The following is a 144,179-nucleotide window of genomic DNA, read 5'->3' as shown; positions in this document are numbered from 1 at the left end:
TAGTATCCCTCTTCTCTCTCTATTTTCTCAATTTTCACACTTATAAATTTTTTGTGTATTGTCTATTGATTGATTGATTTGCTTTATTTTACTTTGTTTCTTGTGCCACTTTTGGCTAATTTGCGAAGATGGGGATGAGTGATGATATGATGAAATTGATGAATAAACACTCGGAAACATCCATGCTCAGGCCAGGATTCGAACCCGAGACCCCTGCCATCGTAGTACGAAGTGTTTACCATTCCACCATGGGGACAGGCTCTCTGTATTATCATTGGGACAAACACAAACATCCACGTCTGAACCAGGATTCAAACCTAGGACCCCTGGCATTGCAGATGCTGTGCTAACCACTCCACCACAGAGGTTGACTAAACAACCACAGCTATCAAGTATTATTATAGTATTGCAATGCGCAACCCTGGAAACTGATCATAGATATATAATCTATTACGCCATCCAGCAAGAGTAGAATTAAACTGTTGGTCAATTTTTTCAGAACATAGTATTGTAGATAATTTAATTCTTTGTCCCGCACTGTGGCTGTGATGTCATGCTTTGGGCTCCGGCTATGGGATGTGTGCAGGCTTGAATCTCCTTGAGGAAACGTAACAGCTTTTCTCATGAGATTTCGGCCTGCATATGAGACTGGTGAACACTCACCATCATGATTAAATTGGGGAGCTACGAATGAGTAGCATAACCTGGTTATGAAAACCTACAATGACGAATGGGGGTTCGTCGTGCCTGGGCCCTAAATAGTCTGTTGCGGCACAGGTTATGTATGTTTTTAGTTTAATCATTTCAAGGTTTGAGACCTTGATTGTCAATTCTTAACAATGTTAACAGAAAATAAGAAAATATTAAATATATTTTTATTCAGTGAATTAAAACAATACAAATTGATTGTTCCAATATATTACTATCAGGGAAAAATGTACTTCATTTTTAAAGTATATGTATTTATAAACATAACCTGAAAAAACCAATAAAACCCAGTTCTGGCCGGGTTTTATTGGATTTTATCTGAAAAAAGAAATGGAAAAACCCGGCCAAAAATTCCAACCCTGGTACAGACAATATAATATATATTTCAGGGCGAAAGCACTTTAGGCCCTCTCAAGCCTGACATTCCCTTCAAATATGCCATACATATATTGTGCAATTTTGTTTTGACATAACTTTGAAATGAAAATCGAAATAATTAAAGATGAATAAGATTTATGTTTACATATTTCTGTAGGCGTTGATATGTTCATTCGCGAATTTGGGTTTGGATGCAGTAGGCATTTACCATTGCAGAAAATCAGCAACCAATTACCACTGTCTATCTGTGATATAAGCCATAAGAATAAATTCTATGCAAGTCTGTCAGAAAAAAATGAATAACGAGAAAACCAAGAAAAAAATCTCTCCTCCTCTCGTACTATGGTAAGTTTCATTATTTAAAATATTTTTGCATATCAAATATTTCATTTCCCACCCATTTTGCGCTCTTTTTCTAAGAATTTTCCACTTTTGTAGATGTATTTGGGAACCTTGTAAGCTAGTAAGCTATAGCTCTCTTAGAATGGTCACTGTCGATCTTTGATGAGAGCAGGCCCGTAGCCAGGAATTCTTAGTAGGGAGGGGGGGGGGCGAAGTAAATCCTAGAGGGGGCAAATTTTTAATATACTGTGTCGCGTTGGCAGATATAGCAGGGTACACAGGCGCACTTGCCCCCACCCCAAAAAAAAAGCGATACTTAACAGGAAAGGGATGATATCTTGAAACTCCAACAAACAAAAAACGTTCGAGCAGCATCAAACAACAATATTTCGATAATGACCTTTTCGGACTGTCAAGGAATACAAAGATAAAGTTTAACATAAATAGGGACTGTATTTACTTGATATTTACAAGTCGATAATGTTAATAGACGATTAATATGTAGCACCAGCTTTGGGCCTCTCTGCAGAACTTATTAAGGAAGCCCTTTATCAGCGGCGGTGACAGGATTAATCATCTAGGGGTGCTGAGGGGGTGCAAAATGAAATTTAGGGGGTGCGACGTTGAAAATGAAGAAAACCTGAAATATGCATGCATGTTTTAGTCCCTAAAGCCCCTATCACACGGAACTGGATTTCTAGTTGGAATGCCCTGGTTGGCTATGAACTGACTTTCCAGGTAGAAATCATGGCCGCCTGGCTGACTGCTTGACTAGTTTTGAGGAATAGGACATGTTCTAATTGCTACTAACTTCTTCGACTAGATTCTGTGGAACGAATCAGAGCAAAGTTTGGCCATGTGAAGATAATCTGTGAGTTTGCAAAGTAGCCTTTCTTGTCTGTGGTTTCCGAGTGCATACAGCACGAAAGGCATGTTTACAATTGAAAAAGCTAAAATATTCTTCCATACGTGTATACTAAACGTTGTAAAGTATGTATTTTATCAGTGCCATTCTTCTCTACCTAAAAACCATTTAATACAAAGCGATATTCCTCTCGGTTGAATAGTTATCGTATTTTAAAAGTGTGAAGTGATACGTTGTTTACATCTCGCGCGGCCGCCATTATGGGAAATAAAGACTATCGACAAGTACGGTAGAGTCCAGCGCAGTTATTTCTGCCGTGCGATGCGCGAAACAACTAAAGAAGCAGTGTTGCTAATGGAGCAGATAGAAAAATCGCTGCAGTGCGCCGATGCACAGCTGTTACGTACAACAATAAAATTAGAGAATTCAAGTCTATCTAACGTTGAGTTTTAAACGTCATGCATTATACCAGGACTAGGATTAATATGTACTAACAAGTGGCTTTGTATGTAGATACATACATATGGACTAAAAATTCGCAAAATATGAACTAACACATAAGTAAAATTACCAAAAATGCTGCAAAGAAGACTTCTTCGTACGATTCCTTATTTGAGTGATCTCAAACAAAATAAAAAAAAATATATATTATTTTTCATTGCATTATGCACTGGTGGCGTTCTAACTTTTCACTCCCAAAACCCGTATACACTGGTATGGAACTGCAACGGCAGATAATAACATGCCAACGTGTTAAACCGCTACAATTGCACCATAACACTCCTCCTCAAACAGTATTATTATTTCCTCTCTGAGATCTGCGACAGTCGGTTGCCTTTGTTGTACATTTACAAAGGATGCCGGCTTCGACAACAATAACAAGTACATATACTGCCACTAGACGATAAGCTGCGCGGCTTTTTCTTTTGTTATGAACCAGGGCCGGCGCTAGTCATTTTGCCTCCCTGGGAGGTGACGGCAGATGCCGCTCTATTTCGAACCCCCCCCCCCCCGGTCATTACGCAGCAACGGAAAATTGAAAATCAATATATTCCTAACTAAAACATCAAAATATAAAATAAATAATGAGACTTCTTATGCTATTTCAATACTATTCAGCGCAAAAGAATATCTCGCTCGATCACAGTTTTCAATAGGCTTATTTTTTTCTTCTCTTCAAATTTTGCCGCTCGGTTCGCCCTCCCCTTCCGCCGGCCCTGCTATGAACTTGGTCACCCATCAAAGCATGGCAATTTTAACACAGAAAACAATATGTATCGGATTAAGCAGCAAAAATGACAGCCTCCTCTATGCAATTTCTACAAGAACACCTGCCGGAGCCAGAGTTGAATTGCTTAGAATTTCCCGAGCTTGGCTATGCAAGGTTTTTTATTTCAACTTCGACAGAACTGGAGGCATTATGGAATTTAACGTTCATTAGCAAACACACACTTTTACATACACACACGCAATACACGCACACAACGTCAAAAAGGTCAAATACTTAGTATAAAATAAAAATATGGTGCTTCCAATCCAACAAAACTCACTGCCACTTTACCTGCCTTTCCCCTTCCGTAACAGAAATAGTGCTTCATTATTACAGTTGGCAACACTAGTTACTAGCTAGCCAATGAACATGCACTGCATAAAACAAGCAACCACTACGCCGTGCTATATTGCCACATTACCGTCCCTGCCGAAGGGTGGGAACCGCCAGCTGGAGCGCTATTCAATGGACATTTCCACTCAATTTTTTTTACAACAATTTTAAAAACTACACCCTGGAAAAATGACCCCTGCAAGTTCTCGCGTTTCTCTGCGTCCAGTTTAAGGCAGAAACGAGACTTCCAAAGTTGGGAGGCTAGCGTTGCGCTGAAAACACGCCGCCGCCATGTTACTACGTCACTCCTTAGGGAGAGCTCGTTTGTCGTCTGCTTCGAGCGTCCAGTTCCGGATGGGTAGCCCACGGTGAGCGAACACGTGCAGCAGTTTTACAAATCTGTACCGATTTAAATAATGGAAGAAGGTGCGATAGGATAAAGGAAAGCTATGCTATGTAATGATCATTCTTCTATGAAATATCCGTGCTGCTCACGTGCAAGATAAATGAAAGGGTTCAGCTGCGTGTGTGTTCTCAGGCCATGCGAAAAATATTGCTTATAAAATTGGTTGCTGACCAGACACTCAAAAATATTTTTTAAACTTATATTTATCGATATTTACCGTAACCTACGTAGTGCAAAATAGGAATTTTCACATTCTTCACTTTATTTATAACGCCTATTTAACTTTCTTTTCCATAAAGCAATTTCAGTTTGTGTTCCATTTCTGTTGCGCAAATTATGATCAAATATTTTTGTGCAGATAAGAGAAAATACACTGAGAAGATTACATTAGTTGCACAGTACATATCTATACTTAGTTTATGTATAATTATTACAAGGAAATAATGTGTATAACCATGGGCGTATTTAAGGGGGATTCAACGGGTCCGACCCCCCCCCCTCTTTTTTTGGTTCACTAAAATTACCAGTTTCCTTGTTCTATCCGCTTGTTCATGAAAAATTCCTTCGGACTTATTTCATTCTCTTAAATTAGAGATGTATAGGACGGGATACGGATGGGAAGGAAATTTCGTAATTCCACACACCAGATGGGACTGCAGACCAATATCTGCAATTTCCTGATAGTTTCGGAATTTCTGCGATAAGAAACTGCATTGAGACTGTCAAATCAGTTATTTTTTCCCCCTCGAATCATATTAAAGAAATTTGGTTCTTAAAAATGTAGTGACACAAGATGAACAGAAAAGTATCAATACTTCATGACTACAAACACACAACTTTGTCGGTCCAACATCCCCTCCCCCCATGCTCCCCAACAAGCTTCCGGCCAGCAGTGTCTTGGATTTTCACTTACGAAATAAAGCAACCCTAATCATACCAAAAGTTGATCCATCTCTCCCCCCCCCCGTGAACTATATATACGCCCATGTGTATAACAATATTCCATACTGAAATGGTACGATATAATTATTTTGAATTTTGTACTGCGAAAAAAGCCGCCTCATCTCGTTACCCCGAACGCATTAATTGGTTGGTTCACAACTTCACCACTAACGAGCCTTGGTCTCGTTCTCGTTGAGAGTTGTAAATGTCTGTCTCGTGTTTATTTGTAAATGTCTCATTGACAGTCTCGTCTCAATTTATAAACATCCGTCTCGGTTTGGGAGGGCAATTCTCGTTCTCGTCTCAAGTCTAGAAAAATATAGAATTAACAACGTATGCAGAGGCTTATCATTATAAATACAAAGAAAACCTTACTTAATATTTATTATTATTATTATTATTATTTTTGACTCCTCGTTTCGACGGTACAGCCCTCATAAACTAAATATTATCCTGCTTATATATGCAAACCAAACTGCAGATTCAGAATTACCAGGAATGAACTGGCGTTGTAATTATTATACACAAAATTCATGATTTATCTGAGGGAGTCGCATGTTTCAGGTTTGACTCTCGACCTGGGCATGACTGTTTCCTTGTGAGTGACATTTCATTGAACTGGAAATTGTTACATGGGAGGATGTTTGCTCGAGACTTTGGGGACAGCTAGGGGGATGTTTCTATTGTTAATGTTAGTGTTAGTGTTGCTCACGAGACGAGGAATGTTCCGTCTCGTCTCATAAAAGGAGATGAGACAAGTGAATGTTTTCGAAATGAGATGGGACAGAAGAAAAAGTTCGTCTCTTATCATGGCAAGTTGGGTGATAATTAGATTGTGCAGTTGGTGGTAGTGTGTGTGTGGGGGGGGTGTACTTCTGCACCCCGACTTCGAATACAGCTTGTAGTTATTCATCTTCATTGTAGCGATTAGCCAAAAATCGGAAGAAATGTGATGTTAGAGATGATAATTAATAAATAAATTATAATAAATTAACCATGCGTTCTCATCGTTGCGGTTAAATAAAGTGAACGGAAAAGCGACGTAAAAGTAGGCTAAATACAAAAATTTGCAATATATATATATTAACTGAAGAAAACTGTCATTTACTGCAGGAAATTGAAAAACTCACCGTACCTTTTTATACCGTATCACCTCTTATTTTGCAGAAATTGGCGTGTAAACCAGAGTGTTCTATAAGTATTATCTTAAAATTTGTGAAGAAAATATTATGACGAAAATAACTGTAATTCCAGAAAAGGCATTCCTATAATATTAAGTTCTTGCCAGTCAGAACTAACCATGTATTCGCAGTGAGCAAGGCTGTTCACGTGTTCAGCCATTGACTGTTACAAGGTTTGCTTTGTCACACTAAAGGGAAAACCCTCTACCGAGTGGCTGAATTATAGTAAATACTACTATACTGCAAGGGCATAATTCATCTCCAAGACATGGAGCACAGATTTTTGCACTGGAAGTTGTAAGGTACTTGTTTTACACAGTAACAAGTGAATTTTCTGTCGCTTCCGCGGCTCATGCTAAGTTGTCGGGACGAGCAGAAGCTCCGCCTTCACGCATTTCTAAGTGATGACGTCAGAGGACCTCCTGTCTGTGGAGAGGACGTTTTCAAATCCGTGACGTAGTAGGTGAATTTCAGCGGTGTTTGAAGGCGTGTTTCTCGAGAATCGAAACAAATATCGCCGAGATATTTTGCACATCTCATGTTTGTGTCATTATCTGTAAAATGAATGGATTTAAAACGTTTTTCATGTCAAAGTGGAAATGTCCATTGTTTTCAATGATGTTTGCGCGAGTGTGTCCAGGAATGGAATGACAATATGGCAACAATAGCGAAGGTTTTCGAGCAGGGTAGAACACGTGATGCTAAGAGAGAGGGAGACGAAACGAAAATTCGTTTCTACGCAACGGCAAATTTACGTGTGTGGCACTCTATAACAAGTACCGTGTGAGGCGAAAACTAGCAAATGGGTAGCCAGTCCAGCGTCAACTAGAGCATTCCAACTAGAAATCCAGTTCCGTGTGATAGGGGCTTAAATCAAATATCAACCAACTTTTAGTAGGCGTCTATGATAATATGCCAATGAAATTCAAGAATACTAGTGACTTGCTTCATTTTTGCCTGGTTTTAGCACAACAACGACATTTGGAAATTAGAAAAGAACAGCTTGTTCAAGGGAGGCAAATGACATATATGGATGACTGAAGAATGTTTTCCATGGAGAGGAAAGCAAGACAAGGAATTTTTCCACGGAGAGTGTATTGTCCACCTAAAGTGTTGCTCACTCTCTCTAAAAAAAAATCCTTCAGTTTGAAGTTACCATATATTCCTGCCCACCGGTTATCAAACGCGGGATCTACAACAAATTGAGGTTCAAAATTCATTAATTCATCAAATGTCAAATACGTCGTATAGGTGACAACAGCTGAATTGTGGGTTGGGTAAAAGAATGGCAACCTAAAGTTCTGCAATTTGAAAAAGAAAATAACACAATAAATACGAAATTATGTAGTCACTTTCATGTGACGATCAACTCACTTTTTTTGGACTGCTTCACTTTTATGAAAATGTTCCGTTGCTTTGTTACCCCCTCTTTTCATATGCGTTCGTTTCACATAATACATAGCCTACTTCTGTCTGCACAGATGCTGTGGTGTCAGGACAAAACACTGAGTGCACAGCAACTTCTTAGGCTCTGTCCGAAAGGTACGAAGTACATACTTGAAGCAAGGTTTAGGCGGAAGTGACGTCACCTAGTACAGTTCGAAAGCACCAAGCACAGGAGTATGCAAGTCCATAGCTCGCAGTGCAGATGGAAGCTGACTCGGTCACGTGATTTTTACACTCGTTGTTCATTTGAGTAGAATTGAAAATACTTCGCGTCGTTTTTCATCGATTTTCTGTCATTTTTAATTATGATTAATGTTTTTTTAATTCCTTATCGAGGGGTGACGCTATTGTTAATTAATCAAGCGCCACGTGTCGGGGGTGGAGGAGGAGATGAGTCATCGATGACTCATGCACACGTGTGAGTCTCAAATTAATGGTTTTCCATTAGTGCACAAAAGATACTATTGTGTATTCCGTTTTTACCCTAACCTAACCCTATTGTTGTATTTTATATATGCGTTTCTGCCGGATATGAGTCACAGATAATTTATACAGATGTTGGAGTTTGGAAATAATGGTTTTTCCATTAATGTACAAAAGACACTATTATGGAGTTCGTTTTCGGACTATTCTAACACTATTGTTGTACTTTATATATATGTTTCAGCCGGATATGAGTCACGAATGATTTATACAGTCGGGGTACTTGAAGTTAATGGTTTTTCCATTAATGTACAAAAGACACTATTATGGAGTTCGTTTTCGGACTATTCTAACATTATTGTTGTACTTTATATATGTGTTTCATCCGGATATGAGTCACGGATGATTTATACAGTCGGGGTACTTGAAGTTAATGGTTTTTCCAATTTATGTACAAGCCATTTGATGGCGTCAGACAAGGTTTCCAGGCGTCGATGACGTCATGTGGTGACGGTGGTGGATTATATTAGCTATAATTAAGGATCTGGATTTACCCGAATTCAACCGGTGCCGATGCGATCGGAGGTAGAAGATATTATAACACAATATATGGCGTTAGCCTATGTTCGCTTTAAAGGTGAAGAAATTGAACGATGTAGCCTATATGAAAACGAAGTATACGGGCAGAATGCATGTTATTAATAATAATTGCTCTTAAAAAAGGGAAGAATACGCTTACAGCAAGAACCTGTTACGAGCTTGCATTCATCGTCACCCCAAACCGCGAGCGTTCATTGACGCGTGAGGGGAGAAACGACTCTATTGTTATGTCCCCCATCGGTCTTTTTCCGGAGTTGAACGGTAGGCAGGTGCGATCAATTTTTTACACGCGTGTATTGATTTTCTTTGAGGTTCCCAATTTTATTTTGTGGAAGTAATTTACGCGTTCTTTTTTCTTCCGCCTTTTGTAACATTGCAAAGACTATTTGACCTAAGGCGTAAGGAATTTGGCTGAACTAGGAACAATCAGTTCCAGTATCTACAGGTTAAAGTGGATGCGATCCACTATTTGCCCTTATTTCTAGGTTGCGAACCACGGACCCTTTGATTATTGACTTATAAACATCAGGATTCACGTAAAACTGACCAGTTGTTTTTACTGTTAGGGCCAATATTTCGCATTTTTTGTGTATTTTTACTCAGAAAAACGCTAGTTGAACGATTCAAGCAAGAGTTTGCATGGCAATTTAGACACACAAACTGTGTTTCTTCAACTTTAGCTGAAATTTAGGTTTATTTTTTACTCTAATATCACAATTTCTTCTATTCAGGCAACATTTTTTATTAAATTTTGGACTCACAAAGACATTTAACTTGTTATTTTAAAAGTTTATTTCCATTTTTTACTCTAATATCACAATTTCATCTATTCTGGCAGGAGTGTTTATTGCAGTTTAGACTCGCAAAGATAATTTTTTCAACTTCTTTTATTAATTTTTTTATTTATTGCCTTTTGTATCTTATATTTTTTAATTCTTAACTTTGAGTTTTGTTCTTTATTTAAAAAAAATCTCTAATCACTAAGGAAGAAGTATTTTTAAGTAAAACTGTACCCACAAACTTTATTATTACTATTATTATTAGTATTATTATTATTGTTGTTGTTTTTGTTTTGATGTAGTTGTTGAATCTTGTTGTTGTTGTTAGGGTTTATTGACTTCCACTACGCTATTTTTGGTTTGCTTCGTAGGAAAGTTTGTTTATTTTAGAGTTTCCTCGGTATTTTCTTACTGCTAGGGTAGGTAAAGTTTCCTAAATATATGAGTAGGGTTCCATATATTCTTGTTCTTGCATGTTTTTCATATGATGTGATCACCACAACTCTCCAAGTGCTTTTACTGCATGTTTCCATTTTATTGAGGCTTAGTGATTCCTAGAGCCACTTTATGCATGAGAGAAAGCTTGAAAATTTCGATCTCAGATAACCGTCAACCTTATGTCAGAGTATTTTTGAGTATATTTTAGACTTATTATGGGCCAGTAGAATATCACGGCTTGCTTAATTTTTAAGTATGTTGCGCAGTTATTGTATTTTTGCTTTTGCTTTCTAGATAAACTGTATGAATTGTTTAATATTTGTACTTTTTTGCACTTATAAGAGGCCAAACTTTTACTGTAACTTAAATTATTATGTCTCTAGGCACTGAAACCCCTTTACCAAGAGTACTATAACTGAATGTTTATTAATATTGTTTCTTTCATCCCTTGAATATAACAATTTAGCAATATAATGACAAATCACAGGACACGTCGATGTTAGCAGATGACTACGTGGCTCTTAAGTCCACCTGCCAAACTTTTCTTACTATGCTATTTACCCTTATAGTCTTTTATTCGGGGTACGTTTCAAGTACTATTGACTTTTTTGAATGTTTGATTAATACCAGGGGTTATTTGTATCTGTTATGCTGTATTATTCGAGGCTTCTATTTTTTATTCTACAATCACTATGTCCCTGAGAACTAAATTCCACTGACTGAAGCTTAAAGCTTAGGCTCTACAGCATGTTGAATGGTTAAGCACTGGTCAATATGAATTTTACAGAGGCTAGTAGGAGGCATAAGAACACATGCCAGAGCCTTATTAGCGTGCAAGAAGCATTTTCAGGGAGTACTACGAGGAAACGAAGTTGATTTTTTTTAGTGCTTTACCAGTTACACAGCCAATATTTCCTATTTCAAGTAACTACATGTACCAGAACATTTTACAGCCCAACACTAACTAGACTTCAATTTATACTTTATTAGGTGCTAAATGTAGCAAGAACACTGATTGCACATACTTTTGAGAATCCAACTACAAGGATTTCAGGATTTTTTCTATGTAAGTATATTTTTATTGATTACTAACTTTAACAGACCAATCAGGAAGACGACAAAATTCACTAAACTTAGTACTATAGTGTAGGTGATTGCATGAAAAGTAGAAATTATAACAACCACAAGATTTAGCTTTTTTTGCTTTTGTGACTAATCGTGACGCTGAGGATGGCCAAAAATCTTAAGGACTGGATGTATTTTACCACTACAGACGCCTACGTAGAAACACTAGAGTACTGTTAGCTTTCAAAATTGAGGTTATACTGTACTGTTTCTTAAATATTTTGTATTTGGCACGCTTAACAAGTTACACTTATATCCATTTCAGGACAAATATTGCTAAAACTCTCAAATTTACTGTGTACAAGTTGATATTTCTGCTATCAGAGGAATTAACAACCCTATTTTACAAACAAATGGTATTGTTTACACTTTATTTACTTCAATCTGAGACTAATATTTTACAGTAATTGATTCATTCAGCTCTAGTCAATACTTTACTGCATCAGAAAGTTTGTTATTAATCTAATAAGTATGCTATTTTGTGCTATTCTAACGCAAAACGTTGTTTAATTCACTGGTTATAATGCAAACTTTTGCACAAATTCGATATATTCACTACCTTCAAACCAAACAATTGTACTTACTTAGCGCATTTCATTTATATTTCTTGTAATTAACTTATGTTTCTTATAATTAACAAACTAAACTAATTACTTTGGCATGTTAAAAGCATTATTTTTTTACTATTTCCTATTCTATCAGGTTCTATATTGCTGTTTTTATCAATTATGTAAGACCACACTCTGGTAAATACACATATATTCTCTTTTATACACATACACGCACGCTACACACACACACACACACACACACACACACACACATTTACACACTTATACGAACATACATCTGACGTTTTTCAATATTTTGCTATGAAGTTTGCATCCATGCTATTCAAACAAGGGCAGGCAATGTAGTATTTATGAGTATTAGTAATCCCAAAGTGCTGTTTTTTTTTGTTTTTTTTTGGTGTCCAAGTTCAGATGGGAGTCTGCTATGTGCCTTTTGCAGGGGATTGCATGTGAAGTGTATGCATATTGAGCATTATTGAGTGTGTATGCTTCCAAGTTTTGCTGTTATTTTCCTATAATTCTGCAAGACTGTAGAGAGTTCTCTCTTTTCAAGCAGTTTTCTTTCATTGATTGGATACTTTTTGGGAACTTATCAGTTTTTTGTTATGAAGCAGATTGTTGTAGAATATTTTGCATGGTCTTTTGTGATATTGTGTGAAAACTGCTTGAAAAGAGAAAACTCTCTACAGTCTCGCAGAATTATAGGAAAATAACAGCAAAACTTGGAAGCATACACACTCAATAATGCTCAATATGCATACACTTCACATGCAATCCCCTGCAAAAGGCACATAGCAGACTCTCATCTGAACTTGGACACCAAAAAAAAAAAACAAAAAAAAACAGCACTTTGGGATTACTAATACTCATAAATACTACATTGCCTGCCCTTGTTTGAATAGCATAGATGCAAACTTCATAGCAAAATATTGAAAAACGTCAGATGTATGTTCGTATAAGTGTGTAAATGTGTGTGTGTGTGTGTGTGTGTGTGTGTGTGTAGCGTGCGTGTATGTGTATAAAAGAGAATATATGTGTATTTACCAGAGTGTGGTCTTACATAATTGATAAAAACAGCAATATAGAACCTGATAGAATAGGAAATAGTAAAAAAATAATGCTTTTAACATGCCAAAGTAATTAGTTTAGTTTGTTAATTATAAGAAACATAAGTTAATTACAAGAAATATAAATGAAATGCGCTAAGTAAGTACAATTGTTTGGTTTGAAGGTAGTGAATATATCGAATTTGTGCAAAAGTTTGCATTATAACCAGTGAATTAAACAACGTTTTGCGTTAGAATAGCACAAAATAGCATACTTATTAGATTAATAACAAACTTTCTGATGCAGTAAAGTATTGACTAGAGCTGAATGAATCAATTACTGTAAAATATTAGTCTCAGATTGAAGTAAATAAAGTGTAAACAATACCATTTGTTTGTAAAATAGGGTTGTTAATTCCTCTGATAGCAGAAATATCAACTTGTACACAGTAAATTTGAGAGTTTTAGCAATATTTGTCCTGAAATGGATATAAGTGTAACTTGTTAAGCGTGCCAAATACAAAATATTTAAGAAACAGTACAGTATAACCTCAATTTTGAAAGCTAACAGTACTCTAGTGTTTCTACGTAGGCGTCTGTAGTGGTAAAATACATCCAGTCCTTAAGATTTTTGGCCATCCTCAGCGTCACGATTAGTCACAAAAGCAAAAAAAGCTAAATCTTGTGGTTGTTATAATTTCTACTTTTCATGCAATCACCTACACTATAGTACTAAGTTTAGTGAATTTTGTCGTCTTCCTGATTGGTCTGTTAAAGTTAGTAATCAATAAAAATATACTTACATAGAAAAAATCCTGAAATCCTTGTAGTTGGATTCTCAAAAGTATGTGCAATCAGTGTTCTTGCTACATTTAGCACCTAATAAAGTATAAATTGAAGTCTAGTTAGTGTTGGGCTGTAAAATGTTCTGGTACATGTAGTTACTTGAAATAGGAAATATTGGCTGTGTAACTGGTAAAGCACTAAAAAAAATCAACTTCGTTTCCTCGTAGTACTCCCTGAAAATGCTTCTTGCACGCTAATAAGGCTCTGGCATGTGTTCTTATGCCTCCTACTAGCCTCTGTAAAATTCATATTGACCAGTGCTTAACCATTCAACATGCTGTAGAGCCTAAGCTTTAAGCTTCAGTCAGTGGAATTTAGTTCTCAGGGACATAGTGATTGTAGAATAAAAAATAGAAGCCTCGAATAATACAGCATAACAGATACAAATAACCCCTGGTATTAATCAAACATTCAAAAAAGTCAATAGTACTTGAAACGTACCCCGAATAAAAGACTATAAGGGTAAATAGCATAGTAAGAAAAGTTTGGCAGGTGGACTTAAGAGCCACGTAGTCATCTGCTAACATCGACGTGTCCTGTGATTTGTCATTATATTGCTAAATTGTTATATTCAAGGGATGAAAGAAACAATATTAATAAACATTCAGTTATAGTACTCTTGGTAAAGGGGTTTCAGTGCCTAGAGACATAATAATTTAAGTTACAGTAAAAGTTTGGCCTCTTATAAGTGCAAAAAAGTACAAATATTAAACAATTCATACAGTTTATCTAGAAAGCAAAAGCAAAAATACAATAACTGCGCAACATACTTAAAAATTAAGCAAGCCGTGATATTCTACTGGCCCATAATAAGTCTAAAATATACTCAAAAATACTCTGACATAAGGTTGACGGTTATCTGAGATCGAAATTTTCAAGCTTTCTCTCATGCATAAAGTGGCTCTAGGAATCACTAAGCCTCAATAAAATGGAAACATGCAGTAAAAGCACTTGGAGAGTTGTGGTGATCACATCATATGAAAAACATGCAAGAACAAGAATATATGGAACCCTACTCATATATTTAGGAAACTTTACCTACCCTAGCAGTAAGAAAATACCGAGGAAACTCTAAAATAAACAAACTTTCCTACGAAGCAAACCAAAAATAGCGTAGTGGAAGTCAATAAACCCTAACAACAACAACAAGATTCAACAACTACATCAAAACAAAAACAACAACAATAATAATAATACTAATAATAATAGTAATAATAAAGTTTGTGGGTACAGTTTTACTTAAAAATACTTCTTCCTTAGTGATTAGAGATTTTTTTTAAATAAAGAACAAAACTCAAAGTTAAGAATTAAAAAATATAAGATACAAAAGGCAATAAATAAAAAAATTAATAAAAGAAGTTGAAAAAATTATCTTTGCGAGTCTAAACTGCAATAAACACTCCTGCCAGAATAGATGAAATTGTGATATTAGAGTAAAAAATGGAAATAAACTTTTAAAATAACAAGTTAAATGTCTTTGTGAGTCCAAAATTTAATAAAAAATGTTGCCTGAATAGAAGAAATTGTGATATTAGAGTAAAAAATAAACCTAAATTTCAGCTAAAGTTGAAGAAACACAGTTTGTGTGTCTAAATTGCCATGCAAACTCTTGCTTGAATCGTTCAACTAGCGTTTTTCTGAGTAAAAATACACAAAAAATGCGAAATATTGGCCCTAACAGTAAAAACAACTGGTCAGTTTTACGTGAATCCTGATGTTTATAAGTCAATAATCAAAGGGTCCGTGGTTCGCAACCTAGAAATAAGGGCAAATAGTGGATCGCATCCACTTTAACCTGTAGATACTGGAACTGATTGTTCCTAGTTCAGCCAAATTCCTTACGCCTTAGGTCAAATAGTCTTTGCAATGTTACAAAAGGCGGAAGAAAAAAGAACGCGTAAATTACTTCCACAAAATAAAATTGGGAACCTCAAAGAAAATCAATACACGCGTGTAAAAAATTGATCGCACCTGCCTACCGTTCAACTCCGGAAAAAGACCGATGGGGGACATAACAATAGAGTCGTTTCTCCCCTCACGCGTCAATGAACGCTCGCGGTTTGGGGTGACGATGAATGCAAGCTCGTAACAGGTTCTTGCTGTAAGCGTATTCTTCCCTTTTTTAAGAGCAATTATTATTAATAACATGCATTCTGCCCGTATACTTCGTTTTCATATAGGCTACATCGTTCAATTTCTTCGCCTTTAAAGCGAACATAGGCTAACGCCATATATTGTGTTATAATATCTTCTACCTCCGATTGCATCGGCACCGGTTGAATTCGGGTAAATCCATCGACGCCTGGAAACCTTGCCTGACGCCATCAAATGGCTTGTACATTAATGGAAAAACCATTAACTTCAAGTACCCCGACTGTATAAATCATCCGTGACTCATGTCCGGCTGAAACACATATATAAAGTACAACAATAGTGTTAGAATAGTCCGAAAACGAACTCCATAATAGTGTATTTTGTACATTAATGGAAAAACCATTAATTCCAAACTCCAACATCTGTATAAATCATCTGTGACTCATGTCCGGCAGAAACGCATATATAAAATACAACAATAGGGTTAGGTTAGGGTAAAAACGGAATACACAATAGTGTTTTTTGTGCACTAATGGAAAACCATTAATTTAAACTCACACGTGTGCATGAATCATCGATGACTCATCTCCTCCTCCACCCCCGACACGTGGCGCTTGATTAATTAACAATAGCGTCACCCCTCGATAAGGAATTTAAAAAAACATTAATCATAATTAAAAATGACAGAAAATCGATGAAAAAAAACGCGAAGTATTTTCAATTCTACTCGTTTGTTTCAAATCGCGGAGATAGAAAGTCAGCAACACAGGTTAAATAAACGTTACGGGTCAGCAAGTTGTTGGTTAAAGTGCTCCTAATGTGTGGAAATGTATGTGTACGAACATTTGAAAATGCAACGTGATTTCTATGGTGAAAAACAAGTGTTTTAAAAATTGGAAAAACACCGAGTACTCAGTTTTATCTACTGATCGTATTTGGCGCTGCAGTCGAAGTGCAATTCGAAAGACTTTCACTTCCATTCCACGACTTCAAGACCGCACTCCAAGACCATACTCGGAGGATGCTTGCTTCAAGTACGGTCTTGCACCTTGAGCCGCAATGTCCACAAGAACAAATTATAACATTTCTTCCCGAAATTTTGCTCTCCTCGTAACAGTCTTTTAAAAAGTCAAATAGAACGAAGTAACAAGGAAACTACCGTCACGATACAACTCGTGTTAAATAATTTCCAGAGAACGACCTGATGATACTTGAAAGAAACTGAAATTTTTGTTCCAATGCGACTTGAGAAAATGAGGACTATCAAGTAGGCGGACAACACAACCGTGTGTCCACAGGGCAAACGAAAACATATAGCAACTGACACTGAGCTGTATACTTTTTATCGAAAAACTCAAACAGACTACTTGAAGCACAAGAAGAAACATTTCTTAACAACAATTCTGAAGAACTAAAGACAAGGGCCGCTACCCCTGATTTTTATACACTACCGACAGTACTGGAAAATAAATGCGGAATCTCTTTGAGTGTAGGATCAATGCTTGCCTGTTGTTAAGTAATGACAGAAGCCTCACTTCAATACCAAACATTCGGCACTCAATATGACGACGACATGACATAATATGACACCGTAAGAGGTAATATTTTCGGTAGAATATAGGTTTTGGAAAGGGGGTGCGGAAGAAAATTAAGAGGTGCGCCTCCCTCCCCCCTGGCGCCGTCCCTGCCCTTTATAAATCGTGCTTCATAATGTTTCCCTCTAGTTTCCAGTATGCAAGATTTTTACGTTCATAGGAATCGAACGAGAATCCAACAACACCATTGTGTTGTGTTATGCAATAAACATCGAATTAATTCAATAATAATGGTTACATATTATTATCTACACTTTGATGAATTGTGTAAAAATTTGTAGTACATTTTTTGTACTTGCTAAAACATTAAAACATTGGTCCCTTAGTTCTATTTGCTTCAAAGGGGAGACTTTTGCATCACTACAGATAATGTTTGCCTCACGTTAACCATTTTGCAAAATGTTGTGTGAATTGTTTTATTTTATTGTTGAAATGCATGTGTTTGACACCCGACAAACAAATAGGAATCCATTGATTGATCAATGACTTCTTGGATTACAGTGTCACCATTAATATTTCATATTAAGTTTCATAGAGGGAAATTTTTTATTCTCTTTACTTTATGAAAAACATGTTCCTTAATGACTATGCTACGAAACCAAACGATATAAGGGACCTCTTTCACCATACCCCATCCTCTCGGCACGAGGTCTCTGGGTCAGGGGCGATTCCTCTATGTAGGAAGTGAGGAACTTCCTACAGTTCATTTATACTTGCTTCCAGTACTCTACTTTTTAGGAGTTTGATAATAATGCGCATTATAAAATTATGAGCACAATATATGTACAATTGACTAGGTTAGCTACTGTCAAGAGTTGACTGATGTCGCTCGTTCCAGCAGCAGCACAAAGACGATGGACACATACGCTTTGCTGTCCCGTCTGAGGAACCTCGCTGGGAGCACTACAAACAGATGGGTGAGGAGTGGAAAAGGGGCAGGGGGAAAGGTTGCGGTTTTTAAAGATCCAGCGAGGAAGCATCGAGGGGTTCCTCAATCAGTGATGCCAACCCCATCAAAATGGTACTAAATCTAACAACAGTTTGGTCTTCGTTGGCACCTAGCATCCTGCTTTTGGCATAATGGTAAAATCTAGCATAATCTGCAAACGCGTGTCCCTGGGAGATGGAAATTGAATTCAAAGGAATATGTTTTCAGGAAATAGAAATAAAATTACGTCCAAATCTTATTTATACTTCACCAGCGGACTTGTTTCAAATAAACGGGAGTATGCATAAACAGCGACAAGCTTTTTTATTTATTTATTTAATTGAAACACAACAGGCACATGACCAATTACAGTGTTCAATATACATAAACAAGAACATAACTAAGAAAATTAACAAGAAATATGAATGACGTAATATACCTTTTACATTTAAGAACAATTGTGAGAAGAAATTAATTATTAGATTATAGAGACAAAAGAAACACAGAGATAATACAATAATAAATGACTCTAAACTGTTGGATATAACCTTACAAGCTAGGCCTCCCCAATGGCGCAGTGGTAGCGTCGTCGCCTTGTATTCAAGGGATCCCGGGTTCGATACCCGGTGGAGGCACATAGTGGTTCGGATTCCACTTTAAAAACTGTAGGTCCAGTCCCGATTACCCTTACTGTGCATAAAGTGGACTTAAAACACCAACTCAAACCAAATAACCTTACAAGCTGAATGAAAACCAAAATTCAATGAGTAAAACAAAACATACAGAAATTCAACGAATAGATCTAATGTTACAATTACAGTTAAATAGGTCAATGCTCGAGTTATTCTTAGAAACTGAATTATATAACTTGCACATTCTCCTCGTAGGTTCAGCTTCGGCCATTTTGGTTCTTCCGAGGGGGATATGAAAGAGGTCAGTTCTGGACCTTAATATACAGTTTGGTACGTAAAAATTTAAATTCGACAACAGATTAAAATAATGTATTTTACCATTAGTAAGCTTGGAGAGAAAAGTTACTTGACTTGTTTGCCTCCTTTCGTCGAGTGACGAAATATTAAAGATTTCGCGTAATATGTTGCTAGGAGTGAGTCTTGTATATGTACCATCAACTTTAAATAGTAGATATCTGAGAAATTTATTTCGAAGCTTCTCTAATTTCTCGATATCTTTCTTGAATTGCGGATTCCAAACAAGAGAAGCATATTCGAGTTTAGATCTGACAAGCGTATAATACAGCAAGAGAAATGTTTCCTTTTTTCTAAATTGATTACCCATTCTCATTATAAATCCAAAATTTCTGTGAGCTTCGCTTATAGAATGCGGGTAATGTGTGTTTGGTCAAAAGTGACCCCTAGGTCGGTAACGATATTCTCACTTTGTACTAACACATTAGAAATAGTGTATGAATGTTGAATAGGATGTCTGTTGTGGGTGAATGATACAAGTTTACATTTCTTTAAGTTCAGGCTGACTTTATTAATTTCACACCACTGAAGCAAGTTATCCAGCTCTTCTTGTAATATTATACAGTCATCAGCGTTTACGATATTTTTATATATTTTAACATTGTCAGCAAACATTAATGTTTCAGATTTTGTCATAGTTCTGGCAAATCGTTTATAAAAATTAAATATAGCAAGGGACCAAGGTTCGACCCCTGTGGGACTCCTGAACTGGCCATGAATTCAGTTGATCTGCAGCCTTGATACACGACATATTGTTCGGCGGTTCTGCAGGTAGGAAGAAAGAAGGGTTATAAGTGAAGGAGAAAGGCTATTGTTGGCTAACTTCTGCGTTAATATATCGTGGTGAACTGTGTCGAATGACTTTGAAAAGTCTGTATATAAAACGTCAACTTTCCCTTTATTAGCTATAGCTACTGGGTTCAATCTAGCTTGTCAGTTCGACAAGATTAGTTACGGTTGAGCGCTTTTGGACAAATCCAAGCTGATTGGGGGAAAGAATGGGTTTAATATGGAAATATATATGTTTGTATATTATCTGCTTGAAGAGTTTCGCTGGTACTGACAATTTTGCAATAGGGCTGTAGTTACATATGTCAGCCTTATCAGCGGCTTTAGGAATCGGACAGATTTCAGTTGTTTTCCACGTTGCTGGAAATCTCGAAGTTCTAATAGCCAAGTTGAAAATGGTGTGAAGAGGGTACTTAAGAATTTCCGAACAACCTTTAATTACATAAGGGGGGAATGAGTCAGGGCCGGCGGATTTTTTAGGTTTAAGTTTTTTAATGGCTTCCTCAGTTTAATTTAGTGATATTTCAGAGATATTTAGGATACTAGGAAGTGAGTTCATGTTTACATTAGGATGCGGATCTTTGTAGGATGATGGTTCTTTGGAGTACAGTAAAATAAGAAAATACATATGCAACATGTTAATGCTAAATTGTGTACGTATTCAAAGTTTCTTTATATATATATATATATGTATTATTTAAATACATTACATAATCAATTCACCCACCTCATAACAAATCAACAGTAAAAATTATCAAATTGTCTCTCAAATGTGCACGCTCCTTTTCCACAAACGAATTGTTCATGCATAACAAAACTGTTTAGCAACAACAGTCTGCAGTACATATTTGGTCTCACTTCTTTCTCTGGTAATTTAGAATGCATTACAGAAAATAATCATATTGGGAGCGAGCAAGAAAAAATTTAGATCCTAATTTTTACAAACTGAATACAATATTGATTTAATAGGGCGCAAATAATTTCACGAGGCGCCATGGCATTCTCTTTAACATTTTTTTGCATTTAGATTGTTTGGCTCGCAGGGCTGACTCCCGCCGCTCCATAGCTATGGCTTTGAATTTGGACTATAAGAATAGGAGACATTGCGAGCGAAGCGAGCAAGAAAATTTTACGAAATGTATTTTTATTTATATAAAATTTAAATCGAGGGGGCAATTGCCCCTCTGTGCCGAACTGCAAGTTCCCTTGGTCGTCTGGAAGAAAAATGCAAGAAACACTCATTATCGCGATTAGCTAGAAGTGGCAGAGTAGCAACGCTAAACAAATATCCACTCCCTGTGTCTACCACATGAAATCACTATTACCAAAACGTAGACTTGGGAAACAAAAAAATAAGCAGTTCAAACTTCATAGGAACACATTCAAGAAAAATATCCAAACACATTGCTAATGGATTCCCACACACCTTAATAAATCACAAAATCATTAAGTGTCTTTGTTATTTTGCTAGAGTAATACAGGATATAATTGTAAAGATTAGTAAAAATTCAAGGTAGGAATGTGTCCTGTACTTTTCACGGGGGGGGAGCAGCCTCTCATGGGGGGGGGCGGTTTCCCCACCTGACCTCCTCTAGCTACGGGCCTGGACTAGAGCACATTATGTACAAATACAAATACACTTGTTACTCTCTGTAAGTGCAGTGTTTGTAATTTAAGTGATTCCGACCACTCATATTTTAATGTTACATATAGGCCTCCCCGATGGCGCAGTGGTAGCGTCGTCGCCTTGTAATCAAGGTGTCCCGGGTTCGATACTCGGTGGGGGCCATAGTGGTTCGGATTCCACTTTAAACTGTAGGTCCAGTCCCGTTTAGCCTTACTGTGCATAAAGTGGACTTAAAACACCAAATCAAATTAAATGTTACGTAGCCATTTTTGATTTTCATACACAATGATCAGATAAATAATTTCTGAACTTTTTCTATATGGCATATAATAAAAATATTAATAATGGCCTCCCCTATGGATCAGTGGTAGCCTTGTAATCAAGGGGTCCCGGGTTAGATTCCCGGTGGAGGCACATAGTGGATCGGATCCAAGGGCGATGAAAGGGGGCGGAGGGGGCGATTGCCCCCTCCGAGGCCCTTGAGGGGGGCGTCGTGGGCGACTTTCACCGAGGTCCTATTTTATTTTTTCATATACTGATAAAAAATGTACACAGTTGTAATGAAATATAACACATAGGCTATAGCGTCAATTCAGAAACATACAAGAGTGGAATAAATTGAGAAGAAGAGGGCGCCCCACTACCCGAGGGGCGAAAGACCCTTAAGGGCCTTAATTTATTTCTTCAATAATATGCACAGTTGAAATGCAATAATGATAACATTGTGGTATTTTACCAGGAACTACCGTTATGGGGGAGCAGGAAGCTTAACGGCGAGTGTAGACAGTGACTAAAATAGGGGCGACGAAAGATAAGGACGACGAAAGATAAGGACGACGAAAGATAAGGACGACGAATGATAAGGAGGCGACGAGAAACAGGGGGGCGAACAAAGATAGGAAGACGAAGGATGGGGGCGACGAGAAACAGGGGGCGAACAAAGATAAGGATGACGAAGGATAGGGATGACGAAAGATGGAAGGCAACGAGAAACAGGAGGCGAACAACGATAGGGATGACGAAGGATAGGGGTGACGAAAGATAGGAGTCGAAAAGAAACAGGGGCGAACAAAGATAGGGATGACGAAGGATAAGGGCGACGTAAATAGGAGGCGACGAGAAGCAGGAGGATGAACAAAGATAAGAATGATGAAGGATGGGGCGACGAGAGACAGGGGGCAAACAAAGATAGGGATGATGAAGGATAGGGATGACGAAAGATGGAAGGCAACGAGAAACAGGGGTACGAACGAAGATAAGAATGACGAAGAATGGGGCGACGAGGGACAGAGGGCGAACAAAGATAAGGATGACGAAGGATAGGGGCGGCGATAGATAGGAGGCGACGAGAAACAGGGGGGCGAACAAAGATAGGGATGACAAAGGGAGGAGGCGACGAAAGATAAGAACGAAATAAATTCAAGGTGAAGGACTTGTATAATATTACTTGGGTTGATTAAAGGAATCGTGTGTGACCGCCTGTTCACAGAGGATCTCAAGAATATTCGCGCCACCTCTGCCTCCTCACTCACATTTTCACGCGCAGTCACTGTGGAAAGGCTGTAGCCAGGGAGAGAGAGCAGCTGACATGTACCCCAGCGCCACTAGCGCGACGATGAAATAATTTAGGCAAACTACAACTATCAACTTGCTGCAAGGGCGAATTAAAGGCTTGAGGGGCGATCATTCTTCTCCTGCGGCCCTCAAAAGGGCTTTCTTTAGTTTGTTCTTTAGTTTCTTTAGTTTAGTTCTTTTTTTTAGAAATTTGCAAAGTTGGAATGAAACACATAAAACATTGTGGCATCTTATGACATACCCAAGAGCTTAAAATTAGCAAACTTGTGAGTTAACACAGCAGTGATTTTCTTGCCTGTTGGGACAAGACATAGGCTAAGCTGCTCCTTTCTGGCATCATGACTGTTCCCAGCAATCACACCTATTGTAATCAAACATCAATTTATTGTGATTTTTGATAAATATATTACAGTCTTTATTTTATTGAAGTTAAACAAGTTAGAATGATTGGTGTGCTCAGCAAACGTAGTATTTTTTACAGTGCTATAAATGCCGGGGGTGCAAATGGTGCTTCAAGTTTTGGGGCCGCGGACCCCCATCCAGCTTTTTGTTTCTAAAAAATTAGAATGAGGATCCTTTCTGTCTTTCTTTCTTTTTGGTCTACAGTTAAATAAAGATGAAATTGGAGAAAACAATAATATATCACTTATTAAGTAACATAGGCTTGTACTAAACATACGTACAGCAGGACGCCTCAAGATAGAATAGACTTTGCGGGCCTTTAAACTTGAAAAGTGAACCAGCGACGTTAGTTCTAATTTCCTACACCCAATACATACAGACACTATACAATGGAAGATATCACAAACAGTGGCGTACCAAGGATTTTCGAAAGGGGGTGTAAGTTCTTTTTTAGAAATACTGTAACAACCCCTCTTTGGCACACCTCTGATCACAAAACTGGAGACCATTCGCGACGTCACTACTTTCATCCTGGAACACTACTACAATTCTTTTCCGGATTTATTTACTGTTTGTTTGATATGCCTCACTTTACCCCAACTGTGGCCTCTAGACCACACACTTTCGAAACTTAAGCCAATACAATATTATCTGCGGGATATAGGGCATCCCCTATGGCGCAGTGGTAGCGCCATCGCCTTGTAATCAAGGGATCCCGGGTTCGATACCCGGTGGAGGGAGACACATAGTGGTTAGGATCCCACTTTGAACTGTAGGACCAGTCCCAATTAGGCTTACTGTGTGTAAAGTGGACTTAAAACACCAACTCAATCAATCAATATCTGCGGAATAGTGCTCCCCACCAAGAATAAACAAACATACGTATCTGTTTTCAACAATGAGCACAGGCAAACGCAAAAGCTAAACAATGAACGCACTGTGAAACACTTAGCTCATGTCAAAGCACGCAAGCGAATATTTTAGTTTTTAAAATAATTATCTTACGCTGAATTTAATATCGTTACACGAGTTGGGCGATATATCGTCCAGCTGTCCAGACGATATATCGTGACATTGAAAAAATATCGTCCAGGCGATATCAACGATATTTTGGCGATATATATCGTGTTCGCGATATATCTTCACGATATTTTAGCGATATATATCGTCAGTGGCGTGCCCAGGATTTTCGAAAGGGAAAGGTTATGTACACTTTTTCTGGTAGACAGCCTTCATTTCGCCATCTTTTCCGATACAGAAAAAATATAGAATCGTACCGTCTGTGACGATATTTTCTTAACGATATATCGCGATATCAAATTTCCGATATCGTCCATCCCTAATCGTTACTTATTTCTTGTATCTTGATTGTTCGATGTGTGTTAGATACACATTCATTGCTTGTTTTGATGTAAAATGAAAATTCTTTCAATAAACATCAGCCACGCGTAGTGGCGGCGATCAGGAGAGGCGAGGGGAAAAGTTGCTCCCTCAACTTTTTTGACATTTTTGCCCCCGCACTATGCTAAACTTATCTAACAAAGGAAAGTAAACTGTCCTTGCCCTCCTAGTTTTAGAACACAATCACCGCTACTGCCACATGATGTGGATTTTCTGACTAAAAAAACATTACAAGCATGCAATTCATAACTGTAACAGCCTCATACTGCAAGAAATACTATGGCTGGGTGGGGGGCAACACCATATGCTGGACGCCGAAAGTTCGGGAGGGGGGGGCGTAATGGGTGTGCGCCCCCTCCGAGAGAGTGTCTTTAATCCGCCACTGTTCGGTTCCCACTATAAACCGTAGGTCCAGTCCCGATTAGTCGTACTGTGCATAAAGTGGACTTAAATCGCCAACTCAATCAATCAATTATAATAATAATAATAATAATAATAATAATGCAACAGTTAAACTAAATGTAACTACAACGATAAGTTACTACGTTGTTTCTCATTGCACCACATCCTCTAAAACAGCACTTTCTTGGCTCAGTTACCATTTGATAATTCTCATTGCTTAAGGAGTCTCCTCTGATGAGATCGAGCAATGCCGCCCGGCGGATTAAAGTCAAACAAATGACCTTGACCGAGGACGGAGGGGCCGTGAAACAAACATAATCGGTCCCGTCTCATTCTAGTGACTTCAGCTCGACCAGCAAGACACCCTCGTGATTTCCGCCCTCGACTGAAGGGTGTTTGTAACCACTTCCTGCTTCCGGAACAGCTGCAGAGGATAAACAGGACGTTAAAATCTCTGCTGGGACTGTGGTGGAGAAGGGATCTTTATTCATAGGTTCGTAAATGTTTTGTTCTTTATTTTGCTGTCATATGACTCGCAACTCACGTGCTCGCCGACTGCAGTAAGATTTGTTATGTGCAGACTCTAGACTTGTACACTAGGGCAGTGGTTCCCAAATTGTGCGCCGTGGCTGGCTTACAGGGGGCCCGCGAAATGTTCCAATATTTTCACTGAAATGATATGATTGTTCCAAATATGTGCTTATTTAGTACTTTTTACACACAAAATGTGTCTGAATTTGACATATGTGTTTATTTTTTAACTTCAAGCAAGCAACCTAACCTCACTAAGTAAGCGTTGCAAGTGTTAGATAAGCCTACATTCTGACTTGGGCGCCGCGGGAAAATCGTGAAACACTGAGGGCGTCGTGAAACTAAAAAGTTTGGGAACCCCTGCACTAGGGTGGGGGATATGTGCACTGCTTGAAGAACGGGCGTGGCCAGTTTTTGTAGGGGGCAATAGGGGTGCCCATCCTCACCAAGGCCAATAGTGCGTCCTCTCAGATCATGTCATAATAATCCCCCATAAAGTACTTAATTGTGTCAGCGTGTGTACTGCCGTCCTATTATTGAGAGTCCCTTTTTATCTTTACTGAAGACTACTTGATCTGCCTCCCCACTAAATTCTTCCATTTCTTCATTCATCTAACGGATTAAATATGATGCACCTATTAGCAAAAGTGACTGTAAACCAGCTAAAGTAAACGAATATTTTTTGTATATATTCTGATTCCAGTCTCCCCCACCTCATTGCACTTATTTCAGCATGGTGCTAAGGTGTAAACTTCATTTTACATATATTTTAGAAATATATATATGTGTATATATATCTTAATTTTTAATTATTTTCAGGAAATAATGCACCCAAAATTTTGACGGCACGTTCCGCCCCACTATTTCCCTCTCCACTGTAGGCACACCTGAGGGCAATCACCGGGTACAGGCCCACTCGAAGTTTTGTAAATTTATCACAAAATATTAATCAATAATGATCGCACAAAACTGTAACATGTAGAGTATTGAGCTTTAAAATTGACATTTTTACCATTATTCAGATTGAAATCTGTCTGGATTTTGGAACTATGGGAAAAAAATCACTTCGGGAGGAATCAGTTTTAATGTGTTTACACGACAAACTGAGCCAAAAGGGGTCATTATTTTAAACAACTAAAAATCACAGCTGAAAAGAAATATTCAACTATATTAATGTTAAATTTAAAAGTTTATTTTATAAATACAATGGTCACAAGTGATGTGATAGGTATGCAGATTACAAATTGTAATTTCAGTACTATTTTTCTCAAAACAATTTTAAATCACTTTTTATAGCAGGTTGAGCCCCATCCTAAAAAAAATTAAAAAGCTTGGCTACGCCCCTGGTTCAAGTCGTCAATATTGAATTGATTAGATAATGAAACACTATGCCATTTTAAGGGGAAATTGCATTAACGACTTTGGTTTTCTCCTAGTTCTTTACTACTTTCATTTGACAATTGTGCTATTTTCAAAATTTCGGGAGCTCCATCACTAGCCCCCCCCCCCCTACGTACGCCTAATGACAATTATTATAACTTAACTGAACTACTTATGTATTTTATTATTATTATCCAACTGAAAGATGGTGAATATCTGTATGGGATGGTACAAAAGAAAAACATGTCTGAGGAAGTGATGGAAACGTATAATTAGGACTATTTTTTTTCATTTTGGGTAAATGTATCCAAAGTGAGAAGCATTAAATATATCAAAACATGAACAATGTAGGCCTATTTGTAGACAGTGCATTCTGACTACTGCTTCTTTATCAGCCTTCCCCTAAATTTGTGTAACTGCTTAAAATGAAATTAAAAGATATGGTATCAATTTCATTCCTTTTGCGACCGTAATTTGGAATCGTGTAAAATTTGAGGTATAGCAGACTTCTTTTGTGATACTTTATACTATAGAAGAACGAGGAGCGCAAGTGTTACATCTTAAGACAACCTAATGTCTTTTTTTAGACGCAATTCTCGCATTTCTTACCCGTCCTTGTGAAATCCTATGTTCTTATCTTCAAATTTTGGCATTGGTGATTCGACAGCTACATTTAACGTGTGCGTACTGTAACCGTCAAGACCGGATCTAGAGAACAGGGTCAACGGGGGCACGTGCTCGGGTCACTGGCTTGGCGGGAATATCAAAGTGGCAAGTATTATGAGTATCCAATTAGTTTCTGTTATTTGATCTGACTCTGGGGATTCTTCCAAGAACAGCGATTAATAAGTAAGGAAGTAAGTAGGTGACTAATTTCTCAATACAAATCATAGGATGCCAGGGTCAGGAGTGCCCACGGGCGGATGTGCGCACGGAGGTTGCGTCCACCCAACTTTTAGGGGAGATTATTTAATTTGCTTTTTTTGTGATGGAAATTTGACTTAATAAAAATTTCAGCATTGAACAGAATTTGAACTTCGTTATGTTACGTCCCCGGCTAGGAGTATGAAAACTCTTCTACACCCAGAGCTTGCTGGGTTTAATTAATAGTCTCAGTTATTATATTTAACACTTTATTAACCGTAATGGACTTAACTAGAAATTAGTTAGCACCCGTGACAACACGTTTAAAGGACACTTCCACTAAGAATCTTACAATGCACATGCTTTGCAAAGACGAATCCTTCATTTACATTCCAGCTGCTATTTTAATCAGATAAGAAAACAGTAAATGAATGATTGATTGGTTTTACTTCTCTTTTTGTGCCACTTGTGGCTAATTTGCGTGAGGATGAGTGATGATATGATGAAATTGATGAATGGACACTCACAAACATCCATGGCCAGGCAGGGATTCGAACCCGGGACCCCTGGCGTCGTAGCGTGATGTGATAACCACTCCGCCACGGGGGCCGGCTGAAAACGGTAAATAATCGCAAGATTACTCACCAATAAGTCTTGAAAAAACACAAACTTAGACTTACTCTGGTGGTGGTGGTGGACTGCGTCCAGGGTTTTAGAGAGGATGGGCACCCCTGGCCAGGGGTAACGTTCTACTAAACAAGAGGCTTTTGGTTCGAATCATGGGCAAGGCATGGATGTATCAAGATGGTGCCATCAATCATTTCAGTATTCATCCTCATCGCTGCCATTAGACCAAGAAGTAGAAAAAGCAACGTAAACAATCGCAATAGAAAGAATGAAAGAGGCCTGTGTTTCGAGACCGAGACGAGAACGAGAGACGCACTTACACGTACATACGGAACGAGACGAGATTCTGCTGTCTCGTCTCACCTACCTAGGTACAAGGTATTAGAATAGGTATTTATCTGATTATTTTAATGTTACAGTCCTTCGTGGATTAAATTAGGTTCAGACCTTACACAACCACAGGTCCAGCCACGATCAGCATCTCTGTCCATAAGTTTCACAAATTTTAACAAAAATACTTCAACGTAGTGACACACTGAGTAAATTTGCTCACAGTTCAAAATAGAATATACTATTGCGTCTCCTCGGTACTCCGTTGCTGTGCGGTCTAAGGTGTTATGCTTTAAACTCCAACTGCGGGACGGCATGGGCTCGAGTCCGCCTGGGTTTTCGGCATGTGTATAGGACCGGTGGCAACCCACCAACGTGAGGAAATTGGGGAGCTACGAGTGAATAGCAGCGTAACCTGGTCTCGGAAATCTCCTATAACGGCTGGGGGTTCGTAGTGCTGACCCCACGTCACCCCATTACCGGTTGAAGACCTCCACACATCTATGTAGCATTGTGGGAGGGAGACTGACAGTCGGGAGATAGACCAAGGCCCTTCCAGGGCTTTCGTGCCACGGGTTATTGCGACTCCTCGATGGCGCAGTGGTAACGTCATCTCTTTGTAACCTAAGGGTCCCGCGTTAGTGGCACTTAGTGGTTCGGATCTAATTTTAAACTGTAGGTTCAATCTCTACTAGTCTAGTGGGGTCGGAATACCGGAAAATATTTCACTTCCAGTGGAGAACGTCCTCTTTGGGGGGGGGGGGGGCGGATACTACATTAATTCCCGAAAACGCCCCAGACCCCAAGTTTTTAAGTCCTCGTTTGTCTGTAATGGCGTCTTCAAAATGGCGGCCATGACCAAGATTCTATTCCTGTTCATTGCAGTTATTTATCATTCATGACATCTTATTTCCACCTAATTTGCAGTTTATAACTGTATTATGATAATGAGAAATTATAAAGACTAACTTTATCAAATATTCTTAGATATGGCGGCCAATATGGCCGCGAGAAGCCTAAAGATAACCCTTTCAGCTATGTGATCATCTTTGAGATCAAACCTTAATGGTTTGGAGGTTCCAGAACTCAACGGTGGTATCAGAAGTAGTGTCAGACTAAGCCCACGAAATAATATTAGTTCATTTTTTTTATAATCTGTATATATACAGGGTGTTTCAAAAGTCTGGCACCTATGGACAAACTGCATTATTAGTGCAGATGGCGAAAACTGGAAAGAGGGGAAAGTTGTTTTAAATATGAGGTTTTAAATATAATGTGCTTGTATTTTCAACGTAGCATGCACCGTTGAGGCTGAACGCTGGTACGAGCCTCAATGAGAACTGACATTGCCTTTTTGCCACATGCTTCGTCCTTAAAGGGACCATTTACGTTATCGCAGAACCGTAATGTACTCGGTAAAGTGAGAATGATGGCGCAAAGGAAGAAGTGTGTGTGTGTGGTTTTTTTGTGTGTGTGTGTACAGAAACACAGACACATAAGCACACATACGCACAAGCACACAACTACAAAATGTGTAATAGTGGCTAACGTTTTCTGAAATAGAGGTTGCTCATTAGGGTATAGTGATATGAACAAAGGATAACATTTCGAAATGAAAGGTGTCTTAATTTTTACCTTCTAATGAGGGTAGATCACCACTAAAATATACTTGCGCTCAGACAACATCTTCTCTTGGCACATACCGGAAATGCCAATTATAATGACGATTAAGAGGGTAAGGGTTCGCGCAGACTTCGTCTTCGGTGTCCTAGGTTCACCGTATCGAGTAAGTTGTGTGTCTCGATGAATAATGGAAGACATCTGGTATCGTTCATCGAAAGGATGGAAGCAGTGGACCAAAACCAGCAGAAGGAAAATATTTAAAAAAAAGAAATTATTCGTGCCTTACGGGTTGCTATCTTCCGTCATCACGCTGCTTCTAGTGTTGCTCACGGGACGGGACATGTCCCGTCTCGTCTCGTGTCTCGTCTCGAAAACGAGACGAGACACGAGACGGGACAAAGCTTTCGAAATTCGAGACGGGACGAGACGGAATGCCTGTCTCGTCTCGTTTTCGAGACGAGACACGGGACGGGACGGGACGGCTTTTGAAAAGTCTCGTCTCGTCTCGAATGTCTCGAAAAAATAAAAGCAAAATATTTAATCAGTTGCAAATACTTGTTTGCTTGGAATAAAGTATTTAAATTAGAAACGTTAATAAGCGTGTATTAAGTCAAAAGAAAACTATTCTAGAGAGAGTAATGAATGAATTGAATACCTAAACTTATTTTCAATACTCTTTCGAAACAGCAATACTACCCATTTTTTTTTAAAAAAATATTCTAGATTAATAATTTTATTATGTTACGATGGCACTCCAGATACTAAAACAATTGTGAATAACATCAAGTAAAAGGGCAGGTAGAGAAGGTGGAAGGAGGGGCCAAAACATCGTGGAGTATCTGAGTCCGAGATTTATCTTGTAAACATAGTCTCAGCTCTATAAGTTGGAAAGATAAACGGACCGACGGATAGGGTTTATTATTATTATTATTATTTAATTTTTACATCAAAGGTTGTACAGAAGTGAATGTTTTTAGGAAGTAGGAAAAACATTGTATAAGTATTTATTGCTCCTCTCGTGTGCGAGCCATAGGCTGTGCGCACTACATCTATTCTTATTACATAACTATGATTCCCTACAGACTACACTATCCGTTACATTCCGTATTGATGTTAACATAGCAGTTCTGGTAAATTAACACTTATCCTGTCTCTTTACAGCACTTCTTTTCCCCTTAAATGTTTGTAAATACATCCCCCACTTTTTCCAATAGTTCCATGCTCCTTTGCACTACAATTGATTCAAACACTCTCTCCAAGCTTATGTTGTGTAGCTTCTCCTCCTGCAGAACGCGCGTGTCCTGACATAAGAATAAATGTTCTGGCCTATCATTACCATTGCGTAATACGCATTTAAGTAGTGTGATTTGTGGTATAACCAGCACAGGAAAGGAAGAGCCCCCCTCAAGCAGGTTTGGCTATACTTAAAACAAGCTCAACATGTCCATATGAGCTTTTTGCTCTAGTGTGGAACCCTGCATAATCCACGATTTTTGTAAAAAATCCCTCATGGACTCCATGAGAAAGGAAGAGCCTCCTCAGATTGATTTGCCTATACTTATAAAAGGCACTTCTGTGAGATTGTTGTCCATAAACTTGTCAAAAATATGCCCCTCTTGATATTTTTTAGCCACACTTAAAGCTAGAGCATGATACACCCCCACCCACCCACACCCACCCACACCCACCCACGCATATTTACTTCCGGTCCACTTCCGGTCCACTTCCGGTCTACTTCCGGTCCACTTCCGGTCTACTTCCGGTCTACTTCCGGTTTACTTCCGGTCCACTTCCGGTCTACTTCCGGTCCACTTCCGGTCTACTTCCGGTTTACTTCCGGTTTGCCTACTTCCGGTTTACTTCCGGTTTGCCTACTTCCGGTCCACTTGTGGCCAAGTTGTGGCCTATTTCTGTTTTTTTTTTTTTATCCAGCATAAAGTTTTGAATTGAATCCCAAGAAATTGTATATAAATACCAAAGCCAAAAATATTAAGTGTATCCACACATACACACATACCCACACACAAAGCACAGTGTTGAACCCAACTGATATTTTTTATCCAGCATAAAGTTTTGAATTGAATCCCAAGAAATTGTATATAAATACCAAAGCCAAAAATATTAAGTGTATCCACACATACACACATACCCACACACAAAGCACAGTGTTGAACCCAACTGATATTTTTTATCCAGCATAAAGTTTTGAATTGAATCCCAAGAAATTGTATATAAATACCAAAGCCAAAAATATTAAGTGTATCCACACATACACACATACCCACACACAAAGCACAGTGTTGAACCCAACTGATATTTTTTATCCAGCATAAAGTTTTGAATTGAATCCCAAGAAATTGTATATAAATACCAAAGCCAAAAATATTAAGTGTATCCACACATACACACATACCCACACACAAAGCACAGTGTTGAACCCAACTGATATTTTTTATCCAGCATAAAGTTTTGAATTGAATCCCAAGAAATTGTATATAATAAACAACAACAAAAATGCCGAATCAAAAATATTGTAATCAATGCAATAAAAATATATTTAGCTCTAATTGGGCCAGGCACCAAAAGATTTGTAACCCAGACAAATACAGAACTCCCACGAAAATATGCCCCAAATGCAATAGAAAATACAGCAAGCAATACTTCACACATAAACATAAAGATACTTGCTCTGCACAGTCATCAACATTGCCCTCACAACCATCCACTTCTGGTCTGAAAAGGAATCATGAACTACCTCTTAATGCCAGAGCGGCAAAGCAGCCACGCCATGCACCCATCCATAGCAGTTTTAATGCCCAACTTAGTGATTATCGGTTTGTATCAGAGCCAAGATGTGGTATTAAGAATTTTTTGAACAGTATAAATTCTGATCTGCAGGCAATTCTTAATGCACAAAATGGCTCTTATAAGCTATCCCTCAAATTGTATACTCAATATAAGAAACCAAACGGCACAAAATTTAGGCAGCCCCACATAACAGAAACTGTACCGGTATATTCAAATGCAAATTCAGACAAGAAAATAAGCAGTTTAATAGAACAATTGAATATTAAACACTCTGAATTTGCGGCAAAAGAGAGTGGATGGAGCCTATGCGGCTCTCCACACAGGCTCTATGTTAATATTTCTGAATTCAGCCCATTACAAGGATCTACATATTTGCCATTACCTGACAATATTAAAAACAAAACAGCCGTGGTCAATATAGAAAATACCGACCAGAAATGCTTTTTGTGGTGTATATTAGCTGCTCTGTTTCCAGCTTCAAGGAATCCTCAGAGAATAAATTATTACAAACAACATGAACATCTTTTTGACGATGCAATGGAGGGTTTGGAATATCCAATGTCCGTTCAGAATATTGATAAATTTGAGAAAAAGGCCCGGGATATGAATGGCAAACAATTATCTATTAATGTATTTATTTGTTCCACTGGCCGTGGCAATTGCCTGATAGAACCTCTCAGAATCAGTACAATTGATGATGATTCTGCTCTCCCGATTGATCTGCTCTTAATTGAAGAGGATGGCAAATATCATTACACTCTGATACGTAATCTTGAAGCCTTAGTCAGAACACAACTAGACAAATCCAATACAATATTCAAGTTGTGCAGAAGATGTTTAACTGTATTTGATGGTAGGAAAATGGTAAATAGTGTTTGTGAAGAGAGTGCAGAAATTGCTAAAAACAAGTTAATTGAGCATCTGAAATACTGTGGGAACCATAAACCTGTTCATATGGTGATGCCTGATCCAAGTGAAAAAGCAAAATTCAAAAAGTTTGAAGCCTTGTTGAAACACCCAGCATGTATTTTCTGTGATTTTGAATCGAACCTCAAACCTCTTGCATTCTGCAATCCAGATCCTGAAGAATCTTCATTTACACCATACCAGCTACATGAACCTTCCAGCTTTTCTTATGTGGTTGTACAGGGTGGTGTTGTTACTAAAGAAGATTCATACTTGGGACCAAATGCCATCAAAATATTTGCACATAAAATAGAAAATGAGTGCCGTGACATAGCATCTAATGTCTTATTAAAATCAAAGCCCATGTTGCCTTTAACAGAGGATCAGATTGAAGATTTCAACAATGCAGAAAAATGCCCGGTATGTGATTCTGAATTTTCAGATATAAATATCAAGGTACATCACCATTCTCATACAGATGGTAAATTCTTAATGGCCCTGTGTAATAGCTGTAATATTAAGATCAAGAGACCAAGATTTGTCCCCATATTTTGCCATGGAGCATCCAATTATGATTTCCATCATTTGATCAGGTACGATGGGTTTGAGAAGCAGAATTTAAATATTCTAGCTGAAAATGATGAGAAATATATATCTATTAGCAAGATAATTAAAGTTAATGGTGTTCCTATTCACATAAGATTTCTTGATTCTTACAGATTTTTACCTACTAGCCTGGGTACACTTGCCAATCAATTACCTGATGTTGAATTCAAAATCACACGTGCATTGTTTCCAAATCAGGACCTGAAATTAATTAGGCGGAAGGGTGTATATCCATATGATTATGTTACAGATTTTTCTAAATTTGATGAGTGTTCCCTGCCTCCACAAGAACAGTTTTACAGCAAAATCAGAGGTTCTGGAATCACAGATGAAGATTATCAACATGCCCAATTGATGTGGAACAATTTAAAATGCCGGACATTTCGTGATTATCACATGGCATATTTGAAACTTGATGTCGCTCTCTTAGCCGATGTAATACAGGCATTCAGAAAATCTTGCATGCAAAATTATGGACTGGACCCTGTGTATTTTTTCAGTGCCCCGGGCCTAGCATGGTCTTCAATGTTTTTCAACACTAAAAAGCAATTGGAACTGATCAAGGATCAAAATAAGTATCTGTTTGTGGAGCAATGTATAAGAGGAGGCATGGTGCAATGTTCTCAGAGATATGCCAGAGCAAATAACAAATATATGCCTGATTATAATCCAGAATTGCCATCAAATTATATATTGTATGTAGATGCAAATAGCCTCTATGGACACGCCATGATGGATAAACTGCCTTATGCAGGGCTTGAATGGGTTGAAGATTTCAATATTGAAGATCTTAAGGACTTTGATGACAGTAATTATGGCCTATTCTTAGAGGTTGATCTGATATTTCCTGATGTTTTGCACAACAAATTTTCTGATTTGCCCCCAATTCCCGAGGTTCAGTGCTCACCTGGCTCCAAACAGAAGAAGCTCATGATGACTCTGGAGCCAAAACAAGGTTATGTCATATATTACAAAAACCTCCAGTTCCTGATGCATCATGGTGTTCAAGTAAGCAAACTTGGCAAAGTCTTAAGGTTCAGGCACTCAGAATGGTTGAAACCATATATTGATACAAACACGGAGCTTCGAACATCTGCAAAGAGCCAATTTGATAAGGGCTTGTTTAAATTGATGGTGAATTCAGTGTATGGCAAAACAATTGAAAATGTCAGAAAACATACCGATGTTAAATTAATTACTGACCCCAGCCTGAGCAAAAAATTGGTTGCAAAACCCAACTTCAATTACAGAAGAATTTATGATGAGCACATGGCACTTTTCAACATGAAGAAAACAAAGATCAAGTTTGATAAACCTATTTATGTAGGGGCTGTGATATTGGAATTGGCCAAATTACATATGTTAACATTGTATTATGATGTGTTGAAACCTTTTTATGGTGATAATATAAAATTGATGTACATGGACACGGATAGTTTTGTTCTTGATATTCAAACAGAAGATGTTTATCAAGATATGTCCCAGCCTGAATTGTTTCAATACTTTGACACCAGTGAACATACAAGGATTCAACCCCACAACAAAAAGGTGCCTGGCAAGTTAAAAGATGAAACACTTGGTGATGCTATTGTGGAATTTGCTGGGTTAAGTGCCAAGATGTACAGTTTTGAGACATGTAGTGGTGTTGTTGCCAAAAAGGCCAAGGGCATTGGCAGAGTTACTGTGGAAAAAGAGCTCCAATTTGAAGATTATAAAAATTGCCTCAAATCATGTAGCACCACTAGAACATCAGAATGCAGAATTCAGAGTAAAGATCACTTCCTGACTAGCAATATTGTAAGAAAAGTGGCTCTGGACCCACATGATGATAAGAGATGTGTTTTGTCATGTGGCATACATACTCTACCATGGGGTCATTGTCATTTGAAAAATGGGAATCAATGCCCAATTACAGAGCATGATTTGGAATAAATAAACATGCCTATGAACTTATTTGGCTTCAAAAAACAGGCTATTATGGAGCTGCCAACGCCACAACCCTCTTCTGATATGCTGTCTAAGCTGAGTGGCTTGTTAATTATTCATCTGAACAGCATACTTACAGATGTTGATGATGAAACAGGCAAAACATTGTACATATTTAACAATAATTTGAATCACTACCAATTACCTGTAGGTGGGCAATTGCAATTTATTACAACTCCTGAGGGTGATGTCAAGATTTCAATAGGGAGAAATATTTACAGAATTAAGCACTCAAACATGATTTCTGGCACTGTTTATACTGTTTCTGCTGGTGACTGCTTATATATTGAGGTCCCTGGATCCTATGATAAGCTTATACCTCTTTTTATAGAATTAAGAATCAGATACTCTATAATAAATAACCAATAAACAAAATGCCTAATGATATTTTTGGCCATACAAGACATGAAGATTACAGTGATGAGATTCTGATGCTTGATGTCAGAGTCAAGAAATTAAGAAGTGATTTACAAGCTTTACAAACTACACTCAATGCCAGTCTTCAATTAGAAATTACAAATTTGCAATCTCAATGCATGGACCCTCTTCTTAAAATTGATTCTGAACTCAAATTGCTGCTTCAGAAATATACTGACCTGGCCACATTGGATAATTTTCAAAGTTTGGAAGAAGCTGTTGCAGCTCTTCAAGCCAAATTTAAGACCCAGGCTAACAACTCTGAGCAATTGAAACAGCAATTGGAAGAGCAGATAAATAATGTCCAGGCACAGCTCCAAACAATTGTCAAAAGCATAAAATCACAAGAAGATTTTGATCTAGTGATTTCCACTCTAAAAGAACAGATTCAGTCACTCCAAATACCTAATCTGGACCCTCTGAACAATGCCATAGCCGAGGTTAAAGAAAAAATTGAGACACTTGAAAATTTTATGAACAATTTGCCATCTTCTGATGCTTTGAATGCAATAACTCGGAGTGTAGCAAATATTAAGCTGCAACTTGAAACATATGAAGATTTTGGAAAAATTCAAAGTTCCATAACCCATCTTGAAGGTACAATAGCAGCAGTGCAAAGTGATTTGGCAAATGTACTAGAATCCAGATTGCCCGGGATTGTAGATACCCTTGTTAGTGTCCAGCAACAAATCACAAAGCTTGAAAACCTCAACACTGAATCTGAACTATCTCATTTTCATTACTTGATAGATGATATCCAAACAAAGCTTGAAATTTTACAACAATCAACACCCTCTCAGGCAGATATAGTCCTGCTCCAAAATGCTATGCAAAATGTGGCTGATGCTTCTGAATTAAACAATGTGAAATTGGCACTTGAATTTTTACAAAATACAGTGTCAAATCTGCCTACATCACAGGAACTTAAAAATATTAAGAGAGCTGTAAATAGGATATTGAAATCAGAAGATATCAAGAATATCCAGGCAGAGATCAAACATCTCACACAGACAGTGGCCACTCTACCAACAAATCAACATATTAATGAACTGCATGCCCTGTTTGAGGATATCAGAAGACAGGTCCATGATCTTACTGCTCAAAATTCAAAATTGGCAATTGTTGAAAATTTGCAACAAATTGTAGCTAATATCAAGCAACAGCTAGGGACCATGGAATCCAATCAAGCAAGTGCCCTGTCTGTTTTTGCCACCCAGCTACAAGAGATTGTGCAACAATACAAGAGACTTGTTGTGGACATAAAAATCAAGCCAGGCCATGATGATGTTGTTAGAACTATCAATGAGCACCTTGAATCTGTAACAAGCAGATTGCTCACAGCAGAAAAGGAAATAACAGGCATAATTGAAAATCCTAAACATACAGTAATTCTTGAATTGTACAGCATCCCCAACAGAGAATATGATTCTCCATTTACACCAGGTGGCAAAATATATATGCTGTCCCCTGCACAATTTTATTACCAGTTTTTTGTTGGGGGCACATTGAGACCAATCAAGATCAAATATTGGCATCAGCCACAGGCACACCACTACCCCACCTTATCAATAACAAATGCTGATAACAAAGTGAAAATCACCAGTGTAGAATTAGAGGATTTTACAGACCCCAATACATTAGAAACGGCCTATACTGAAGATGATGGCTCTCTGGAATTTAAAATACAAATAGGGGACAAATTATATTTAGAAAATCCTGCAGTATCAGCTGCTGAACACCCCATAGTTGCAATATTCTTGTTTACATATTATGTCTAGACAAATTATTGTTGATGAATTACACAGACAAGCCAGACGTAATTATAAGAGACTGCCAGTAGTCACAAAGGGCATAGATGATTTATGGCAGTGCGACTTGATTGAGATGGCAAGTGGACAGTTGAAAAACTTAGACAAAATCAACAAGGGCTACAAGTATCTACTCACTGTGATAGACACATTTTCAAAATTTGCCTGGGCTGTGCCACTCAAATCCAAGACTGGAAAATGTGTTACAGAAGCCATCAGGACAATCATCAATCAGAGTGGAAGATCCCCGCGCTATTTGCAAACAGATAATGGCAAAGAATTTTATAATTCAGTGTTTCAACAATTTATTAAAAGCCAGGCAATACAACATTATTCGAGTTACAGTGATCTCAAAGCCTCAATTGTAGAGAGAGATTCAACAGAACCTTAAAAAATCTTATGTATAAACAATTTACACTGCAGGGTAATTATAAATGGATTAATATTCTTCCAGAACTTCTACATAAATATAACAACTCGGTCCATTCCACAATCAACATGAAACCCTCTGAAGTAACTTCATCTGATGAGCAAAAATTGATCAGCACTGTTTATTATCCTAGATATCAGCCAACAACAAGAAAGGCCAAATACAAGGTGGGTGACCAAGTAAGAATAAGCAAATATAAGCACTTATTCAAGAGAGGCTTTACAAGAAACTGGAGCACAGAATTATTTACAGTGGTTCAGGTTAAACCCGGGACCCTTAACACATATATAATAAAAGATCATCGAGGAGAAATTCTCAAAGGCAGGTTCTATGAACAAGAGCTGAGCAAAACTAAACAGCCCGACACATATCTCATAGAAAAAATCATCCGCAGAAAAGGCAACAAGTTATTTGTCAAATGGCTAGAACTCCCAGAACACAGCTGGATCGATGCAAACAAAATAATAATATGAACACCTGGGATGTTATAAAGAGGCTGCCAGAACCTGAACAGCAGAATAAGAGAAATGGAAAATTGCTGCCTGATAATATTAGGTGTCTTATTGTTGGGCCATCTGCTTGTGGTAAAACTACACTAATGGTTGATAATTTTTTATTGGCACCCAACTGGTTAGACTGGAAAAACAGGCACTTGTATGTCTTCTCTAAGAGCTTGGAACAATTAAAATATCAACAGCTGATAAAGCTATATGATGGACTGGATATTGCCACATTTGAATCAGATGTTAAGCCACTTCATGAATGTCTCGATAATTCTGTTGTTGTGTTTGATGACGTTATACTGGATAATCAAAACAAGGTTAGGAATTTCTTTACACAGGGCCGGCACAAAAACATTGACTGCTTCTACCTGGCACAGACTTTTTCAAAAATACCGAAGCAACTGATCCGAGACAACAGCAATTTTATATGTGTGTTTCATCAAGACCATACCAACCTCAAACATATACATGATGAATATGTATGTGGGGACTTGAGCTACAATGATTTTTCTAAGTTTTGCAGCAGGTGCTGGAACCAGGACAGTTATGGGTTTGTCACAATTGATATGACAAGAACACCCAATAGTGGCAAATACAGAAATAAAATCAACGATTTTCTAGACGTTGAGACGTATATAAATAACCATGAAAAGGCCAATTATTGATGATCTTAAGTTAAGAGATTATCTTGTAAAAAGATTTAAGGGATGGAAATCAGAGAACCGTGGAATTTATGAAAAACACAAACAAACAGAACAGCCTGTAATTGATGCTATTAATAATTTAGGTAAAAATATCAAAACTGTTACAGAGCAAAATCAAAATTTGATCACAGAGCTTGTACCTGTAGCTGCAAGAAACATATTAGATTATCCATTCACCCCACTTTCTAGTATTCATACACCTAGTCCTATTGCTCCTCGAAGAATTGAAGCTACTCAGGATCCTATTGAATTGGGTCTTCTTGCTCAAAAATATTTAAGCACACCTAAAGACAACAAAGATGAGGTTTTTGGCCTATATGCTGACACAGAGCGTGATGGTAGCATCATACATAGAATTGGCAATTTCAGAGTAACATTTATGGGAGATGATCTGATTGTATATTCAGAATCTCGTCTTGGAGAAAAAGGTGCTTTTGTTAAGTATCCTGGAACACCTGGATTGTGGGAATTGATGACTAGGAAGAGACCTGGCAGCTATACAGATCAAGATTATGAGTATTACAAAGAAATATTAATAAAATCAGATGCTCTATACCAGAACAATGATCCCACACAAAAAAGAGTCAAGTCTAGCAGTGGAGCAAAATACAACAATTTAATCAAGCCCATATGGTCTCAGATCAAAACTGGTAGTGGAATCAAACAATACAACACCCTGCCTAAAGAATTTGTGTGGGTTGATGATGTCAGGAAACTTGTAAATAGGTTATTGGTGATAGCTGGGGAGGAAAATGCTGGCAACCACAATTTTTACAATGAAAAGGTTGGAATTATGGACATGATAAGCACAAAATTGTCTAATTTTATAGTGAATGACACTAAGGGGATTGGATATCTTATAAAAATTATTAATACTCTACCACCTAAATTTTGGAATATTTCTGAGGGTCGGGGGCTTGTTAATGACATTATAAACAGGCTGCCATTTGAACTGCACATTCCAGGCTATCAGTATTGTGGTCCCGGTACAAAATTGGACCATAGATTAAACAGAGGTGATCCTGGTGTTAATCCCCTAGATGCTGCTTGCAGAGACCATGACATAGCATACAACACACATTCTGATCTTGACAAGAGACATGTTGCAGACAAGAAATTAGAAGAGGCTGCATTTGGTAGATTTGTAAGCAAAGATGCTTCTTTGAGTGAAAAAATAGCAGCATTGGGAACCACCATAGCTATGAACACCAAACAAAAACTGGGGTGGGGGTTGTGAATATGTATATAATAAACCTACAATGAAGGCCAAGGGTGTTATGTATCAAATACCTTATGCAGGTCTTAAATCTCTTAAAACTATTGATAGTCTTTTAACCAAAAAGCAGCGCAAGAAAAAAAGCTCCTGTCTTGCAAAGGGCCATGGTATGAAATTGTTGCTTAGTACCCCCCAATTAAAAAAATTACAGCAATCAAGAAAAAAATCACACGTGGGGGGATTCATATTTACCATCCCTGCCATCTTAGCAGCTCTCGGGGCTGTTGGGAGCTTGGCTGGGGGATCAGCTGCCATAGCAAAAACAGTAATAGATGCCAAGAAAAATAAGGCAGAATTAGATGAGCAGAGGCGCCATAACCTGGCTATTGAGAAACAAGGCAAAGGTGTTAAGAGAGCCATGAATAAGTTTAAAAAAAACAAGAGCCGCTTACGAACCAAGATATTGAAGCTTTAATCAAGCCACTGGGCATCAAACATTTTAGAGGTGTGTACATGTCTGATTCTTTACCGGAACAACCACTCAACAAAGAGTGTGGCATTGTTAATTTGGATAAGTACAAAAATCAGGGCACTCACTGGATCTGTCATCTTAAATATTTAAAAGCTGATGCATTTGTGTTTGATTCATTTGGAGGTGTTCCACCTGAAAATTTAATAAAGTATCTAAATTCAGCTAATCTTTATTACAATAATGCCCGTGTTCAAAATTTCAAAGATGTTAATTGCGGACATCTGTGTTTATCTATTCTTAGATATATGTCTCAAATAAATAAACCATCAATTGAAGATTTTCAAAAAGCCTTGTGGTATCTGAAGCATCATGGGAGTATTCCATCTCACCAGCCAAAATTCAATATTGAAACTCAAATTACATGATGACATAGTGTATCCCAAAACAATAGCTCTCAGAGCATTTTACGGCATGTACCTGATCCCAAATATTACACACCACAACAACAAAATTGCAGTTGGGGATCAAAAAATTGTCATCACTCCAGGGCAGTATAATCTGTCCACTCTAAATGCTCAATTACCCAGAGGTGTAGTGTTAAGTCAAAATTCTGTCACTCACAGAGTAGAAATTGTATCTGCCACAGAAACAGTGGATCTGGGTACTATAGGAGAGCTGTTAGGCTTTGAGAACAACACAAAACTTGAACCAGGCATCAAACACACTGCTATTAATATACCCAAATTCTTAGCCATAGAGACTCTGAATATTCACTGTAATGTGGCTGAGGGTATGATCACCAAATCAAATGGCATAGGCACTCACAAACAAACCGGCATCATTGCAACATTCAAACCTAATTCTGAATTTATGGAGCCCATCATCCACAATCCATCCCCAACATTATATTTTCCTGTGTGCCATAATAGAATAGATTATATTGAATTGATGGTCACTAATGAAAAAGAAGAATTAGTTGATTTTGCTGGAGCCACAACAACTGCTATCGTAGAGATTAACATTTAAATAAAAATACATACAAGAAGAAAATGGAAAATATTGAGAGTTATGAGCTACAATCATTCCCTCCAAACAGGAGGACATTTGCAAATTTAAATCAACCCAACACAGAGATTGAGGTTGATCTTGATGTAGGGGATGGATTTATACACCCCCACAGAGCAGATCTATACATCAAATTTGATGTTGTAAAGCTCGATGGAACAGATTATCCGGTAAATTCAAATATAAGACTTGTAGACAATTTTGTGCCCCATCTGTTCTCTGAAATTGAGGTCAGAAAGCATGGCGTTGTTATAAACAGAGTGGATTATCCCGGCATTACCTCCACAGCTTTGGCTACATTAAAATTATCCAAAACCGAGGCTTCATACTACAAAATCGGTGGATTTGAGGCTGGTGATAAGATATTATCTAAGAACCACACTGTGCTGTTCCCCATGCGCCTGTTGCCAGGATTCTTCTCAGATTACAAAGATATTATGTGGAAGGGTGGTTTAAGAATCACATTTAGAAGAGCTGCAAATGATAATAATGCTTTGATGAGGTACAGTGCAATAAACTCTACAGGGGAAGCTCTGCCCAATACCCTACCAGATGCAGGCAAATGCATTATTCAGACTATGGAGTTAAGAATCCCTGTTGTTGAGTATGAAGCCAGTTATGCTCTTAAATACAAAGCTGATATAATAAAAAATCCACAGGTTCCTCTGCAATTTTATACGTATCAATGTGTACAGAAGCCCGCAACTGGTTCTTATTATGAATTTGATGCTACAAATTCATTCTCCAGTATTCAATATGACATGCCTGATTTTGTGGTGGTATTGTTTCAGACTGGAAGACACAACAATCAGGAAAAAAATTCAAGTAAATTTGATAACTGCAACATCAAGAACATATATCTTAAAAATGGCAGAAATGAGGTCTTTCCTAGAGAAAATTATAATTTAGACATGTCCAAGGATGATTTTCTTAAATTATATGAAGCATTTTCGGCTTTCAAGAGGGTCACTACAGGCAATACTGACATGTATTACACACCAGATGAATTCAAAGCACAGAGACCCATGTTTGTAATAAACACTTCAAAAAGGAAACAAGTTGTGGTGAATGACAGGACAAACATTAAAATTATCTGTGAATTCCATGAGGCATTACCTGATGACACCATATGTAGTGTTATTCTCATAGGAGAAAAATCATATGTTTATGATGTAAGAAATGAGAGAGTCACGGAGCAATTCTAGAGGGTTTCTGCGGCAAACCGGAAGTAGACCGGAAGTAGACCGGAAGTGGACCGGAAGTGGACCGGAAGTGGACCGGAAGTAAACCGGAAGTAAACCGGAAGTGGACCGGAAGTAAACCGGAAGTGGACCGGAAGTGGACCGGAAGTGGACCGGAAGTAAATATGCGTGGGTGGGTGTGGGTGGGTGTATGTGTATCGTGACCTAGCTTTAAGTGTGGCTAAAAAAATATCAAGAGGGGGCATATTTTTGACAAGTTTATGGACAACAATCTCACAGAAGTGCCTTTTATAAGTATAGGCAAATCAATCTGAGGAGGCTCTTCCTTTCTCATGGAGTCCATGAGGGATTTTTTACAAAAATCGTGGATTATGCAGGGTTCCACACTAGAGCAAAAAGCTCTTATGGGCATGTTGAGCTTGTTTTAAGTATAGCCAAACCTGCTTGAGGGGGGCTCTTCCTTTCCTGTGCTGGTTATACCACAAATCCCACTACTCATTTATATCTCCCTTCCTCGTTTTTTACTGCCTTGTGTCTCCATCCCCCCGCCTCATCCATGTCAACCACTTTCTTGCCACCATGCTCACCTTCTTGATGTACGCTACTTGTCCCCATTCCCGGAACTCCCCTTCTTTGGAGTTCGAGCAATCTCTTAGTTTCACATTCCGCTATTATTTCCTGCCTATCTATATCCTCTAATCTTTGTTTTACTAATTGCAATGTCCCCTGGTCGACGTGTCCCCCCTCCCATGTCCATCCCAGTCCAATTTCGTATAGTTTGCTTCTGATCTCTTTCGCCCATGTTCCCATTTCCTCCCCTTGTACCCGTTGCATCAGCGCTTGCCATTTTACCGAGTTCTCCCTTCTCGATATTATGTCGCCCAGTATTTAACCCTTCTCAACATATCCCACGTATGCTCCCTGACCAGTCCAAGTTCCCGTAGTACGCCGCAGTTTGCAGTGCCCATGCTGATATGCATAGCCCTCTTGTAAAATGTGCATTGGATTCTGTTTAGTACATGACCCCCCTTTGCTCCCCATATCTCCCTCCCGTACCCTATTGACCCTATTAATAATGTACGATACAGTTTCCACAAAATGTATATCGTCCCTGCCATAAAGAGAACTAGTTCCAAGTATGTTATTATTTTTACCCTTTCTAATTCTTGCCCTATGAAAGTCCACCTTTCGTCCTTTCCATATACATATCCGTTTTTAAACACCATAATTTTTGTTTTTGTGAGATTTACTTGCAGTTTGGATTCTCTGCTGTACGTATTTTTCCAACCCGTCCAGAACCCTTTGTAGGCCGGCATTTGTCTCTGAGATCAGAACCATATCATCTGCGAACAGGAGCACCGGTACCCTTGTCGTCCCCACCTTGTGGGTGTCTGCTTGTTCACTCTCTATATACGCCACTATAATATATATATATATATATATATATATATATATATATATATATATAGTGAACAGCAGGGGTGACAGAACACATCCTTGCTTTACCTCCGCTTCCGATTTTCGTTTCTCTGTCACGGTATCCACTTGACACCGTACACAGAATTCTACCCTCGAGTATTGTAGCAAACATGACAGTACAAATTGATGAGGAGTTGTTGGGAAAGTTATTAGGGAGTCCAAGATATTGGCAAGACTAAGAGAAGGAGATAATTAGGGACAAATAATCTTGCATTATCCCACTCCGAGCAGCTGAGAGCTAAAGAGGAGGAGAAAATACGGGAAATTTGGAAAGAACTAATTTGGTGATTTTAGTGTTTACAGGGAACCATGACAAGATTTTAACACATGATTATTTGCACGGGTTGCGAAATTATTAGAATGTTATGGAAATTTCGGAAATGTCTTTGATGAGAAAATTCTTGTTGTTTCCCTCAGGCATTCCACAGGTGGTTGGATTCGATTATTTTACGTCCGTTTAAATATTATTTCCAATGCTTTTATTTTTATTTAAGGAGAATACTATTCCTTGGATTGTAATAACGAAATACTGAGGCTGAAATACAATAGAATAGATTTCAAGTGAGGAAGGTAATTAAGTTCTGTATAATTGTCGTAGGAGGAAACTTTGTTCTATGAGGGGACTCCCCGATGGTACAGTGATAGCGTCGTCGCCTTGTAATCAAGGGTTCCCGGGTATGATACCCGGTGAAGGCACATAGTGATTTGGATCCCACTTTAAACTGTGGGTCCAGTCAAGATTAGCCTTTCTGTAAATCAGATGAACGAATGTTGTATCTGTTCTTTTTATTATGTGAAGTTAGCCAAGTTTTTGAGCAAAATACATGTAGTATCTACTGTCTACATTTTCACTCGTTACCAAACAAATTTCACAAAGTAGTTTTTTTTTATCAAACTTCAGAAGGAAGCTGACAGCAATGCCAGGAAAAGGGGGAGGGGGGGGAGCTCAGCGCACCTCCTGCCTGGTTACGGCCAGGGTATATTCCGAGACTATTTTTCGCCGCTCACCACTGACAGAGGTTTCGCTTTGAACAATGGACACCGTTGCTTCAGGGGCGAGGTTGACCTGCAGTAGCGGGTGAGTGCCATAAATCCAGACCTAGGAATGAACGTTGACGCAAGGGAGGGGCAATAAAAATTCTGTAATTTCCTTTGCTTGTGGACAGGAAGTTTTGCAGGAACAATAATACGATGGACACTTAGGATTCTTTTCAGCTGCTAGGAAAAGCTGAAATAAATGGAAAACGGCAGACTTTGAATGAAAGAAAGACAGTGAACTCCTTATAAGATAAACAAGTCCTTTGTATTATTCGCCGACACGCAAGCTTCCATTTCGAAGCTGAGGCTATCAGCAGTGAAGTTATTAGAGGGTTGGAAGCAGTGACGACGCCAAAGGGGGGGGGGCAGGGCGGCGCCCCAAGTCAGACACTTCGCCCCCCCCCCCGTGCCCGCAACTGAAGATAATTAAATATCGAATAATAAGAGAGTTCATTTATAAGAGTATGACGATTTTCACCTTTTCAAAGTGGTGTATTCTGCATGATATCACATTCCTGCTTATAATACCAACTTGACTAAATTTGTTTTAGTATATATTCGAATGTGTGTGTGCGACTTTCGTTCAAGATTCCAGCGCTGACCTGGGCCTACGTGATTTCTCATTAATTTACTTCCTGTAATCGTTGCGATTAACCTAAGTTTTAACAGTTTTAAGAACTGGGAGAAAGCGTTGAATGTAGATGGTTTTAAAACATCACGGATATTTTGAGGACCACAACACATCATCTGTAGTACGGGCAGATTATTCTAATCGTGGGTCGTTAGTGACAAAGCTAATTAGTAAAATACATTCAAAGTTGATTCAAGATTTGGCGGGTTGGTTGATTTGGTGTTTTAAGTCCACTTTATGCACAGTATGGCTAATCGGGACTGGACCTACAGTTTAAAATGCCTCCACTGGGTATCAAACCCGGGACCAAAGGTGATCGGAGAAAAACCGACACTACATGTCAGTTGTTATGGATTCATCGCGGTTTCTTACTATTCAGGGACTTGAATTTCGAGATGATGAGCCTGAGGCAAACCTTAACAAAGGGAATTTCTTCGATACTCTTGAAGTTCATTTCAAAATGAGGGGATATTATTGGGAAATGTATTGAACTTGAACCTTAAAATGCAAATTACACTTAAAATTCGATTCAAAACACATCGCGGGCAGGTTCGCTTTTTCTCGTAGTCGAAGAACTTCTTCCCACGAACTCCATAGGTGCCTGTAATTGTGTAGCACAGACATACGTTGGAGTGGTAGAGTAAGAGTAAGTAATGCCAGGTTCAGAATATTTCTTTTTTAGATTTTTTATCCTGTGGTAACATTTCCCTGAAATGCGAAACACAAATTTTGCCCAAAACTCTTCTGCGTTACGAAGATGTCACTGAAATACTCCACTTAATGGATTTCTTTGAAATCCTAGGAAAATATAAATTGGCATTTCACAAGGTTCACACTCTAGTTGTATTCTCTGTAACAATTCCAGTTTCCAATGCAGCGTGTGAATATGAAAGAACCTTTTCGTCCTTAAAATCTTTGAAAAGGCTTGCTCGAAACAGAATGCTGGATGCAAACTGCCTCATTTGGCTGTCCTTGGCATTGAGAAGAAATGCCAAGTCCTGGACGTACCAATGTTGGGCAATGTGTTCTCCGAAGCACATTCAGCAGAATTCTCCTACAGGAGAATTGCACTTCACTAATTGACTTTCATTGTTTCTAATACTTAAGAAGATTAATTTCTTCCAACGTCACGTTCATTTTCAAGAAAATTAAACTCTTCAAAGCACATTTTTTCGTCATTTATATTATTATCTTTATAACTTGAATATTTATATCACTAGTTTCATCTCATGAAAGACGATGAATTATAAAATTATGAATGTCTTCCAATACTGAAATAGGCCACTCGAGACAACGCAACTTACGAATAAAAAAGAATTAATGCCTTTAATAAATAGAATCATATGGAATAAACTCGTAATCAAGAAAATTTAGGTAGTAAACGTCCACTCTAAACAAGGGATAAACACAAAACATCATACATGCATATAATAATAATAATTATTATTATAACTATTATTATATATGTTATATATGTAGTGTTTTCGGGCGTTGTGACTTCCCCCCCCCCACAATATTTTGTTGCCCCCTTCCGCCCCCCCCCCGTTCACATTTCCCTGGTTGGAAGTAAATTTATTAGGACGAGTAAAGTAACATTAGCTGTTGACAGTGTTGCACCAAAGGACATGATATGTGCTACTGTTTGTATAAATTATAGGAAATTTAAGCATAAATTTATAATTGTTGAGACTTGAGAGTTGTTTCCGACATTTGATCGTAGGAAGAGGTTTTCTGAGACAGAGTGGGATTATTTTACACATACATGAGAAAGGGTGGTTGTATTTTGCACGTTTTTTAAAAGTTCATATAAAACGAGAATTTAGCCTTACTGTTATAAAAAGAGATAACGCAGTACCGGGAAAGAATAACTCTTCACATTTCTCGCACCTGGTGGGATGCAACACACATGCAAAAGTGTATTGCAGGAAGTCTATGAACAAGGATGAAGAGGGATATGTGAAATTTGACTTACCTGCGGGTGAATTAGTGGATTCTAATATTCTTAACGTTGATATTGTATTTTTTGAAGTCCACTTGATTTACAAATAGGCTAAATTGCGAACCGACCTTTAGTTTAAAGCGCGATCCGGTCCACTTTGTGCCTCCATTGGGTATCGAACGCGAGGACCCTTAATTACAAGACCTCGGCGTTATTACTACGCCAACGGGGAGGCATCCAATTTACACAAATAGGTTGATTCCAATAACACGTTATATGCATAATCTGATAATTATGCACTTTTGGTGCATCTAAACATATTTTTTTCAACTATAGCATGTCTAAAATGTCATTGAAGTTTGGATTTTTATAACTTAAGGAGACACGGGTCTGAAAATGTGCGATATAAAATAAATGCAGGTTTGCCTTCCACACGTGGTGGTTTTGTCACGTTTTTTCGCTTCGTGAAACAGACACTTTTGCAGGACGGCTTCTTGCATCCGCCTGGGGTCTTGCTCTAGCTTATCAAAAAATATATTTGTTTAGCATAATCGAGGGTTACTTATTCCTGCCGAACAAGGATTCTATTGAGACCATACGGCTTTGCATATCAATAAAGATTTATGTACAGAAATATTAATTAGGAACTTTTTTTTCGTCATTTGGATTTAACATCCTTTTTTGTTATTCAGCAAATATTCAATTAATCACCTTTTTTGTCATTAATTTCCTTGCCAGCACAGCTGTTTTTTATGCAAATTTTGGCGTACTTAACTAGACGTAAGCTAGATATTAGCTAATATTCGTGCTGTTATATTACTATTCTTGTACCGTCTTTGTAACATTTCATGTAATAATAATAATACTTTAGAATTTAAAGAAAAAAGGTCAATTTTCATAGTGCACGAAAGTTCAACATTCAGATAGAAAGATAGTCTAGGGAAAAACATTTCAAAAGGATAGACAGTTGTATGGAAGCGAGAAAAAACACAAGGTAGATTTCATAAGATACCTAGCAATCAGTAACCAAGAAACTGCATTTTTAATATTAATGTCCTTTAGATTAACGAACCTTATTTATTCTAACCACGCAATGGGTAAAATATTTGGAGCTTTATCCCACTTTCCGGAAAAATATTTTGTGTTTCTGCTACTTTTGACTTTTCTTGGCATGATATTCCGGATCACTTTTACGAGACGAGACGAGACAAAACGAGACGGGACAGAACCCTTCGAGACGGGACACGAGACGGGACAAACGAATATTTTCGAGACGAGACAGCATTTTCACGAGACGGGACGAGACAGACCAAAATCTCGTCTCGTCTCGTCTCGTGGGCAACACTAGCTGCTTCTCCTCCAGACGCCTCTGGCACACAGCCAAAGAGCCAGTGGCACTCATGGAAGGCATCGATATCCACATCCAATCTTTAGTTCCATTTTGGCGATACAAAGATACCCTAACCTCTGCTAGTTACGCTGTCTTCCCTTGTCACCAAACCTTGCTTCTCTGAACTTCCGTCGATGTGTCCTCCACCGTCACGGTCCGGTGGTTGTATAGGGCTGCTGTCAGAACGGCTACTGTGGGTATTTTGCTGATACAGTAATTGGCACCTCCCTCGCCGCAGCAACTATTATGTTGTTATTTTGTCTTCTCCGCGTAGAAGGGACGTAGTCTGGAACATCTACACCTTCATCGTCCGAAGTGGCAGTGACTTCCTGAACGTCCAAAGGAGGTACTTGCAGTTGATATATACAAGTACCCTGTTGACACTAGGGATGGCCAAACGGATCCGGATCCGGGTCTGAAAGTTTCGGATCTGGATCCGGATCCGAACTATCTCAATCCCATTATAATATTACCACACCTTAAAAGGTATTATGATCTTCGATTACAAAGAAATTTTTCATTAGTTAGTTCTACAAGAATTTTTTTCAAGTGTTGTTCCTAAAATACTTTGCTACGCATCGGCTAACACACTCGTGCACAAAAATAATCTTACTTGTTTAACATAAAATGTCAGAGGTGATTTTGTAAATGCCATTGAAACGAATATGTATTCATTCGAATGTATTGGAAATGAAAACACACATAAATGTGAGACATTCCATTCCAGGATGAAACCTTTAACACACATAAGAAGATGGAAATGTTATACAAAAATTATACAATTGTTCTACAGTTACAGTTTTACAAATTAAAATAAAACATTATAATATATGCAGTGTTATATAATTACAAACTGTAAGACTAAGAAGGCAAGTTATCTAAGTGTCCCCCTCCGATTTCCACGAAACTTGGCAGGCGTATAGTCGGGCCCAAAGGAAGAAATACGTGGCGTTTTTTTGTTTCAGCTAAAAAACGGTTTTAGGGGGCAAAACACCCTCAAATGTCAAGATGAGGACAAATTGAAGTGAGGATCTGATCCCTGTGTCCCTCCGATTTTCATGATACTTGGCAGGTGTGTGTATAAACGGGCCCAAATGAAGAAAGACGTGATTTTTTGTATCGGCTAAAAAACTGTTTTAGGGGGCAACCCCCCCCCTCAAATGTCAATATGAGGTCAAATTTAAGTGGGCATTTGACCTATGTGTCCCCCTCCGATTTCCATGAAACTTGGCAGGTGTATAGTGGGGCCCAAAGGAAGAAATACGTGTTTTTTGTTTCAGCTAAAAAACGGTTTTACAGGGCAAAACCCACTCAATTGTCAAGATGAGGACAAATTGAAGTGGGGATCTGACCCCTGTGTCCCCCTCCGATTTTCATGAAACTTGGCAGGTGTGTGTATAAACGGCCCCAAATGAAGAAATACGTGATTTTTTGTTTCGGCTAAAAATCTGTTCTAGGGGGCAACCTCCCCTCAAATGTCAAGATGAGGACAAATTGAAGTGGGGATCTGACCCCTGTGTTCCCCTCCGATTTCCATGAAACGTGGCAGGTGTATAGAGGGGCCCAAAGGAAGAAATACGTATTTTTTTTGTTTCAGCTAAAAACTGTTTTAGGGGGCAAAATCCCCTCAAATGTCAAGGTGAGGACAAATTGAAGTAAGGATCTGACCACTGTGTCCCCCTCCGATTTTCATGAAACTTCGCAGGTGTATAGAGGGGCCTAAAGGAAGAAATACGTATTTTTTTTGTTTCGGCTAAAAAACTGTTTTAGGGGGCAAAACCCGCCTCAAATGTCAAGATGAGGACAAATTCACGTGGAGATCATCTGACCCCTGTGTCCCCCTCCGATTCCCATGAAATTTGACAGGAGTGTAGAAAGGCTCCCTGTTTCTTCCTATGCCATATTTACTTGGTTTCTGGGTCAGATCCCCACTTCAATTTCTCCTCATCTTGACATTTGAGGAGGGGGACCTCTATACACCTGCCAAGTTTCATGGAAATCGGAGGGGGAGACTTAGACCTCCCTTGTAAGTGTATTAATTAATTACAAATCGCGAACGCGCGCACACACAGGGTGGCTCAATAAGTCACTTAACACCCTCAGTACAAGGCCACTGCGGCATGGAATGTGAAAATGGCGATGACCAATCATTGCCTGGCCAAGGAGGAACCACATTGACGCCACCCACATGGTCGGCGGCCATCTTGATGTCCGCCATCTTGAATTCAACTTCAGAATTTTAAATGGGAAGGGGGTCGTGCGACATATCAAAATGGGCTAGAATTTCACGAGAAATGCAATGGTGAAGGTTTTTTCGACGTATCTTTAACCGGTAAAAAGTTATGACTGAATTCTTGTACCAATTTGCTCCTTTTCGAGGTGTTAGAAAAATGCCTTAAAATTTGTTTAGCGCATCGGTAATGCATCGAGATCAAAGTGACGTCTAGGGAGAGAAGTTCGCATGCCATTACACACGATTTTAATCGGATACATCCATGAAGAGCTGCGCATTATAAATGGTTGTCGCGAACAATTTACAGTGTGACGCTTCCATTGAATTAAAAGTCCTTCACAGTGACAAGGCTAATGTTTATGTTCAGAAGGAAGTTCATAAACAGAATATGCGACCCTTGTCATCTGATAACTAACTTTGGACAAAAACAGGTTCATAACATTCCCATAAGTGTTCTGGTGTTCTTCCCTATTGAAAAAACTCTGTAAAAAGTACCTTCTTCCACAAGCAAGGATGAAAAAACCTGTTTATTTAACAAATCCAAGTAGCCCTAAGCATTTAAGGTTCCGTTGTTTGAAAATTGACAAACCAATCGTGTTCCACACAGCACGCCACACCATTAACTTACCAACACTAACCATTCAGCTTTGATCTGTCGAAAATGGGTTATCAGCAGTAGCGTAGCGTCCTAATACGCCCATACGCACGGCGTTCCCTGATTTAACATTTTAAAAATGCGTAAATGCTGTAAATATAAAGTAAAACGTGACTAATTATATACATGTTTGAGCATTATGGCATTATAAAAGCTATTTTTCGCAATTCGTCTACAACGCTCCACTAACAGCTCTCGTTGTAGCATTTCTCTAATGTCTCTGCTTGCCGGACGCCGGCTAGGTTTGGCGTACAGGACCATGCCTGGCTGAAGGCAGAGAGAAGGAGGGAAAGCTTGTGGCTTGGATCTCGACAGCACGGGCGAAATGCTCTCGCCATACGCGGGCGTACGGAGACCTGATTGGTTCTAGGGGCCATGTGACCTTTCCTGCCTTCCGATTCAAGGCGCTGTACTTCCGATGCAGACGACAGAAGTAGAATTCCTATCCGGTTTTTAGCGCTCGTGCCTCTGCTCATGCTGTGTGATGCTACAATAAGCAATATTGACTGACATATCTTTCTTTAATGACCACTGCATCGTATAATTTATCGCAAGAACAGTGAAGTGCATGAAAAACTAAAAGAACAAAAAAGTTTTTGTCAAACAAGTTGATAAAGTCCTCGTGGTAGAAGTTCAGCCTGTGGCTGCTCTACCACCTAACCCACAAAACTATTTATTTAAAAAAATATTTTTTCGTTAGTATCTAACTGCCTAATATTGTGCCAGTGGAAATGTTTAGTATTCGTTTCAAAACTCTAAACATTGTATGATCTCTTGACAAAATTATTTTAAAATGTTTATCAGCATTCTCAAGATACAATAAACAGTGGTCTGAAACTCTGAATTACTACTAATAGGCACTGTTACGTCAGTAGAGTGTACTATTGTTGGATCATCCACCCCCTTCGTGTCAGTGTGTTTTGCACAGCGCGAGAGGTTTCCGGTTCGAATCCCGAGCCTACGCATGTTTGTTCTTTGTGAGTGTCTCTTCATCAACATCATCACTCATATTCATATTTGCGATTAGCCAAAAGTGATAGAAATCGAAGTAAAATAAACCAAATCATTCAATAAATGTATCATCCACAACAATGAAGTCTACTGTTGTTCTAAAGGCGCTTGTGATTGAAGTAGGTTTTTTAATTACTTGAGTCATGCCGAAAGGTTTCCTTGATTATAAAATACTGTTTTGCTACACATGTTACGTGTGGAGCAAAATACTCCGAATAGTGTGCGGTGTTTCTGACTTGAGCAATCTAATTAAAAATGGTATAAAACACCAGTGCTCCAAGCATTTATTGCACACTGGGGCATCTTATTTTCTACATAAAACAAGCATGGATCATGTTTTATCGGAACCCGGCTGACTTAATGTAATAAACACAATGATATTGTGATTTGAAATAGACAATACATATGTCGGCTAATTCCATAAGTAAACTCCTAGGCAAAAAAAAAAAAGGCCTACCCTTCCTTCTAACTTGGCGTTCCCATCCGAAATGCTCATGCTACGCCACTGGTTATCAGATAAAAAGCATCGAATATTCTGTTTATAAACTTCCTTCTGAACATAAACATTAGCCTTGTCACTGTGAAGGACTTTTAATTCAATGGAAGCGTCACACTGTAAATTGTTCGCGACAACCATTTATAATGCGCAGCTCTTCATGGATGTATCCGATTAAAATCGTGTGTAATGGCATGCGAACTTCTCTCCCTAGACGTCACTTTGATCTCGATGCATTACCGATGCGCTAAACAAATTTTAAGGCATTTTTCTAACACCTCGAAAAGGAGCAAATTGGTACAAGAATTCAGTCATAACTTTTTACCGGTTAAAGATACGTCGAAAAAACCTTCACCATTGCATTTCTCGTGAAATTCTAGCCCATTTTGATATGTCGCACGACCCCCTTCCCATTTAAAATTCTGAAGTTGAATTCAAGATGGCGGACATCAAGATGGCCGCCGACCGTGTGGGTGGCGTCAATGTGGTTCCCCCTTGGCCAGGCAATGACTGGTCATCGCCATTTTCACATTCCATGCCGCAGTGGCCTTGTACTGAGGGTGTTAAGTGACTTATTGAGCCACCCTGTATATATGTGTATGTATGTATATTATATATATATGTATATTAGCAGGTAACAATATGTTATAAGCACATTCTTACTTTCCAAAGAAGCGCATGTGGGATGGCAAAACGGATCCGGATCCGAAAATTCTGGATCCGGATCCGAAAGTGCCGGATCCGGATCTGAAAATTTTTAAGTCCTTTGTATCTCTCTCACGATGGCTTGCAGTGCCATCAAGTTCTTCTGGAAGGTCTTAGCGTTTGTTCCTATCGTGTGCAGCAGTCTCTTGGATTTCTGATCTTGTAAGAAGTCATACTCTATTTTCAGAATTTTCACGGCACACAGGCACTTAGAATACTCCTCTTCCTCTCTGTAGCCCTTTAAAATTACTCCACTTTCTTCCGGAACTGTTTCATCCTCTGGAGCTCCAATTCCCGTAGCTTAACTTCCCCAAAATTCTCTCAGTTTGTCATCCATTTTCTTCGGAAGCTGGCGGATTGTTCCATTGCTGACTGTGGAAATGGATATTCTCGCACACAATTTCTTGTTATCTTCTAGAACAAGCTCTGTCACGTCAGTAAATGGCGGTTCCCGCCCTCCGACGACTACATCTTGTCTGTACCGAAGGTAACGACTCATCACCTCTGCTTCCCTCGGAAGATTAGAGCTTGTTAATGGTGATGAATCGCCCAAGAATGGACATCGACATTTTATTTTATTTTAAAGTCCGGTTTATGCACAGCTATGGCATGTAGTTTATCTTAGATGCGAACCAATATGTGTCTCCACCGCGCACCACAAACTGGGATTTCACCTGGTGGAGGCACAAGTGGTTCGGATCCCACTTTAAACTGTAGGTCCAGTCCCGATTAGCCTTACTGTGCATAAAGTGGACTTAAAACAGCAACTCAAACCAAAACAAAGTGGGATTTCGTAATTACAAGGTGACGACGTTACCAGAATGCCACTAGGGAGGTCTGGACATCGGCTCTTCTACTATATAGTTTCCGGTGTCATGATTCTGAGATACCTGCACAAAGTATAACACAAAAGTAAATCCACAAAATTCCCTTTAGTGCTATCAATAGCCGAACAAATTATGCAATCAACTGCCAGCAAGTCATCGACTTGATGTGGCGCCATCCAAATTCTGGACGAAGTAGGTACAGAAATTATGTTTGTACCACAAGAGGTTAAGGTCCCCAGTTGTCCAGAGTATCGCCAAAATGGAACTAAAGATTGGATGTGGATATCGATGCCTTCCATGAGTGTCACTGGCTCTTTGGCTGTGTGCCAGAGGCGTCTGGAGGAGAAGCAGCGTGATGACGGAAGATAGCAACCCGTAAGGCACGAATAATTACATTTTTTAAAAATATTTTCCTTCTGCTGGTTTTGGTCCACTGCTTCCATTCTTTCGATGAACCATACCAGATGTCTTTCCTTATTCATCGAGACACACAACTTACTCGATACGGTGAACCTACGGCACCGAAGACGAAGTCTGCACGAACCCTTACCCTCTTAATCGTCATTATAGTTGGCATTTCCGGTATGTGCCAAGAGAAGATGTTGTCTGAGCGCAAGTATATTTTAGTGGTGATCTACCCTCATTAGAAGGTAAAAATTAAGACCCCTTTCGTTTCGAAATTTTATCCTTTGTTCATATCACTATACCCTAATGAACAACCTCTATTTCAGAAAACGTTAGCCACTATTACACATTTTGTAGTTGTGTGCTTGTGCGTATGTGTGCTTATGTGTCTGTGTTTCTGTACACACACACACACACACTCACACTTCTTCCTTTGCGCCATCATTCTCACTTTACCGAGTACATTACGGTGCTGCGATAACGTAAATGGTCCCTTTAAGGACGAAGCATGTGGCAAAAAGGCAATGTCAGTTCTCATTGAGGCTCGTACCAGCGTTCAGCATCAACGGTGCATGCTACGTTGAAAATACAAGCACATTATAATTAAAACCTCATATTTCCAACAACTTTCCCCTCTTTCCAGTTTTCGCCATCTGCACTAATAACGCAGTTTGTCCTTTGGTGCCACACTTTTGAAACACCCTGTATATATACAGATTATAAAAAAATAATATTATTATAATATTATTTCGTGGGCTTAGTCTGACACTACTTTTGATGCCACCGTTGAGTTCTGGAACCTCCAAACCATAAGGTTTGATCTCAAACATGGTCACATAGCTGAAAGGATTATTTTTAGACTTTTCGCGGCCATATTGGCCGCCATATCTAATAATATTTGATAAAGTTAGTCTTGTTAATTTTTCATTATCATAATGCAGTTATAAACTGCAAATTAGGTGGAAGTAAGATGTCGTGAATGACAAATAACTGCAATGAACAGGAATAGAATCTTAGTCATGGCCGCCATTTTGAAGACGCCATTACAGACAAACGACGACTTAAAAACTTGGGTCTGGGGCGTTTTCGGGAATTAATGTAGTATCCGCCCCCCCCCCCCCAAAGAGGACGTTCTCCACTGGAAGTGAAATATTCTGCTTTTTCTTCTTGCTTTCCAAACGCACTAATTAATAATATTATTCATTGATCAGGGATTACCTCGTGTTTGACAGGGATGAAAAATTTTCCACCATTGTTAGGGCTTGGGGGTATGCTGTTTCATAGGAAGAGGAAGTACATGATATATTCCCCTCCCACCCCAAGTTAATTCTCACCCTGATTTGGTGGTGGTTTTGGTGTGTCAATTCACAAATTTCATCTCATCATTTATCATCGTCGTCACGATTAGCACAAGGTGGCAGGACTGTGGCTTAAAATACAATTCAAACCACACTCAAATTTTGGACTCTGTTAAATGTAGTTCCCGTGGTACTTACTTAGAACACGTTATCAGACATCAGTGTGTAACATTGCTGTACAGTCACGTGATCGCACGGGAATCACTTTCAGCAACTGCTCACGTGATGTCTATTCTTAGTCGAAGCATAGAGGAATTGAAAGATGTACAAGGTGAACCAATAAAATAGAGAAATATCGCTTAATGCCAAACCAGTAACATGTTATCATACAAACGCGTTTCAAAATATAAATAATTATTTTCGCATAAATAAACTCTGTTCATTGATTCAGTCTTGTTTATCGCTTAGTAAAATTTCCGTACGTAGAGAAACCAGTTATCTTAGCTTGTTATATAAGCCGATTGATTGTAGTCACACAGAGGCGCAACCACGATATTTTGTCTGGGGGGGCAAGTACCAGGATAAACGTACCAATAATAATAATAATAATTTTAATAAAATAATGTTAATAACTTACTTACTTAGTCGATCCTCTTCTACCGTCAGGTGTAGAGGTTTTACAAAGAGCTCTCCATCGTTCTCGGTCTCTGGCTAACATTTTTGCCCTGTTGGTATCCAATCCTCTTCTCCTCAAAACTTCTTCCATCCAGCCGTCCCAGGTCTGCCTTGGTCTTCCCTTTGGTCTCTTTCCATCTACTTTAGCTTGCCATATCTTTTTAGGTATCCTTTCTTCACCCATTCTGTGAACATGACCAAACCACCTCAACTGCGATGCTTCTATTTGTTGTTGCAAAGGTTGGGTCTTAAGGCTCATTCGAATTGTCTGATTCCTTACTCTTTCTCGTTTTGTTTTTCCTTCTATTCTTCTTAGGTATCTCATTTCAGTTGCTTGAAGTTTGCTAGAATAATTAGTTGTTAGTGGCCATGATTCACACCCGTAAATTAGTGTAGGTGCATACGTTGTTTTGTAAACTGTCATCTTTGTTTTCTTCGTAATTTCCTTTTTATTTATGAAGTTTCTATTTAGAGCATGATATAATCTTCCTGCTGCAGCAATTCTATTATTTATTTCTTCATCTATTTTCCCACTGCTGCTTATTATAGACCCTAAATACTTGAACTTTGTGCCACGTCCTCTCACGTAAGCACCTACCAGCTTAGCACAGGGGAGAGACAATGAGATACCTCTGGGCACAGACCAAGGTTACTAACGCTAAGCATATATGAAAGGAAACTACAGATTTAACCCACTACGGAGGGTACAATTCGTACTATATTCTTGAATAATTATATACAAATATTAATATCTTTGTAAATCCTTTTATACAATATTATTTTTCTAATCTTCTTTAGGCTTCTTCTTCTTGTGATCAATATGGCCTCTTCTTCTCATGGCATCTTCTTCTTATGGCCTCTTAATTAATATGGCATCTTCTTCTTATAATTAATCTGGCATCTTCTTCTTATAGCCTCTTAATTAATATGGCATCTTCCTCTTATAATCAATTTAGCATCTTCTTCTTATAATGATTAAGGTGCCTTCTTCATGCAATTAATAAGGCTTCTTCTTCTTATAATCGCTAAGGCTTCTCCTTCAATAATATTTTTTCTTCCTTTTCTTTGTCGATCCAAATTTACGGAAATATTAATAAAATCAATCCCCCAGACAAACAAAGAGAAAGGGGTTAGTTAAAGATCGCCGCCTGGCCGGCGCTACCTTAACTTGGAGCTACAGTGTATGCGCTTCCAAATGTGCTTGGGTGCTGCCGAGAAATGGCGCTACACCAGGGGAAAACAACCCAAAAGCCACACGAAACTCTCAGTTCGTGGGAACTGTAATGGACACAAAATCGAAATTACAACTCGACTTCATTACTTTTGTATATTAATCACTCATGCCATTACTGAATGATAATTCCCTTTTCTCCTTATTTATATCCTGTTATTATGTTAAATTTATTTATTTATTTCCTCATAATTAGTATTAATATATACAATCACTCTTTCATCATATCTGCTCTTTCCGTTGTCTATATTTACAATCGTATAAGTTCTCCTGGGTGCTGCCATCTCTTACCCACTTTCTAGACTGCTTTATGCATCACCTCATATAACCGTTGTTCCTTTTGCATGCTGCCATCTATGGTCCTTTATTTCAAAGAATAGGAATGCAGTTTGTGTACGTGACACAAAATTCCCCTCCTCTGGGCAAAATTTTTCCTTTTGAGAAGTTTCGTATGCAAGGAAAAATTTTCTTCAACATCCATTCTTACTATTCACTTCTCATGTGTACTTTTCAACATTTGTTTAACGTCTTCCGTACAATTATATCTTTTTACATTATCTAAGTTTTCTCTTCTTACTTCCTTTGTCACCATATCTTGTATAACTATAGTGTTTCTAAACGTTTCTAATACCATATACGGACCTTCGTACTTGAAAAACAGTTTTTTAATTGTACGGTCAATGGCCTTACTTATTGGGTGTGTTTTACAATAAACTATATCACCCTTCTTTACTTCTATCTTCTTTCCTTTCACTTCCTCTTTTGACGTCCTCTTCTTTCTTTTGTTATACAGATCATTGAAAAATTCTTTCCTTGTTTCTCTTTCCATAACCTTCTTCGGCCATTCTAAATCATCAAAAATCATCGGCTCTGCTTCATATCCCAAGAAAATCTCTGTCGGACTCCTATTTGCTTCAGATGATATAGAATTATTTAATAATAGAACTATCCTGTTAATTACTGCATACCATCTTGTATGATGATCATGACAGTACATTCTGAGTAACCTCACAATCTCTCCATTGTAACGCTCAATTGGATTTGAACTTGGATGATATCTTGTTACATTAATCAATTTTATCCCTTTGAAATATAGATACTCCTTGAAATACTCTGAAGTAAATTGAGTCCCGTTGTCTGTCAGCATTTTCTTTGGACTACCATAATGTTTGATGAATCCTTCATCCAACTTCTTGACTATTTCTTTGGTTGTGGCTTTCTTTAAAGGATAGCACATGATAAACTTGCTACATATGTCCACACACGTCAATATGTACAAAAATCCCTTAGACCTAGGTAATGGTCCTATTAGATCTATAGAAACCATATCTAATGGCCATTTAGCGATAATATGTAATTCTTCTTTCCTGAATTTTATCTTTAATGGTTTAGTTTGTACGCAAACTGTACAATTTCTAACATGGTTAACAACGTCACTCTTCATAGTCTTCCATACGTAAAATCGTCTAGCTAATCTCAACGTTTTGTCAACTCCGAAGTGGCCAGATCCTTCATGCACTACCTCGAGTACTCTTCTTATCAAGGTTCGTGGAACACTAATCCTTACTTGGTTCGGATTCTCATAACTAACTTGGAAGACGATGCCATTTATAACTTTGTATCTGTTCTTTATCTTAGACATCCTTGTTTTCTTGTTTCCTTCCTCTCCTTCCAACACCTTGATAATCTCCCTTAGTTCCTCGTCTTCCTCTGTTCCAACTCGCCATTCCTCTTCTTTAATACCATTTACTTCTTCCTCAGCGATATCGTTGATTTCTAGCCTAATCACTTCCTCTGGTTCCTGATTTCTCTTTAAAGGTGCTCTGCTTAGAGTATCTGCAACATGGTTTTCCTTTCCTTTTATATCTATAACATCAAAACTGTACTGTTGCAGTAATATTGCCCATCTCGTAAGCCTTGCATTCCACTGTCTTGCAGAATTTAACCAAACTAGACTCTTGTGATCACATACCACCTTGAATCTCCTGCCTTTCAGATATGCAGAGAACTTTTCTATTCCAAATATTATCGCCAAACACTCTAGCTCACTTATCGTATATGCTCTTTCAAAGTTCTTCAAGCTTCTGCTAGCATATTGTATCACATTATCCTCATTGGATTCGTTTTTCTGAAATAGGTATGCTCCCAATCCAATGTTTGATGCATCTGTACCTAAAAAGAACATTTTCCCGAAATCAGGTTGGCTTATAGCTGGTGCTTGTATAAGGTCTTGCTTAAGTCTTTGGAAAGCCTCCTCTTCGTCTTCTTCCCATTTCCATTTTATATGTTTTCTGAGAAGTTCATATAATGGCTTGGCTTTGCTTGCGAAATTGTGTATAAATTTTGATCGCCAATTACATACTCCCAGGAATCTTTGGAGTTGTTTCCTTGTGTTTGGCCTAGGGAACTTGCTTATAGCGTCATTTTTATCTGGACACATCTTTATTTCACCTCCAGATACTACATGTCCTAGGAAACGTATTTCCTTCCTTGCAAAAGAGCATTTTTCCAATTTGACAGTCAATCCTGCTTCTGCCAATTTACTTAATACCCAATCTATTTTCTCTATGTGTGTCTCCCAATCTTTCGTATGTATACACATATCATCCACATATATAGCAAGCCATTCTCTCGTTTCTATACTAAATATTCTATTTAGAGCCGTCATAAAAGCTGATACTGATGAATTTAAACCATATGGAAGCCTTCTAAATTGAAATAACCTTGATCCATATCGAAACGCTGTATATTTTCTAGACTCTTCTTCTATTTCTACTTGAAAGTATCCCAAAGTCATATCAAATGATGTGAAGTATATGCTGCCCGAAAAAGTGTGTAGTAATTCATTTATTCTTTCTACTTGATTTCTGGGAAGTAGCACGTGTTTATTTAGCTCTCTTAAATCCAGTACGGGCCTCACACCTCCGTCCGGTTTGTCTACCACGTGCATTGGGCTTACGTGTACGCTATTGGAGTTCTCTATTATCCCCCAACTTAACCATTTCTTCAATTCCTTTTCTACCGCTTCTCTCTTTGCAAAGGGTATAGGGTATTGCTTTGACACTATTGGACTCGCTGTGTCTACCTCAATCCTATAGGTGTATACATCCGTCACTCCTGGGCGTTGGCTAAATATTCCCTTATGTCTCAACAAAATATATCTTAAATCTTCTTTTTCATTTTCCGAAATCCAATGACACTCATCCACTTAAGCTTGTATTTCTTCTTTCGATGCATTGTATTTATGGTCCTCTCTTTCGACCTCCTTTTCATATTCACCTTTTACATTTTCATTTTCAATTATATCATCGTAGTCTTTCTTCTTATACACTGCATCATGTTTCTGATATACAAGACTTTGCTTCCTAATGCCTATTTCGCTCTCGGAACCTTTTATTTCATCCTCCATAGGGATATCTACTTTCATGTTCTCCATTGATTCTAGATTTAGCCGTTTTTCTTTTTATATGTATGTGCCCATTGTAGTTTTCTAAGAAAGGTACTCCTAGGATTATATCACACCTCAAACCCTTTATCACCAGAAATTTTACTTCGAAATTAGCTCCTCTAATGCTCATCATGATGCGTACCGTGCCCTGAATTTTGTATTCTTCATTTCCCGCAGCCATAACTAATCTGACTTTGTCCTTTTCAGAAGCGTCTAATTTTGCTTGTGGGTATTTCTCTTTAATTCTTTTCCAACATTTATAGCTCATTACTTCGACAACGCTCCCACAATCGATTAAGCATTTAACCTTAATTTCTATTAGTTCTGCTTCCACATACAATGATCTTCCAGGTTTTAAGTTTTCAAAACTCGGCTCTCCAATTAAAAATAACTTCAGAATTCCTTCTTCATTTATCTTATGTTCTCCCTTCATATATTCATCATTTTCCTTTGCTCTCACACCTGGGAGTTGCTGCGAGAGCTCTACAAGTTTAGCCTCTCCACCGATTCCACGTTCCTCGACTCCTCATTTATCTGCTGCCATCCAGCATTTCCTACTTCGTTCTGCACTTGGCTTCTGACTAATTCCACTGCTTCTCTTCGCTCTACATTTAACTCAGAATTTCCCCTCTCGTTCCTCTCGTTGTAATTGTTTCCTCTAGGTTGCTTTTCATCTATCTCCATCCTTCTTTCTGAGTTTCTTCGATTCGCATTTTGCCTATAATCATTTCTTCCTCTATATCCGCGGTTTCCTCTCCACGGTCCTGTATTCCTTCTATCATAATTTCTTTGCTCTTCCTGAATATTATTGCGCCTTCTGCCGTTTCCGTTATCTTCTAAGAATCCTCTTCCTCTGCCTCTATATGCATTTCTGACTTCTATGTTCCTAATCCCGAATTCTTGTTTCCGGAATTTCTGCTCTGGACGTTGTTCCTCTTCAGGATGATGCCTCTTAGAATAATATCTACCTTCCTTTTCCTTATCGCATGACCTTTGAGTCTTTTTCAGCATGTCATCTGTTCTGAGGTAGTCTATCAAATCGTCCACCTTCCTTATTTTTACTACAGCCACCGCTCTTTGTGTCCATATTGGTAGCGTTTGTATCACTTGTCTAACCAACTCTTCCTCATTCCACTTTTCATTCAAATTTCTGAAGCTCCTTAACGTTTCCCATGTGTGTGCTTCCAAACTCTCAATCTTGGACCAATCTATATATTTTCTTTTCAATGTCTCCAGTTGCCTTTCCTTAATTTCCTCACTGCAATAATATTCCAAAAATCTTTTACTAAACTCTTCGAATGTTCCAAACTTGTGCTGATTTAACTGATACCAGCCTGCTGCAGACTTTTCAAAACATCCTTCAATAAGGTCGAGTATCATATTTCCTGGTATCCTCATTAGCTTCACGTTAATTGTTAGTTCCTTCAGGAATTTCCGTGGACACTTGTCAGATATATTTCCATTAAACTTGGGCAAGTGTTGTAATTCATTAGGCTTAGGAATTCTTGTCTTATATCTTCCCTCTTCCAAATTACTTCCGTTTACTTTGTCCAACCATCTTCCATTGTCGCTCCCTTCTTCACTACTTTTCCATTTCCTTTTCTTCCTCTGATGATTCCTTTTATGCTTTATTTCCTCCTCTGTATTCGATTCGTCGCTACTACTTTCCTTTTTTATTCTGATCTCTTCATACTTTTCTTTTCCATCATTTCCTTCTCGATTGACACCTCTTAGCTTATCTTGTATTCTCATATCCTCTATTTTAGGGATTATTCCTTTCCATTGTACTTTATTCCCTTTCTTTCCTTTGTCGATCATACTTTCGATGGTTTGCATCTTCTTATTACTCTCCTCTAATTCTTCCCTAACTTCTTGTTGCTCTCTAATTATCATTTCTCTAAATTTCAAAGTTTATTTTACTATTGTTTCTTCTGTCACAATTTTCATTTCTTCTAATCTGTTTTCTACTTCATCTATTTTAGAGATGTTAATATCTATCTGCTCCTTGTTTGCCAAAATTTTGTTTTCTAAACTCGTACTCCTCTGTTTGCATTCTTCATTCACTCTTGAAGCTTCCCTTTCGATCTTTCTATTAGTTTCTTCATGTCTTTCATCTGACATCCTTATCATTTCTTCTATCTTTCGATTATTTTCTTCCAAGCTTTCTTTAACCTCTTTGCTATTTTCTTCCAACCTTTCTTTAACTTCTTTGCTGTTTTTATCTTGCCTTTCTTTTATTTCAATCATCATTTTCATCAACATCTCCATCGTGTTTTGTTCTTCTTTCTTTCCTTCTTTTTCCTTTAACTTTGCTTTTCTGCATTCCTTGCATTCGTATCCTTCTCCCCTTTAACATATCTTCTCATATTTTTCTTTCCTGATTCCTTCACATAACCAGTGTTTCCTTTCTTCACATATCTTACACTGTATTATTTCTTCCTTATTTCCTTATTCACCACAACATATATATTTTTCTTCTTCCATTTTTGCTTTACTTATCTTTATAAATTCTTATTCCTCGCGTTATTTCAACCTCTGGTCTGTATCGAGCCCCACACGTTGGTCGCCATTAATCAATGCCACGTCCTCTCACGTAAGCACCTACCAGCTTAGCACAGGGGAGAGACAATGAGATACCTCTGGGCACAGACCAAGGTTACTAACGCTAAGCATATATGAAAGGAAACAACAGATTTAACCCACTACGGAGGGTACAATTCGTACTATATTCTTGAATAATTATATACAAATATTAATATCTTTGTAAATCCTTTTATACAATATTATTTTTCTAATCTTCTTTAGGCTTCTTCTTCTTGTGATCAATATGGCCTCTTCTTCTCATGGCATCTTCTTCTTATGGCCTCTTAATTAATATGGCATATTCTTCTTATAATTAATCTGGCATCTTCTTCTTATAGCCTCTTAATTAATATGGCATCTTCCTCTTATAATCAATTTAGCATCTTCTTCTTATAATGATTAAGGTGCCTTCTTCATGCAATTAATAAGGCTTCTTCTTCTTATAATCGCTAAGGCTTCTCCTTCAATAATATTTTTTCTTCCTTTTCTTTGTCGATCCAAATTTACGGAAATATTAATAAAATCAATCCCCCAGACAAACAAAGAGAAAGGGGTTAGTTAAAGATCGCCGCCTGGCCGGCGCTACCTTAACTTGGAGCTACAGTGTATGCGCTTCCAAATGTGCTTGGGTGCTGCCGAGAAATGGCGCTACACCAGGGGAAAACAACCCAAAAGCCACACGAAACTCTCAGTTCGTGGGAACTGTAATGGACACAAAATCGAAATTACAACTCGACTTCATTACTTTTGTATATTAATCACTCATGCCATTACTGAATGATAATTCCCTTTTCTCCTTATTTATATCCTGTTATTATGTTAAATTTATTTATTTATTTCCTCATAATTAGTATTAATATATACAATCACTCTTTCATCATATCTGCTCTTTCCGTTGTCTATATTTACAATCGTATAAGTTCTCCTGGGTGCTGCCATCTCTTACCCACTTTCTAGACTGCTTTATGCATCACCTCATATAACCGTTGTTCCTTTTGCATGCTGCCATCTATGGTCCTTTATTTCAAAGAATAGGAATGCAGTTTGTGTACGTGACATTTGTTACTTGTTCCAAGCTCTCGCCTTCTATCTTAATGGTATGAGTTCTATGTTCTCTACTTATTATCATTGTTTTTGTTTTACTGGTGTTAATTCTCATATTTACCTTTTGTAGTTCTCTGTTCCATACATCTAAATTATATTGTAAGTCCTTTTCAGTTTTAGCAAATAAAACGAGATCGTCTGCAAAAGCTAGTTCTGATATTTGTACAGGTCTCATGAGCCAATTCCCAACAGTAAAGGGTTTAATCTTTCTTTTGCAAATTTTTGTAATTTCATCAATTAAAATTATGAACAGAAATGGACTTAAAATGCAGCCTTGTCTTACTCCAGTTGATGTATAAAATTCATCAGATTTGTTACCCTGCCCCCGTGTCAGGGCAACAGTGTTTTTTTCCTTATTGAAATATTTATTAATATGTTAATTAATTGGGTAATCAAGAGTATAAACATATATATGTGTGATTAGTGTAAATCAATTTATTATGTATTTTTAGGTTCGTATTATTCCATGTATAAATACCATGTAGCTCTCTGTTCTTGCTTCGTGTTTCGGACGTTCAAAAGAAAGGCGGGCTTAAAAATTTTGAAATAAGGGCCGTTGGCAACAGACGCCAACAAAACGTATATAAACTCCTAGATGAGAGTAGGGGAGGTCGGCTGTTGGAACTGAGACTTCGAAGGGAGAGGCTGTTTTTGCTTCGGTTAGCTAGGACCGGAGGACAGGTCTCCCGAAACGGATGCTGTAAGAGATTGGATTGCCGGGCAAGCTAGTGCCTTGGTATCCAGTTTACAGGTAAAAAGGTAGTTTGTACTGGATGTTATTTTGAAGTAATTACGGTGCGCCGGGCAGCCTAGTGCCTTGTCACCGTGGAGGTTGAGAAATGTACACGTCGGGCGACCTCGCACCTGTTAAGACGTTTTCTTGGAGTAACGCGAGTCTACCTTGTGACAAGCGTACTCCACATGTAATTCATGAAATGTAAAGCATCCAGGTACAAACAATAGAGATTTTCCAACATCAAAATTAGAGTTTTGGCCCGATTATTAGAGAAATGAACGTTCGGATACGACTTGTATATACTTCAAATTTTACGTTAATTAAACTATAGAAAATATCCAAAAATTTCCGTTTTTAATTTCACAGATGCTGGACAAGGTAATTTATCCCCCTATAGCAATAAGGTTTCGCAAAGGTTATCCGTTGTCTCTTGTAGTTAATTATATAATTATGTTGACTTGTAGCAACCCACGTGCATTGTCGTACAAAGAAAGATACCCCTAGACAAATCAGAGCCGAGTACGAAGTGCACCGAACCTCGAGTGCAGAGGTAAAGTGTGGGGGCAGACTGGTAACAGATTTTATGTTACTTGTACGGATGTAGTTACAACAGTTATTGTAAAAGCTCTGTATGCTAGCGATCAGGTTATCATTCACTTTTCTTCTTTGCAGCATTTCCCATAATTTAATCCAAGGTACCCTGTCAAATGCCTTTTCCAAATCTATGAAACACATATGAATTTCTTTATTATATTCTATCACTTTTCCTGATATTTGTCTTAGTGTAAAAATTAAGTCCTGGCAGCTTCGATTTGGTCTAAATCCACTTTGGCTTTCTTCTAGTTGGTGTTCAATTTCTTGCCTGAGCCTGTATTCCAATATTCTTGCATAGATTTTACCTGGGACACTCAACAATGAAATTCCTCTGTGATTTGAACATAATCGGTTGTCTCCTTTTTTGAATATTGGTGTGATCACTGCAATTCTCCAGTCTTTTGGTGTCTTTTTGGTGTAAACCAGTAACATGTTATCATACAAACGCGTTTCAAAATATAAATAATTATTTTCGCATAAATAAACTCAGTTCATTGATTCAGTCTTGTTTATCGCTTAGTAAAATTTCCGTACGTAGAGAAACCAGTTATCTTAGCTTGTTATATAAGCCGATTGATTGTAGTCACACAGAGGCGCAACCACGATATTTTGTCTGGGGGGGCAAGTACCAGGATAAACGTACCAATAATAATAATAATAATAATAATAATTTTAATAAAATAATGTTATTATTAACTATAACATTATTATTATTATTATTATTATTATTGATGTGCTTTACTTTACTTCGCTTCTTGTGGCATTTTTGGATAATTTGCAAAGATGGGGATGAGTGATGATATGATGAAATTGATGAATTGACACTCAAAAACATTCATGCCCAAGCCGGGATTCGAACACGGGACCAATATTATTATTATTATTAGTAGTAGTAGTAGTAGTAGTTGTAGTAGTAGTAGTAGTAATATCAAAGACGTTTTTACCCTCGTAAATTATGAAAGAAAGGAGTAGAAGTTAGTGCTAAAGCATTTGTGTTCGAACAAACAAGTTGAATTATTTTTTCAACACATTCAATTTCACATTAATAATGGAAAACAAGCACACAAACTATTTTTGAAAGACAGAAAATGCTTGATAAATGCATTTCAAATACAATTCTTTTTACATTAACAATGTATAACTTTCATGCACGCTATATGTTTCACATATATGCAACATGGAGCGACGTGGACAGTAAATTGTGTACGTATTCGAAGTTTCTTTAATACATATTATATACAACATATATTATTTAAATACATTACACAACCAATTCATCCATCTCACAATAAACCAACAGCGAAAATTACATAAATTGTCTCTCAAATGTGCATATTCACTTTCCTCAAAACAATTGTTCATGCATTTAAAACAAAATGAAATGAGACAAGTGATATTTCTCTGTCTGGTAATTTACAGTGCAATACAGAGAACAATGATATATTGCGAGCGAAGCGAACAAGAACATTTTTGGATCTAATTTTTTTTCAGGCTGTAATCAATATTGATTCAATAGAGCGCAATGCATTCGCTCTCTCTTACAACTTTTGTCCCTCTGATATGGTGTAGTGGAACATCGTCACCTTGTGAACAAGGAGTCCCGGGTTCGATACCCGGTGGAGGAACATGGCACAGTGGTTCGAATCACACTTTAAACTTTTAGGTCCAGTCCCGATTAGCCTTTCTGTGCGTAAAGTGGACTTAAAACCACAAGTCAATCAATCAATTTTACAACTTATTTTTATTTAGATCGTTCGGCGCCCAGGACCGACTCCCGCCGCCTCCTAGCTACGGTTCTGAACTTGAGAAGACTAAGAAAAGCAGGTATTGGCAGCGAAGCGATCAAGAAAATTTTACGAGAAGTATTTGTATTTGCATAAAATTTGAAATTGTGGGCGGTAATTGCCTCCTGCAGGTACACTTAGCCGTCAATGTTTGCCCCCACCCTTGCTCCCCCTAGAACTCATTTGCGCCCAAGGTTGGGGGGGGGGGTGGCAATGTCCCCCTGCCCCCCTGTGGTTGAGCCACTGAGTCACAAGGGTAAAAATAAATGTCGACGTAAATGTTTTCATTGCGTTTGTGTTCACGTACTTTTTTGTTCTGTGTAATTATTTTATCAGAAAATCAGAGTGGTTAACACGGGCGTCGCAGAAACTTTTGTAGATATGGAATTGTAGAAACAGTAATAACAATCATAATATAACAGTTATAAAATAGCAGCCCCCCCCCCCCCCAATGGCGAAGTGGTTAGCACATCGCGCTACGACGCCAGTGATCCCGGGTTCGAATCCCGGCGGACATGGATGTTTGTGAGTGTTCATTCATCAATTTCATCATGTCATCACTCATCCACATCTTCGCAAATTAGCCAAAAGTGGCACAAGAAGCGAAGTAAAATAAAGCAAATCAATCAATTATTATAAAATACTAATGAAACTGTTATTGTATGTCTCTATTTCTGTTATTTTACGTCGCATTTCTGCCTCTTTTGGCTAATCAGAATAATGATTAGAACATCATATTTTTAAGGAGTATAGATAGAACCTCACAATTGTATGTTTAAGGCCTGTGATGACGGTTGGGTTCCAAAACGGGGGGGGGGGGGGAGGTGCAAGGAAAGTTTACTTTGTCTTGGTAGACAAGGCCTAGGATTAAGAGGCAAAAAAAAAATGGGGAGCAACTATCCCCTAAATGGTTGCCACTGTTTAAGACTGCCATTTTATTCAGAACGTGAAATCGGAACGTTTTATACCACTCGACTCCCCTGTTTCCATGCATTAACATTGTGTGCCAGAACCATCTGAGTGTGTGTGTGTTTGTCCATTTCTTCTCATCAGGCATCAACACATCTATGGTGTCTTGAGTGTTTTTACGAAGCCGTTACACATGCACGGGATGGACAATCCACTCGACAACGCGAGATTCAAACTGTGGGCTGCGAGGTGGACGCAGACAGTTCTCGAATATTTCTCTGATTCGAGCCTGAACACCACTACTGTGTCTTGTCCTCCCATGTTTGCAGCTCTTATAAAAGTCGAAACCCACCAAATTGTTCATATTCAGGCCTCTGAAAACCCTTCCGGTCTGTTTCGTCTCCCAATATGATCAAATGCTTACTTATTTATTTCTAGTGACGTACCCAAGAGAGGATTATTGGGGTCAGAACCTCATTTGATCCAGTATTCCTTAAAAAAAGGAACGTGAAAGACAGGAAAAGATGGCAAAATGAGGACTGACTACCAAAAATAGTATTCGTAACCCGTCTCCCTACCGATAATCCTGGGCACGCCATTCTATATCTCGGACACATTTTTTTAAAATCAACTCACCAGAAGTTTTTATCATTTCACATTCGGCCCTCGTCCTGAACTAGCTGCACTACACTGAGGCTCCGGAAGTTCCGCTGTCGTCAATGTCTTCAGCTTTGGACCCAAAGAGTAGACTTCGTTACTTTACGATATTCAGTCCTTTTTATTTTCGAATCACTAGATCTTACAAAGCAAGCAATGGACACTCACAGATCACTAATCGACTGTATGAATTGCCACACTCTGAAAATTCTGTAGTCTCATTAACCGATTCTGTTGTACAGATCAACAGGTAAATTGAAGCCGCATATTTATATCCTCATTATATTCTAGAACGTTCCGCAGATAAAACGATTCGTTAATATTGCCAGTTGTTCGACTCCTTCTCTTATTCAAGAACGTTCCCTCTCGCGCTTTCCAGAGATTAAAAATTACAACGAATCGTCCTACTTGTGACGCTACCTTTGTTGTGCAGCTTCCAAAAATTTCGCTGCGACAACACCGAAAAGTTTACTTGCAATATTATCAACAACATGGTTATATAGAACATTCTCTGTCTTTATAATTATGAATCTCCTTAAATTATCATCAAAGTATTCAAGAAGACAAAAGCATAATTTTATGTAGTATAAACTGAAAATTTCCTGTTTGTGTGTGTGGGGGGGGGGGACCTCAAGCACCCTGATCACCTTGGATACTAGCTATTGACAATAACAGGGTTATAGAACAATCTCCGTCTTGTCTTTATAATTATGTATCTCCTTAAATTATCGTCACATTATTCAAGAAGACAAAAACATAATTTTATGCAGTGTAAACTAAAAAAATTCCTGAAGGGGGCTCAAGCCCCCTGATCTCCATCTTGGATACGTGCTATTAACAATAACAAGTTTATAGAACATTCTTCGTCTTGCCTCGATAATTATTTTTCTCATTAAATTATCGTCACATTATTCAAGAAGCCAATAGCCTAATTTTATCTAGTGTAAACTGAAAAATTTCCTGGTGAGGGGGGGCTAGAGCCCCTGATCCCCAGCTTGGATACGCGCTATTAACAATAACAGGGTTATAGAACATTCCCTGTTTTGCCTCGATAATGATTTCTCTCCTTAATTTATCCTCATTTTATTTCATTTCACACCACAAGGAAACAAAAACCTCATTTTATCTAGTGTAAACTGAAAACTTTCGGGGGCGCTCGAGCCCCCTAAGCCCCCCTTGGATACGTGCCTGTGATTAGATAAAAATAATGAAAGGACACTCGCAAAGAACACGCAAGCCAAGACAAAAACGCGAACCCACGAACTTCGGCCACCGAGCTGGCAAGTAAACTAATATTTTATTAGCAAGATAGCAGCAAATGCTTCAAATATCTTTCTTCTAAGCACCAACCCAAGTTAAGATGTAATAATAATAATAATACGAGTGCAGAAACCATCATCAGGAGAATGATGTCCTTTCCGGGGAAATTGTAAGGGTTATCCCACTTTGATTATGAGAGAAAATGTCAGATATGGTCAAATACATTCTTAAAAGTTATAGTAACTTTTACAATATTCTGCCGTTAAAATATAATATCCTGCCTGTTGTTTTGCAAAAACGAGACGCAACCGTTTTTATTTAATTTTAAATATTTCATCACACATAAAGATAGATAATGATTATACATTTCAGTTGCGTCTTCCATAAATATATTTTAAAAAAGTGATTCATTACATTACATTAGATTTGCTATACACAGTGTATACTTCAAGAAACAGCCATTGTAATTATGTATTTTATTTGGACAGCAGCGAAAATTGGACCATCATTTCTTCAGTCAACTTTTACAGTGTATAGCACTGACAACTTTGTAAAGAAGGAAGCTGAAATCGCCCTTACTAAATTCCTAGACACGCCACTGTTTTGCGGCCCCCACAATTTCAAGTCCATCCATTTAGAAAGGTCATTTCAGAATGTAGATTATCATCCGAACAATGTCTCCAGAGAACATTTGTGGCACTGGCTTCGGCTCAAGAGGTCAAAGTGCGTCTGTTCGACCAACGGATGGATGCTTTCTGATCTGAAATATGCCGTGTCCGGGAACAAGCACATGGTTATCTCCTGGTTCATCGGTCACGTGTGTTTTTGCCTGATGTCACAATCTTAAATACATGGATGCTTTTAGTGAAATAGCTCAGGTTTTGAATAGGTCATCGCACTGGGATGCCCCCTCCCCCCACACTTTTTTTCTTTTTGTTGATGGCAGAAAGAGGGGAATCCGTTAAAAAAATAACCATATTTGATAATCGTGTTACTTAATGGCCATTTGTTGGAAAACTAAATACAATGTACAGTCAACTGCAATAAAAAAGGGGACACCTGATCCGGAAATGCTCGCTTCTCTGCAAGGCGTTATGTGTGTTGCCTAACTCTACGGCGATAAGTGTATTTTAATAGCAAATTTTCAATGGCAACTTCTACCACTGCCTTGCGGGGAAGTGTGTATTTCAGGATCTAGGTGTCCCATTTTTATTTCCTGTGACTGTACATATAATAAAGGTAGATACGAATGATAATACAGATTTGGCATGAGTTAAGGTGTTCACAAAGGAACACTGTATTAAAACTCTACCTACATTGTTGAAAGTTACATCAAAATTTACAACATTTTACTGTGTAAACGGTGTTCTATTATGGCCCGGCTAGAAATCTATAGCTATGGCTTGTAATCAAAGGGTCCCGGGTTCGATACCCGGTGTAGGCACTTAGTGGTTCGGATCCCACTTTAAGCTGTAGGTCCAGTCCTGATTAGCCTTACCGTTCATAAAGTGGACTTAAAACACTAACTCAATCAATCAATCTAGTTATGGCACTACTCACAACCTAGCGAATGCTGATACAAAAATATAGAAGATTCAAATATCCATGAGAGTATGGAGAAGGGGGGAAGGAAAGGCCGTGGCGCCAAGGAAAATTAACATTAGCCTAAAATTGTATAATTCACACATTTAATTTAATTTCAGTCAAAGTAATTTACGTTAATTTTGTAAGACTAATAATTAGGCTACATGTAAGACTCGTAGAGAACGCTGCAAAAACCGATAACTTCAAACTGAAGCAATGTTCGTGGAAGAAGCCTTGCTTCCCCTTCCCTGGAGAAAAATATTTCCTTCCTTGCTCCGATTCCCGAAAAATGAATCCTATGAAGCCTCTTTGAAATGTTGAATCAATATTTTTACACATGCTGGAGGTCTGTGGCTTTAACCCTAGTTTACCCGAGGGGGAGGGGGGGGTGCTGTCAGGTCCACTACCTCTATTTTTTCAATTTTCCAACTTTGACAATTTTTATATAAAATGAAAATAAATTACATTGTTTCCTAGTGTGTTCTGAATATTCTACATTAGTTTTGTTCATAAAAAACATAAATGCACTTGGAGGGCGTATCAGGCGCCATATTTAAAAGCGTGTTATTCGAGACACTCATGCTAGTGAGTGTACAATTTGTTGGTAATGGTGGTATTTTTTGTAATTATTATAATTAATAAACAACTGCCCCTATATAAACAAAGAAGCATTAATAAAAAATATTATGGTTTTTGTGAGTTTTAGCGAACGGTAAAATATGGGTGTAACACTCATGCAATAATTGGTTATTATTTTTTATTAATGATGGTATTTTTTGTAATCATTAAAATTAATAAATAACTAAACATCTATAAACAAGAAAGCAAGAATCAATTCAATAACGAAATGTTTTTTTGAATTTTTGTAATTAAAAAAAAATGTGGGCCTGTGAGACCCCCACTCAGGTAAGTAAGGTTCTCGTACGGCACGGGTAAGCTAGGGTTAAGTAGGCCATGGTGGACGGATGAACCGGTAAGCTACTTGAGGACTGTGGGCTGAAACCACCATGCCACCATCCATAAGCCATCAAAAATAAAACCATGCGAACATTGCAGGATTTTTCAGATTTAAATATCAAGCTTTGCGCAAAGTGTTAACGAGAGAACAAACTGGTAAGGAAAAAGGTGACGCGCAAACAAGAGTGACATTTCAACCGATCTTCTGTCCCAATAACTGAGATGTTGCCTTACGACCTTTGTTCCTTCCAATACTTGTCTGTTGTTTCTCAGACGGCCAAAGGTCTTGTAATGTCTAATACATCATACGTGAGCACTGTAACGAGTTTATTGTTTGAAAAAGACTAGGAAAAGAAGCTGTTGATTACTTTGGAACGAAATCGGAAATTTCCACGAAAATAAGTCGACTCAAGATAAATGGCTTTAGGCAAAAACATCAATCCTCAGCTACTAACCACAACAGTACGTATTTGATTGTTTTTCATCTTTTGAATTCAAATGGAATATGAACATTGAAATGCGATTCCAAAAGGCACAGACAGACGCAAGATATTGCCCCCTTTTTTAGTAGCTAAACGCAAACATTGTCTTCTGTCAACATCATCTCCTCATCCAAAAGAATTCAAGCCACTGTGAACCCATTAAATTAGTGATACCAGTTACTTTTTTTATTTGGAAACTTTAGGAGAGTAAAATTTATTTCCAAGCGTTGGAATGAGGCCCAGATCCGGATTTGTGTATATTTTTAGAACGTGTTAAAACTTGAAAATAGACATAAAATTTTAAAAATTAAAATAATATCAAAATTATTTTGAATATATTATTATATCTTAAAGCTCTGACCTGTTCTAATATATACCTAGGTATAAGCCCATACCCACTGAAGTACGCAGGAGTTGATGGGGCTATAGCTATGTGAAAGCACAGGAGGGATGTGGAATAGGGCCTTACACATTCATAATCTCGGCTATTTGTGGAGATAATGTGATCAGCACCATGCTCTGGCTGCCTTTACCCCCAGAGTTGCTCCAGGTACCAGAGGCTGGGCGAATCCCAGAGCCGCTCTATGCAGTGCTACAAAAATTCTCACCTGAAATAACCTATCTCGGGAATCGAACCCGGGTCTCCAGCTTGATAGTCCGACTGAATCACCACGGTTCTACGGATATACCCCACGTCACCCTAAATATTGCGGATATATTGCTTTTAATTCTGCATTGAATTTCACATGTGATTCCTGGTAAGCTATAGTAATGAAGGAGGTTTCTTAATTATAGGTCTAATGAAGTAATCTAAGCACATCAACAAAATCGAACGATAATATAAGCCGAGAATGAATGGGACTTACGAGGGTCACTATTTATATTTTGAGCCTAGCAATGAAAAAACAGGAATTTGGCATTGAAAACTGCTTTATTGTTTTTCGAAGTATTCTCCTTTATGGTCAATACACTTTTGCATTCGAACCATTTGTCAAAGCAGTTTTTCCAATCTTCTTGAGACACCTCCATAATATGGTTTTTGAACGCATCAACGGCGTCTTCCGCCGACGAAAATTGTTGTCCACGCAATTTATTCTTGACATTCGGGAACAAGAAGAAGTCATTGGGTGCCAAATCAGGACTGTACGGCAGATGACCCATCAATTCGATTTTTTAACTGTTCATAAAGTCGGTTGTTAGACGAGATGTGTGACAGCTGGCATTCTCTTGATGAAGAATGATCCGACCGAAGACCTCTGGCAAACAAATTGTTGTGTACCATTCAGAGTTGACCGTTCTACGTTCCTCTAAAGGCACAGTTGCCACATGACCAGTTTTCCCGAAAAAACAGGTGACCATTTGTTTCGATGTGCTTCGAGCGCGAACAACTTTTGTTGGATTGGGTTCATTTTGAAACACCCATACAGTCGACTGCTGTTTACGTTCCGGCTCATATGCATATAGCCATGATTCGTCAACTGTTACAATCTTATATACGTCTTTTGAAGCACCACGATTGTATTTATTGAACATTTGTTTGCACCAATTGACGCGAGCGTCTTTTTGAGTTTTTGTCAAATTGTGTGGGATCCAACGAGAACATACCTTTCTCACAGCTAAATGATCATGTAATATTTTATATATGCTGGTGGAACTAATGCCTATGGTTGCCTCAATCTCACAGTGTCACATGACGATCTTGCAGTATTAGGTTTTGCACAGCATCAATGTTTTCTTGAACAACAACTGATTTTGGACGACCTTCGCGAATCTCGTCGGTGAGCGAATGGCGGCCACGATTAAATTCGTTATACCAGCGTTTCACAGTGGCAAAGGATGGGGCTTCATCGCCAAATGTGGAAGTAAGTTGATCGATGCACTCTTGTCTTGAAATCCACGTCGAAAATCGTAAAAAAATCATCGCACGAAAATGTTCACTAGTTAATTCCATTTTATTGTTGTCGCGCAATCTCCAAGGCAACATAAACAACACAAATGAAGCTATTGACAAAACATTTGAAGTACGTTATGGTCAATAATGCCAGACGATTCCGTGCAAACTTCAAATCGCGCCTAACTTCAATCAGTGTTGCCAAGGCTCAAAATATAAATAGTGACCCTCGTATTCAGATGGGGTGTTGATGGCGCCACTTGCTGTTGCTTTAACTTAAGTTGGCGACTGACCGTGTACAATAGAAGCCATGAATTTGGAAAAAAACATGATTCCCAAAAACAAGTTAGGGGCGCCGGAAACGCAAGGGAAATATGAAGTGTAATTTTTACGATATGGAATGTACAGTGCATTCAGAAAATATTGGCTACTGTATATTTTAATTGTTTTGATGCAATGCAAACTTAGTTCTGAAAATCAGGTAAATAGGCATGTATAGGTATTATACATGAAAATATGCAAAATACACATTTATGTACGAACCCCTAATACTTGAACTTATATTAAGTCATTTTTATGATATCTGTAACAATATAGTATATTATGCATTTTACCTAACATCGAGTCTCTACTTATGACACTAATTGCAGAAGGATTGTTGAGCTAGTAGCTACAATTCGCATGCTAGGGAGATTATTAACCCTTTACGTATATTTATTAATAGGCGTTGTTGATTTTTCAAATACATTGTTTATGACATTTTCAGGATTTTAATTTCTTCCCCATGACGACTTCCCCAGCAGACAATTAGAACATTTCAATGCAAGTCCTTCATTAATAGTAAGAAACCAAAGGGGATGATAATTATTTCCTTGAAATTGAACATCGATTTTAGCCTATCTTCGCTTTGCAGAGGAAACGTAGATATACTCGAAGCGGTAGGCACTTACAAGTGTTTAGGGAGCCTTCTTTTGTCGTATGATTATAATAAAGATACATTTTCATTTCAAATCGACCTTATGTTACAGAAGAAAACCTTATCTTGTTCACACGTGTACATTGATTACAAAGCCAACATTGACCAACCATCCCACATGCAGTACGTGATGACCTGCGCATGGCCTTTGTTGATTCACCTCGAGGCACCATTACCACTACAGAATTCAAAGTTTCTAAAAATAATGGAAGATGTACGAAGTACGAAAGTCCACTTCACCGAGAGGCATATTCAAATGTCATACCCTTTCAACTTCAGTACTTCGGGACCAGATTTTATCATCGTATGAGAATACAAGATCTACAGAGTATTTCTTTCAAGATATGTGAATGAATGAACAAGAACATGTATCATAGTTCTAAAGGACTAACAATAGACAACACTACATCCAGTGGCACCACAAACAAATTTTTGGGTGCATGAGATATGTGTGTGTGTGTATACACACCACATAGGCGTAACTTGGCAAGTGTCCCCCAAAATTTTCAGATTTATTAAAATTTACAAGTTAGCAAACCTGAGGAGCAAAGTAATAAAGAGTAATATGTGTGATGTCACAAACGTCACAGTTATTTAGCAAATAATCCTGGACTCTATTTTTATGAGATGGGTAACTTTTCGAATCTCTTCTCTCAGTTATTCCCAAGCTTCATTCTGCCCCTCAAAATTAGGGCCCAAGTTTGATTCTGCCCGAGGGGTCCCGGGTTCGATAGCCGGTGGAGGCACATAGTGGTTCGGACCCCACTTTAAACTGTAGGTCCAGTCCCGATTAGCCTTTCTGTGCATAAAGTGGATTTAAAACAACAAATCAATCAATCAATCTGATTCTGCCCGCTCAAAAACTAGTCTCAAGTTTGATTCTCCCCCTCAAAATGTAGCCCCCATCACACCACATGTATATACAGTGATGGACAAAAGTAATCATACAGTGGAACTGAAAGGAAGAAAGGACGAATTGCAGCAGCTAGGAATGCAATAAGGAAGTCAAAACTGTTAATGCTTTACCATGTATGCACCAAACGATATATTGACAACAAAAATAAATATCAGATGCTGATTGTAGAAAAATAAAATACAAAACATTCTCAATACCCGCTTCTTTGGCTGGACAAAAGTATTCATACACCAACATAAAAGTTCACTTTGAAGAAAAGAAAGAAACAAATACCATGTCGTCATAATTTAGTATGCATTCCTCTGTTATGGAGAATAGCTGTCAGTCTCTTTTGCATAGAATGAACAAGAGGCGTGGTTATTTCAGATGTAATATTGTGCCGCTCATGCAAAATTACCTCTTTCAGTCTATTCTTGCTTGTTATGTCATGTTTTCGGAGTCTGGTTTCCAAGTGGCTCCAAAGATGTTCAATGGGGTTAAGGACGGGGGACTGAGGTGGAGTTTTGAGTGTGTGGGGAGTATTATATAACAACTAAAGGCGGACAATCTCAGCTGTATGTTTAGGGTCGTTGTCCTGCTGGAAGTAAAAATCATTCCCAAGACCCAAATGATCGATACTCTGCTGCAAATTGTTCTTCATAATATCCAAATAGACAAATCTATCCATAGTTCCCTCAATAAAGACGAGTTCTCCAACAGCTGAGGCTGACATACAGCTCCAGACCATAACGCCACCACCTCCATGTTTAACTGTGGCCAAGAGATTTCGAGGCTCAAGCTCAGTATTGGGCTTTCTCCACACCAAAAGTCTACCATCACTATGGATAATATTCAATTTACTCGTCCGTAAACAACACTTTATCCCAGAAGTCCAAACTTTTACTCACATACTCATTTGCAAATGTTAATCTGGCCTTCTTGTTCTTCTTACTGATGTATGGCTTCCTTCTAGGTACCCTAGCTCTGTACCCTGCTCGGTTGAAAAGCCTTCTAATACTTCTTGAGGACACTTGTTTTCCCAGGTGTTCGTGAACATGTGCCGACACTGCTGATGATGTTAATTTTAGGTTTTTCTTGATCATTCTCAACAGTCCTTGTTTCTCTCTCGGAGTAAGTTTCTGAGGACGCCCAACCCTTTCCCTATTTATCAGCAGTTTTGTGTCTTTATATCGTTTGATGACACTTTGCACAGTCGCACGACTTCTCCCAACCATGTCTGCGATTTCAGAATATGATTTCTTATTGTGGTATAATGATATCATAATTCTCCTCTCTTCGATCGTGGTTTCCTTCCCTTTGCGGCCCATTTGACTTCCTGCAGCACGCCAACACCAAACCATCGACTTCCTTACACAGGTGCAAGTGCAGTTAACAAATATCTGGCACTGAATGATGGAAATTGTTGTTTCACGAACTTTTTTGGGGGTTTATAACCTGGTGTATGAATACTTATGACCATCGAGAAAGCAGTTTATCTAAACATTACCCACATTTCTCACGACAATTTCAATTGTATGCACACAATAATTGCTTTGCGTTTCTATTCTTGCAATTCCAATTGAGCATATGTGCTATAGACTTGACTTGCCTTTACGGTCTTCTTTGTATAATAACATGTTTCATTCAGACAATGCCTTTGTATGAATACTTATGTCCATGACTGTACGTATGGACTTCCGCATGATTTTTTCCAGGAAGAGTCAAGCAAGGCGCTCTTTCAAGGGAAACAAGCAAAGTTTATTTTATTGTTTTTAGATATAGCTTAAATTAAGACTAAGGGATGTCGCTATTACGTGAGTTAACGATTAAGTTTTACCTTCAGGCACACACGAGTTATCCATCTTTAAAAACGCATATCGTAAGTGTAAAAATCAAGGCATGAGGAAAAGCTTTAAAATCAATGATGCACTGTCAATTAGACATCATCATTGTCTAGTGCTAGAATAAGCACTAGACAATAATGGATGATAATGTCTAATTAACATTCTGTGGAAGTAAAGAACTATTACCACTAATATTCAGGCAAGCATTCAAAATAATGGTCAAGATTTGGGATTGTCAAGTAAGAGATTTGTGTTAATATACGCTGTACTGGTAGTTTATGCAAATCCGTAGCAATAAAAATCAGAAGATAATGATTGGGGATGAGTCATCCCCAGAATATAATGTTCATTCACGATGATGCCATCATTTCTAAGAAGGATAAGTCAGCAAATCGACCTCCATTCATACAAATGTGGGTCTCCCTTATCGCACAACACGAGAGCAACCTTGTGTCCTGACGTCACCGCGGTATTCTGTCATTGTTACGCTAAATGCCTAAAATGTTAGGTTAGACTTGTTAGGTTTAGTTCTCTTAGCATATATAATACATTTGCTGTGTATTTATGCCAAAGAAACCAGACCTAACCTAACAACGTAGGCATTCCACCTCTGACGTCAGTACACGAAGTTGGTCTCGCGTTGTGCAATAAAGGAGACCCCAGAACTTCAACCAGCAGGAACAACTAATGCACGAGTAACATTAGTTTCCTTGCAATCAGCTGGAACGGATAGATGTTACTATAAAAATGGTGAATTGAATGCATAAGGTGGTCAATTTTCAAACTGCCCAGTTCGAAACGTCAATGTAGCTGAATAGGGCTAACATCAAGAACTGGAAGAGAATCATCACGGGGGGGAGTGGGGAGGATTAGTCTACACCTCCAACGTGCATTCATGACAACAACAAAAAAGTGTGTTATCACATTTTGACGGACGGAAGCCAAAGGATGTGTTTCCAGTTAGCTGTGAATCAAAACTCCAGCTTACTTTAGTTCCCCGCAGTGTCAAATGGAGTGAACTGCGAGGTAAAGACCATTAAATAAACTTAAATTCGAAAATTAAACCTTGTTGTTTTTACATAGGCCAAGAAGTCGGAAAAATAATACGCCCGTGATGACATCATCTACATTGAGCAAGTGGAAACGATGCTGCTCTATTGGGTATAGCGCAAGGTTCGCTGTAACTAGACTTTCGACCAGGGTTGCCAACGTGATTGATCAGAATGTCACTGATGAAGTTTTAAGCAGAAAATTGTGTTAGATGGCCAAAATATTTTGTCATAGGCAGTAATGGGACGGGGCCATTTTGGTTTTACAACTGTTCGTTTCAAATATACATTGGCAGTGACGTACATTCTTAGGATTTTTCAGAATTAAAATATTTTATTTCGGAGTTACTTTATTTTCTTTCTTTCTAGCCGACCTCGTGGTGAAGTGGTTAACACAGTGCGCTACGACGCCAAAGGTCTCGGGTTTAGAATCCCGGCTTGGGCATAACTATTCTTTGTGAGTGTCCCTTCATCAATTTCATATCACAATTCATCCTCATCTTCGCGATTAGCCAAAATTGGCAGAAAAGCGAAGTAATATAAACCAGAAAAACATTCTACTTCGGTTATCTTTAGCCACTTTTATACCTCTTGGTTTAAATGAGGATGAATGGGAACTGATCATTGGAAAAACCCGTGCGTAATCAGGGTTCGAACTTAGGACCTTATTCTTTGCAGAGCGTTTCGCTGACCACTGCACCGGCACAAATTTATGAAATGTTTTCATATTGCAAACAAGTGCTTTCAAGAGTGGTCAGATAAAGTATCAAAACCGATAATGTCGACTTTCGTGGCGGAGTTGACTATGTAACGTGCTACGAAGCCTGAGGTCCCAGGTTCGAATGTATGTGTTTGCTCCACCAGCCACTTCATCATTCATCCTCGTCACATTTAACCCAAGAGGTAGAAAAAGGATGTCAAATGACCAGAATACTTCAATAAACGTGAAACACTGCGTGAAGTCACCGGGCAGGAAAAAGCGCTAGATCTAGTGACCAAATCTGTAGGTTGGCAACTGTTGTTTAACGGTGTGTGTGTGTGGTGGCGCTCACGTTGTCAAATCCCAGAAACTCACACAAGTCTACGTAAATGCTTCATCATTTCTAATCTGTGCCCTTCATTCTGATTTGAACTGCAGTGCAAGTGACTAGTCTGACTGGGTATAAGGTTCAGTGAAGAACGTATCTGTGCTTACTTCAATCGAGTTCATGACAACATCATCGGATTCAGTGCGTAAGTATAAAATCAAACTTCGTTAGACTCGTTTTGGCTAATTGTGTACATTTATTGGAGTACGGTAAACTCTGTTTTGTGGAATTTTTCCACTGAACTGTGGCGAGTAGCAAAAATAAATGTCATTGGCTTATTTGAAGAAATTACTCGTACAGATAAATATTTTTTTTTCGAATAAGAATTTGTTTCGATCAACGTTTCCCATGTAGTGTTTACGAATGTTGGAAACTTTCACAAGGAAACTACCAGTGAAGTGCCGGTGACTTGCCTAAGTAATAAACTTGTAGTTCATAGTTGCTTATAGTTTATGTAGTTCGTACTGATAAAAAGCAACAGTTGGGTCTAATGTTCTACCTCCCCTAGAAAGTGGAAAGTTTTGCATGGTTTATGAAAGTTGTTTATTAACGTTTTCGGAATTTAGCTCGCGAACATGTGTTAGTGAAGTATTGCGTGGTTTAATGTGGTACTAATGGAATCAAATTTTATTTATGGTTTACACACCCTTAAACATTTTATTACATTAAACCTATCGATTAAAATAATTACACATGCTTTTTCGCTTTTTGAGTGTGCATACAGCAGATTTTTCTTCAAGAAACTGGAAAAGTATGTCATTCGTGCGTCACTTGACACTTCATCACCCTGAAATCACAGTGGAAAATGCATATTTTGAAGAGAAGGCATGCATTTATATTTTGTGACTATGGTTTTCTTTTAGATATGATCTATTTTATTTCGTTAGTGGTGCTAGATTTGATGGTAATAATGTTCGTTGTTAGGTTAGGAGTGTTTGGATTGATGCTGACATTAACCTTTGACGTTTGTGTTGGGAGTGCTAGGTGGATTGCATTAGCATTTGCAGGTATTTTTTTTCGATTTTGAGTGTGCGGATAAAAAAAATGTCAAAGTAGTCAGATAGGTTTCCTTAGGCGGTCCATTCTTTTGGATCAAATGTTGTTTGTTGTTTCCACACCCTGAAACTAATTTGAAGTCAGCCCTACGTAAAACCTCGAAATCGGTCGATTAAAAATAGTCTGCGTAATTCTCGAGGAGGTGCAGTTGCTAAAGGGAAAGTGTAATTTTGAACGAAGTTCATAAAGTAATCCTATTTAACGCACAAATCTCATAAGCGTAGCCTTAACACGCTGGGCAAAAAAAAAGGAGGTAATTATAGGTTTTGTTACAATTTTCCTAAATTTGAAGGATATTTTTATATTTTTAGTGTAAGTTTACGTAGTCCACATAGACAACGCGACGGAACCTTCTTTAGGCTAGATCTATGTCTATTGTTTGTTTTGGCTGTGAATGTTTGGAGAGTCGAACATAAATCGCCGAAAAGTTTATATTTCGTTACGTAAAGCGGACTGGGATTAATTTTTTTGTGGCATTTTAATTCAGCCCACATTTAGAACATATCCGATGTGAAAAAAATATTAGTTTGTCACGTTCCTTCCCCCCTTCCTTTAAGGCCGATCGCCCGTAAGATATTTGTATTAGCTATTAGAAATTTGTCTATTGGGAAGAAGACTGTCGTAGATTTGCCTGAATAAGTGAATATACGAATTTCTATTCGCACGAATCCGCTTTCAAAGGGCGACCGGCTAAACTTTTGGTATTTTGCAATAGCTGTTGATGCTTGAAAATGTTGACATTGACGATGTTCTTTCAAAATAGCACTACACGTTAATGTTTTTGTTTCCATTATCTACGTAAACTTTGGAACTAGTAGTGTGCGAATTAACTGGGGTGGGGGGAGAATGCCGGGAATTTCCCACCTCAAGACATTTTATCCCCGGCAAAGGAAAATTATCTTTTTCCCTGCCAGGGATGTTTTTGTCCCCCTCAAAGAAAATAAATTGAAAGCATACAGTATACCATGTCTTAACTAAAAAACGCAACCGAAACATTATTAGTGTCCATTAATTGTCAAGTCATTCAAGATTACGAAAAGTCGTGATCGGATCTCGAGAATTCACACCCCTTTCATTTTCATTATTATTTTTTTTCGTAACGGAACCGGAACATTTTTTCTCGCCAAATTTAAATTCGATCCAAGTTGTGTTTTATTTAATTGAAAAAAGATTCCTGGACCGTATTTAAATGGAGCCGGGAAAAAGGTTCCTGGACCGTATTTAAATGGAGCCGGGAAAGAGGTTCCTGGACCGAATTAAACTGCCTGAAAAAATATTCCTGGATCGTATTTAAATTGAGCCGGAAAAAGGTTCGTGGACCGTATTTAAATTGATCCGGAAAAAATGTTCCTAAATCGTATTTAAATTCATCTGGTAAAAAGGTTCCTGGACTGAATTCAAATATTTTTAGATAAAAAGGTTCTTTACGGTCCAGAACCCATTTTCGCTTGCTGATTTTCTCTCCTGGACCGGAATTGAATTTATTTAAAGTTCCTGGTTCTAGGTTCGAGTCTTAACCTGGACATGAGGGCTCCTTTGCGAATGACCCTTCAAATTTAATCTAATCCTTAATCTTCATCGGGAATAGCAAAAAGTATCTTAAAAGCGACGTAAAATAAATGTTCAAATATATTTAAAACTAAGAATTGCTATGAAATGTTTAACCTTTTATGGTAACATTCGTTAACCAAAGCCAGAATTTGCAGGTTGATCGGTCGATAATTGTTTAACATCTGCTTATTTCTAGTATTTAATTTCTTAATTTAATGGTCCACTTCGGGTCGCCAGAACTACCGCGAAAGTGAAATTTTCGCTGTTGTTCCGTTCGCGGTTGTTCCTTTTGCGCTTAAGTATCGTTTAAATTTTTCAGTTTTATTTGGTGTAATGAGGCCTTTCGTGGTTTTCCTTTCGCGCTTATTCCAGATTTCAATATTGGTTTCGCGATTAATCCATTTCGCGGTTGTTCCGGTGTTCAATTTTCGTTTCGCGGTTATTCCTGTTGTGAATTTTAGTTTCGCTATTAATCAGTTTCGCTGTTATTCCTTTCGCGCTTATTCCTGTATTCAATTTTGGTTTCGCGCTTAATCCGTTTAGCTGTTATTCCTTTCGAGGTTATGGTTTCACGATTAATCAGTTTCACGGTTGTTACTTTAGCGCTTATTCCTGCTAAATTTTGGTTTCGCGCTTGTGCCTTTCGCGCTTAATCTGGTTTTTAATTTGTTTCGCGATTAATCCGTTTCGCGTTTGTTCCTTTCGCGTTTAATCCTGTGTTACGTTTCGCGGTTGTGCTCTTTCGCGCTTAGTCAGTTTCGCGCTTAATCCCTTTCGCGGTCATTCCACCGTCCCTCCACTTCACCTAAAAGCCGCACGCGAACAACGAAGTTCCACCGGGCGGCTGAAGTTAAAAATTTTCACCAGGACGAGGTGTACTTTTGGCGCCACCCAAACTTCCTCCCTCCACTTTCTACCTTCCTCCAATAAAAAAACATACCATGTTATGTTTACGATTTTAATGACTAAAAATCAGTGTTCGGAAAGTTACTTTTAAAAAGTTAACTAGCTACAGTTACTTGCTTAAAAAAAGTCAGTTACTAGTTTTAAAAAGGAACTGTTACATGTACTTCAAAAGTAACTGTAAGTTACTTATACAGTTACTTTCTGCTGAAAATTTTCATGCAAACAAATAACACAAATCGATCATTAATTGTAATAACATGTTTTGTGAAGACTAACATGTCTTTTACTTATGTTACTGGTACACTTCGCAACATCTTATTTGACCGCCCCGAAAGAATTCTAAGTCCCAAAATCGTAAACTTAGCAACATTGCACTTCAGCTCCAGGTGAGAGTAGCCAACTTTGAGTAAGTCCTTCCACTAGACGAGAAACGCTGCGGTGATAGGTTTTCAATTTAACACTTTCCATGAACTTAGAAACTATAAACAGCTATTATAATACGCAATCAAACAGAAATAATAAATTGGAAAAATTACCTTGAAGGATATTTACGATTCTGCTTGCTCAACTTGAAATTTGGGGGGTTTGAAACACTGAAGAGTTTTTCTCCACCTGGAGGAAATTGCCATCAAGATTGTGCAGAAAGAAGCAAATTTGTGAGGAGTTTATGCGACATTTTATTTACAATACCTTGCATAATATCGAACAGTTCTCAAAAACATATATTTTGCACGACTTGTCGAGAAAATGAGCTTGAAACACAGGAAGGTGGGAGTCTTCATAAACGTCAACATGTTTTTAAGGATATAACGTCATTAAGTTAACGTAGAACAGTTGGTTAGGCGCTACTATCCTTATTTTTCATCAAGCGTGAAAGGTAGCGGGTTCAAATCCCACCCTCTCCTCTTTCGTTTTTTTCTTTTTTGGTTTGCTGAACAGATACCGTTGATATTAGAATATTTAAAAAATGAATCCGATGCACACTTGAGGGACGTCCCTTCTACACATACTTCCCCTTAGAAGTTGGAGATTTCCAGGATTTAAAGTTAAAACTTTTCTTTTTTAGTTATTGTTCATATGTTGTGTTAATACACACATCATGATTAATTCACAAATTACATATATGTATTCAGGGTGCAAAATGTAATGTTTAAGTTATGTATTGTTTGTTCTTCACTGACACCGAAAATATTGATTATTTGATTTCGATATACTAAAAAAAGATACACATTTATATTAAGTAGTGATGTAGTGCAGTACTGTAACGAAGGAGAGCGTTTAATGAGTTCAAATTGCTAAGATTTGTAATTTTACGTCCGTTCCTTCTTAATGACTGTGGTCAATCCCCTCACCACCATCTTACCATGCGTCTAAAAATAATAGTAAATCGCCAATTAACATAAGTAAATGGTTATTGCAACGGAGGCCGATTCGATAAGAAACTACTAATAAGCATTTATATAGTGAAGGACAAACAAAAAATTCAAAACCTCATAATGATCGTTAATTCCTGACTGCTTTGTATCTAAAATGTTTGTCTTCTTTGAACAGAAAGTACGAGTATCAGATATAACAAACTTTTCGCACTAACTTTGCAATATTCGAAACCACCATTACAGACTTAGCTCTATGTAACTTGATTCTGTGCATTCCACGTGGCATGTGACTTCCTCCTATCATCGAAATAACTTCCTCTTACTATTTCCTTTCCTCTCGTGAAATACAGAGACCAATGTTAACTTCTTGGCACGGTGGATAAACTTTACACCCAACGATATACTCCTGAAAAAAATCCTGCCTAGGTGGAGAATCGAACCTACGACCTCCCTCGTAAGAATCAAGCACGTTACCTCTTCTCCAGGTAGCTAATGTCAAAATTTGCTGCCAGTTTGAAGAAACCAATTCACACATAATGTCATATCTATAATTTCCTCATGGCAATTTTCATGAGGAAACGAATTCAGTTAAATCTAGAAACGCTGAAAGGGAAAAATGATGAACATAGCTATTGTTGTTATGTCAAATTTTGTAAATTGTGTAAAAATTCCGGGTTTTGAACAAGCAATCGTTTAGTTACGAAGTATTTTGTTGTTTGTTTAAAGTAGGAACAGGAGAGCGAAAAGGAGTCATTTGAACCAGACCCCGTTTGACAAGACACTTCAGCTTCTATCCAAAGACTGTATGAAAAGAGAGAGGAACGTATGGAATATAAAATATGTGTGAAATTAAAACAATGGAAACCTTGAAAGATAATACTAACGAACTTCAAACTATGAAAAACATATTTTCGTGGTGGAAAACTCAGTCATTTTCGAAATATGAACTTGATGTTTTTCTATATTATGAAGTTGAGATATGGGACGATACGATCCCTCAGCAAGAAAATTTTAAGTAAGCTACCTCCAACATTTTCAATGGTCATAATTACTAATTAGGGTCCGGAAGTTGATGAAAAATCAACTTTTTTTCTGACCCTTAAAAACAATGCTAAACCTGATATCATGTCCGTTTCCCTTCAGTTAGAGCCGGAAAACACTTTCTATTCTACATTTTTTTTTGCATTTTTCGGCCTTTTTTGGCTTTTAATTTATTTGTCAGTATTTTTGACAATTTTTGTTGCATTTTTACTTATTTTTTGAGGTTTATTTTTCTCCTCCCCTGTTGTTTTGTGCATTTTAAATGCATTTACTAGTAAAACTTACATATGTAGATTTCTTGACATGGTCCATTTAGCAAATTCACCATGAATCGAAAATACGATCAATGGAAAAGCATAATATTATTCTTAACTGAAATGTTTGGCAATGGATTAAAATACTTTGTGCGAAGATCTACTTTGACGTTCTTTTCTGGACACTATTATCGCTTTAAGCTGTAGTTTTAAAGTAAAATTAGTCACAATATTAAATGCAATTACACTCTGGTATACGCGAAGCAGAACTGTATTTTCGGATGCTGGCCGACTACAGTATCATAGAAGGAGATGAATTGGTTGATTTGGTGTTTTAAGTCAACTTTAACATAGTAAGGCTAATCGGGACTGGACCTACAGTTTAAAGTGGGATCCGAACCGAGTGCATAAAGTAACGTGAACCGTGTGGTGTAGGGGGATCATTAGCTTATGGAATGGAAGGTCATGGGTTCAAACCTACTTCTTTGCAAAAATTTTTCGGAAAGTAAACGGCTTTGGACGAGAATGCTTATCTACGTTTCTTGGATATTTCCGTTGATATTTTTGCGATTTATGTCCAGCATTTCCGGATGGAGAAAGTTGACATGTAAGTTCTTAATATGTGTTAACTTATAACAGCTGAATGAAAGGAAAAGTATTTCCTAAAATCCTACCAATCACTGAAAGATTAAAAACATTAGTAGAAGCATTACTTGAGGCATGCACAGTGGCGACGATTATGGAGTGTGAAGGGGTAGATGACCCAGCACTATGCTAAACATTATCTACCAAGGGAAAGAAACTGTCCTTGCCCTCCCTCTCCACCACCTTGCCCCATCAGTTTTGATACCCAATCGCCGCCACTGAGCATGCATCGCATAAATATTTACAGTAATATCATATAATATTATATTACGTTATTAGAACACTTCGTACTCGGTAAATAAAAAGGAAAAAATAATAAGGAAAGGGTGGGATTTGAACCTACGATGTTTCGATCTTGACGAAAACAGTAAAAAACCGAAAGTGCTGTCATCTAACCAACTACTCCAGGAGATTGCTAACGGAAAACTCAGTAAAACACGTTAATCTCAGTTGAAGCAACATTGTGCCGAAGTTTCGAACCATTTTTCGCCAAGAACCAAGGAAAAGACACACTTTGCAGAATCGTCTGGTGTTGTGCAAGGTATTTTTACTATACATTTTGCATAAAATCATCATTCTTGTATTCAAATGTGACCGCAATTCTTTCCAGGTGGATGAGAACCTGTTCAGTGTTTCACAATGTGCATACATTTTTCTATTTTCAAATTCAGAACGAAGAATCTTGAAATATTTTCAACATTCGTATTTCTACTTAACATTTTTGTCTACTCATATATTTTATTACTGCTTTAGGGTATCTTTACTTTATGGAATGCGAAAGAATGAAAAAAAAATCACGAGCGATTTCATTGAGGAAGAAGAAATGTTGCAAAGTTGGCTACTCTTAGTTGGCTCTGAAGCACTATGCTGCCAAATTTACGAATTCCGGACTTTGAAATTTTTCAGGGCGGTCAAATAAGATGTTGCGAAGTGTACATAATATAAGTCTTCGTATATTTATATTTATTACAAAATAAAGTGATTTGCGCGACGCCATGATGGCGTATAGGGGGTGTGGTGTTAGAGCCCACACTTTTTTGATCATGGTCGAAGGTGGAGCTGATGTGATCTAGGGATGGCCAAACGGATCCGGGTCCGAAAGTTTCGTATCTCAATCCCATTATAATATTACCACACCTTAAAAGGTATTATGATCTTCGATTACAAAGAAATTTTTCATTAGTTAGTCCTACAAGGATTTTTTTCAACTGTTGTTCATAAAATACTTTGCTACGCATCGGCTAACACACTCGTGCACAAAAATAATCTTACTTTTAAAAATTAAAATAAAACATTATAATATATGCAGTGTTATATAATTACAAAGTGTAAGACTAACAAGCGAGGTTATCTAAGTGTCCCCCCCCCGATTTCCATGAAGCTTGGCAGGTGTATAGTGGGGTCCAATGGAAGAAATACGTGTTTTTTTGTTTCAGCTAAAAAACTGTTTTAGGGGGCAAAACCCCCTCAAATGTCAAGATGAGGGCAAATTGAAGTGAGGATCTGACCCCTGTGTCCCCCTCCGATTTCCATGATACTTAGCAGGTGTGTTTATAAATGGGCCCAAAGAGGAAATACTTGTTTTTTTTTGTTTCGGCTAAAAAACTGTTTCAGGGGGCAACCCCCCTCAAATGTCAATATGAGGACAAATTTAAGTAGGCATTTGACCTGTGTGTCCCCCTCAGATTTCCATGAAACTTGGCAGGTGTATAGTGGAAATAAGTGTTTTTTTGTTGTTTTTTTTGTTTCGGCTAAAAAACTGTTTTAGGGAGCAACCTGCCTCAAATGTCAAGATGAGGACACATTTAAGTGGGCATTTGACCCCTGTGTCCCCCTCCGATTTCCATGAAACTTCGCAGGTGTATAGAGGGGACCAAAGGAAGAAATACGTGTTTTTTTGTTTCGGCTAAAAATCTGTTCTAGAGGGTAACCTCCCTCAAATGTCAAGATGAGGACAAATTGAAATAAGGATCTGACCCCTGTGTCCCCCTCCGATTTTCATGAAACTTCGCAGGTGTATAGAGGGGCCCAAAGGAAGAAATACGTATTTATTTTTGTTACGGCTAAAAAAAACTGTTTTAGGGGGCAAAACCCGCCTCAAATGTCAAGATGAGGACAAATTGACGTGGGGATTATCTGACCCCTGTGTCCCCCTCCGATTTCCATGAAATTTGGCAGGTGTATAGAGAGGCCCTATGCCCCCTGTTTCTTCCTATGCCATATTTACGTGGTTTCGGGGTCAGATCCCCACTTCAATTTCTCCTCATCTTGACATTTGAGGGGGGCCTCTATACACCTGCCAAGTTTCATGGAAATGGGAGGGGGAGACTTAGACCTCCCTTGTAAATGTATTAATTACAAATCGCGCACGCGCGCACACACACTATATGTATATGTGTATGTATGTATATTATATATATGTATATATTAGCAGGTAACAATATGTTATAAACACATTCTTACTTTCCAAAGAAGCGCATGTGGGATGGCAAAACGGATCCGGATCCGAAAGTTCTGGATCCGGATCCGAAAAATTTTAGGATCCGGAACCAACCGGATCCGGATTTCGGATCCGCCAGGATCCGGATCTAGCCATCCCTAATGTGATCAGTACCACGTCCCTGGCATCTTTAACCCCCCCCACCCCTTCCAGAATTTCCTCCAGATACCCACTTTATACGACGCTGGGTGGGCGCTGGAGCCGCTTCAACAGGTGGAAAAAAATCTCGATTCTCTCCCACCCAGGATCGAACCCGGAGTCTCTCGCATGGTAGTCAGGCACCCAAACGATTTTTTTAAAGGAATACCCTATGCGGTAGTATCCCCAGTTATTCACATCTTCTCAATTTTTACGTATGTCAATTTTCTGTTTTCTGTACGTATTCTCATTGGAACAAACACAAACATCAATGTCCAAAACGAACTAGAATCCGGGATCCCTGACATATAGTGCGTTGTGCTAACCACTCCACCACGGAGGTTGACCTGAGCTGCTGCTACTTAAAAATTTGTATTTATTATCATTGTTCTTAAAGAATGTCCATTGGAGTGGGGCGATTCTACAAACTGTATAGAAAGAGAGATAGATAGATTTGATTTTATTGATTTAGTTTATTTTATTTTTGTGCCTCTTGGCTAATGTGCGAAGATGGGGATGAATGATGAAATTGATGAATGGACATTCACAAACAACCTAGCCCGAGCGGGATTCGAACCCGGGACTCTTGGCGTCGCAGCGCAATTTTCTAACCACTCGGTCACAGGGTCCGGCAGAGAGAGAGAGATAGATAGATAGATATTCATATTCATATTCATATTCATATTCTTTATTTCCGTTGACCTATGTCCATAGGTATGGAAATCGTCACATAACAATACATACAGTAATAAAATATTAATACAATTTTAGACAAGGATTACAGTAATGATTTTAAGAACTACTACATGAAGGAAATCCAAATACACTAATAAAAATATTAATACAATTATAGACAAGAATTACAGCAATGATTTGAAGAACTTCTGCATAAGGAAATCTAAATAGAGGAAGAATACACTATTGGAGTAAAATTACATACAATATTTAAGGCGAGCACAATAATAAGCAAAGAATTTTTTTTTTTTTTTTAGTGTAAAAATAAGATGTAAAAGTAACTATGTAACTTATACAACATGGAAGAATGCAATATCTATACAGAACCGATTAATGATTATTTTGGCACAATAATAGCATATAGTGAATACTTCATACGTGATAATATAAATAGTATAATTCCATTTTCTGTACAACCGAACCCTCTTTGTTGACAATTTATGTAATTTAATATTTACAAATTTAGAAATTCATTTATTGAATAAAAGCAATGTCGTAATAAGAATTTTGTTAATTCCCTCTTAAATTGGGTAGTTGATTCCATTGTTTTCATGTGATCAGGTAATTTATTATACAGGTGGATACCTACGAATTTAGGACCTTTTTCAAGGAGAGTGGTATTATGAGTTTGTATAACCAGATTGTGATTTTTTCTTGTGTTGTATTGATGTACTTCCTTGATACGTTTGGAGAAACTAGACATATCTTGTTTTACATAGCACAGTAAATGTAATATATATAGGCAAGGTAATGGTAGAATGCCAAGATCCCTGAAAATTTTCCTACATGGTTCATTTATTTTCTTTCCTGCCATAATTCGTACTACTCTCTTCTGCAAAATAAAAATTTTTGCACTGTTTCTAGCATTCCCCCAAAATACAATTCCGTATGTTAGTTGTGACTGGAAAAGACTGAAATATGTTATTCTTATTGTCTCCCTGTTTATTATGTTTCTTAAGGTTCGTATACCATATATGGTTTTGCTTAATTTTCCTGCTAGGTGCTCTATATGTATGTCCCAGTTCAGATTTTCCTGTATCCAAATACCCAGGAATTTTATGGAATTTGTATATTTGACGTGTTCATTTTCTATTTTTATTACTGGTTCTTCATTGTTCTTATTTCTTGAATGATGGAATTTTATTGCTAAAGTTTTGTTTTTATTTATCGTCAACTTATTTGTGGGGAACCATTTGCAGAGTTCGTTTGAGGTGTTTTTTATATTTGAATTTAGAATTTGTTCATTTTTGCCAGTTATCACAATGCTCGTGTCATCTGCATATAAGGTAGTTTTAACTGAGGGTAAGTTTGAAGGCAGGTCATTTATGTATATGGTAAATAGTACTGGCCCTAGAATAGAGCCTTGAGGAACACCGCATGTCACTTCTTCTAACCTAGAGATATGGGAAGATGCATTGGTATTTGTCCCTTCTACATGTAAGATCTCTACAGCTTGACTGCGATTTTGCAGGTAAGATCTAAACCAGGTGTTTACTATACCCCTTATTCCATAGTGATTTAATTTTTTCAGAAGTTGGTCATGCGATACTGTGTCAAAAGCTTTTGATAAATCAAGAAAGAGACCTACACACTGTTCCCTATTGTCCAGGAGTTGTCTGACATGTTCGATGTATTCAAATATTGCTGTAGTTGTTGATTTGCCTTTACGGAAACCATGTTGTGATTTAGATATTATGTTGTTTTTATTTAAGAAGGTTGTAATTTGTTTGTTCATTGCAATTTCCATGATTTTTGAGAAGGGTGAAAGCAGAGCTATGGGCCTGTAATTATCTACACTACGCTTATCCCCTTTTTTATACACAGGTTTGATTTTTGCTTGTTTTAGTTTATCTGGGAACACACCAGTCACAAAGGATAAGTTCACTAGATAACATAATGGGTGTAGGATATGCGTGTGACATTTCTTTATAATTGAGGATGGAATTTCATCCAAGCCAGTTGACCATTTGTTCTTCATTTTTAAGATGATGTCTGTCAGTTCCTCAACAGAAACTGGGCGTAGAAACATTGATGCACTATGTGTATTCATTTTAACCTTACCAGAGTTTTGATTGGTTTTGACTTTATCCTTATTTACATTGATTAGGTATTTATTAAAAAAGTTTGCCACTACCAAAGGATCGCTTACGTTTGTGTCATTTTGATTAAGTGTGATGTTCTCTAGTTTTTTGCAATTTCCCTGCAGTTCTTTTTTTATTATGCCCCACATTGCTCTGGATTTATTTGAAGAGTTTGAAATTAGTTTCCCATTATGCCCTTTTTTTGCAGCTTGTAACACGCGTTTATATGTTGACTTGTATTTCTTGAAGTATTCTTCAAAATCAATTGTTACAGCTGTGCTTTTCCTAGCCCTGTTTAGGAATCTCATTCTATCACTAGCTATCTTTATTCCTTTAGTGATCCAAGGTTTCTCTTTCTGCTTTGCCCCTTTAACTTCCTTCTTCGGGAAGGCTACATCAAAGTAGTAAGAAAATATGCAATGAAATTTGTCGAAAGCATCATTTACTGTGCTACACTCATATATATGTTTCCAATCTTCATTGCTGAGTAAGTGATTGAAGTAAGTTGTATTTTCATCATTAAAAACTCTTTTGGTAGTATAATCATTTATTTGTTTAACATTGCTATTGCTTTGTGAAAATGGTGTTGAAAGTGAGAAAGACTGTGCAAAGTGATCTGAAAATCCAGTGTCAAAAACCTCTACTGTGCATTGGTCGACTAGTGTGTTCAATAGAATTTGGTCCAGAGCACTTTTTGTATTTTTTGTTACTCTGGTAGGTACTTTAACCATTGCTTCTAGGTTGAACATGTTAAGAAGCATGTTTAATTCATGATTTACATTCTTTTTTAGAAAATCAACATTTAGATCACCTATCACTGCTACCTTTTTGTTGGACTGCTGAAAGTGATTTAGAATAACTTCCATGTTACTGACAAATATATTCAAGTCACTATCTGGCGTTCTGTATACACATATGACTATATATTTTAGTTCTGGCAATTCGATAATGCATGATTCAAAGTGTTTTTCAATATTGAGGTGAGCAAACTTTTTGCATTCCTCTACTGCGATATCAATTTTACTATATATGCATGCACCACCTCTCCTGAATTTACTTCTTGAAAAGTTTGAAGTTAAAATGAAGTTTGGAAAATTTACACAACATATTTCATCATGTTTTAGCCAATGCTCAGTGAAACAGATGATGTTTTTATCTGCTAACTTATCAGCTAGGAGTGTTTCTACCATTAGTTTTTTTTCAGTGTTTAGTCCTTGGATGTTTTGATGGAATATATTCAGGGATATTGATCCTCTACCATTTCTTACCGAATTACAGTTTCTCTTAACATTCCTCTTACACATAATTTTCTTATCTACATTTGAATTTACAACTTGTAGATTTTGGTGAGAATTATTTAAGGTTTCTGACTTCCTATAACTTACCATATTACCCATACAGCCCACTGATCCAATTACATTCCCCATAAAAAATTACTGTCATGCATTGACGGGACTTTCCTTTCCCTTGTAGATTTCCGACGGGTATCTTCAATACTTCTATTTGCAATTTCACTAGTCAAACTTTCCTTTGATTCACTATCATCTTGACTGTTTTTAGCATTTTGCTTGATTTGGTTACCACTATTTACTACTTCCTGATTTACTTCTGTGATATCTTGAAGTAAGGATTGTGCCAAGGGTAAATTCTTAGTCTTCTCAGTAGGATTTGGAGCCGGAAGAACTATGGCATTTTTCCCGTTTTGGGGGGGAGGTGTACTGTTTACCAATAGGGAGAGTTCGTCACACAGCAAATCTTTCCCTCTTCTATTTAAGTGTTGGCCGTGGGTGGTATGACAATCTCTTCCTATTTCATTTGCACTTAACATTTGCACTTTTGGGAAAACTTTGCAAACTTTGGAGAATTTGGAGTTTGCCTTGTTTACTTCCACATTTACACATGATGATTGTATTAGGTCGTATCGTAGTGGGATGGTACTAACAATAACGTTTGTGTTTTTTACTGTTTCAAGGCAGGTTTTGAGGGCTATAATTGCTGATTTTGTATCGTTCCTTGCTACGTCATTAGATCCACCCATTATGATGACGAAGTCGTCGCTTCCATAGTCCTTGCACTTGAAAGCCACTGAATTAACTACCTCACTTAATGGTGCCCCAGGTTTGGTAAATCCAGTTACTTCATAATCTGCATGTCTCTCTGTTACTCTCGTCGCAAAACCACGACTATGGCTATCCCCCAAGATCAAAATCTTCCCTTTGCGCCCTTTGTTTTGTACAGCGTTATCGCCTTGGTTCTTCATGTATGGGCGATTTTTTGTCTTATTAATAACCCTCTTTTTGCTGTCACTATTCGCACAATTTCCCGCATTTCTCCCAGTCGAGCAGTCAAGCCTTGTTGCCATGGGGCTAACTTCTTCACTGTTTAGCACCTCGAATCGATTATGGTGTATAAATTTGTATCGTGGATTTTGATTTTGTCTATTTGTGTTGGAACTCGAATTTATCACAGATTTCTTATTTACGTTGCGATTTACAACCTCCGACCACATGTTTGAGTTTTTCACATCATTTAGTCCTCTTTTCTCGTTCAATAGTTCTAGTTTGTCTGCTTCAAGAACCTTAATGATTTCATTCTTGGATGAGAGCTCAAGATACAGTCTTTCTATCTCTCGTTTAGTTCTGTCGCACTCACAACAAACCGGCATTTTGTGACTTTTCACTTACTTTACCTATTTTCCAAGCAAATACAGTTGTCTTGTAGCTTTCGCAATGTCTGTGCACTTACGAACAGCTTCTTTACAGCCTTTTAACTTTTAGTTAACGATTTTTTCAGGAGCTCTTCTACACGCACTACTATGACCGGCGGCCATTTTTTTTTTTTTTTTTTTTTTTTTTTTTTTTTTAGATAGATAGATATAGATAGATCACTCAGGTAGAATATATTCTAAGAAGGGAGTCTGTTTCTCATAAAGGGCGTGTCAGAGAAATAAATTTGTTGTAAAATTTCAAATGTTATGAACCAGAAAATGATAAAAATTATAATGTAGTAGCCTATAATTGTGCGTTATCAATGAAGGTGAAAATGGCATTTTAAACTTATCCCTTCTGTTCTCTCTGGGAGAATTACATAAACAAGCAAGAATGATGGCTAGGGTCTTCCTGATTCGTTACTTTGCCACTTGAGTGTTGTAATTCACTGTCGTGTAAATAATAATGGTGACATCTGTCGTATTTGTTATTTCAAGAAAATGTGTTCTCATTTAAATCTTAAACGAATAGCACTTACCAAAATATATTACTTTTTTCAAAATGTCCAGAAATTCTGAATAATCGTAAATAAGTGGAAATATTTTCACTTTCATTTTTAAATTATCAGGAACTGAGTTGAATGAAATCACGTGGAAACAATTGGATTGTTTTCCATTCATATGCGCAATTGCTAGCTCGCGTCGTCTTCAGTTTCGTTCATACTACCAGTATCTTTGAATTCTTTCATGAAAACGCTGAAATATTGCAGTACGTCCCTTTTCAGCTTAATCCGATATTATAGCAAAGGAAGAAACTATCAGATACTGCTTACAGAAGGGGGAAGTTATAAGGTCACAGAGGAACAAACTACAGAAACAAGACACTTCACAGCACACAACTGACAATGGCAAACTGTCGGCAATAGGAAGGAATTCTCCTCCTAAAGCTTATCTTCCCCCTTCTGGAAAATCCACCACTCTTCCGAAGTGTGTATATAGCTTTGGAATTCAGGTCTTCCAAACGAGAGATGAAACATAGGATAAACCTTGAAATTCCTGGCACCTGGCTGGAGCCTACAGACTGATCACCGCCAGGAGACAAATTTACTACAACTACTTTCTCTTCCTCTTAATCTATTGTTTGCAAGAATTAATATATCAAAGATGGGCTTTTATATCACAGCAGAAACTAAATTCCAGCTCACTTTTGAGTCCTAAATCGCCAATATGACACTTGCATAGCAATTTAAGTGTCTCAAAGTAACTGTAGAAGTAACTGTTAAAACGTTACTTCTGTCGTAAAAAAGTAAGTCTGTTACAATTACTCACTTTTAAAAGTAACTAGTTAGTTACATTTTCTCAAAAGTAACTGTTACTTGTAACTAGTTACTTCCAAACACTGCTAAAAATAATCTGCTTTAAAATACTTTTAAGTGTAGCTAATTGTTAAAGTACATGTTTATTGGTAAGAATTATTTAACACTTTTATTGTAGGCATGTCTTTTTAATATGTAGGCTACATAATGACATCAAAATAACAGTAATCTCATAGCTTTAATTGTTACATGATTTTGAAATATACTTGTTATGCAGCAGTAACTTTCAATAATTCTTGTCTAAACAAATTCAACTTTTTAATAAACAAATAGCCACACTTACGTAATCAGTAGCATTTTGGTGTTACTCAAGGGGAACGTCCCGGTTTGGACAATTAATATACATACATTATCCCAGTCGGTGATCCATAACACCAATAGTAGCTGAGCACCCGAAATGTAACAAGGCAAGATACTGATCAAAATCAATTTCATCTCTGATAAGTCAAGCGTGGAATCAACTATAAATTAGGGAATTAATCTACGAAAACTGACGCCTCATTGCCTCCTTCATATGTGCTACTTGAAAAAATGTTGAAACTTTACTCGAGTTTCTTTGTTTTTAAAAATTACTTACATTTGTAATTTCCATATTCTGTATATCTACCTATATACAATTTGCATAACTGTATACTTAATGTAATTCATGTAGGACAAAAGCTGTGTTTTATAGTTAGATATCAGTGTAAAATGGACTGTAAGCTTAAATGTAACCCTACTTCAAATAATAATAGTTGATGTAACGTACGGCCTGTACGTCACAGAAAACAATAAATTTTGTTAAAATATTGCTACAATTTGAATTACATTAACACTTTCTAGAAATCTCGGGGAAGGAATGGGCATCATGTCTATTATATGCCCAAGGTCTCGTATAGACCAGCCTCTGCTGCATATAGAGTTCTGATCCAATGGGCATTTTACTGTTTCAATTAACCATATGCTTTAAATATTTACAGTGCACTTCTTTCAATAGATGCTAAGAACAAAACTGTCAGAAATGTCATCAGAAGCCAACAATACTGGCCCCAAAATGGAAATTATTCATTTGGAAACCGTAACAAGAATTTCAAAGCTTCCAGTTGTGGAATCAGCATGGAACTATGCATTTGACGTATATGGAAGAATTAAGGTAAGTTATTTAGTCTCTGTGGATTAACTACCCTCTCATGGAGAGTGAATGGCATTTTAGCTGTCGCACCCTAAGTTCATTGAAGCTTTGTTGCTAGTTTTCATGTCTTCAAATTGATAATTTAGATCCAAACAGTACCTGTGATAATTTACTCTTTAGAATTAACAACTTGTGGCTAGTTCTAGAGTTCTCTGGTGGTTGGTAGCTTGAGTGACTCCCAATGGCATAGTGGTAACGTCATCCCCTTGTAATCGAGGGGTACCGGGTTCTATACCCAGTGGTTCGGACCTCACTTTAAACTTTAGGTCCAGTCCCGATTAGCCCATCTGTGCATAAAGTGGATCTAAAACAACTCAATACAATACATTAACTTTATTGGGGAGAGTGATAATCTTTTTAGTTGCAAGCAGGTTTCATTACATTCACTTTAGTTTTTGAGCAGTGATCCCCTTTTACTCTTATTGTTAATTTATAATTTTAGGGTAAGAAGGCACAAAAGTCTCACTGAGATTTTCTGTTGCTTTCATTTAAGTGACACTGAATCAATTGAAGAAAATATTATAAATGTAGTTTTATACGAGGGTCACTATTTATATTTTGAGCCTTGGCAACACTGATTGAAGTTAGGCGCGATTTGACGTTTGCACGGAATCGTCTGGCATTATTGACCATAACGTACTTCGAATGTTTTGTCAAGAGCTTCATTTGTGTTGTTTATGTTGCCTTGGAGATTGCGCGACAACAATAAAATGGAATTAACTCGTGAACATTTTCGTGCGATGATTTTTTACGATTTTTGGCGTGGATTATCAAGACAAGAGTGCATCGATCAACTTACTTCCACATTTGGCGATGAAGCCCCATCCTTTGCCACTGTGAAACGCTGGTATAACGAATTTAATCGTGGCCGCCATTCGCTCACCGACGAGATTCGCGAAGGTCGTCCAAAATTAGTTGTTGTTCAAGAAAACATTGATGCTGTGCAAAACCTAATACTACAAGATCGTCATGTGACATACTGTGAGATTGAGGCAACCATAGGCATTAGTTCCACCAGCATATATAAAATATTACATGATCATTTAGCTGTGAGAAAGGTATGTTCTCGTTGGATCCCACACAATTTGACAAACTCAAAAAGACGCTCGCGTCAATTGGTGCAAACAAATGCTCAATAAATACAATCGTGGTGCTTCAAAAGACGTATATAAGATTGTAACAGGTGACGAATCATGGATATATGCATATGAGCCGGAACGTAAACAGCAGTCGACTGTATGGGTGTTTCAAAATGAACCCAATCCAACAAAAGTTGTTCGCGCTCGAAGCACATCGAAACAAATGGTCGCCTGTTTTTTCTGGAAAACTGGTCATGTGGCAACTGTGCCTTTAGAGGAACGTAGAACGGTCAACTCTAAATGGTACACAACAATTTGTTTGCCAGAGGTCTTCGGTCAAATACGGAAAACAAACAAACTCCGTCGGATCATTCTTCATCAAGACAATGCCAGCTGTCACACATCTCGTCTAACAACCGACTTTATGAACAGTCAAAAAATCGAATTGATGGGTCATACGCCGTACAGTCCTGATTTGGCACCCAATGACTTCTTCTTGTTCCCGAATGTCAAGAATAAATTGCGTGGACAACGATTTTCGTCGGCGGAAGACGCCGTTGATGCGTTCAAAAACCATATTATGGAGGTGTCTCAAGAAGATTGGAAAAACTGCTTTGACAAATGGTTCGAACGAATGCAAAAGTGTATTGACCATAAATGAGAATACTTCGAAAAACAATAAAGCAGTTTTCAATGCCAAATTTCTGTTTTTTCATTGTTAGGCTCAAAATATAAATTGTGACCCTCGTATTGAGCATGTGTAAAGACTTGTTTTTTCCTGAACAGCCTAGATCATGTGTCCAGTGATTGCAATGTGATTTAGTAGATCACACACTACCCTGAGCCTGAAGACAGAGGCAGAATCAGCCTCCAAAACGTTCGTAAATTTAAAAAATAGCAAGCCTAGAATTAGTCAGATTTTCAGGTGGGTGATCAAATATCAGGAGGAAGAATTTCCATTATTCCAAAACTCGCAATTTAAGCTGATGACTTACTTGGTTTTAAACATTTCAAGGGGTGCAATCCCTCTAACTTGAAATGAGGGATAGTTATTTGTTCTTGTTTATTAATATTAGAAGTTTTATAGATTATTTGATACCAAGGAAGGGCAATCACTCTTTACTATTATTTTTTAAAAACTATTTCCAGTTAGTTTTAAGTATCTTAAGGGTGATTGCCCCTTTTGCCCTTCCATTAATCTACCCATATAAAGTGAGTAGATTTGTGACCATGTAATAAGTTTATCCACAATTTTTAATCTGTGAAGGTGAGGGGTATCAATGTTTTTACAGGGAGCATGTGTAAAGGTAAATTCAATTTCAAAATGTCCATAATGAGACCTTGGTGAATTATGTTAGTGGGATGTTGAGGAGGGGTTAAATCAGTGTGCAACAAAAATGGATAAAAAGGTGGAGGAAACAATCAGTCAAGGGGCACAAAGTTAATATTTACATTTATTGTCATTCGGTTTCGTACGGATGAACCTACCCAATAATCAATTTGAATTTTGACTTTCAGGTATATAATACACTGTTGAACTGGACTTTATCAACAGCAGAATTAACAGTTTACAGAGCAGTGGAACAAGCATTACCAGTTGCTAACAAGTTTGAAGGTCCCATCCACACAGTAGACACAATACTTTCCAAAGGACTTGATATAGTTGAAGAGAAAGTTCCAATTGTAAAGCTTCCACCTCAACAGGTAGTGTAATGCAAGAAGTTTTTCCTTATGGGTAAATATTTGGGAAAGAAATATTAATTTTCTCAATTGGTATCAGTTTATCGTAAAAAGAAATTGTAAGATATCTCAATTAGCTATATTCAGTAAGATCTGCTAGTATTGTGTAGCATATAATTGTGATAAACTATTCAGGAATGAACTGCTCTGAAAATGCTAGATATTATCGCTGGCTCAGTGGATAAGTAGGGGTAGATCTTTCCACCTAAGTTCAAAGTAGTATTGGTGTAGGACTTTCTACAATGAATTTTGGTAGTCCTATGAAAAATGCATGATGCTAATAGCATTTTTCATTCACGTACCTGTTAAAAAGCAGGGAAAGAATTAAAAATAACCTGGCACACAATAACACATTAAAATTAGAATGTCATGCATTTTTTCCACCTTCAAGGGTGGAAACTGAGGACTAACTTAAGAGGCTGGCACACATTCAGTTGCCATCCATGAGAATTTAGATGGAGAAAACACACAAAAAGACTGTTTTAATCTTTTATTGTGCTGTTTATTCTTTCCCTGGTGCTTGGCAGATAAGATAATGTTCTATCCAGCATGTTATTCAAGGTATTGAGGTATTTTTACCCTAGCTTGTCAACTAAGAGTACAGCCTGAATAATTGTTTCAGATATATGAGAATACAAAGAGCTATGTAACAGAGGCTCTCAAACCAGCAATTCAACGTGCAGAAAGTGTGAAGCAGTTGGGTACAGACAAGCTAAATGCTGTGAAGGACTACAGTTTGGACAAAGCAAACACTGCCCTCTCAACGAAGTATGGAACCATTGCAGTCAAGGGCTTGGAAGTTGTAATGGACCATGCTGATAAATACATTGACCACATGATCCCACCCACTGAAGAGGAAGCAAGATTATGCGATGGTAAGCTCTCAATTTTTCATCAAATTGCTGTTATATAATTTCCTAATGAAGGTGTAATTTGAAGAGACTATGGTGTGTACACATCAAATATTTGAAGAATATGCATCATGACTCGAAATAGACCAGAACTGCATTTTGGTTTATGAACATCAGGAACTTTCTCATTTCTTCTTGGTACAAATGGTAAGAGACAGTTCTCTTTACATTAATTTTTTACATTAAATTACATTTTCTATAAAGTGTGAAGTAAATTGTTAACTCTTTAATGGTAAATATTGTACATGCTTCCTCTACATGGAGATGCATTGTTTTCACAAAGGACTCAGGATAGTATTATGGCATTTATGTCGAATTTATCTTCTCGTGCCTTGTGGCTCTTTTTTACTTTAATTATTTATTCGGTCGTGGGGATCTGATTGTTCAGAGAGGTATCCACCTACACAAGGTCTATACCAGTGGCGGTTCCTCCATGGAACAGAGGGAACAGGCTGTTCCCTTCTACTTATCGCCCTTTATAGCTTTTTAATTATCTATAACAACATAATAAGAACACTTCTTTCTTCCGAAATCAACACACCGAAGAAAAACTTTCAATGACTGGACGTTTGTTTACTTCACCTACCCTAGTCGTTCCACCCACTGCTGTCTGACGCAGAGTATTTCCAACCACGCGCGAAGGTAAACTATCCTCACCACGGAAGCTCAACTCTCTAGCTGTTCCCTACGAGAGAGATAGCGAATTCGTTTTCCTTCTATTTTTTGCTATGTGCTAAAGTTTAATTGCGTCGTAGTGATAGTTTAGAGTGTAGTAAGTCTATAGTTTCCTAATCTCATTCCAAATTGTGTCTGCCAGTCAAACCGAACTGGAAAAATCGCCTACACTCTAAGCGTCTGCTAAATGCCTTGGGTAACCACGGCGTAATAGCTTCCGAGGGAACAGCTCACGTCCACCTGTTCCACCAGCCCCAAGACGCATGCAGCAGCAGGACAAGAAAGCGAATGTTGCGACCGTAGGGTTGCAAATGTTGTCTGAAGGACAGACTGAAACTTTTAGTTCATTGAACTTTACAGAAAAGACAGCAAACCAACACCTATCCTAACCAAATTAAAAACTAAAACTAAATCGTACACAAGACATTTTCAAACAAGTTACTACAACTCTGTAAAATGGTTAACTGGATACTCTTCCAGTGGCAAATTATTGTTCTTGTTTGTTCCCGAGAAGGGAGTTTGGAACAGTTCGGGTTTTGTCACAATTTCTACAAATCTAGCAGACGTCATGAAAAAACTTCGCCATCTGATCGCCATTATTGCATTGAGGACGTTTGAATTACAAGAATGCTCAACTCTACCAAAAAAATTCAACTTAATCTACAAATAGAGAGATGAAACAGGTTTCAACAAATCATTTTTTCCTCTGATCACTCATAAATTGCTTTTATTAATTTTTCTTTATTGCGCATCAACAATTTTATTTTTAATGTTTTCTTTACATTATATCATATTTGCTTTAACATTGGTATTGTCATAATTTTAACGTTGTTCGTTTGTCACTTCTGACAATTTGTAACATATGTACCGTATGTTTATTTAGTTCATTTCAACAAGGATTGAATTTTACTTGGTCTACTGTATTATATTACGACAGGTATGCAAGAGGAGGGGGCAAGCAGGTCACCTGTTCCCCTGCCTGATTTAGCACCGCACGCCACTGGTCTATACACAAATTCTGGTTGTTTTTCGTAGCCACAAAATATGGCAATATCCCAATAGTTGTGATTACATAAGGTCTAATAAACTATTGATACTATCTAACCAATGAAAGCAAACCACTCTAAGATGCATATGAATGCTTTAAAAGGAATTTTCAGAATTTTGAATATAGTAGCAGTTTTTTGAATTGGGAAATTTCAAAAGCAGCTTCACTAGTGAACTCAATTACGCAAGAGAAAAGGTTTCCTGCTTGGTAATAAGTTAGACAAGAATGGAGCACTGGAACCGCAACTAGCACACCACCTGCAGGATTTCCCTTTTTTTGGTGCTTTTCTGTCACCCTTTCTTTGCCAGTCAGTCAAACAATAAATCTAGTCCTTGATCGTACACAAAATTGCAATATGGAAAAATATTACTTGCACAAATTGATTTTATAAATACAAAGTATTGAGGATATGTAAATTAAAAAAAAATCCTCAGTTGGGCGACGTGACTACCATTCATGATTTTAGTCTGTAAAATTCCCTTTTACAAGTGATTTTCTTAAACTTTCATTTTGCATAATTTTTCACAATGGAGTTCGAAGGGGCCAGTACTTCAGGGGTGTGTATTCTGGGCTAGCTATGCTATGTGTAAAGTTCTAAGCCCAAACTAAACTACAGGCAAAAAATTGCATAAAAAGTGTTAGTTTTCAGTATGGAGAACTATGTTTCAGTGCTCACATTGCAGGTCTATCCAGTAGGAGGCACTTGCTTCTCCTTTCCTGGAAAATCAGTGGTGAAAAATTTCGTCCTGTTCTTGTGGAAAGTGAAAAAATATTACCTTTTCAAATAATTCAAATTAAGCATTGCACTCCCCAGGAAATGTTTTGCCCCCTCCCAGGAAATGTTTTGCCCCCTTCCCTGAAAAAAAGTCTGCATGCATGCACTTGGTTCACAATGTAGTCCCTGATTTTCTTAAACCTGTTACTTTGTTTTCTGAAACACACAATGAAAACGGACATGAACCATGCCACTGCTATGGCACATAGCTCCATACTGTTTGAATTACAAAAAAGAGCACTTCGAATTGTGGCAGGAGTCAATGGGAAATATTCGTGCGGAAATCTCTTCCGTAACTTGCGCTTGCTGACATTACCCTGTTTGTATATCTATGAATGTCTGGTATACATCAAACAAAATATTAGTACTTTTGAAACCAATGAAGATATCCATAGCCTGAACACTAGAAATAAAGATAAAATTTGAATGAATTACTCTCTACAAGAAGAGACCTAAAAACTTAGCAGTTGACCTGTATAACAAGTTGCCCAGAAAGTTAAGACACGAACCAAAAGTGGAAAGGTTTAAAAATAAAATCAAAACTATGTTAATTAAACATTCATTTTACAGCATACAAGAATATACAGACAACACTAATCTTTTGAATGCATACAGACATATCTATTGGACAGAGTGTGAAGGACTCAAGGTCTTGTGTAGGTGTAATCAGAATAAATGTTAAAAGGTATGGTTAGCTACCATTCATGCAGAGCTTGCTGTTGGACATCAAACTGCAATTGTCAAGTATAATATCTTTATATGCAAGGGTTTATAATACACCAATATATATGTGTGTGTATCTTATGTTAAAATTACCAAACTTTATTATGTATTTCTATTTGACATGTCCTATATAACAGATGTACCTACTTGTACAAAATTGTAGTCCTTGGATGCAAATAAATCATCTCATCATATCAATAGTGAGTGATTTGGTGGGATTTTTAATGCATTTTACATAAGGATGCCCTTTCCATGGGATGTAAGACTGTTTTAGAGGGTTTAAAGGTAGATTGTGCCAAAAATGACAAAATTGCATTTGTGAAAAGTTTCATGGGGATGTGCAGATAAATGTCTGCCTATTCTGAAACTACTCTTTTCAGAAACTATAATGAGTTGGTGATTTTTTTCTAGGTCCCGAGTATGGTGAAACTGAAAACAAGGCACTACAGACAATTCAAAGACTAGACTGCTTTTCCAGGAAATTGCACAGGCGCCTGACCAGGATCACACTATCACAAATGAAGCTACTTAGACAACAAAGCCATGAAGCGCTAAAGACTCTTGCCAATACTCTGGATCTGGTAAGAATGACATTGTCAAAACTTTAGATACATCAAGAAGGTCAAAAGTATGGACTTTGTCTAGTTAATTGTAGTAAAAAGTTTAAATCAAAGTAGTTTACAGGGCACCTGTAAACTATCGGTTATCACAAAAAATCTCCTGTCAAACTGTAATCTAATATTCAGCCTATTATTCACCATACCAGGAAGCACCGTAAGTTCAGTCTCATGTTGCATGCCTGCACCTGAAATTAGACTTCCTGCATGAACTACAATGGATGTTACAGACCGGATGAGTCCCACACTAAGATGCCTCACCACATGCAAATATAGAGTACTGGGCAGGATGGATATTCGCAACAATTACAAGACCTAGAATTTCAGGTTTCTTGTAATACATAGTTTTAATGAAACTATAATAAAATTCATAACTGCACAAATATATTAGGGTAGGCCAGTCTCCAGGCCTCATAGGATGCTTTGCCACTGTAAAAGACAATATAAAATAGAGGACTTGGCAACAGGATTCCTTCATACTTCCACTTATTTATATAAATTGGTCAGTTCCGAAAGAATGGAACTGATCTTCTGACGATCCCTTCAGTCCTTAATGACGTCACCAAGAAGTTGATAAAATGTTGGAAGGGTTTGTTTATGTGATGTTATATAAAGATTATTTGCAGCACATGAGGTTATAGTGAACTTGAAATTACAGTGGAACCTAGATTTTTTTTAGATCCCGGATTTTAAGTTTTCCTGCATTATACATTCAATATGAATGATCCCAAGATAGCAAAATTTTTAAAAAAATTTCCTCTATTTTACATTTTCCCGCATTTTAAGATTTTTCAGCTCTGTCCCTTGAAAAACTTAAAATTCAGGTTCCACTGAAGACACAAGATAGGTTAATGAAAATACTTCTAGGATAAACTATGCCTCGAACAAAGCCTTCCCAAACAATGCTGTGTGTTTGTGTATAGTTATGTATATTCCCTAAAAAGTTCAGCATAAAGGAAATATCTTGAACTCAAACAAGAAATTCTATTGGTGGTGTTCAACAATTTCTTGAATCTTTTTTTTTTTTATTATTATTATTAGAAATAATCTTTACCTGAATAGCTTCAATATAAACTTTGATGGATCCTTAATGAATTTGAAATCCAGTACTCTCAATTTGAAACAGTAGGATTAAAGTATAATAAAAACTTTTACTGTCAAAATATATATAAGGCTCCCTGATGGGGTAATGTAAAACCATTGCCTTGTAACAGTGGGGTCCTGGGTTCAATACCTGGTGGAGGCACTTTAAACTAGGTTCGGTCCCGATTATTCTTATGTATAAAGTATATTTACAACTACAATGTATGTATGATATATACATAATTTGCAAACTGGTATTTATTTTTGATTTTTTTTTCCAAATGCAGCTTCAGCTATCAAAGCTGAATGTTGATCCAAAGACTTTGAGGGAAAAACTAAATGCCCTGTGGGTGGAACTGAGCAAGAACGAACCAGAAAACCAGCCTTCGCCAACATCATTGGAGCAGAAAAGCATTGTTCTTGCAAGGGAGCTTGCTCGTAGACTGGTTCACTTGGTCAACAACACACGTGCTAATCTTGGCATCCTTCCAAATACACTCAAGGTGCAAGTGGACACTGCAACTAAACTTGCTGGAGATGTCATGACCACTCTTGTCAAGGTGATTACTTTAATATCTTGTATTTCCAGTAGTGCAGACAATATTTTTCTTTAGAACAGGGAAAAGGATTGGACACTATATTATTCATTGGTGCATTTTCAACTTGTCTGCAGCTGTCTGTACACGATTATCATTGAAACAGAGCATTTATGACCCAACAGAATCTACAATTGAAAGGTATTGAAACATTATCATTGGAAATCTTCAAAGGTCTGAAACTCCCCATACATGATCAAAGAAATATTTGACAAAATTTTCACATTATCAAAAGGTGATGGTATGTACAGCAAGAAAAAGAAATGGATCAGCTGTAACAAAGGAATATATATATCACACTCGAAAAAAGTGATATATTTTGTTGGTATTATAGTCCAAATGTAATGACACATGGGGAAAACTGAGAGATCCTAACAGATCATTTCCAGTTATTTAGGTAGTTCCTAATTTAGAAAATTACCACACTGCTGTAGTAATAAACATTTTTCTTTGTTGCACAATTGCCATTAAATAGCAGAGTATGTTCCACTGCTCCTCCTTTCCTCAAAGTCACAACTATGTCCACACTTTCTACGATGCTTTCTCTTCAGAATAGAAATAAATAGCATTTTGTACTCTGATGCTATTTTTTTCCTATAATAGATTTCAATAGCAAGTTCTCTGATTGGTTGAGTCTGTAATGAAAGGATTTTATTTTGAACCATTCATAATTTGAAATTCTTAGATATAAACCACAAATTCAAGAAGAAAAACCTGATGTGTGCTTGGACATCACTTCAATATGTTTCATTTGGTCGTGACTAACAGCTTAACACATCATAGGATGATGCAGGGTTATAATCAACTCCTTATTTGTAAGAAGTTGAAAAAGTTGAAATTCTGCTAAAGTGGTAATGAAAGATCTCGTGCACTGCCAGTGACGTGCGGTGACGTCGACACTTGGGGTAGCAATCAGTGGCATGCTCAAGGGGGGGGGGTCTGGCTCATACCCCTCCCCCTTTTAGAGCCCAGTATTCCTAAAAATAGAACGTCAATAACAGGAAAAGATTGCAAAATGATGAATGAGTACTAAAAAAAAGTACACGCAACCCCCACCCCCATTTTAAAATAAAAAAGATTTGATTTGACTACTAAGCGAGAGATCCTGGGTTCGAATCTCGGCTTGGCCATGGGTATTCTTTGAGTGTGTCCCTTCATCAATTATATTGTATTATCTTCGCGATTAGCCAAAAGTGGCGGAAAAGCGAAGTAAAATAAACCAAATCAAGCAATCAATGATTTGACTTTATTTTTGTTACTTAGCGTTGCTTTTTTCTCACATTTGGTTAATTGCGAAGATAAGATAAATTAATGAAGGGACAAACACAAAGAACACCCATGCCCAGGTCGAACCTGGAACTCCTGGTGTCGTAGTATGCTGTGATAACCACTCCCCCACGGTTGGTTGATTTGGTGTTTTTAAGTCCACTTTATGCACAGAAACAAAATGGGTAACAAAACACACTTTTTTTGTAGTTTCTTCAATAATATTCATTTGGCTTCTTGAGTTCTGAGATACATTTTTCATTTCAAATTATTTCATTATTCACTGCAGAGTACAACACAGGAACAAGAATGCACGCTCATCACGGGTTCGAATCCCGGCCTGGATTGTTCGAGGTCCCTTCATTAATTTCATCACATCATCCTCATTTTCGCGATAACAAAATGTGGCAGAAAAGCGAAGTAAAATAAACCAGACCAACAACAATATGAATGCACGTTCTCTTGCCCAAATAAATACATCCGTTGGCAGCCAAGAAATTAGTATATTTAAAAAAAAACACTACTAACACGAAAGCGAGAGAGCCTGAGCAAATATTTGTAATTTAATAATTATATATTCAATATTTGAAAAAAATAATAAAATAAAAAATAAAGAAAGCATAACATTATTGTCTGCACATATAACATTTCCATTTCATAAATAATAAAACTACATCCCATATTTACATACATATTGTACAACGTGTAAAATGTTGTGTAAATACAGAGAACATAAGTACTGCAGAAAATTTTCCCTTGTTCTTTAGAGGATTTACAAAGGAATCAAATGGAAACCAATCCCCTATCTGTCCTATAGGAGATAGACTGAGGGACCCGAAAGCATGGGCTTTCAACCATTGCAGCAGGGGCGAGGGGGCAAGGGAGGTAGAGGCAGAAATCTTCCCTTTTCCTTCGGAAACCCATTTCTACCTGGAACTTCTAAGGCGGAAGAAGAGCGAGCTAGGCCAGTTTTGTCCGCGGATCACACAGAGGGACGAGAAGCACATGGAAAAGAAAGTGTTGCATATGAACTGTGGCTTTAACAAGACAATAAATATTGTGATTTGAAAATAATTAGAGATGTGAAATTGATTAATCTATCTCTGCTAGACTAGCTACTCCTCAGTGCACGTCACTGTGCACTGCACTCAGTGCATTCCTGCATTATTGTATGTGAAGTTTCTTTGAATACCACAGCTTTAGAAAGTTTTGTTAAGTTTGGTTTCAAGGTGTTACCATTATGCATTTTATGTAAATGTAATAAATTACATTATGCAGCTGTCACATTACCACAATGTTAAACCATAGGAGCATCCTCTCAAGCTAACTCCATGACTCGACCAAACATCCCCTTCCCCTTCCCCATTACTATTTTCCACTTCAAGTGCACTGCATATCACTGTGTTTAACAACTGGATTTTACCTTCACTCAGTGTCCTGAGAACTGTGGCAACCCTATTTATAATGCATTCCACAGCATTTTTAAATTTTCCCTACCCAAATAGATCACATGGTATATTCCTTGGGGTAATTTTCACTATTTCTTAAACTAAAGGACAATAGCAAAGTTCCAAGGATGTAATTAGAGGGCAATCGGAAAAGCATTTCTTCAGTGCCAAAAATCACTTGTAAAAAATAATACTGGGAATCTGGGGATATTATTCGTAGCAAAAGTTGTCACTTAGTCCTCAGTTCTCTCGACTCGAGCACTGCAGTAGTATCTTGATAATCCAATGTTCATATAATCTGAGGCAGAGAAAATAGGAGTTTCTTCTAATAAGTATTCAGATAAGTGGGTTTCTGAACTGTAAAAATGAAACTTCCTGAAACAGAAGACACTTAATCATTTCTTTAAAATGCAAGTTCGATATTGTTTAACTATTTTTTCCTAACATCATTGTTAATACTGTAATGAGCAGTGTAAGTAAAATATTCATAATCCTATTTTTTCACATACTGAAGTTTTTATTTTGCCAGATTTTCGTTAGGTTATTCCATGTAAAGTCTGTTCTTGCAATATCAGCTTCTGTCCCTTCCACCTCGAATTAATTGTGAATTTCAAAGATCTTGCTCTTACTTTAATAGCAATCTTAACACTCTTTGAGTAGACTGGATATTTAATGAAGAAATAAATTTGCAAAACATAATATTATATATATATTATGGGTAATATTAGTTATATTGGGAAAAAATGGTCTGAACTTGCAACACTTTAAATGGCAATTGGAATATGAAAATGCAGTCAGTGATGTTACCATCCTAAGGTGTCAGATGTTAAGGGACAAACTGGAAAATACCAAAAAAAGAGAATAACTTACCTTTTGTCAGTTCCCGTAAAACTCCCTGGCATGATACTGAATGCAGGAATTTTTGTCATCCTGTTTCCAGTTAATCCTGGAAGTACAGCAACAGTAAACATGCATCCTTCCTCCCCCAATAATTTATAAACTTAATTTTAGGGGAGGAACAGTGTAGATACAGAGATATAGTCTTGGCACTTATTTATAATAAAGAAAAGAGAGATGGGTGTTCCTCTTTTGTCAACCATTTTCTTTCTTTCTTTCTTTCTTCCTTCATTCAAAAAGAAAAAAGAAAACACTTTTTTTTACCCAGAAAACATTTGTAGAAGTACAAATTTCATAAATCACCAGATATGTTGGAAAATATTTACCTTTCAAAAATTATGAAACAGCTTAAGCTTAATTTGTAATTTTTGTAAGTAGTGATTGACATTTTGCATAGCAGATTTAAAATGTGCTGGCTTTCGGCACACTTACCTTATTTCAGTTGCATTCAATTCCCTAAATGCACATGGCATAGTGGTTCGGATTCCACTTTAAACTGTAGTCCAGTCCCGATTAGCCTTTCTGTGCATAAAGTGGACTTAAAAGAACAATTCAACATTCAATTCCCTAAATCTAATTTTGCATTGATGCTCAACATTGTTCAATTCTATGCCTTCTACTTTGTTGTAGTCTAATAGGTAATATTTCTATTTTCAGACTGCACACCTGGAATCTGTAACAGATGCAGTTATTGCGCAGTCCAAAGACCAATTATTAAAACTTCAGAACACCTTGAAGACCATAAACAGCTATGCATCCCAGTTTCTGGTAAGGAGATGAGTATTTTCATGTTAGTGGTATACTCAAGGGAGAGGATGTTGATTGGAGGGGATATGATTCCCCGACCAATTGAATCAGATATCTTTTTAAAAAATCTAGACAGTAGACAAATAAGAAACTGCTGGACACATTACTATTTCTTGAAATTTCTCATAATTTTCAGTGATACTCAAACACAATGACCCAGACATATTTAACACAGCAGGATACACTCTCTGCACTAGGACACAAGGACCCATGGTGGGCAAAAAAATGCCCGCAAGCAAAATTGCTTCTAAAGTTCGAATTTTAATTGTTTTAAAGCAAGTAAATAGTAATATCTACATTGATTAATTGTATTAATTTTGAGCATTTGCATTGAATCGCATAATTGATAAAAATTAAAAAAAAGGAGCATGTTGAAATACCAAACTGAAAAATATGAGCAAGAGTTGCGTGAAATTTACCCAGGCAGTGTTTCTACACCCCTACAAGTGGAACTAACAGCAGATTCAAGGACCCAACATTCTGAAGGGTTCATTGAAAAGTACTGAGAATAGTGGCCTCACTCTCATTGGAAGGGGGAAAAAATATTCAAAATCTGCTGGGTAATTTTTACCCATAAGCATGTCCTTACGGATTCAAATTTTGTTTGTTTTTATCCTTCCTTTACACCAAACTGCAGTTAAGTGTTTTAGGGAGAAATGTTATTGCTTAATGTAAATATTGTTCCGATGTGTACAAATTCATTTAGGAATGACAATATTCTTAGACATCTTTCACTTAAGTTTCTACAGCTAAATGATACAAATTATCCATTAAAATATTCCCAACAATTTAACATTTATTAATGTATAGTTTTAATATTTGTTGTAGGAACAGGTTACTTCTTTTCTTCATAGAAAAGCAGAAACTGAGCATACACCGCAGCCTGAAACTGAAACTCCAGCAGCAAAACCAATAACCAATGAAGTGACTCCAACACTGAATGAAACAAAACCAATTGCAAATGAAAACTCAACTGGTGCATCTAATTTAAATGCAGTGGATTAGAATGTTTTAAAAGCCTTAAATGTATTTAGCCCTTTCTTTCTAGAATTATTTTTATATATGTAAATTATAATTCCTATATATAACTACTTTTCTACTTTGCAATAATTACACACTGTGAAATTAGTTTTCAAAAAACTCTATTCTCTATTAAAATATTTCATAGACTTTGTATGTATAACATGTTTCATAGACTTTGTATGTATAACATGTTTGCATTGAAATTTTTACAATTATTTTTATGCAGTGTATTGTATAAATTTTGGGAGAAAATCTTGTTTAATCTGCTTGGTAAAATTTGTGCCAAAACTAGCAAGGGAGAACTTTTTATGAAATTTCCTTTAGTGTGTTTGGATATTTTTGAATATTTTTGGGTATATGTGCTGTAATAATATTTTTACAAATAAATTATGCTGTATAACATGCATATTTCATTTAAAAATGACTTCTACAGATGTTTGAAAGGTGTTGGTTGAGATCCACCCTTCCCTTAATAAATTAGTCTTAGCGGAGTGTACTTACTTAGATAATGCATCAAACCTAATGGTCACACAAACATTGGAAAAAGTATGCTAGAAAATTTTCAAAGCTCTATATCTAATTTTGTAAACTAATATCTTTTCTCATAGAATCAGAAATGGGGAGTATGAAAGTAACACCATAACTGGTTCATCATGTTGTTTTTCATTAATTGCAGTAGTATTGAATTACCAAAATACATAATTGTAAATGTGATATGTAAAGTAACTATCTTTACCTGTATTGTATTACTAAAATCAGAACTGAAATTTATTCTTTTTAAAAATTAACTTTTCTTGCAAACACTAGCCCTCTAACAATTGTGAACATATACAGATTTGGCCGTAGTGAGGAGCAACTTGGCCACTTGTTCCAGGCCTCCTTGCTTCAGGAGGTTCAATGCCAGATAAAAATAATTTGTGTATGGTTTATTAGGAGTTGCGGATACTTTTTGGAGTAAAAGTTAATTTCTTGTAAACATCTGGAGGAATAAGTTATAGTAATTTTTTCTTTTTTTTCACTAAGGGGCCCCCCAATCAAATATTTTATTTGCAGAGGGACAGGAAACTGCACTATGCCACTGCTTGCATATACTTAAATTTCTTTGTTGGTCAATTGGACAAAAAACTGAACTATTGAATTGTTTCTGAATCAACAAACTACCATTGTAAATGGGTATTTTTGCAAAGGTAAGGAAATGGTAGACTAATATTAGTCTACTCAACAGAAAGTAGTATAAATGTTAAGTTGTTAGCAATTGTTCAGTTACTGAAAGATATGTAAAGTGTATCACTAGGAGAAAAGGAATTCTCTCCATAAACCATATGGAAAGGTAAATAAGTTTCACACTAATTGTGAATTAATAAACTAGAACGAATGTATTAAGATGTATTTACCTGAATTTTCATATGCATTAATTAGAAATACCAACATATGAAAAGCATATTAGAAAATAAATTAAAAAGGATGTAATGTGTGTGACTATTCTATTCACAACATTCTATCCTCTCGTCTAATATCAAGACCATGGTAAGAGACCTGTAGGAAGGCAAAGACTAAGATGGAGGGATAACGTTGAGATGGACCTAAAGGAAATCTGTAAGGATGTAAAAGATTGGATTGATCTTGCCCATGATAGGGAAAGATGGAAGGCTTGTGTTGCTGCTTAAACCTTTGGGTTTAAGAAGGCTAGAGAGTGCGAGTTGGTCTAATATCAAAGAATCGTAAGGTTATGATGTGCAAAATAGTAAACTTAATTTCTTCAAGATTTCTTGATAAGTTATTAGAATAATACTTGGCCATAAAAGTGTTAAACAGGTGATTTACTGAAGCTATGGAGTTCCACCTTTTCATTCATATCAAAATTAAGGATTAAATATAGAGGAGTTTGGTGGCATGTGGTACAGAAAAGGAGGAACATTCAACAATTACTAGTGTCGTTAACACACATTCGAGCAGATTCACTGCTCTTGAAATGCCAGCATTTGCAAGGCCTTATTTAAAATTCCAACTGAAACCCTATTAATAAAGTTTCGTTGTGGAACGTAATATTTATTTCCATTTACCGCCATCCATGCATTCCATGTGGAGAGTCAAATTGCCTGGAGCCACAATTGATCCAAGCCACTCGCCAAATAGCATTTTCCGGGGTGTCTCATCTGGAGAGTCCCAGTGAGTGTGCTTGTGGAGAGGTACGTAGAATTCTAATGGATTATAGCTATAACTGTTCTCTCAACATATCGCTCCTCACTTTCAGCAAGAAGCAGCATGAAGCCACCAAACGTGAGCCGCCTCGAAAGCCTTGTGGATAAGGTTGCTGCCTTGTAATAAGCATTCCCAGGGTTGGATTCCAGTGGAGGTTCTACAATCGATATCTCTATCGCCTGACTAGAGATAGAAAAGCACTGTTGTATTGCTCGTATAATGACATCTGAACCAGGAGCTCCATTTTTTTTAGACTCCAGACTATAATTAGAGGCCAGCATAGTCTGCCTTTTACCTACCCAGTGCCCGCTTGCACGCGATAACAGGTTTACCTGCTCGCCTGCCCACGGCAACGAGTCGACTTGCGTCTCTACCCGGGTTCTTGGTCTTCAAGGCGCTCTGCGCTTACAAGGTACCTGGGCATTCAACAAGACCCGGGCGCCTGCAAAACCTGCTGGAAGGAAACAGCCCTCCGGCAGCGTGTCGCTCCAGGTGTTTCACCACCACGTGGACGGCTGCAGCCAGTGTTGCCTACTTAGGTAGCTACTAAATCCTACGAAGTCCTAGGAGGAGCTTCTCCAAGGAGAATTTATATACTTAGCGATTTCAGTTCAGCGTAAGCAGTTTTTATCTTATTGCCAGGAAATGCACGCAATACTACAGTTTCATTTATCTAAATGAAAGATCGAGCAAACAAACATCTCCTCACTGAAAACTAATTGTTTTTCATTGCATGATGCCTTAACCAGGCACGCAGTGGCGCAACCAGAGGGGGCAGGGTGCATTGCTCACAACCTTGGACGGAAATTGTCTAGCGGAGGGGTCAGGGTGGGGGTCAAACATTAAAGTACAAGTCTCATCAAGTGCAATGCCGTAGCAAAGGGGTAGCGGGAGTCGGCCCTGAGCGCCGGCGCTCCATGTGAAAAGAAAATATTGTAGATGGAAATTTTACATGCCATATGTATGTACATTCGGAATGCATTTATCATGCACTTTCTTTCTTTCAAAAATAGTTTGTGTGCTTGTTTTCCATTATTAGCTAATGTGAAATTGACGTGTTGAAAAAAAAATTTCTAATCCTCTGTTTCAACACAAATGCGTGAGAACCGAATTCTACCCCCTTTTTGCGTGATTTATGAGGATAATAATGCCTTTCATGCTACTTTATTACTATTATTGTGATTGTTGTTGTTGTTACGTTTATCCAAGTACTTGCCCCCCCCCCCCCCAACGAGGGTAACGGCAATGCCCCTGGCTGGCTACGGCCCTGGTGTTCGCAGTAGAACAGTGTTTTGTTTGACTCGCGACCTCAGCGTCGAACGTGACATGTTTCAGTCCTGCCCTATATGACTATATATACGTATATTGGTTATTTACGACATATACTTATGGATCCTGTGCCACGCAAAACCTATTTCAATGTGTGTGTGTGTGGGGGGGGGGGGTAGGAACATTCGTAAATCTCATTTCATTGGTGATGTGGCTTACGAAGCTTTGAGTTCCCTTTTTTAAGTAGTGAAAATCTATTGCAGTTGGCAACACTGCAGAACGGTGTGGGCCCGGTGCAGTTTCTACTTGAAGCAACTACGTCATGCAGAGGGAGGGGTCTGCAGTTGATGGAAAGAACGAACTGAGACCTACTAGGTATTGTAAGACTGCGGGTACCCGGCGGGTCTACAATGCCTGCCAGGAACGATCTGGGCAGGTGGGCATACAAGCTGCTCAAGCGAGGATGTTGCGCAGGTTGCATGGCATTTCAGGAGCGATGTCTCGCGAACGGGTCTGCTCCAGGTCTTGTGCAGGCCTCTGACTATAATAAGACAGCTAGACAAGACAAGAGTTTCTGAATCTTGTCTCATTCAAAACAAGCAAAATTCATTCACTATGCGATTTTATCAGACATACCCATTGTATGGCTATTGATTACACTAGCCAACACACTTTTGGTGGAAGTTTGGGGAATAGCAAAGTGCCAGATGAATGCAGTGTTGATAGTGCAAGAGTAGATGATAAGGATTCCGCCAATATAACACATGATGATAATGATTTGTGTACTGACAGGTTTAGATGCTCTGACAGAAAAAAAAATCATCTCTGGCAATCGAAGCACTGATTTTTTATGGCAAAAATCAAACCATCCACAAATAGCTACTGCAGACAAAGTAATCAGTTTACAAAATCTGAATGCCAGTATAGATGTACAGTCATGGAAAAAAGTTCTTCCCCATAAGGCTTTAATAGGAGCAAGTAATGCATGAGGGTAGGCAACACATATTGCACCCTTCGATGATCGGGTGATTTTGCCTGTCTTAACACCGAGAAATGTGTTCCACGCGAAGGTCAACATGACAGGAAAGCAAAGAGGGTCACGTGACTATTGGTTACGTGGAGTGTTGTGCTTCTCCACGTCCCCAGTTCTTGATCCACATTGCAGAAAAAGTAGAGCTGCATGCAATATATGAAAATAGGTTGTTTTCAACTACACGCTAATTATGATTTTCCCAATTGTAAATCTATCAGACGTGTCTCCCGATTTAGTCGGGACAGTCTTTTACTTTGAATTCCTGTTTGTCATAGGCGTAACTTGACGGGAGCAGAAAGGGCATTTGTAACCCCCCCAAAAAAATCAGGTTTCTTAAAGCTGCTAAAACAGGAATTAAATACTATGATTTGACGCGTCCAAAAAAAGTATTATATAGAAAGATTTTTCCCAAATACGTAGATAGAAATTTAATACTTTGAAAGTGTCTCAGATTTGTTTATTGTCACAACTTAGTGTGGCACAGGTCTACTACAAAAGTGGAATTTCGTAACAGAAATATGAACCCACTCCTTTTATTTCGTAGCCGATTTCATCTTGAAACTGAAATTAAGAATATTAGTTAATAATGTCATTGGTAAACAATAAAAAAATATGTTAGACCCAATTCTTTAATACCTTATCATAATCTTTATCGCAAGTTGAAATTTTGTTGTAAGTCCACTGTATGCAAAAAAAAAAAAAAAAGGTAAAGTTCTCACCTGTGCTTGGCGCTACGCCATGAAGGCGTATAGGGGGTGTGGGGGTAACGCCCCACACTTTCTTGATTCGTTCGTGAGTGGGGGTGATGTGATCAGCATCACGCCCCTGACCGCCTTTACCACCAGGGTTTCCCCCAGGTACCCATGACATTCGACGCTGAGTGGGCGCTGGGGCCGCTTCCAATGTTAGAAAAGTTCCCGGGCTTGAACCGGCCGGGAATCGAACCCGGGACCTATAGCATGGTAGTCAGACGCGTTACCGACTGAGTCACCGGCACAGATAGACTAATCTGAAGTGCATACAGTTTAAAGTGGGATCCGAACCACTATGTGCGATCACCTGGTATCGTACCCCAGACCCCTTGATTACAAGGCCTTACCACAACGCCATCAGTGAGGCGCACACAATTTTTGTATTTTGACCTTTTTAAACCTATATGTATCATATAAGAGGTTGTTTAACGTTGCTATGCCTCTATGGATTATATTTAGCCAGTATCCGAGCACATAGCGTCAGGTTTCATAGAATATAAGCTTCTCTTCCATGTTTATGGTTTCCTGTCTGCAGTAGAAAAACTGGCAGGTTCCCATAGCTTTTCTTTCAATAGTCTTCCAATGGTTGCATATCATATCACTCAAATTTGATTCATTCGTTTCGAACACAATCCCCGATGGCGCAGTTGGATCGTGGGCGCCTTGTAATTAAGGGATCCCGGGTTCGATACTCGGTGGAGGAACATAGTGGTTCGGATCCCCCTTTAAATTATAGGTCCATTCACGATTAGCCTAACAGGACATAAAGTGGACTTAAGACTGTATATCATGGAAAGGCCTTTTCCGAATTCGCCTTCCTTCTGCCGATAGAGCGCGCACAGCGTTTACACCACCAGATGTTTTGTCCAGGCCCGCTTCGCGAGGCCCTCAAGAACACGCCTCCTCGGTACACGGGATTGACAGGTCGTAAAACCCTTGTCATTTCTTTCCGCAGACATGTCCTAGGTTTTGCTGTTCGGGTCTTCATTGCCAAAAGCTGATCTTACCATTTCGTGTCAAAATTCCAGACGATAATATAGAGTCCTGCAGCAACAATATGTGGCTTGTAACATACATAATTGTGAAAGCTTCTCTTCAACGAATAAGGAGTCACAGTAGTCTACTATTTGACCTCCGTGGCGAGGTAGTTAGCACAGCGCGCTACGACAGCAGGGGTCCCGGGTTCGAATTCCGAGTAAGACATGGATGTTTATGTTCTGAATGTGAATGTTAAAAAATATATAACTGAGTAAATACTGATATATGAGAAAAGCAGAGAAAATATGACATCAGACTCCCACGTAGTAAACCCAGGTTCGATTCTCAGTGTGAATGATTTCAAGCAGAAAATTTTCCAACATTATCCTTGCATAAAACCAACTCTGTGATTGTATTTGATCTATTTTTATAAAACTTTCACTGATAAACAATATATGCACTAATTTAATCGAACCTGCATATTTTAATTAATATTAGGTCTAAAGCAAAATATGGCCATTGAATACCATGTGGTCCAAAAAAATAATAATTGAGAAAATGGTCAACTTTTTCTATTTATATAGCCTATATTTTTGTTGTTGTAACCCCTATGCAAGGGTAGTATTTTCCTATACATGACTTCGTTTAAAAATTTACGGCCCTGTTTGACTTATGGTTTGCGGCATTTTTAGCCTTTGTAGACAGTTGCGGTAATTATGGTAACTCATCTAAGAAAAATGATAGCTTGGGTAAAAAACATTGTTTTCAGCACATTTCAAGCTACATTATATGTTTCGCGTATTTTTTCAACATATTGATTTTGACCAAAATTCAAAGTTTAGGATATTTTTGTAAGGGAAGTTATGTAATATCAGAGTATTTCGGCTGAATTACTGTTATAGCTCTTTGATCGTTTCTTGATTCTCTTTTTCAAAATTTTGAGCCCAGATGTCTCCGATCGGGGAGCTAAAAAAATTGATATTTACAGCGTAAAGATTACTCTATGACTGGTACCTGTGAAACAAAAAATTCCAGATTGATATTTCATGGATAACAAACCTACAACAGGGGAGGGATGGGTCAAAAACAGGCATTTTACATTATTATTTACAAAGAAATGTTTGCTTTTTAATAATCATGTAATTAGAATTATTGTGTTTATTAATTACATCATGCGAATGGCGTAATAAGTCCGTTAGTAGTGTTACGAATTAAATTTTCCTTCTTCTTTATCTCATTAGTTATGAAGAACTTCATCCCGGCTCGACAAATGTCACAAGGTCTTTCAAACTAAAAAATAGACTGCTTTATGCCAAATTTAAGTCAGATTACGTGTCAGTAAGCAGTTTTTTGCCTGTTTAGACCACTACTTAAACTGCGACATTTGTCCGAACGGGAAGTTTACCGATTCTGGCCTATGTTAACTTATTCTTTATAGAATTACAACAAAATTGGTTGCTTTGTTATTTTATTGTAATTTTGAAAAATCCAATTATATATAATAAGATGTTTTGTTACTATAATTAACTACTTGTATTTGAAAGAAATTGGTAAAGCCACCAACCTGCATTATGCAATGTGTTTTGAAGGCATATTGGGGGGTGGGTGGTGGTGGCTCTTTACATATTCACAGTCTCGCTTATTTATAGAGGCGATGCAAATCGTCTCTATGCTCCCACGTAGTTATATAGTAGAGTCATTGTACGTAGATGCACCTCATGCAGTGGGAGAGCCCACTTTCCTCACCCTCTCCTCCGGGAATCGAACGTCCGGGCAGTCAAGCTCTCCTATCGACTGTCTTTATCCTCCCCAAAATAATTTCCGAAATAAATTATGACCGATTTTGAATCAGGTGCAACACAAACAACATTGGAGATATTGAATTTGTTGAATCGGTAGAGAAAACCCGATTTGCAGGTTGTAAACTTATATTGGCTCCCGAGCGTTCGTGTATATAAATACAACCCCCCCCCCCCCAATTTTTTTATAATTCTCTAGGCATTGAATTAATAATGGAGGTTAGTATATTGAATCTTTTACCCGAAATTCATTATAAAATTTTAAAATTAATTCTTAATGATTTATTGATTTGGTGTTTTAAGTCCACTTTATGCACAGTAAGGCTAATCGGGACTGAGCCAGGCATGGAACCCGGGATCCCTTGATTACAAGGCAACGACGCTACCACTGCGCCATCGAGGATGCTCAGTTTTTAATGGGGAAGTAATTCAAATTATTAATATTACAAAAGCCTCCACGCTATTTATTCCATCCTGTTTAATGATTACGAAAGATTGTTGTTTCAATTTAGCATGTTGAAGGGTTTGAACAGGTGTACCAGCCAGATTAAATCGGCGTTATCTTCCAACGTTTCGAGCACATACATAGCAACAACATCTCCTACCTGAAGACGAGAGCAATGTATACGATGGAAGCTAACGTCGATTGACGTCGCCAGGAAAGCTACAACTCTTATGTAGAAGGGTGGAAATACAAACGAGTTGGATGAGATAATTGAGGAAATTAATGAATGATAAGTCTGATGAGATGGAGGCCAAAAAAAATATATACATAAGAAGATAAAGTGCCTACTGGCAAGAGCTAAATAGAATAAGATATTAGATGGAAAATACAAAAATTGATTTAGTAATAATTAGAGGTTATTGTAAGCGTAAAAAATTGATGAATGAAAAATATGTTTTGATATGTTTAATAAGTTATGATTAGGGTGCGGATTTATAGGCAATTTTTTCTATCTATCTATCTATCAATCAATCAATCAATCATATGTTTTGTCACTGCTGTTTACCTACTAACTATTCATACTGTGCTTCAAAAGCTGCTTACTTTTAGGGATATTTGATATCGAAGCAACACGCGACAAGCGACACGTGTCTCTTGGTAACTGGCTCTCAGTAATAAACGCAATCAACCATTCAGCTTGTGTTGTCTGTTGCTTGTGTGTCCCTAGGACTGAGTTCTTTTTCATACCGTCCATCGTGTCGCCCTGGCCTGTTGTTCGCGCATGCACAGTGAATATTTTGCTTTAGACGGTGTGAAATATCTGTGTCGCTTGAGGATTTCACCAATTGAACGCAGGCTTCTGTGACATGTTATTCTACAGCTGTGTGAGACGTTGCTGTTGATTGGATTGTTCTCTAGAGGTATGTGTCGCTTGTCACTTCGGTCTGCAGCTACATTGAGAAACGTTGCTGTTGACTGGCTCGTTCCCAAGCGACACGGAACATTCACATCAAGCAACAAGAGCCTATACAGTTTAAAGCAAAACATGCAAGAACAACAAACCGAGTCGACATGATACACGATATTGAGAGAAAGTCCCAGTCCGAGCGACATGCGACACGAGTAGCTTTTTTCAGTCATGAACAAGCTATGAAGATGTAATTGAATTCATTGTCACTCGCCCTCTTAGGGAGAACTCACACAGAAGCGACAAGCAACATATGTCGCTTAGGAACGAGCCAATCAGCAGCAACGTTTCACCGTAGCGGCATGACAGGCCGCACATGCCTACGCTCGATTGGTGAAATTCTCAAGCGACACGTGTCGCCGGTCACTTGTCGTTCCGGTGTGTTTTCTCCCTCCATCACGATTAATGTATTCACATAATATCCAAAGTAAAATATTAATGAAACTAGAATTTAAAAAATTGCAAGATGTATTATTATAACATAACATTACATATAGTATAATTGAATGTGCAGTGATTTATATTTAAAATTTAAATATCTACCTTCAGCATAGTTGTCTTACCTCTTTATGAAATACATCGGTGTTCTCTAAATGTGAATGTATTGCCCAAGCGTGTTCTTTGTATAGACACAAATTGTATTTTTAAAATGCGTTGAAGTTAATGTGACTATAATTGAAATTATATTCAGAGATCGAGACGAAAACGAGAGAGCGTTTACATAACTTGGGACAAGAACAAGATTTAGCGTTTGAAAGAGTACCCGACTGACTGTCTCACTTCCTTTCGCTGTAATTTCTGTAGGGCCTCCCAAGGCACGTATCTAGAAATACACCGAACCAATTGTGTCAGGAATAATAATAATAATATGATGTTTAAGTTAAAATTATATTATTATCACATAAATAGGTAAAAAGATCGGATAACAGCAAGTATGCATTATCTAGCTTACCTGTAGTTAAGATCGGCATAATTTGCATAAAAAACAAGTGCCCTGGCAAAGAAATTCATTTCAAATTGATGAAGAATTGAATATTTATTGAATAAAAGAGAATGTTAGATCCGGTTAGCGAAAAGTAAAGTTCCTGATTAATATTTTATGCATATTGTTATAAATAGTAGCGTGCAAGCATAAATCTTTGGTAATTGGTACTGTCCTTCTAAGCCCCCTACTTCCAATCTTTCTTCCAATAAGTTCAAAGAGTGGACCTCCTCGATGGCGCAGTGGTATCGTCGTTGCCTTGTAATCAAGGAATCCCGGGTTGGATACCCGGTGGATGCAAGTAGTGGTTCGAATCTCATTTTAAGCTGTAAGTCCAGTCCCGATTAGCCTTTCTGTGCAAAAAAGTGGACTTAGAAACAACAAATCAATCAATAAGTTCAAAGGAAATTATAACCATCGATTATGTAATAAATGCTACACAAATATATTTTCATTATTTAATTTTTTCACTTGGTCTTTCTTGGGGAGGGGTCCGGACCCCTCCCCAAATAAGTCCTTGAGTTTCCTCGATGAAATTAGTAGTAATTATCTCGCCTTGTATTCAAGGGGTCTCAGGTTCGATCCCCGGTAGAACTACACAGTGGTCTGGATCCCACTGTATACTGTAGCCCCAGCCCCGATTACCCTATTTGAGCATGTAATTGACTTAAAACAAATTTAATTTTGCTATAGTTTATGTAAGATTCAATTGGGGCAGTCTGTATTAATGTATTTATTCTTTTGGAAAATAGAAATAAGACAAATGAAACACAATGAAAAAACAGCCGGGTGAAGGAAATCAACTTTGGATTTTCCGAAATGGTCGGAGCACGGTCAAAAGCTGCCCCCAAGGGAAAAGACGATGCCAAGGGTAGAAGAAGTAATCTAAGCCACGCCCACAGTAGTAAAACCTGGTCAGAGTCATCTATCGGCAGACGGCTGAACTTGTAGGACTTGAACATAACCCCGCCAGCCGATGGCCAGCCCCGCTACGGCCCGAATAAAGCCATTCTCAAAGGTGTTTGAAAATGCGTATCAATGTTTGCAATGGCGTATTGTCACAATGGGCCTCTCAATTTGAAAAATAAAAAAATCAGTTTACTCAGGAAGGATGCAAGAAAGCCTTGCAAGGTTAAATTTTTACAGTAACTTAGAATCGGGCTCTATACGCCGATCCAAAAACTGAGCTATTTGACAGCTAATATCTATTAAAATATGGAAGTGATAAAAAAATTTCGATAATCACTGTTAAGATTCATCCTTTCTGATCAATTCACCACAAAGCTCATTCAAATGCCTCAAATAGTTTTCGAGTAAAAGTGTTCTGAATGAAGGTCTGTTTTTCTGCTGCCCATGATATGGCCTCTTAAGACACCAAATCAAGCAACTAACACAATCCCGTTATTGTCCAGATTATCGAATCCAGATCCTTCGTCGCGAATAGAGGCCAGCATAGTCTGCCTTTTACCTACCCACTGCCCGCTTGCACGCGATAACAGGTTTACCTGCTCGCCTGCCCACGGCAACGAGTCGACTTGCGTCTTTACCCGGGTTCTTGGTCTTCAAGGCGCTCTGCGCTTACAAGGTACCTGGGCATTCAACAAGACCCGGGCGCCTGCAAAACCTGCTGGAAGGAAACAGCCCTCCGGCAGCGTGTCGCTCCAGGTGTTTCATCACCACGTGGACGGCTGCAGCCAGTGTTGCCTACTTACGTATCTACTAAATCCTACGAAGTCCTAGGAGGAGCTTCTTCTCCAAGGAGAATTTATACACTTAGCGATTTCAGGTCAGCGTAAGCAGTTTTTATCTTATTGCCAGGAAATGCACGCAATATTACAGTTTCATTTATCTAAATGAATGATCGAGCAAACAAAAATCTCCTCACTGAAAACTAATTGTTTTTCATTGCATGGTGCCTTAACCAGGCACGCAGTGGCGCAACCAGAGGGGGCAGGGTGCATTGCTCACAACCTTGGACGGAAATTGTCTAGCGGAGGGGTCAGGGTGGGGGTCAAACATTAAAGTACAAGTCTCATCAAGTTCAATGCCGTAGCAAAGGGGTAGCGGGAGTCGGCCCTGAGCGCCGAACGATCTAAGTGAGAAAAGTTTTAAAACAGAGAATGCTATGGCGGCCCGTGATATTATTTGCTATTAATGTTGGTTTGTTAGGAGTTGGATGAATTAATTATGTAATACGTCGCTCCATGTGAAAAGAAAATATTGTAGATGGAAATTTTACATGCCATATGTATGTACATTCGGAATGCATTTATCACGCACTTTCTTTCTTTCAAAAATAGTTTGTGTGCTTGTTTTCCATTATTAGCTAATGTGAAATTGACGTGTTGAAAAAAAATATTTCTAATCCTCTGTTTCAACACAAATGCGTGAGAACCGACTTCTACCCCCTTTTTGCGTGATTTATGAGGATAATAATGCCTTTCATGCTACTTTATTACTATTATTGTGATTGTTGTTGTTGTTACGTTTATCCAAGTTTACCCAAACGAGGGTAACGGCAATGCCCCTGGCTGGCTACGGCCCTGGTGTTCGCAGTAGAACAGTGTGTTGTTTGACTCGCGACCTCAGCGTCGAACGTGACATGTTTCGGTCCTGCCCTATATCACTATATATACGTATATTGGTTATTTACGACATATACTTATGGATCCTGTGCCACGGAAAACCTATTTCAATGTGTGTGTGTGGGGGGGTAGCAACATTCGTAAATCTCATTTCATTGGTGATGTGGCTTACGAAGCTTTGAGTTCCCTATTTTAAGTAGTGAAAATCTAGTGCAGTTGGCAACACTGCAGAACGGTGTGGGTCCGGCGCCGTTTCTACTCGAAGCAACTACGTCATGCAGGGGGAGGGGTCTGCAGTTGATGGAAAGAACGAACTGAGACCTACTAGGTATCGTAAGACTGCGAGTACCCGGCGGGTCTACAATGCCTGCCAGGAACGATCTGGGCAGGTGGGCATACAAGCTGCTCAAGCGAGGGTGTTGCGCAGGTTGCATGGCATTTCAGGAGCGATGTCTCGCGAACGGGTCTGCTCCAGGTCTTGTGCAGGCCTCTGGTCGCGAATAACATAAGCAGGAAGACAATGTGAAATAACCGAACAGAAACAGAACCTAAAACCTACATCGGATAGATTGGATTAAGTCGACGATACAGCACGGGTTCTGAAATGAAAAAGAATACGAAAGTTGAAGGACCTCTATACGCACCCACTTTTCCTCCAGAAGCCATTACGTAGGAGTGCCCTGAGGGAACTTCAAGGCCACGACGATAAAGTGCAATGACGGGACCAAAACATACGGCAGATAGCTGTGTTCCTCCTTATTTCGTACGCCATTGATAACTGGAACACGTGACCTCGTCTTTGGTAGAGCAGAAGCCTGCTTGCTTGCCACCACCCTTTAGTTCAGTGACCTTCGCCCGTAGTCAGCAAGAGTGAATGACTCACCATATACTTGTCTGTGAGGCTACACAAGAATAGATATTTCGTTAGTGGCTGTAAGTATTGTTTGATCTGCAGTTATATCAGTTACCATTTCAATAGTTTCCTTCCTAATGGTTACTTTAGCGATAAACATGTAAATTAGTTCTCGAGAGTGAACGTTTTATCTATTTGAACGGGGGATTTTTATAGAGCCTGCATGTATTATTTTTTCCTGAAACAAGAAGAAATTCGAAGACGCAAAAAGAGTTGTATAAGAGTAGTTAACAAAAGGAAAAAAGAAGAAGAAATCGAAAATGTAAATGCTGAAATAAATTATGGTAGAGATCGAGTGAATAACATTTTGTCATGGGGCCTCCTCGATGGCGTAGTGATAACGTCGTCGCCTTGTAATCAGTGGATCCCGGGTTTGATACACGGTGGATGCACATAGTGGTTAGTATCCCACTTTAAACTGAAGGTCGTGTCCAGATTAGCATATCTGTGCACCAAACCAAAACTAAGAAAGAAATTGTCACAGTGTAAGAAAATTTCATGTTCAACCACATACGAAACACAAGGGAATAATATATTGCAGTTTGGAGTTCACATCTGTAGCATCTAACCAGCACAATTATGAATCGCAACATATCGTATCAGATCCATTTTTATTATACATGTATGATAATATAAGAGAAGTAGAGGAAAGAGAAAACCAAGCGAAACACGGACGCCTTCTCCAGAATTTCAAATCTCGTTACATAAGGTTCTGGGTTGGAGTCCCGAACAGGCATGACTTTCTTGTTCTTGCCCTTTTATCTGCTTCATTTCATCATAATTCATCGTTATGGTTTACCTGCAGGGGAAGAATACTGGCAATAATTGCCAATACAAAGCCAATGACAAACAGAACAACTCGATTACGGAGGTGCCAAGAAGAAACGAGACTTGACAGTTTCTCCGTCTCTCGATTTGTCGAATTGAAAATTGCTCTCCCGTTCTCGGTCTCGATTAGTTAAATATAGAAATCGAAAATGTATGTGAATGAATATACATGTATTTTATATATTCCGGTTTTGTAGGAGATTTCGTGAGAGATGAAATAAGTACTCTTCCATCGTATTTATTTTTATAATTTTTATTCCCTGTTCGATGATCGCGACGATAAGGACGAGTGACCATTACATGAAATTGATGACGAAATAGTCAAACACCCCCGACAAGGACGGTACTCAAACCCGGGAACTTTGGAGACGATATCGAATGTCAATCACTTAATGAGCTTGACCACCGAGCCTGCTTAATGTTGTTTCTGTCAGGTAATTCGTAATAATATCCCACATTCACTATCATTTGCTTCATAATTTATCTTATTGTTGTGATTAACCTGAATTCAAAGAATTAGTTGAAAGGCAAAAATGCAAGATTGAATGTCTCTGATGTTACTTCGTGCCGAATAATATGACGTGGTATTATGATATGAATTTATTAATCGTATAATATGCCTATTCATTCCATTAATTGATCCCAATTGAGCACACAAAATATGCTATAATGTCCACTCCATGGAGGAGTGGTTAGCACAGCGCGCTACGATGCCATGGGTCCCTGGTTAGAATCTCGACTTGGGCGTGGGTGTCCTTGGTAAGTGTCCCTTCATCAATTTCATCATAGCATCACTCATCTTCATCGTCGCTATTTGCCAAAAGTGAAAGAATAGCAAATCTAAATAACAAACATCCAATCAAATCGAACATCTCCACCGATTTAATTCTATACGGTACCGAATTCCCACTTTATTACTGCATCTTAAGTCATTTTACAGCATCTCAATTGTTTTCCGATTCGAAAACATTTGGAATGTTGTTTTGTGCAGTTGATTGTGCATTGTTTCGTTGTTTGGATTGTTTAATTAACGTCGCATTAATTAGTTTTAGACCAATCGTGACGGGGGCAGCAAGAGCACAAAGAAAGCAAAAAAGACAAGGAAGAGACCACGGCTTTCTTTAAAGATAGCATCCCGTGAATACAACTCAAGTGACTGCAGAATATTATGAATAAAATTTATTTCGCTTTTTCCTTTTATTTCTGTTTCAGTTATTTTACTTCGCTTTTCTTCTACCACTCGCGTTACTCGTGTCGGTGAGGAAGAATTATAAACTCGTGAAATGGACGATGGTACAAAAAAATATATGTCTCTCCCACGGTTCGAAACTGTCAGTACAAAATATTGTCTTATTTTTAAAATTTACGGGCAAATATGGTTTGTCACGTAGCAATTTTCGCTTATCTCTTTCTCAAGGGGTTCCATTGCCTCTCTGATGTCGTAGTGGTAACGTCTTCGCCATGTAATGAAAGGCTTCCGAATTTAATACCAAATAGAGAGGCATTTGGTTCGGATCCCATTTTAATCTGTAGGTCCAGTGCATGAACTGGACTTAAACAATTAACGTGTGGCATGTGGTCTGTGATGAGAACCATCATTTCAGCGAACCTCTTGACAATGACTCTAATATCACTTGAAAGAATAGTATTTCTTTACGAGTAGGTCTTGTCAAGAAACCAGTTCCTGAAATTTTCTTCTGGAGGCATCGTAGCACCCAGCTGTTTGTTGTGGCTGGGGCACGAGTCATGTGACTCATGCTATCAAAGCTCAATCCATCCCGAGAACTCAGAATCACCAGGCAAACTTAAGCGAATATTTTGTTATTTGGGTTGCATAAACAACAGGCTTTAAGACGTTACGAAATTCTACGTCCCGTGGCCCAGGTATTTTTTTCTAAGACTGTACATACAGTCAATATAAACAAAAATTAACAACTTCCTATCTCTGAAAACAAAAATATTCTTAGGTTAATGAGTCAAAATTTTCAGTCATTAAGGAACAAAGTCCATGAGCTGGATGTGATTCTTGGAACCCTCATAAAAATCACACATAATTTGTGCCACTGAATATTGGTTGCGAAAAGAAGGTTTCTTCCACCCAAAGTAAAATTTTATTTTAGCCAGCGCATATTGCCGTAAACACCACTAACGAGGTGGTGCTGCCATACTAGTTAGAAGCAATATACCATTTAAAAACATAACAAAAACTTATTATTCAAATAAAGAATTCAATTTTGAACACACAGTAGTGAATTCAAAATTACAACACAGTAACAGTAGTTTGCTTCTACCGAACACCAGATGGACATTTAGGCACATTTTTTGAAAAATTAGAAACAATGTTGTCCATTTTATTATATAAAAACTACCCATTATAGTAACGGGCGATATAAACATAGATTTTTTAAAACACAGTCCAGAAAAAAATGAACTAGATACAATTCTAACCTCCCATAATTTGATTGCAACAATAAATTCACTAACAATGATAACGCCAATAAGTAAATCATGTATTGATCAAGTAATAACACTGATAAACAAGCTGTAGATATGACATGATTTTTACATTTACTAATGCAGTTTTTGATGCTGATTTCAAATCTGAAAACCGTTTTGCTCTATCACGTCAGGCTTTGAAGATATCGACAAAATTTTATTTTTAATGGAATACCGTTCCTCAAAACAATTTCGTCGTTTTTCGTTATTTTTCGTGCAACGCCGAATTTTTTTTTCGTTGTTTGTGAAAACAGTTATACTTAATGTAATACGTCGAAATATTTTTGAGATCGCATTACTATACTTTCATTTGTTTCTTTTTTATTTTGAGTGACAGTGGATTATGGCGTCCAGAGCTTGCATAAATTCACCAGATCTGTTTTGCTACGTGTGCGGCCATCTAACAGAAATACATCCCATCGGAAGACTTTTACACCGTTTCTGAAGAAAGCATATGAACTATACTTTGATTCGAAGGTAGATAGTAGTAACTCGTGGGCACCACAGTTCATATGTTTGACATGTGTACGCAACTTGCGCGGTTGGATAAGGAAGGCGAAGAAGTACTGCTGCTTCATCTGCGAGTGGAATAGCAGAGATAGGAAGCACCACTACATAAAGAAAAATTGGCCGATCAGAGATAAAATGCAGCCATGAAGTAAAAACGTCCTTCGTGTGCCGTTGGTTGAGCGTGAAAAAGTTATCATGCTACTGCTTCATTTGAAGCTGGGACTCGTGAAGAATTTTATGAAGGCACTAGACAATGACTCAGATGCTTTTCGGTACCTGTGCATCAAGTTTCCGGAGTTGAATTATGCGAAAGTGAAAGAAGGTGTGTTCATAGGTCCACAAATAAGGAAGATCATTGCTGACAGCCACTTCCAAGACTTACTGGATGGCACTGAAAGAGATGCATGGGTGGCATTGAAGTCAGTCATAGCCAATTTCCTTGGAAATTATAAATCTGCTGACTATGTGAATGTTGTGCAGAAGTGCATTAGTGCGTACAGAAGACAGCTGGGTTACAACATGTCCCTTAAAATCCATCTCCTCGACTCACATCTTGACTTCTTCCCCGAGAACCTAGTACAGTCAGCGACGAACATGGTGAACATTTTCATGAGGACATCTCGGTGATGGAATCACGCTATCAGTGTCGATGGAGTGCAGCAATGTAGGCTGACTACTGTTGGACGATTCAGCGCGACATGCCAAATGCTCAGCACAAACGCAACTCTGCAGCCAAGAAATTAAAACCAAACACTCCTTAAATGAAGGAAGTATTTTCTATATGTATGTATTTTATATGTGTATTATACCTTCAACTAGATGTTACTATATAGTATACGCGTCATGTGATGCATTTGCAAAATTTTCTTAGCTATAGCCATGTTCAATGGTACTCCATGTAGCAAAAAGTGCTTTAGTAAAAACCTATGTCTGGTAGTTTGTTTGCCTTGATACAATGTTAAACATATATAAATGGTTGATGTCGTATATCTCAAGAATGGTGGGTGTTACAGACAAATGGTTTGCATATTTTGAATCAGCATGTTTCAATTGTCTTAGAACACGTGTTGGATACCAAGATATCCGCCGAAATTATTTTTTTGTTAATCAGTGTAATTAATCAAGATTTTTTGAACACTCCACAAATATTTTACCTTTACCTTGTCCGAACATGAAGCAGTTTTCATAAGTTTCCATATACCAGAGAATATAAAACAAAAAAATTGAAAACATATCGCTACTGTAGAAAAAGAAGATTCACCAAGGAAAATATAGGAAACTTTGTATATTCCTTAAAGAAAGAAAACTGGACTGATGTGCTCACGGAGGAAAATTTAAATACAAAAGTAGCCTATTCACAAAGACAATAAATTATCATTTTGAAGTAGCATTGCCATACAAACAACCCCTTAATCAAACCAACTAAACTTCCTGGATAACTAAAGGAATAAAAAAAAATCCTGTGAAACAAAAATAAAATTATATAAAGAAATCCAGAAAAAACAAGAATCCCATACTTAAAGACCACTACAATAAATATCCTCAGGAAGGTAATAAACAATAGGAAGAAATTAGCCATTGCAGATAAAAATAAGCAAATCTGCAAATAAATCAAAGGAACTATGGGAAATTGTTAATGATGAAACTGGGTAAGAAAAAAAAATTACATGAATGAAAAATAGAAATAATGTCTGATAGAGAATAAATAAGCAATCCCCTTGATGTAGCACAAATTTTTAATACATATTTTGTGAACATTCCCAATACTGTAAATAAAAATGCAGTAATCTCTACACCTACATTATGAACATATTTAAGCAGTCCCCGAAACACAAACACTATGTTTCTCACCCCAGTAACTGAGGGAGAAGTCGAGAAAGTAATTATAAATTTAAAAAATCAGTATTCATCAGGGCCAGATGAATTTTTAAGTTCTCTACTCAAAAAATGTGTGAATAATATTTTACAACCATTAGTAAGTATTTCCAATACATCTTTAGAAGCAGGTATTTTTCCTAGTGAGTACAAAATAGCAAAAGTGAGACAGACCATTATTCAAGAAAGGCAACAAAGAGAAATGCTCAAACTATAGGCCAATCTCTCTTTTGTCGGTTTTCTCTAAAGTAATAGAGAAAAGTGTGCTAAATAGATTAGTAACTTTCTTAGAAAAATACAAAATTTTATCCAATCATCAATTTGGATACCAAAAAAGTAAATCAATATCAGAAGCTATTTTCGAATTTACAAATAACATACTAAAATCGACAGACAAAAAACTGGATATGTATAGATTATTTTTAGATTTTACCAAAGCATTTGATTTGGTACAGCATGACATTTTACTAGATAAAATGGACCATTATGGAATTAGGGGTTTTGCAAAAAAATGGTTCACTTTGTAACGTGCCCGTAGTTACATGATATTTTTCATTGAATTCACTGTTTTGGTTTTGTCAGCTTAGATTTGATAACTCCGAATTCTAATTGTTGAAATGCTGCATTAATGTTCTTTGTCTTCCATTCTCGTGTTATCTTATTTGTTCTGAACTCCGCGGATGCTCATTGTTGTTTTAAAAGATTGGTAAATGTTTTATATCAGCTGTGTACATTTTTTTGGCGTTTTTCTAGTTTGGGGTTTTTAACAGTAAGAAAATGGGTAATCTAAATTTTCACAGTTAGCAATATGTAAAATATATGGGGTTTGCTACGTGTAAATTTATGACGTAGTAAGATACATCAGCACCACCTGCTTTACCTATATAAGAAGCTCACACGGGCCGAGAGCCCAGTCTCTTTATGGCTCCCTGATGTCAACTGGCAGACATTCAGGAAAAGGCCTACTTGCCAGAGAAGACCACCAGCAGCAATGGAGGACTTGGTTCCCAGGTTCAAACCCCGGGAAGCCCCCGGCCAGGTCCCTCCTTAAAAGATGAAGCCCTTAACGACCCGGTTCCCAGGAGCAATCTTCGGGAAGCCCCCGGCTGGGTCTCCCAAGGTCTCTGGTTCCCAGGTTCAAACCCCGGGCAGTCCCTGACCAGAGACCCATAATGGATGTGCCCCAGTAAATTTCAGGTTCCCAGGTTCGTAACCAGGATAGTCCCCGGCTGGTTCTTTCCTAGGGTTGCCAGACGTCCGGATTTTCCCGGACATGTCCTACATTTTAGCCTTGTGTCTGGCATCCGGGAGGAATTTGAAAAATGTCATAAATGTCCTACATTTTGAGCGTCACATAATAAAATTAGGCTAAATACGTGTTTCAGTTTAACAAATACAAATCATGCAAGTTACAAGTCTATGGACTTGTGATATTTATTTTGCTTCAGTCATTGCCGAAAAAGAAAAGAAGATATTGTTCTGTTAGAGGACAAACAGAAAAACGGAAGCAACTATTGAAGAAAAGTTTTGGGGCCACATTCTAATAATGCGACCGTTCAATGCATTAGGGTAATTTCTTGCCTTGGGGTTTATATTGATGAAACAAGGTGTTTCCCATTCTAATTCATTATCTTGATTGCAAAGCAGGGGTTTAGAGAACGAAGTTATTTAGGGTGTCTACTAGTCAAGAAAGCCGTGAATATCAAGAAAAAATAAAGAAAGTAGGTTAAGAAGTCAATAAAAAGTCAAGTAATTATACTTGTGGTCAAGAATTTTTGCTATCCCAATGATTGATTAGTGGATTTAGTTTATTTTACTTAACTTTTCTGCCCCTTTGGCTAGTCGCGAAGATGAGGATGAATGGCCATAAGATAAGATGGATGAAGAGACAATCACAAACATATAGGGACGACAACACATATGATTATACTGGTTGTGAGTCCAAACGCCAGAGCCTCGCTAGTCTGCAAAATGCAGTCCAGAATGCATTAATAGATAAAATAGGTCTAAATCTCTTGTATACTGCTGCAGTTTTCATTTTAACCAGCCTTTTGGTAGGATTTTCTTATTAAATATTATTTTCTTAATTGCTAATTTCCAACTTAACCTTTATTTATTCGACCCCTGCTTAGGTAAACAAAAACGAAAAATAAATGTAAAGACAAATCCTGAAAAACTCAAGAATTTTGGATTTGTTATTTTGGTAGACACCCTGTTATTCAACTAAAAACCACCCAAGATGAAACTTCTGGAACCATTTCAATTACGGTAATTGCTGAATATTTGTTTGCCATTACAGGTCATAATGCAAAGGTTGAGAGACTACTTTCATTACCATCAGCACAACGGACTCACGGAGATTTTTTTTTTCATAAAGTCTGTAAGAAGTTTGGTACTGGTCCATATAATATCAAAGAGTTTGACTGTCCAGTCTCCCATAAATATATTTTGACTAAACCTGAAATTTTGGTAAAAATTGGCTCCTCTGTAAAGTACCGTTAAAAGAGGTTCATTGTTTAGTATAATTACAAGTTTGGAAATTTTGAATTAAAGAATTCATTATGATTTTTTTTTCTGAAAAGTGTCAATTTTAAATTACTCTCTAACGTGTTCTATAGAAATATGTATTATTTATTGCAAATGTTTTGTGTCCTACATTTTGACTCAATGCCTTACATTTTGAAACATTATGTTCTACATTTCCCTCATAGCGATCTGGTAACCCTATTCTTTCCTCCCCCCCTTTTTGGTTTGTATTTAGTTTCTTTTATGGAACCGACTCCCAGGTTCAAACCCCGGGAAGTCCCCGGTCAGTTTCTTTCTTCCCCTCCCATTTCCTTTTCTCTAATAAGCATATGTTCGGAAGGTAGGAGAGGGGGGAAAGGTTTATCTTTCACTTAACCTAGTTTTATTTTGTTTCTTTTATGGAACTGACTCCCAGGTTCAAACCCTGGGAAGTCCCCGGTCGGTTCTTTCCTTTGACTAGAATTTGAATTTAAAATTTTGGGAGCGTCAGCACTTAGGCTATTTTGCTCCCGTCACATTATACGGGGACCAGCCCCTTACCGTTACAAATAACAACTCTAACGTTGCATCACTAAAACTCTTAAAATGTTCTGACTTCTATTAAAAGCTGAGGCTGTAAACGGGCACTCAGCACACACAAGGACAAAAAACAGAACAACACACACAAAATTATACTGGCCATAGTGCCAGTCGCCAGAGCCTCGTTAGTCTTTAGTCCAGGGTGCACTACGTGGAAGTGAGGTTGACTTTTGGGCGCCTACGTGGAAGGTACCCCTTACACCCCGGTTCTTTCCTTTCCCTTTTTAGTTTTTCTCTAATAAGCAAATGCACATAAAGGTGGCAAAGAGGGAGGAAGGTTTGTCTTTCAATTAATCAGTAAACGTCTCAAGTGTGTCTGGAACCTAACTGAGATAAACGTGTTTAAATTTAATATAAGATTGGCTCATCTAGGTAGAATAAATCCCACTTGTTTAACTGAGTTAAGGTCGTTTTGGTGGCAAATGTGGTTTGTTTAGCTTGTAACCTAGAAAACGTTGTGGGTATATTATGAAAAAAATATTAACAGGTGGTAGAAGTCAGGTATATCTATAACGTGGGTGATGTCTGTTGCAAGTTCTTATTTAAAAGGCAGATGTCAGTATGTAGATATTAACAAAATCAAATCAGACAAATTGTTCCTCAAAAGAGGTGTACCGCAAGGTTCAATTCTAGGACCAGTTTTATTTTTACTTTACATAAATGATCTTCCAGAAACTTTATCAGAGTCTCAAACAATACTTCTTGCGGATGATACAAATATCATAGCGAAAAGCCTGGAACATGAGCAACTTCAAAAGAATTCCGTTTTGACAACGACACAACTATACACCTGGCTAAACAACAAGCTTTCCCTGAATGTTAATAAAACAGTTCTAATAAATTTTAATCCAGTAAAGCAAACAAAAAACTTAAATGTAATTATTAACAATGAAGTCGTCAAAGAAAGCAAAGCAATAAAATTCTTAGGAGTATGGATAGACACAAACCTGTCTTGGGACATGCAAATTACTATTTTAACTCAAAAGTTAAGCAGGCTCTGCTACATGATGAGAATTCTGAGAAATGTTTTATCTTTAAATCATTTAAGGACAGTATTTTTGGACAGATTAAACCTTTACTTACATATGGTATCTCTTTCTGGGGAAGTTCACCCAAAATGCAGAAAATTTTTATTTGGCAAAAACGGATATTAAAAATTATGAAAAATGTATACCTCTCAAGCCCAACGATACAAATTTTCAATGAATTTCAAATATTACCTCTTCCATGTTTGTACATATTAGAAACATTGTACTTTATTCATAAAAATTCTGAAATCTTCTCAACAAATCTGGACATACACAAATACAGCACTCGTATGCATAACTCCCTCCACCTTTCTACTGTCCACACATCCAAAACACATAATGGTCTAGGATTTCAAGGTGTAAAACTTTATAACAAACTGCCAGAGGAATTCAAGAATCATAATCCAACTAAATTTAAAATGACAGTAAAGAGCTTGCTAATAAATTATTTGTTTTATAGCACAGATGAGTACCTAGATCATATTTTTCATTAATAGACATAACCTTTGATTTTTCTTCTCATTAATCAGTGACGTGCACTGAGGAGTAGCTAGTCTAGCAGAGATAGATCAAGCAATCTCACATCTCTAATTATTATCAAATCACAATATTTATTATATTGAAGCCTCAGTTCATACACGCGCTTCTCGTCCCTCGATGTGATCAGCTGGCAAGGCTGAATACCCTAGCTGGCTCTTCTTCCGCCTTACCAGATCCAGATATAGACAACCGCTCGAAGGGAAAGGGAAGCTTTCTTCCTGTACCTCCCTTGCCGCCTCGCGCCCCGCTGCCATGGTTGAAAGCCCGTGGTTTCAGGTCCTCCAGTCTATCTCCTATAGGACAGATAGGGGATTGGTTTCCCTTCGATTCCTTTGTAAATCCTCTAAAGAACTCAGGGGAAAATGTTCTGCAGTACTTATGTTATCTTTATTTACACAATCTTTTAAACGTTGTACAGTGTCTCTCAAAAGTTTTAGGACAACAACATTTTAAACTATGCAACCCAATTTACACAAGGCGATGGTGCATTGCGTATAGAGTTAGGCTCAATTTCAGGGTTGCCACATGCACAATAGATATTTATGAAATACGCGAAAGAAATAAATCTAAAGCCCCTATCACACGGAACTGGATTTCTAGTTGGAATGCTCTAGTTGACACTGGACTGGCTACCCATTTGCTAGTTTTCGCCTCACACGGTACTTGTTATACCGTACTTGTCGATAGTCTTTCGTTCCCATAATGGCGGCCGCGCGAGATGTAAACAACGTATCACTTCACACTTTTAAAATAACATAACTATCCAACCGAGAAAAATATCGCATCGCATTAAATGGTTTTAGGTAGAGAAGAACGGCGCTGATAAAATACATACTTTACAACGTTTACTATACACGCATGGAAGAATATTTTAGCTTTTTCAATTGTACACATGCCTTTCGTGTTGTATGCACTCGGAAGCCACAGACAAAAAAAGGCTACTTTACAAACTCACAGATTATCTTCACATGGCCAAACTTTGCTCTGATTGGCTGTTCCACAGAATCTAGTCGAAGAAGTTAGTAGCAATTAGAACATGTCCTATTCCTCAAAACCAGTCAAGCAGTCAGCCAGCCGGCCATGATTACTACCCAGAAAATCAGTTCACCGCCAACTAGGGCATTCCAACTAGAAATCCAGTTCCGTGTGATAGGGGCTTTAGTATTATTGTATAAAATTAGAAAAAAATATCAGTATTACATTTGTTGCAAATGAGAAATATTTTCTGAAAGAAAGAAAATCGATTTTCTAGTACTTCATTGCTGATGAGTCTACACAAAGAAAAAAGGAGAGAGGAAACGGAAGGAGACAAAAGAGAGGAGGAAAGGGGAAGAGGAAAAGTAAAGGAGGGAAGAAAATAGAGGACAGAAGTGGATAGGAGAAGTAATGAGGAGAAAGGAAAAATATTCGAGAAGATATGAGGAAAATAGAGGAAGAGGAGATACGAGGAGGAAAACGAGATGAGAGAAGAGGAGAGAAGGAGACGAGAAGAGGGGAGTGGAGAGTAGAGTAAAAGAGAGAAAAAGAGAAGAACGAAAAGAAGAGGAGAAGAGTGCAGTGGAGTCGGAAATCGAGAACAGGAGAGGAGATAAGAGGAGTGGAGAAGAGTGGGGTGGAGACAAGATGCGAGAAAAGTAGGGTAAGAGCAAGAGTAAATCCTCCACGTAAGATATTTTATTTTCGTAAGTTTTAAACATATTGTCATTGTGTTCACTGTCCACGCCGTGTGAAATGGAATGATTCAGTTTGGAATAACGAAGGGGGGAGGGGAAATATTAAATTACAAAATCTCCATTTCAACGAACCGAGAAGTGGAGAAAAATTGGACAATTCTTATAAATATTAAAATTACATTCATGTTTTTAGTGAAATAATCTCAGGTAAAATCAAATATCTTACGTGGAGGATTTACTCTTGCTCTCTACTCAGCCAAAAGACATTTCGCACCAATCTAATACATTCTCCAATACATTATAAAATGTTATTGAATGTTTCATGTCGTATAATTTGATCAGAGTATCAATTCTTGACGCTGAGACGTATTTTCTGCAAACTACCTCTTCTCTCCTCTCGTCTCAAGTCCCTTCTGTTCTTCTCTTCTCCTTCTCCTTCTTCTCTCCAATCCTTCTCCTCTGCTTTTATCTCATATCGCCTTCCCTACTTTTCTCGCATCTTGTCTCCACCCCACTCTTCTCCACTCCTCTTATCTCCTCTCCTGTTCTCGATTTCCGACTCCACTGCACTCTTCTCCTCTTCTTTTCGTTCTTCTCTTTTTCTCTCTTTTACTCTACTCCACTCCCCTCTTCTCGTCTCCTTCTCTCCTCTTCTCTCATCTCGTTTTCCTCCTCGTATCTCCTCTTCCTCTATTTTCCTCATATCTTCTCGAATATTTTTCCTTTCTCCTCATTACTTCTCCTATCCACTTCTGTCCTCTATTTTCTTCCCTCCTTTACTTTTCCTCTTCCCCTTTCTCTTTTCTCCTCTCTTTTGTCTCCTTCCGTGTCCTCTCTCCTCTTTTCTTTGTGTAGACTCATCAGCAAGGAAGTACTAGAAAATCGATTTTCTTTCTTTCAGAAAATATTTCTCATTTGCAACAAATGTAATACTGATATTTGTTTCTAATTTTATACAATAATACTTAAATTTATTTCTTTCGCGAATTTCATAAATATCTATTGTGCATGTGGCAACCCTGAAATTGAGCCTAACTCTACATGCAACCCACCAACGCCTTGTGTAAATTGGGTTGCATAGTTTAAAATGTTGTTGTCCTTAAACTTTTGAGAGACACTGTACAATATGTATGTATAATATTG

At 37.8% G+C, this 144,179-nt stretch overlaps 1 protein-coding gene across 5 annotated transcripts; it reads left to right on the top strand.

Annotated features, from left to right (window-relative positions):
* Positions 1–25,833: 25,833 nt before the first annotated feature.
* Positions 25,834–117,456, top strand: LOC145994863 (lipid storage droplets surface-binding protein 1-like). Of its 5 annotated transcripts, none has more exons than XM_083131269.1 (8): positions 25,834–25,992; positions 102,174–102,329; positions 104,966–105,151; positions 105,810–106,062; positions 109,731–109,900; positions 111,307–111,579; positions 115,884–115,994; positions 116,862–117,456. In XM_083131269.1, exons 2-8 carry the CDS (start codon positions 102,174–102,176, stop codon positions 117,036–117,038), a joined length of 1,326 nt encoding a protein of 441 aa, XP_082987395.1. In that variant the 5' UTR covers positions 25,834–25,992; the 3' UTR covers positions 117,039–117,456. The 5 variants fall into 5 exon arrangements, with proteins under 5 accessions (XP_082987395.1, XP_082987393.1, XP_082987396.1 ...); XM_083131267.1 differs by having other exon boundaries at positions 102,157–102,329; XM_083131270.1 differs by lacking the exon at positions 25,834–25,992 and adding an exon at positions 84,828–84,976 and having other exon boundaries at positions 102,157–102,329; positions 116,888–117,456.
* Positions 117,457–144,179: the final 26,723 nt, after the last annotated feature.

The sequence above is a fragment of the Lepisma saccharinum genome, chromosome 11 (assembly GCF_977018435.1).
Source record: "Lepisma saccharinum chromosome 11, izLepSacc3.1, whole genome shotgun sequence".
NCBI classification, from domain to species: Eukaryota; Metazoa; Arthropoda; class Insecta; order Zygentoma; family Lepismatidae; genus Lepisma; species Lepisma saccharinum.
This window is presented reverse-complemented; position numbering and strand designations above follow the sequence as displayed.

What these genes read in the sequence shown, in the direction of transcription:
- LOC145994863 (XM_083131269.1), top strand. Translation starts at nt 102,174, where the DNA reads ATGCTAAGAACAAAACTGTCAGAAATGTCATCAGAAGCCAACAATACT. An exon ending in ACGTATATGGAAGAATTAAG is followed by an intron (nt 102,330 to 104,965) that starts GTAAGTTATTTA and finishes TTTGACTTTCAG; the next exon opens with GTATATAATACACTGTTGAA. An exon ending in TAAAGCTTCCACCTCAACAG is followed by an intron (nt 105,152 to 105,809) that starts GTAGTGTAATGC and finishes TAATTGTTTCAG; the next exon opens with ATATATGAGAATACAAAGAG.